We start from the raw sequence: 144,179 nt of genomic DNA, 5'->3' as shown, positions 1-144,179 counted from the left end.
TGGTTCGCTCCTCAGATCTGAAGCCAGGAGCTAGAAGTTTCTTCTGGGTATCCCATGTGAGTACAAGGGCCCAAACGCTTGGGCCAGCTTTCCATTGTTTTCCCAGGCCATCAGCAGGGAGCCAACTCAGAAAAAGAGCAGCCAGGACTCAAACCAGCACCCATGTGGGATACCAGGGCTGCAGTGCAGTAGGTAGACATACAGGTTAAAATCAATTAGGTTTGGCTGGAGCCGCGGCCCACTAGGCTAATCCTCCGCCTAGCGGCGCTGGCACACCGGGTTCTAGTCCCTGTCGGGGCGCCGGATTCTGTCCCGGTTGCCCCTCTTCCAGGCCAGCTCTCTGCTGTGGCCAGGGCAGTGGAGGATGGCCCAGGTGCTTGGACCCTGCACCCCATGGGAGACCAGGAGAAGCACCTGGCTCCTGCCATCAGATCAACGCGGTGCGCCGGCCACAACGCACCAGCCATGGCAGCCATTGGAGGGTGAACCAACGGCAAAGGAAGACCTTTCTCTCTCTCTCTCTCTCTCTCTCACTGTCCACTCTGGCTGTCAAAAAAAAAAAAAATTAATTAGGTTTGTGAGCTGAAAGACCACGCCTTCACCATGCCCTTTGTGACCTCACGCCCTACCTGATGTCTTCGCCACATCCCTGTGTGTGACCTCATGCCCTACCTGGCTACATGTCAGTGCCCACCGGCCAATCAGGTTAATTAACCGCTCCCCTTTGGAAGTGGGGTAAAGCCTGGGAGACTGTGTGTCCTGCCTCTCCTTTCCCTGGGCTCTAGCCAGTAGGAGCTGGCTGTAGCCCTGTGCCCCCAGGGCGCATGACCTTTGGGCCACCGGCCCTAGGCTTCCTGGCCTAGATGCTCTTCCAGGTGGCTGGCTCCTGGTGCTTGGTATGAACCCAGATTCACCTCTCTCTCTCAAATAAAGCTCTCACTCTCCTATGCATCTTTTGCACTAAATAAAAGCTTAAAATGTACCATGCCGCCTCGTTCATTTATGCCTGTATTCAGAATTCTTCTCTAAATATTAGGCAAGAACCCACCTGGGCTTATGAATATTGGGGATTTATTAATAAGTGTATGGTGATATCATTTGGCACCCCAAATTCTGATATCAGCAAGAGGAAGCTTAGCCTACTATGCCATCTCACCAGCCCCATGTTCACAATTCTATCAAAATGTTTTATTAATGTATTTCTATAAAATTTCACATTAAATTCTAATAATTACTGCCCTTCAAAATAATCCTTGTCAACCTATTTACCACATAAATTCTGTTAAATACTTTTAAAATTTATGAAAACATTATAGTGTTTTTATGTTTTACTATTTTATAGTAGTGTTTTTATAAAAACACTACTTTGAATTTATTAACATTATATTAATTTCCATTTAGAATAATTGACACCTTTATCATGTTTTGTGTTTCTAGCCTGGGGCATAGTTTCCTGAGGATTTCGTTTTTGCATTCAATGAAGTACAATAATGCCAATTTATTCTTTCAATTTACAATCTAAAGGTAGAATTCTTAGAAATTTACTTTTTCTAGTATAAAACAGGAATCTAAAATAATTTTTTATATTTAATCATACATCAGTTCTCACCTTCTTCATTATTGTAGTCTCTCATATCACTATGATGAGTATTAACAAATAGGCTTACATGTCATATTTAATAAACTTGGGCTTTGAAAATTTATCAAACTTAAATCCACTGCCACTCCCCAAAGATCACTTGCCTTCAGAGAACACTGACCAGCTTCTGATACAACTTGAAAAGAAGCATCCTAAAGCATGGCTTTAAAAATAATGTAACTATTGTAATTGTCTGTATTGAATCCTCCACAGGCAGCTGCTTTGTAGCGAGATCGCTCTTGTCACTGCCTAAGTATATTTACTGGAATGTTTGTTTAGAAAATAAAAATTAATCACTTTATATTATTGTTCACCTTATGTATCTTTGTTTTATTCTCTCATGCAACATTGCGCAATAATAAAATGGCATTGACAGATTTCTAGAAACATAAAGCACATAGAAATTTGGGTATCTTTTTTTTCAAAATACACAACCCTCTGCCATATAGATTAGTAAGTAATTCCAATCTCTCCCGTGAAAACTACCTCATGGGAAAACAGATCAAGAACCAGCCATAGCTACAGCAGCTGCATAAACAAAATGTATGCTTCAGAAAGGATATTGTGGCAAAAATCCTCTAAACACCGACAAAAGCCTTAGCCTGAGCTACTGATCAGGCAGAGAAACAGTGTAAGAAAAGAACCTCAAGATATGAACACAAGTTATAAACTTCCGTGTTCCCTATTTTCCCCAGTGATTCAAAATTTGTTTCCGGCTCTTGTAGAAAGGCGCTGTTCTTTTCTCTCTGATCTGAAACACACCTAACCATGTGTAACATCCTCGTGTTGCTGACCAGCACACACGAGAGAAGTCCCAGTACCCCCACCTCCCACTGTTCTTGCTGCAGATTTTTCAGGGATTCTTCGAATAGGCTCAAAATAATTCCACTCTATTAGATCTCCCTTTTTATGCACATTCAAAGATTATAATAAGAAAGCCTAAGAGACAGAGAGAAAAGCACAACATTTTGAAATGTGAAGCCAACAATAAGTGAAGGAAGAGAGAGGTAGAGATCAGATGCTTATAATCTTACAAAAAAAAAAAAAAAAAAAGCAAGAATTGTGAGCATACCAGGGTGAGGTAGGGCTTCCCAAACACATTGGCCTTTATGTCCTAAAACACAAGTCTGAATTGAGCCTATACAAGAGTACCTCAACACATTATTGGATAAAAATGGAATTGTAAGGTATTTTGGTATTAAAAAATGTTTGATATCCATGCATAGATTTTTTTCACAACACACATTTTCCTTGTTTCCTTGAGCTTTCTGAAAGATCCTCAGTTTGTTTTGTTTTGTTTTGCAATTTTTTTAGCTTTTTAAAAGTTTTTAACAGTCAATATCTTTCAAAGATATAATTTCTCTTTCAATTAATGGTGAGCCAAAAGGATGCTTAGAGTTTCTGAGTACCCTCAGAAGAAAATACTTGTCTTCACTCCCTTTCTTTCTCCTTCTCTCAGACTGGAACATGAAGGGCAGTGGCCCAGCTTTGATTGGCAGATGAGGAAACCATTCTGTGAGATGGAAAGATGGGTGGAACCTAGATTCCAGAATGTTTCCAACAGAAAGAGCTCTGTGGTCAGAATAACTTATTTCTAGACTGTTATGTGAAAACTTCTTATCTTCATTAAGCAAATATTTTGAGGCCTCTATTATAGTGGCTGGTCTGAAGTCTAACTGAAACAGAGGTTTACATAGGGACCTAACACCTTGCTTAAAAGCTAAAAGAGTACTGTGTCACTGACTCAAATGGACAGTAAGGAGAGCCAAAGATGTCTTAAACTCCACAGGTAGCATGGGTCTGGTTTCTCTTCATTCAAGGAAAACTAAAGAAGAAAAGAAGGTAGGGACACACAGAAATCTTTGCAATCCTATATTTAAGGTCAGATAAAGATATTGTCTAATATTTTATGCAAACACTAAGTAAAAGCTTTAAGGAATTTTTAAGTTATCATAAAATTATGAGGTGAACATTTGGACTCTATAAAGCAACATATGAAATAGAAAGTAACAAGCCAGTGTATAAATTAAGATGAAAAGGAACCTAAGTGAAACAAGCTGATTTGGAAAAGAATCTAAACTCTTAAATCAGAATTTAATCTGTTGATAGGGAGTTTTGAAGAACTACAACACCAAAACAAAACAAAACAGAGTAAAATGGAAATTAGATTAAAATGATATAATAAAATAAGTATTTTATAAGAAAGGAACAGAAAAATGAAACAAAAGTATAAAATACAAGAAAAACTCACCTGGAGCTGAAAGAAAAGTGTAATGAATCAACACAGTGTTTTGAGTTACATGTTTAAAGGATGAATTCCTACAAGGATCCTTGAAGAGAGAAGTAGGCTATTTATAAAGGAAAGGAAACAGGCTTCAAGAGTGCAATACTACATGCATTAAAAGAAATTGAGTGGTACTTAACTGAGGGAGAAGTAAACGGTCATTAAAAATATACTTAATGAAACGACTGTTTACTGTGGAAGCACTGGAATCACATTCACTGACATGAGAAGGCTCATAAATACTCTCTGAATGGACTTCAGGCAATTATTTGAAGACATACTCCTCTCAATCTTAAATCAAATGATAAATTGTAAAAGTAGGAGAATGAAGACATCATTTGTGCCAGTTAAGCAACCGTTAGTTCAGAAAAGAAAGAAAAATAAGGATGAAAAATCAGATTAATACTCACAAAGAAAAACATTAATAACTGGTGGAAGGAAGTAAGGGTAAGTTGGGAAAATATCTGAAATTCAAAGTCTTACAGAAAGCATAAATGTCAAACTAACGTAAGAGCATCCAAAGATGTGTTGCTGTCCATGGTACTTCCTCACCAAAAATGCTGTGTTGATTGCACATGCACAGGGAAAGAGCCACATAACGCTTGTAACTCTGAAAATGTTACGGTAATGCATTAGACCTGGGCTGACAATGCATGCTTAAAATGTTCCAGGCAGACTGAGTAGCTGGGTAGCCCAGATGGCTCTACATAACAAAGTGATGAATAACAATGTATAATCTTGCAAAAATATTTTTGCTGTCTGCATCATTTCAAGAATGGCCAGCAGGTAAGGTAACAACAAACTAAAGAAGATATCCTGTTAACTCTAAAGCAAAACCATGTGGTGTTCCTAGGGTAGATGTTTAATGTAGCAGTTAAGATGATAATGGGGATGCCCACATCCCATACTGGTGTGTGACAGAGTTCAAGTCCCAACTCTCTGCTCAAATCAAATCAATACTAGTTTCCTGCTAGTATGCACCAGAGAGGCAGAAGGTGATGGCTCAAGTAGCTGCGTCCCTGCCACCCACCTGGGAGATCTGGATAGGTTCTCCAGCTCCTGGAAATTTGAGTGGTGGACCAGCAAATGGGAATGTTCACATTCTCTCTCTCTCTCTCTCTCTCTCTCTCTTCCTCTCAAATAAACAAAATATATTTTAAAGAGATAGATAGACAGATAGTCCAAATATATATTGTGAATATGTTGAAATGCCAAAGAAAATGCCTGCATCTCTGGGATGCAGGAGCAAGCATGTGGCCAGCTGTGAGGTTGCCACTTGGGATGTATATATGCCACATCAGAGTATCTGGCTTGAGTTCTGGCTTCTCTTCAGGGCCAGCAATCCACTAATATGCACCCTAGGAGGCAGCAGGTGATAGTTCAAGAAAAATGAGTCCCTGCCTCCCAAGATTGAGTTCTTGGTGCCTGGTCTTGGCCTGGATTGGTCCTGACTCGTAAGGGAATTTGGGGAATCAATTAGCAGAAAAATGATATTTCCATACTCTCTTTTCTCTTCCCTATCCCCCTCTGAATTTCAAATAAATAAATTTATAAATTAAAATAAAAAGAACACATTTTTAAATGTTATCCGGTAATAAGGAACAAGATTAACAAATAAAAGTCTAGGGACAATTAAGTGTACAATTATTAGCATAAAGAACAGTCAAAAGAATTAATTTATTCTTGGACATAATATAATTAGTTCACTTTTTAAAGATTTATTTATTGATTTAACAGGCAGAATGACAGAAAGAGAGGGAGGGACACAACAGAGAAACAGACTGACAGATACCAGGAGGAGTCAGGAACTCTAACCAGGTGGCAGAAACCCAAGTACTTGGGTCATCTTTTCTGCCCTGCCAAGCACATTAACAAAAAGCTGGATCCAAAGCCAAGTAGCCAGGAATCAAATAGCTGCTCTGACACAGGATGCGCGAGTTCCAAGCAGCTCTTAACCTGCTGTGGCACCATGACTGCCTCTACACATAACAGAAGTCCAGTGTTAGGTCAAGAATATTAGATAGCTCTGGAGCCCCAATGTGTGTCATTATTTTTATGGATCTAATTATTGCCTCATCCTGAAGCACTCTCTTCCCCTGGTATTAGGTTATACCACACTCTGGGGTTTCCCTCCTGTTCTTTACTAACTCTATTGCTTCTTCCCCATCCTCTTATAGGACCACAGACCACAATTCTCAGCCAAATATAGTCTATTCTTATAAATAAAGTTTTACTTGCAAAAAAAAGCATTCACTTGCAAACATAACACTGCTATGTGTATGATTTCCTATAATTGTCAATGGCTGTTTTCACATTACAATAGAGGGATTAAGTAGTGGCAACAGAAGTTACATTTGTAAAATTCTAAAATATTTCATGGCTGGTCCTCTACAGAAAAATTGACTGGTCCTTCACGTGAGTCTTGTCATTCTTCTGTATTTGTCATGTCCTCTTCTCTTTTTATTCTATATGTTCTCCCTGTTGATGTAATGTACTCTGATAATTGTCTTATGCTAGCAACTCTCAGGTCTGTAGCTAGAGGCCAGATCTATCCCTTAGCATCAAATCCTCATGCCAACAGTATTCTGGTCACATACACTTGGATGTTTCTTCATTTATGAATTCTCAGAACACCCAAAAATAAACCCATCACCCTCTCCCTACCAGTCCTGATAGTCCTGGTCCTCTGTAAATGTAATAACCCTCTATGTGAATTTTTAAATAGTAAGAGAATCTTTGTTGACTCCTCCTCTTTTACGATTCACACATTCACTCTCTCTCTTGTATGCTACCCACATTATCTCAAATCCTTCTAAGTCTGCTCCATACACCACATCAGCCCAAGACACCTTCACCTTTTCTGTGGATTATTACACATTCTTTAATTGCTCTATCTGCATTGGTCTTCTTTCCAATCTCATCCCCACACAAAACCAGCATTATTCTTTAGATAGAAACCCAGTCAATACCTCTGTTTTATAGGAGTGCCTGATATCTGGTAAACTATCTGAAAGCACTCCTGCGTAAATAAATAAATGATTCAACTACAGGCATTGATGAGCAGAAGGAACTTTTAATAGATCTGAGCTAACATATTCATTATTGGGAAGGAGCACTGTATAAATTTAACTCTCATTTAGGATAACAAAAAAGGGTATTTAGAATAATACAGCAGCAACCCCAAGGAGATCATCAAGCCTTCTTCCTCCTGAACACACACCTAGAGTATACCACTCTTTTTGTCTTTGCAGCTTTTGCAGATATTTAGGATTTGTAGTAAATACATTGTGAGAGGAAGTGGTAATTGTTGCATGTGAGTCTGCCTATCTTACCATCTTTTGTGCTGTTCTATGGTATTTCTTGTTATAGGACATAGGGGAATGGTGAAAAATTTGAAATATTTGCACTTAAATTAGCTGTTTGAAAAAAAGGAAAAGAAACTCTGGGTTTCTAAATCACCCCTATAAGAAAATTACTTCTTAGCAAGAACACTGTGGCAGGATGAACAATGATCTCTCCACCCGAAACATGCCACATACCAGCCCTGGGGAGAGAATGAATGTGATGTGGGACCCTGATACAAGAAACAAGGACAGCCTCTAAAAGGTAGAAAAGGCCAGGAATCAGTTCTTTCCCCAGAGCTTCCTGGAGAATCTAGCACTGATTCTAAGAATATAGCACTGATGTTAAGTGTGTGTGTGTATAAAAATATGTGTGTGTGTGTGTGTGTGTATGAAATAATAGTATATATAAGGCTCACTGCTATCTGTGGTCTCATGCATCCAACAGTGGTTTTGAAACACATCCCCCACAGATAAGGGGAGCTACTGTATTTTTATGAGACTAATTTTTGATATCTGACTTCCAGAAATAAGAAATAAGAAAGTAAGTTTATGTTATGTCAGTCATGAAATCTGTTGTCTTTGGCAACATGGAGTCTTTATTAACCCTTGTTAACTTGACCTGTGTAGAATTAGAAGAGGAGGTGGAAAGGAAGCTAGACACAGACAAGGTTTATGATAATGTGAGGTGGTGTATACAGCAACACAAACAACTATTTCATTAAAAAGTGGGGAATTTAAGGAAGGATATATAGTTTAAATGGATGGATCCCAGAGCATATGTAGACTCTCAGGACAATCATTTGAAAGGGACATGTAAGTGAAAGTAAAGATAACTGGGAGAAAAGAATCCTTGGAAAGGAGAAACAGGATTATTTTAGAATCACAAGAAAATATACTGGCCACTGATGAGGGCACTCACCGTTCTCTAACACGACTGGAGAAGGTGGATACCTGTGCTGACTGCTACATACAGCCTTGGTGATGCCAAGTGAAAGCCTTGACCTAGGAGAGTTTCTATTTTCCCAGGGAAGGAAAGGTCAACAGTTGACATAACAGAAACACATATAATAAGGAGCTTATGAATTATGAAAATATCTTACCTTTTCAGAGCAATTTATTCCTGTTTTAAAATCGATTGTGAATTTATAATATACGTGATTTTTTTTTCTTTCCAGTAATACTGAGCAACACAGACACAAGAACAAAGAAGGTGGAGGTTTGGGTTCATATTGAATTAACTACTCATATTGAGTTGTCTACTCAACAGTGTGATGAGCTCTTTGCTGGTGAGTTTTGCACTTCAAATCTCAGATCCTGCAAAGAGTTATAGCAAGAGCCAGAAGTGTAGTACACTACCATAATTGGATTTCATTTTCAATTTCTCCTCAAATTAGAAATACTTAAAAAAGAGCTTATGTAGCCATATTGGGTGCTTACAAATTCAATAAGTGGCCATCCGAGCATTCACACTGCTACTCTTACCCTTGGGAAATTCACCAGGTTTATGATGTCAGTTCTTAAGGTTAAATAAGAGAAACCATATTTGTTGACACATCCAGAAAAGATCAATTAAGTTCACATATATAAATATAAAATTAGAAGGATAATATGAAATTACAGCTAGTATAAAACTACTAGAATACTAATGATAAAAGTATCATCTATTTAAATGAACACTGACATTAGAAGGAAAATAAAAAAATTAATTCCTTTAATAATCATATAATCAGGTTAAATGTAAGCACGTAAAACAGATGATTTACAGCATTTTAAATAACGCATGTGTCCAACTCAAAATAGGGATGGTGTTCCCAGAAGTAGTTAAAATCTTGAATAATTCACTGACTTCAACCGCCCAATCCAATCCACATTCAATTATGGAGTATTAAAAGGGATATTTATTCCTGAATTATTTTTGTGTGCAAACTTAGCAACCATTTACAGAAATTTATGCTCATTTTATTTGTAGAATCATAAATGCACATTGCAGAGCCCTATAATGGTTATGGCTTTCTATGATATCCTAAGGAAATACTGGCAAATATATGGCTGTAGAAAGGAGGATAAATGAGGAGAGAAGGGAAAAGAAAGGTAGTTTATGTTTAAAGTGCAAAGAATCTCCGGAGCCAGCACTGTGCTGCAGCCGGTAGCCTCTGCCTGCAATGCCAGCATCCCATAGTGGTGCTGGCCAGGATCCCAGCTTCTCCACTCACTGCTCATGGCCTGGGAAAAGCAGCCGAAGGTGGCTCAAGTACTTGGAACCCTGCCACACACATGGGAGACCAGGAAAAAGCCCCTAGGCTCTAGCTTTTGCCTGACCCAGTCCTGGCCATTACAGCCACTGGGGAAGTGAACCAGTGGGTGAAGACCTCTCTATTTCTTTCTCTCTGTAACTCCAATTTTCAAATAAACAAACAAATCTTTAAATTTTTTTTCTATTTTAGAATCTCTAATTTTTTTCTAATTTAGAATCTACAAATAAAATGGACAGAATTTTTTTTAAATTAAACTTAGAAATACATTAATTTATTGCATCTCCAAGTAATAAAGTCATTTTGTTTTTTGTTTAATTTTTATTAATATGAAGAGAACAGATTTCATGTATCTCATAGATACAATTCTAAGGGAACCATATTCCCCTCCCTCCCTTAATCCTCTCTCCTTCCTTTTTTTCTTTTCTTTTCCCTTTAATTTTTGTAATAACATACTTTTAATTTACTTTATAATCACAGGTTTGATACATAACTAACCATATGAGTTAGTCATTTACTTTTTAGTTAATTTTACTATCAGAATTAACAGCAGTTTGCTAGGGTAAATACTTTCTCCCTAGTACCTAAAGAGATATATATAAAAAAAAAAACACAAGGAGGTGGTTGTGGGGAGCAATCCGGACTGGACTGAGTTACTGGAATTAAGACTTATTCTATGCATCTGCTCTCCCACAATATGGCGCTGGGAGAGGAGGCAACAGCTTCTACCCAGCTGCCTCTCACCAACTTGACAAGCTGCAGGACCTGTTCCTGATTGAAGGAGAGCAGCGTACTCGGCGTGTGGGCAGCCGAGTTAGGATTGGCGGAGGAGGACTATAAAGGAGGAGAGAGACGGCATGCACGGGGGAACATCTATGGGGAACATCTAGCTGAAGGAACACCTGTGCAGCCCCCGAGACGAGCCGGCCGGCGGTGTGCCGCTCCCCTGCTGAAGTGGGGAATGTGGCCAGGGGGAACTGCCCTTCCACGGAGGTGGAAGGGATAGTAGCCAACCCGGGAAGAACCAGCAGCAAACCCGGGGAGGGCCGAGCAGACGAAAGAACAGCGCAGGGTCCTGTGTCGTTCCTCCACGAAGAGGGGGAGCGACAGGTGGTGAATGATAAAAGTATAAAGATAGGCCTGAATCTCTGACATTACAGGGGGAAAGGCAAGAGAAAGGAGAGAGCGCAAAGACCCAAAGCACACGCAAAAGGCAAATCCCTCCTTCCCCTTCACTTGCACTACACAATTCTCTGTATTGCAAGAGGCTAACACTTATTCTCAATATTCAAAAGAGTATTAGAGTTGTCTGGAAATATTAACAAATCTAAAATACACAGATTTTGTGGGGCTGACATTGTGGTGTAGCAAGTAAAGCCACTGCCTGTAACTCTGGCATCCCATATGGGTGCTGGTTCATGTTCCAGCTGCTGCACTTCCACTCCAGCTCCCTGCTAATGTCCTGGGAAGCAGCAGAAGATGGGATAAGTGGTAGAGCCCCTGCCACCCACATGGTGCACCTGCAAGAAGCTTCTCGTTTCAGCCCTGGCCATTACGGCCATCTGAGGATGAACCAGCAGATGGAAGATCTCTCTGTCTCTCCCTCTCTGTAACTCTGATTTTCAAGTAACTAAATAAATCTTAGCTGTGCATCCCTGGGAATGAAGATTCCAAAGTCATTAAGAGTCTGTCCCTGATGTCACCACAGTGTTTTAGTCAAAATTCTCTCCTGACAATCATTGAGCTTTGTCTGCATCAATCATCCAATATCTGTCCCTTACAAAAAAAAAAAAAAAAAAAAAAAACAAACAAAAAAAAAACCTAGAGATATCTCTAGGATATTCATATTATGTAACAACCCAAAGTTCAATTCCTAGGTCTGCCCTCGCCCTCGGAGACCCAGGTCAGGCCTGCCACAGAGAACTTCCTGAAGCTGTGCCTTAAAAATTCACCCAAACTTAGACAAATGTATGGACCTCTAAGAACCTAAATTTGAGAAGACACATAAATGAGATGGGATTCTGGAAGAATTTTCAATGCTGCACTAGGAAGGCCTTCTCCAATCCAGAGGCATGGCTGCATTTGGTGACTCAAAGCCACCTCGCTGGGACTAGCATTTTGGCAAAACAAGTAAAGCTGCTGCCTATAATGTCAGCATCTCACATGGGCACTGGTTCATGTCCTCAGGCTCCCTGTTAATGGCCAGGGAAGAGTAGTGGAAGATGGCCCAAGTGCTTTGGTCCCTGCCACCCACATGTGAAACCTGGAAGAAGCTCTTGGCTCCTGGCTTCAGCCTGGCTCAGCCCTGGCTGTTGCAGCCATCTGCGGAGTGAAGTAATGGATGAAAGGTATCTCTTCTCTCCTCTCTTCTCCCATCCCCTCCCTTCTCCTCCCTCTTCTCTCTTTCCCTCTCTCTTTCAAATAAATAAATCTTAAAAAAAAATACACACGAAGCAAACAATCAAACAAGCAAACAAAAAAACCCTTGCCTCATTTGATTAGCTTGATTTGTTAGACCCAGGTCTGCTAATTTCTGAATTAAAGGGTGAGAAGCTTCTCTCCAAGATGAATGGGGTTTGGCCTTGGCCACCCTCAGCCTCCTACCAGGGAAGGCTGATACATTGTATAGAGTTCTCCCTTTTGCAGCAACATCCTTTCATACAGAAGAAGTTTAACTCCTAAACACACACTGTTCAGAAAGGTAACACATGGGCTTGTTACTGGGTGTAAATCCTGGGGACCAAGGCACAGGTTTGGCACGGGTTTGGGCTTCTCTGAAGCAGACATTGGCAAGTTCACAGCCTTAGGTAGCATGAATATCTAGGTAGCAACAGTTCTGAAAGAATTGAGCCTTGCTCTGGCTCCTCCCTTAAAGAACAGAGTTCTCAGGCCCTGCCCGCTTTCTCCTGCCCCCTGCCTGCTGCCAGTCCCCCCAGGGATTCCCATGGAACACTGAACCTATGTAACAGTGGTTTGCAAACTGCTGATCCAGACACCGCATTCAAATCCCCATACATACTTCATAGTGTAAAAATGTATACTATTATGGGATTTCTTTGCTGTATTGCTGTGCTATATCTACTTTAACCTCCAGTTATAAAAGTTATATAGAAGCCATCAAAAAAAAGTTTCAAGGCTGAACAGCGTATTTCTATTTTAACCCTACATATGAAACATAAAGGGGAATAGATTATACAGAAAGAGAAACTTTGAAGATGATATGGTTATATATGCAAAGAAATTACACTTTAAAATATATTATGTAAGATACATATATCTTATGTAAAAAAATAGGCTCAAGAAAGAAAAAATATAAGAAAAATATGTTAAAGAGTATAACTATTCAACAACACCTGTTACAGCTTGGAATTAATAAAGCAGTATTAATGTGAGAAATAAAAGACACTTACAAAGAAAAGTTCTATAGTATAATTTTAAAAAGAGCCTAAGGTTAAATTTAAAGCTGTGATCAGAAGCAGAAGTTTTGACAGATCAAAGTAATATCATTCATTTCATCTTTCTCGGTAAGAACAATCTGGGATTCTGTTATTAATTATTTGCCATGTTTGTGGCTTGTATTTTAAAGGAAACTGAAAAGAACAGGATATAAGAACAGGCCATAAGTCTGGTTGAGCTATCTTATACAAGAGGGTTTGTTTACACTAGAATGACAGGTTTTTACCATGGTCTTCATAAAGGAGGCTTTCACTTTCAAATGAGCCGATAAATTATGTGATATGCACAGACAAGGCAATGGGTCAGCCAGAAAAATATCTAATTAAAGATAGGATAGTTGTGAGAGTATGAAAGTTGTGAATAAGATGAGTACCAATTAAAATGTCCAAAAAGCTAAAACGATTTTCTCTTTCACAGTAGTACACGATAAAGAGTTTTCTTACATCTTAATTTTCAACAAGATTTGAAAAAAAATAAGAGTTAAGCATTGAAGTGTTAAAAACTTGGTTCATTCTGTCATTATCAGGAAATGCACTACTTAGAGGTAGAATACTGTTAATGTGTTTTTGGGGATGCAAGTTATTCTTTTCAGTGCCAAGATTTATGGAATTTTCTTTGAAAATTACTTTTTACTTTAATCAAAATATTTTAACTAATAATAAACTATATGCTTCAGGGGATAGAAGAAATATGAAACTAATGTGAAAAGAAATCTATCATTTGCATTTTATTAACAGACTTCAGATAAACATTTAATTATACATAAAAGTAAAAAGTTCTTTAAATAAAAGTACACAGCTATCTTTGGTAAATAACCAAAATATTTTAATCTGACATTCTCTGTCCTCTGTGGATGCAAACAGGAGCACTTATTTGTTACATTTTATTTAAGCCTATAGATTTTCATAGCAGATTATCTAAAAACTCTAAATGCAGATTTCTGTAAACAAGCAAATTCCCTCAACTTCAAAATTATTTCTTTGAAGATGTCTTTCTACTCCAGCTTTGAAGGTAAACGCCTAGAATAAAAGTCAGTTCTGAAATATTAGGTGAATTGATAGACAGCAGTTGAGAAAAAAGAAAACGAAGTATTTCATTCGTGCTTAAATTCAGTTGACTGGTTTTCTTTGTGCAAAGTGTCTTTCTCTATTTGCTTTCTATTCAGGAAGTTCCGAGTCACAACGTGTAAGATCTGGGTGGTGTCTTGAAGAATATCCAGCCCAAAGTCTGCATCGTGGAGATGAAGTATACACAGCGCAGGGGCAGGGTCCCAGCCCCCAGCATGATTCCCGTCTCCACAGCAGACAGGTGAGCGCGCTGGAAAAGTGAGATGCCTACAACCACAGCAGATCTGGTCTTGGGCAATGAAGATTTCTGAGAGAAGTGTGTGGTTTCCTAGAGAAAGGGGAGGAAACGTCAGCTGAGCACCTTCTGTCTGAAAACCAAAAGCAGAGACTGAGGATCCCCAGTCCTGCTAGCACACGTGCTCGGACTTCTGTTCTCACCATCTGTTTCCCTCGCCTCCAACGACATTCAGGGGCCCGGAATGAAGAAAGGCTTTGCTGCCACTTCTCCAAAGAATAAAGCCCCTCTCACCTCCTAGGAAGGCGGAGAAGTAGCCAGTCAGCGGCTTCAGGAAGAAGCGAGCACGAGGGACACCGTGGAGTTTTTGTTTGCTGACTCTGCAGCCCTCACCTGTTTGCAGCGCTTACCCCCCACCCCCACCGGGCTTTCCACAGGACCTGCCGCCTCGAAGCATTGGGGAACGATGCAGGAACATCTTCTACACCCACAGGGTCCACATGTCCCACCATCCCACGCTGACAACACATATGTTTTTACTTCATTTGAATGCCACTCCTCCATCCTCTTGGAAAATATTGCTGAGCTATTCTGAACTCCTTTGCTGTCTTCCCGGTTATTTTTATCCCTGTTCGTTAATACCAGTTATTTCTAATCTACTCATTTTATTGGTGCTTTCACAAGGCAAAAATGTACACACATATGATAAATGACCATTTTTCCTCTTAAATAGATGTGTATTTTAACACTACGGGTGTGTAGCAATTATGTACATGGACTAGAATCAAAGCTCTATGACGATTTTGCATGATCTGTCCTCCAATGTGCTGCACAAGGCTTCATCAACCATTATTTCTGCATGAACATACATATGGTTATCAAATCAAGTCCTAGTTTATACATGAAGTATTTTCATATAGCATACAAGGGACATACTATGTTCTTTTTATTAACCCTTAATCTTCTTTACCTTACCAATGAAGCATACCTTCCTCCTATTCCATTAAATGAGAAATTTGTAACCATCACCCACTTTATTGCTAAAAGCAAACCTACATCAAGAAATTGACTTCAAAATAACTCAGAAAGTATGTAATCACATGTATATATACAGTATTTTTGTTTGTATACACATGTATGTATCTGAGGATACCTCAAAAAGTTTGTGGAAAAACTTAAATAAAAGAGAAATTTATTTTAATGCAAAAAATTGGAAATCCATGTGTAGTTTCTTAATAATATTCATTTTCCATGAACTTTTAGAAGACTATATTTTTTGTGTGTATGCATAGGTATAGAGATAATATATATAACATGTGACATATGTATGTGAATATAAATACATATACATGACGACACGTGAAAGGGCTTTCACATGCTTTGATTGTATACACTCTGGTCCATTACATAAAATATGCCAAATACGAGGTTCACAGGGGAAAACTGGGAATGTGTCTTTTTCACTCCTTGGAGTAACTTAACAACTCTCATCCTTTGCTTAGCAGGTTAAAAAAAAAAAATCTCCAAACCACTGCATTTATTAACATGTCCAAATTTTTAATTTCACAGTGATACAGAGCATACTCTAATTCTCCTCTTTTAGTATTCTACTCACCTGATTTTTAACTGTACCTCTTTTCTTTTACTTTTAGTCTCACTTCTTGGCTCCCTATTATCTTTTTACAGTACTTCTTCCTTTCCCCCCCCTCTATTTTTTCATGATGAAAGTCTTCCAAAAAAAAAAAACTAAAAATAATCAAGTTTTATATCCATGTTTCAACCATATTTTCTTTTTGTCTTTTGCATAGAATCCTTAACTTGTTGGAGGTTTACTATTTTGAGTTTTAAGTTCTATTCAAATAAAGTTGTAGTAAAGTGAAATTAAATTCCATGAGAGAAGGGTCAGAGGAGAGAGAGAAAAGCATTCAGGAAGGCACAATTATGTTGGGGGAAGAAATGAGAGAAACCATGATATGATATGGGATTAATTTTAATTCATATTGTACCATATTGTCATCTACTATGAGGTACAAATTTAAATGGCACACTATATCTCTCTCACCGTTTCACTCTCAACACACATGTTACACACACACATGTTGCCTCTTTCACTGTCCCTAGTGTGTGTGGGGGGTGGGGCACGTATGAGTGAAGATCCTTGGCCATCAGTCATAAAGGTCTTATAGGAGTTAATAATTACTCTCCTTTATACAACGAGGACACAAATACTCACTTCCCAGATTGTTGTCACAGTATTCAAATGATATCCTATATTGAGCAGTGGCTTGGCACACAGCCTGATATTTTATGTGTGTATGCATGGATATAAATATATATAACATGTGATATATATATATATATGAATATAAATACATATATATAACAACATGTGAAAGGGCCTTCACATGCTTTGTGGCAGCAACTGCAAGCGACTCCCCATGTTCTCTGTTCCCTGAGATTGGAGGATGACCCCAGCTGCTAGCTGCCCTTGAAGGCGGAAGAGCCCCATGGTGGAACTCTTAGGCATGGACTCTAAGAGAAAGTGGTAAGCTTCAGTGCTGTTGCTACACCGTAAACAAGTGCACGCATCATTCTCGGTTCTTCCGCTTCAGGTACTGATGAAGCTTCACCTTGCAAGTCTGTGTTAAATACAACCTCAATCCTCCTGGATTCCTAGATGGCTGTGTGTAGCAAACACCCCCTCTCCTTATCTAAGAAAGCCTTGCTATTTCTCTCTATTGGACTAAATTAGGCAGATTTCTTCCTGAACATGGATCTGACCTCCTTCTTAGAGGACTTCCTTTATAAAACGTGCAATTATAATTTTTCTCTGCCTCTTGGAAATGTATGTAAATATTCTTCCAGGTTCCTGTGGCTTTGTGACCTAGAAAATATCTTTCCCCAGGACCTAGGAACAATCACTTTGAAATATACAGATGGAAGGAGATAGCAGCCCTATCTCTTACTTTCTGTTTGAGAGGAGGAACCTAACTTCAACAGGCAGCTAATTATCGGGCACAAACGTCTGGATCACAGAGAAACCTGTGAACTCAGGAAGAGCCTCATGTGCTCAACACATGCCATTAACCAACCCTTCCCTAATCTAACCTGCAGGACAATTTGACTAGCTGACCCTAGGATTTAAATATCCTCCTGCCATTAGTTTAAAAGGGATTGAGTTCAATCTCCCTCACCTAATGCAATAGGCTTGAATAGTCTTCCGTTCGCATTTAACTTTGTCTCATGCAATTTTACATTGACTTCCCCAACCAACAGCTTTCATTATCATGTGAGAAATAACAACTATTCTGAGTTATTCGAAATATTGGAAGCCTGTATGAGACACACAAATTGTAAACTGGAAATGGTGTGCTGAATAACAAAAACCTGAAAACATGTAGACACAGCTGCCGAGAGAGCTGGAAAGTGAGAAGTGCAGGTCTCTTAGAAAATCAATGTGGCTGACTCAAAGGTTGGAGGGCACTGATGTGCGGTGTCAAAACTTGAGATAAAATGCCAGCTACTCTGATGTAAACCCATTATTCACTCTGACCAGCATGTTGTGTGTTTTGTTTACTCCTTGCTTCTTCCATCCAGCTATTACAATGAAGAGGTAAGCTCAGAGAGAATACTGGTTTGACAGCAGCAATCCAAATGGACAGAGAACAAAATTTGGGGATGTTTAAGGGCTAAACAATCAGTTGCTTCAGTAACCCAAGACTAGGAAATAAGACTATAAAAGCATTTGGATAAGAATCCCTTTGATTTTACAGCTTATTGGAGCAATGTGCTTGACACTGAGGTGCGGTTTATTATTCAAATGACCTCAATGATCATTAAGGTTTATTGGGGGGGGGAGGTTGATGGGGAGAGGAATGAACAATGGAAAAGAAGGAAGGAAGGAGGGAGGGAAATGAGGGAAGGAAATAATGAACAAAAGGACTTAAAAAAAAAAAGATTTCAAAGGCAAATATCCACTGGTTCACCCCTCAAATTGCTGCAAAGTTTGGGCCAAAGCCAGGAGCTTCATCCTGGTCTCCCACATGGGTGCAGGGACCTAAGTACTTGGGCCATCTTCTGCTGCTTTCCTAGGCACATTAGCAGGCAGCTGGATCAGAAGTCAAGCAACCAGGACGTGACCCAGCACACAAATGGGAGGCCAGCATCACAGATGTCCCCCACAAGAACAGACTTCTATTGTTCCTAAGCCATCATGTGCTCTTGGAGCCTGGTTACCAGAATTCACATAGCATCACTGGGCAAGCAGTATAAGCATGTTCGTTAGAGCCATTGTACAGGTATTCATGTTAATGAATGTAGTTGGTAGTGAAGAGGGGTTCTAGCTTTCGATCTAAATTTTTGTCCTGGCTCTGTTGTATCCTTGATAATCCACTTAACTGTCTTTGCCTCAATTTCCACATTTGCAATGAAAATTGAAATTGATCAGTTGAGATCATTTCATGTGATTTTTATACTTCCAAATATAGACTAAAAACTAGAAGAAATATGACTAAGAAACAAGACTCAAATCTTATGGTCAATTATTTTAATCTAGTTCATTTGAAAATTAAAAGTTATCTTTGCTCCCTGGCAGGCCATTCCAACTCACAAAGCAAGCCAGCATCCATGGGGAGCTCAGGAAATAGGAAATACACAGATACGCAGGCAGCTAAAGAGAAAGGCATATTCTATGCTATTAAAAATTCCTCACAATGTTCTTTTTTTTCAAAGCACAATAGTGTGGTAAAATGTTTTCTTTTGTTCAAAAAGCAGTAAGAACAAACAGCTTTCCTCTGTTCTTTAAAGCAGGATGTTCCTGTACAAACCTTTGCAATTGATTGCAGTGATGCTACATTTCAGAGAGCAGCAGGTGCATTCCTACAGAGTTGGGTGGCCTAGATATTAATAAGGATATACATACTAATGATGATGAGCCAGCTGTCCATAGAAAGCTGATTTAGAGTGCATTCCATCTTATCATTCTGACAGCTCACACGGGAAAACATACCATAATCGTCTCCTTTCCTTGTGCTGGAGTCAAATTAGAATTTCATTTAAAGATAAGGAGACAATATCATAGCATTTTACATTCTCATCTTTATGACCTACTTATTTTTTAATACTTGCTATTAAAAGATGAGCATTCTTCAATGTCAGGTGAGGTTTTATTTTTCTCTATATTTTCTGTTTTAGTGATTATTTTTGAAATAAAGGTTTCTTCTGTCTCCCAAACGCTCTCTAGTGCATCTTACATCGTCTTGATTCTTTTTTCTTTCTCATTTAAACACTTTTGAAAAGGAGACTTATTTTGGTCTTTTCCAGTTTCTTATTTGGTATGAATTCATTATATTTAAATTCTCATTTACTATAAGTAGTGTGCCATTTATTTCTAATTAGAGGTAGATAATTAATTTCTAATTAGAAATAGATAATAGTAATATGTGCCTCTGTGTGTAATATTTTAAATGACCAAGATAACATTTTAATCATAAGAACTCATTAATCCAACTTTTTAATATTCTCTGACTGGCAACAGAACTAAAGGGGTAGAATTTAGCAGACTGCTTCAGAACACAAAAATGAAAGGAAAAAGAGAAAGACGCTGAGTTAAGATTTTTTTTATTAATTTTTATTTGGAAATCCTTTGTACCAGCACTAACATTACTTGTAACAGGTAAAGTGTCGATTTTATGCTAAGTGCTAATAACTACCCTTTTCTGAGTCCTTTCCATTGTTTGTGTTTTTCTCTCTGTAGGGCACAATGCTCTCAAGTTATCTAAGAGCCTTCCTTCCTTAAGAGGATACATTCCCCACTCCAATGTGTTCTGCCAAGAGAGAATGCGTGCACCATGCTACATGTGGTGTAGGTGCAGGTTTATGGGGCAAACCCTGGAGCAGGAAAGAAACGAAGTGTGCTCCCCTAGATGCGCATGACCCTGCACTGTCCAGTAGGGACAGGCGGTCTGCAGCACTCTGGCCAGCAGTCATGGAGAAGAAGCCCTAAGCCTGGATTGCTCTATATATTTACAGAAGCTGTGTCATGCTGGGGAGGGGGTGGTGGATGAACTCGGTCTAAAGGTAGAGCCAGCAGTGGAATCCAATAGCAGCAATTAGTATAGGTTTTCATCAACCTAACTCATCCTGCTGAGCCAGCTCCTGGCTAACCAAGCAAAGTGGAGTGTAAACCAAATCCCTGGGCCATCCAGACTGGTTTTCTCACAGCCTCATGAAAAATTTCCTACTTTATGTCCTTGTTCTGAGAGTACTAACCTCTGCTAGAGAAGTTGCAATCACTGATGCCGTTGCAAGGGAACCCCATGAGATTGTTACTTATACAGGTCATGTACTAATCACAGTCCTAATTTTATTCCTCATAATAATCATAAAATAGTGATTACTGAATTCTTATTATGTTGCAAGCAGTATAGTAAGTGCTTTATAGGCACTGAATCCTTCAACGTAATCCTTATAAAACTCTCAGGAGGGGGCTGGCACTGTGTACAGCAGGTTAAAGCCCCAGCCTGCAGCACAGAATCCCATAGGGTGCTGGCTGGAGTTCCAGCTACTCCACTTCCTATAGAGATCCTTGCTAATGCACCTGGAAATCAGTGGAGGATGGTCCAAGTGCACCCACGTGGGAGACCCAGAAGAAACTCATGGCTCCTGCCTCCAAATCAACTCAGTTCCAACCACTGAAGCCATCTGGGGAGTGAACCAGCGGATGGAAGACCTCTCTCTCTCTCTCTCTACCTCTCTTTGTAACTCTGCCTTTCAAATAAATAAAATAAATCTAAGAAATTAAATAAAAAGTAAAAAAGGATCTTATGAGATATATATTATTAGATACAAAATTTCATGCCAAAAGGATATATTAACAAATCATGATTTCACTAAAAGAATTGAATTTAAGATGGAGAATGTAAACATTTTGGCATTCTGAATGGGACCGAAATTTGAGTGAAATATACAAAGTTTGTTTTATCAGACCAATTCTAATTGTTTTTACTTCTATAAAGAGGCACAGATATGCAAGCTCTGCAGAAATGTGCAAAAAAAATCTGGAATTAAAGGTGAGGAGAACAAATTTCTGTGCCCCGAAGATTAAACAGGGAGATGGCAGCCCTCATAAATTAACCACGGCTGATTTAAGCAGCCATCCACTGTAGGGGAAGCACAAAACAACATAAAATAAGCATCCTCTACTTCAATTTTTAGCAGATCTATCTTCTGAAAATACATAATTCATGCATGTATCAGGTCACTTTCTTGTTAGCATCTCAAAGGGAAGTGAGGAGGAAGGGCCATTTTCATACTAATCAGTCACAGAATGTTTACCTTGCAGCCCACTGCTCTCTCCAAATGTGCTCACGCACTGGGAAAGCCTAAATGTCTTCCTTATCAAAGCTTTGAGGCTGAATCGGAACATTGGCATTTTTAAGGGTAGACTTTAAAAGATAACACTTCAATTTCCTTTACCCTATTCTCGGTGCCATCAGTTCTCCATTGAGCAACCAGAGGTCTCACTAATAGCATTTGATTCCTGTATTCTTTTGCCATTTTCACAGTAACCGCTTGGAATCTTGAAGATGAGCAGATGAGCGCAGCCGCCCTCTTTTGCCCTTCTCTGATCCAGCGTCGGATCACTCCTTAATCCTCATCTGCTTTTAAGAGGAGTTCGCCAGGATGTTTTAGATGGAAGAAAAGAATACTAAGCACTATAATTGCCTGAAAAGTGTCATTTCCATTGTCAGTTTTCACCTTAGAAGTACAGGAAAGCCCTCGAAGGTTTAGAAGGCGATAGATACATTGCTGTTTTCAGCTGTTCAACAAATGCTTTGCTTTCCATATGTACACACAAGAGTAAGGTCAGGCACAGAAAATAACACTATCAGTTGAGAACAGAAAGCCAGGCTCGTTATTCTCTTCTCTAAGACCCCTATTCAATGAAACACAAAAATCAGTGAAACTGATCTATTCAGAATTCTACAACATCTTGTATTTTTTTAAATGGACACCGTGAGGTGTTCTTTTTGCCTGGTTTCATTTATTCTGTGAGCCTTGGGGAATGGGACGCCTCCCAGCTGCTTTGGCAAACGACGCCACAGTTTAATAGATGCCACCAGCACAGAGGAACTTTCGTGATGTTGTGACTGAATTTTTCTTCTCCTAATTGCATGCCATTATTCCTAATTATGTTTACTGGTATGGTGCTAAGTAATTACGCTCCCTTCTTCCTGTTATCACCCTTCAGATATTAGTAGCAGTTATGTCCCTCATTAATTTTAGCTGAGAAGGCAATGTATATGTAATTTTGTATTATTTTCCAGAATTGCATCAGATTTTCCTCTTCTTCCAAGATATTTGGCTCCCCTGCATGCAGAGTGCTCCTGAATCTTTTAGGGTATGTAACATTTATACCTTTAGACTCCCTGGGGCTCCAAGATTAATGGCGATTCACATCTCATTTCTCACACACTTGTAGTAAAATTCTCTTCATTTCCCTGGTATTTCCATACTCCATCCTTGTCTCCCTTCACCTGCAACCCACTGCTGCAGCCACTAAGAGGAGGACCCTTGAATATTGCTAGCCTTTGGACTTGCTCTGGCCAATAAAGGCACAGGAGATGAGTGACAATGAGCTTGTTCTAGTTAAACTACAGGCACAGCTCTCCACTGCCACTGTCTTTAAGGAACTTTGACACCTCCATGAGACTAAACTGAAGGGAGCCTGCTGAAGAATGGAAGCCCCTATGGAAGAGGACCACCTCAGCCCCAGTGTACAGACGGGATTGCTCCCCTGTGATCCAGCCTAGCAAAATCAACAAAGCCAGAACTCATCAAAAACACCCAACAGACCGCCCCAAGTCACTGTAACAGTGTGGCCAGCTAGTACACTCACAAGAAGTAGTAAGTGGTTGTTGTTTGAACTACTAGTTTGGGATGATTTATTGTACAATAATATTTAAGGGGCAATCAGAAAGGTGTTTATACAGAAGATAAATTTAGGAAGAGGGCCGGCGCCGCAGTTCACTAGGCTAATCCTCCGCCTAGCGGCGCCAGCACACCGGATTCTAGTCCCGGTCGGGGCGCCGGATTCTGTCCCGGTTGCCCCTCTTCCAAGCCAGCTCTCTGCTGTGGCCAGGGAGGGTAGTGGAGGATGGCCCAGGTGCTTGGGCCCTGCACCCCATGGGAGACCAGGAAAAGCACCTGGCTCCTGGCTCCTGCCATCGGATCAGCGCGGTGCGCCGGCCGCAGCGCGCTGGCCGCGGCGGCCATTGGAGGGTGAACCAACGGCAAAGGAAGACCTTTCTCTCTGTCTCTCTCTCTCACTGTCCACTCTGCCTGTTAAAAAATAAAAAAATAAATAAAAAAATTTAGGAAGAAAAAAATTGAACTGAAGCCACTACTGCAAAAAAAATAAATAACAAAAAATAACAACAACAACAACAACAACAAAAAACAGTGTGAAGTAATGAGAACCTAAACTACAGTGGCAGTAGTTGGAAGGTCATTCAGCATTCGAGAGATCTGGTTTTAGGAATCCAAGGTTACTTCCGAAAGTGTGTAGAAAAACGTAAAAGATAAGTACATTTTAACTCAAAAAATTGAAACTTATTCAGTGTGTGTGTGTGTGTGTGTGTGTGTGTATATATATATATACATACATACATACATACATTGCCCATGAGCTTTTTGAAGACCCTTCACATTTCCTGAAACTAAAAAGCCCCTGGGTTATTGGGGGACCAAGGTTTTATAATATCACAGGAAATGTTCCTGCCAACATGATTCAGATTACCTTACTTTCCTAGTCTACATTTATTAGATATACTAAAAACACTCATAGTTTAGGAAAGACATAGACAGAAGCAATTTTAAAGCAAAATCTCACATTAGATATATTTCCCACTTAATTAAGGGAGCCTCCATGGAAAGATGATGCTTTTTAACATGTCTGAAAACCAAAATGGACCCCAACTAGTCCCAACTGTGGGAGGGACCTGAAGAGTCATTTAATCTAGTGGCTTTTGCTAAGTGAATTCCCCAAGGGCTGGTATTGTGGTGCACAGATCTCGCTGCCACCTCTGACACTGGCCTCCTCTATGGCTGCTCTGCTTTCAACCCAGCTGCCTGCTAATGCACTGGGACAGTAACAAAAGAGGGCCCAAGCACTTGGGTCCCTGCAGTCCATGTGGGAGATGCAGATGAGTTCCCGGTTCCTGCCTCGGGTCTGGCGCAGTCAAACTTAGAGTGAACAAGTGAACCAGCACATGGGAAATCTCTTTCTCTCTCTGCATCTCCTTCTGTCACTATACCTTTCACAAACATAAAATAAATTTGTTAACAAAAATAAATAAATAAGCAAACGGATTCCCCAGATGATATTCTGTGGTAGCACTGAAACTAATAGTGCTAGCTCACCTGATACAGGCTCTATGTGTGAGTTCTTCCTTATATTTAACCCCAATTCTTCTTTGATTCTTATCCTGGCCTCCAGTACTGTAGCACAAAGAATGCGACTCTTCCTCTAGGTGGTCATCTCCCAAGCATCTGAAGGCAGCTGGTGCAGACTTCCAATGAAAGCATTCGCTCTTTAAAGACTGATAGCCCCAATGCGACCTCTTTCTTCCTACCTCATTTGACCAGTGTTAAGTCCCCTCACTACCCATAGTGGATTTCCCACAAAGAAATTAAAATTAAGACATATCTAAACCAAAGAAATTTTAATGCAGCACCTATTACCCCAAGCAGCATTCCAGTTCAATAGAGCTTCAGTCACCTAAAACCCAATGTCCTTTGCATAAATGGCTCCCCACACCCTCCTCTCTCCGGCCTGTGTCTGTGCAACTCGTCCTGGGAACATGTAGATGTAGGGTTTCCTATCCGCATTTATATCCAACCATGCTTATTGTATTTCTTTCTGGGAAATCCTAACTGTCAATCTCCCCTTGCCTCCAGGCCCTCATAAACTTTATGTTGGGATGCGCCAGTCACGGAGTAACGGCTGACCAGGGCAGGGACCCTGGAGGAGCTCACTAAGACGTCTCCAGAATCCTGCCCCTAGTCCACTGGTTCATTAGTAAGCACCTTGGGTATACTTTGCTGCCTGCTATGAAGCCAGCTGACCCTGATGCCATTCTCCCATTTAGTTCAGCCTGTACCTCAAAGAGGTTGTGCAAGGTTTGACTCATGCCATGGCTGTCCACCACACTCTTGTGGCCAACCATTCCTCACCCAATATGAAAACAGCTTTAGAATAAGAGGCTCTGGTTTTATTCTTTATCACAGCATAGAAACTGAGCTCCAGAACTGTGCAACTTTCACTATTAGCATCTTTACTTTCAAAATATTAATGTTTTGAAATGTATTAGAACCTCTCTATGCACTTTCAGCTGGATTTTCACTGAAGTATTTATCTTCTGATCTCACCATCACTTCTTACTTCTCTTTACCTTGCTCTATGACCTAACTACCGAGAAACCTTATTGCCCTTAACGTTCTGCCCTTGACCACTCATTCCCACCCTAGTAATTACTCAATCAGGTTGCTTGCAGATAGAACGGACACCAGGAGAAGCAGCCCTGTGAGGGAACAATTTCATATTCACAACCCTTAAGATAAAAAGCAAAAATGCAAAAGGATGAGAATGACCTTGCATACATTTTAATAAAACAGAAATCAACTCGAATCAATAGATATTTACTAAATATCTTCCTTCCAATCCGTGAGCTAGGAACTCTGAGGAATATAAAACACATAAGTGCTATTTTGTGAGAAAAGAGATGGTGTAATCACGTGAAGAGGGAGAGGAAAAAAAAAACAACAAAATGTTTAAATAACAACCCCAGACAATTATAAAAGAGTTGTCACAAGGCAGAACATGATTCATCACCAGATGAATTATTCAGACAATCAATTTTACAAGAGTGCAGGAGAGGGAGTGCACACTGCAGGCTGGGATACTCAGGTCCAGGCAGGGAGATAGGAGCTGATTCTGAAGCAGGTAAATGGGTACATTTCAGAAGAGAAGGGGGCCGGGGAGGGGACACTTTGCAAATTTGGCACAGCCTCAGTAAAAGTGTTTGCTGGCAGGACTAGAGTGTTAGGCAAACTTTTTTGGACAGATTTTTAGAAACTGTCAGAAAAAAGGGAGAGCAGTCAGTAAGTTGTTGGAGAAGCTAGTGACATATTTTTGGAAAGAAGATTGAGAAAGCTATTTGGAGAGAGGTGACGATTTGTGAAATGGCTCAGAATGGGAGCAGGCAGGGAAGATGAGCAATAAGTAGGTAGCCTCGTTAGCAGCTTCCTTGGAAGCTGCATTTACGGCAGCACAAGTTTCCTTTGTGGGCTATCCTTTGTCTTTTAAAAATAAACTCAGATAAAGGTCCAATGGGGATTGCGTAACTTCCTTACTTATGTGCTTCTTGGATCCTAGCTGTGGACACATCAGACTGAGCAGGCTATTATTTGCCGGTTGGTTATTGTAGATTCCTCTCCCACAGAGCCACTGAGTGAGGAGTCTGTGAGCCCAGCCCAGGAAGGGTTCCTCTCATGCAGACCATATAGGGAGGAGAGGAGTCCGCAGCAGTTCTCAAGGTCATGGGGCAGGAATGAGCCAAATCCAGAGCACAAAGCAAACCTAGGAAGAGGAATGCTGGGAAGCCCCTCAATAGCAGAGCACACAGGGGTCTGGGGAAAACACTGTGATAGGCGCTCCTGGGAAGAACCAGGACTGTGTTTAAGGAACAGTGACACGGCTGGTATGAGCTCAGCTGTCAAAGCGCTGCATGGGAAGCCCCCGTCCTGTATCGGAGTCATGGGTCTGAGTCCCAGCTCCACTCCCAATTCCAGGTGGGGAAGATGGTTCAACGCTTGGTTCCTCGCCACCCACATGGAAGACCTGGACTGAGCCCTTGGCCCCCGGCATCGGCTTGGCTGTTCCAGGCATTCAGGGTGTGATTCAGCAGATGAGGCAGCTCTTTCCTTCTCTCCCTCCCTCCCTCCCTCCCTCCCCCTCTCTCTCTCCCTCTCTAGATCTCACTCTCAAGTAAAACATAAAAAAAGAATCCTGTGTGTATGGGAGATACAGTCTTGCTAGCATGCTGATCTAATCTGAAAGCTGAATTCAATTTCAGCCCAGCCCTACCTGCACAGCCTATGCCAACCTCTGGCTCCAATTCACTGTGCAGACTCCTGGAAGCTGCACCCAGCATGATTACTGAAGTACACATTTAGAGGTGCTTGATGCTTCTTTCCTTTGTCAAATCCTTCTGACACCAGCTAGCCTCCCAGCCAACTGCTTCATTCTGCAGTGAACTTTACCTTGTTTAATCTATTTTCTTGTACAATTGGTGTCTATACCACAAATTTGGAAATTATCTTAGGCTACATTATAATTCCATTGACCATTTAGTTATATGTATATTGTTATTTAAAATGTTACACTTTTTACAAGTACTGTATGTTTTCCTTCTTTTCATATCCACATAGTGCTATGTGGGCTGGGCATTTGGCACAGTGGTTAAGATGTCACATGGGATACACCCATCCCTAATGGGAGTGCCTGAGCTCCAATCCTAGTTCTACGCCTGATTTTTTTCCTGCTACTGTGCACCCTGGGAGGTAGAAGATGATGGCTCGAGTAGTTGAGTCCCTGCCACCCACATGGAAGACCTGGCTTGAGTTCTTGGTTTCTGTCTCCTGGCTTCAGTCTGCCCAGACCCTTCTATGGTGAACATCTGCAGAGTGAACCAGAAGAAGGAAGATCTCTGTGTCTGTGTATCTGCTTCTCTGCCTTTCAAATAAATAAAAAATGAACTAAAAAATTATAATGTTTTCTCTCATATCTGCGTATCCAGAAGTCTAATACAAAACTACGCAATGCACATGCATGTGTGCACACGAGCAGCCACATAAACATTCATCACTTTTTATGATTTTTATTTATTTATTAGAGAGGCAGAGAGAGACGGACACATAGGGAGGGAGGGAGATTACCTCTGATTCACTCCACAGATGCCCACAACTACCACGGACAGATAGGGACTGAAGCCAGGACCTGGAAACTCAATCCAGGTCCCCTACACGCATGTCAAAGACCCAGTGACTTGAGCTTTCATCATTGCCTCCCAGCGGCTGCTTTGGCAGGAATCTGTGGAGTCGGAGCTGCAGCTGGATATTGAACTGGGTATTCCAAACTGGGACATACGTCTTAATCTTTACCAAGTGTTTTCTAAAATGGAACTCCTGTTGGATACTCTGCAAACGCACTTCAGTTACTAGGTTCCAGCTAAGAAAACAAATAGGCAAATTCATCAAGATTCTTAGCAGAATGGCTTCCACTACTGAATAAATTCCTGGAGAAGATAATAACAATTAAATTCCCCACAGTGTACACAGGTCACTACTTAAAGAAGTTTTCAAGTTACCATTAAGATATCCTGTGTAACAAGCTGCTGTCCTAGTCCATCGGGGTTCATAAGACAAACTACGACAGACATGATGGCCGTTTCTCACGGTACTGGAGCCAGGGACGCCTGAGATCAAGAGACCAGCAGATCCGGTGCCTGGGGAGGGCCTGTGTCCTGGGCACAGCTGCTCTTTTCTCTACGTCATCCCGTGATGGAGAGGAAGGAGGAATGTCTCTGGGGTCCTCCTTTGTGAGGTCCTCATCTCATCTGAAAGTACTCTATTCTTACAGCCCAATCAGTTCCCAACTGTCCCACCTCCTAGCAGGAATAAAATCATCATGGGGTCGAAACATGCATTTTAGGGAGATACAAACACCACTGCAACTTCCTAAACCCAAAGCATGGATAAAATTATGTATTTGCTATAATAAGGTTTCTTTATACAAACGAAAAGGGAAAAAACGAGGCTAGCATATATTCTTCATAATACCACAGATAATACTGTACTACAGGCCTGGATGTCCTCAACCATGAGAGGAGAAGCACAAAAGTGGAAGCAAATGGAAACCCTTATGGTAAACTGATAAAATCTACATTAGTTTGGGATTCTTAAAGTCAGCTTTGGTGTAGGATAAGTGGAATATATTTGTCCATGATGCCAAGCATATATGGAACACCAAAAGGAGTTTATTACTCAAATGATAGGATTAAAATAATTATTGCATGAAAGTTATACCTAATTATCTACATTTTTCTCATAACCAACTAAATGAACTCTTTCAAAATTATTATTAGTGGGAAATAGAAACAATTTAGAACCAGGAGATATCCTGAGTATGATAATAAAAAATAGACACTAGTAAAATCTTATTTTATGATAATGTAACGTATTTGATGATAAAGGATAATACTTTCAAAATATTTAATAACACCATTTCTTTTTAATTGTAAATGATAATTTTAGTCACAAATTGGGCTGTCACTATATCAGTATGTATACAGCAATGAAATTACTATAAATGTTCAAAATATAACTATATAGAGGTATTAAATCAAAGGGATTTAAAGTGGTAATCACAGATTATGGCAGAAGAATGACTATGCCTCACTAGATCTCGATTTTCCCACTTGAAATTGTGATAAAACACTTGCTTTTCTATATGGAAGATTTTTATATGAATCAAATAACTTACAAGGAATGTTTTTACAAAATGAAATAAGTTTAACTTCAAATATTTAAGATACTACAATCAGTTTGCCAGCACTAGGATGGGGTACCCCAGCCCGAAGCATCCTCTGTCATTCTCCTTCTCCCTTCCCCAGGAGTAATGGTTCTTCTTTCTCCATCAGTATCCCAGGCACTGGGGATCATGAATATCACACGGGCCCTCTGTGATAGCTCAATTTACGTGTCAACTTGACTGAGTGAAAGAACCCAGGTAGCTAATGAAACATCATTTGTGGATGTGTCCCAGTGGGTGTTTTAGGAAGAGATTCGCGTTTCCATAGATGGACTCAGTAAAGGAGGACCGAATAGAACGAGGCCAACTTTCTCTCGGAGCTTGGACATCCACCTCCTCCTGCCCTGAGACATCAGGGCTCTTGCTTTTGGGCCTTAGGATGCTGGGACTTCACCAGCGCTCCCTGCCTCCCTATTCCTCCCCACAGTTCCCAGTCCCTCATACCCAGACCGAATCACAACACCAGCTTCCCTGGGTCTCCAGCTCGCAGATGTCGCACGGGCGGATTTCTCAGCTTTCATAATCTAGGAGCCAGTTCCCATGGTATATCCGCTGGCTGCACTGACGAACCCTATGTCACCCTGCTTCAAAGGCCTGTGAAGATCCGGGGAAAACAGAAGCAGCAACTGCTCACCAAAATAAATGCCCTGCTTTCCATCCTGCAACACCACCTCTGGGACGAGCTGCTCTCCACATTGTCTATCTGCTCTGCATAGGACAAGAACTAAAGTGGGGAGAGTGTGGTGTCCAGGAGGCAAAATGTTAAGGGTGCATTTACTCTCCAGGTCTTTCAGGTACTAAGTAGACCTTCTTCACGTGTGCACACTGCGTGGTTCTCTTGCATCGCGTGCTCTCAGCAATGCAATGTGAGGTTGGCAGCTTCCAGACTGGTGTATTTTTAAGAAGTAGGGATGCCTCTCTGTCATTTTCTACAATGGTTCTACTCTTTACACCATAATCAGCATTGTAAGAGAGTTCCAGTTTCTCCACTGCTTTGTCAAATCTTGGTATAATGCTTTAATTTTAGCCATTCCAATAAGAGTGTACTGGGATCACACTGTGGTTTTCATTCACATTTTTCTAATGACTATTGGGCAGCTTTCCATGTGCTCGTGTGCCTTCTAATTATCTTCATTTTTAAAAAATATTTATTGATTTATTTGATAAGTTACAGAGCGAGGCAGAGGGAGAGACAGAAAGAAAGAGAGATTCCATCCGCTGATTCACTCCTCAGATGGCTGCAATGGCCAGGGCTGAGCCAGGCTAAAGCCAGGAGCCAGGAGTTTCATGCAGCTCTCCCCATGGGTCTCAGGGACACAAACATGGGCCATCTTCTGTTGCTTTTCCAGGCCATAGCATAGAGCTGGATCAGAAGCAGAGCAGCAGAGACGTGAACTGGGGCCCATATGGGATGCCAGCACTACAGGCAGCAGCTTTACCCACTATGCCACACTGCCAGCCCCTGTATCTTCATTTTTAAAAAGATTTATTATTACTCATTTATTTGTTTACTCAGAAGAGATATAATATCAATCTTTCATCTGCTGGCTCAATCCCCAAATGTCTGGGAAGGCCAGGACTGGGCCAACATGAAGACCTAAGAGCCCAGAACTCCACCTGGATCTCCCACATGGACCAAAAGGAGCAATGCACTTGGGTATCTTCTGCCACTTTCCCAGACATATCATCATGGAGGCAGACCAGAAGCAGAGCAGCTGAGACTCCAGCCAACATTCTGATGTCATATGCAGGTGTCACAAATTTGCAAGGTGTAGCTGAACCCACTGCATTACAATGCTGGCCCCTGTGTATCTTCTTTGCCTAATTGTTTATTGTGCTGTTTATTTTCTTTTTATGGGGATTTGAGAATTCTTTACATATTCTGGATAGAAGATCTTTATTAGACATATGATGTATCAGGTTTATGATTTACAAACATTCTGCCAATATTTGATTTTTCTTTTCATTCCCTTACAAGTGAGTTTGAAGGGTGAAAGATTTTTTTTCCAATGAAGTCAGATGTATCAAGTTGTAATTTTATAAAGCATGCATTTAGTATCATATCAAAAGAAACTTAATGTAACCCAAAATCACAAAGGTTTTCTTCAATGCATTATTTTAGGCCTTCAAAACATTAGGTTCCATATCCACACATATGCTTTTTTTTAAGATTTATTTTATTTATTTGAAAGGCAGAGAGAGTTCTTCCATCTGCTGGTTCTCCCCCAAATGGCTACAATGACCAGGGCTAAGCCAGGCTGAAGTCAGGAGCCGGGATCTTCTTCCAGCTCTCCCACGTGGGTGAAGAGGCCCAGGCACTTGCTCCATCTTCTGCTTGCTCAGTTGAGTTAGCAAAGAGCTGAGCGGGAAGTGGAGCAGCTGGGACTCAAACTGGGGCCCATGTGGGATGCCAGCATTACAGGCAGCGGCCTCACCCACATCATCAAAGTGTAGGCCCAATGATGTCTTGAGTTAATATTTTGTAACTCCTATATGAGAGAGTTTCCTTTAATATGAATTTCTAATGGTCCAAGCACCATTTGTCAAAAAGATGATTCTTTTCTCCACTGAGTTGTCTCTGTGCCTTTGTTGAAAAACACTTTTCCATGTATTTGTGGGTCTAGTCCCTGGACTTCACATTGATCTGTCTGCCTATGTTTAAGTCAATACCACAGCACACTGTCGTGATGCTGTAGCAATTCAATAACTCTTGATTTCAAGTAACATCAGTTTCCCAGCTTAGTTCCTCCCTTTCAAAGTTGTTTTATCCCCTAAAGGTTTTTCTTTTTTTGCATTTTCATATGAATTTTAGAATTGGTTTGTCAATTTCTTTTAAAAATCTGATGCAATATTCATTAATATTCGATTTATTGGATAAATCAATTTGGGGAAAATCAACATCTTATTGATTTTTATATCCATAGACAAAATATCTCCATTTATTTAGATAATATTTTTAGATGAAAAAATTTAAGGGTATACCTAGAAACCACCTTTTTCTGTAATTCCTATAAACTTGATGTACTTTTTCAACATGCAGGCTTTGATCTGTTTCAACACAATATTCTTCTAATTTCTTTTCATTGTGGCTTTCCCCCCTAAGCTCCCCTCATCTTCTGAAACTCCCAGCGTCTGTAGGATAGGTGTGCTGGTCTCCATCTTTAGATCTGTGTCATCATATCCACCCTTCTTATGCCAGCCTGTGAGTGGCACAGACCATTGAGTTGGGTCTCAACAGGGACTTTTTTAAATTGTTGTTGTTGTTGTTTGGAAAATTCTATTTTTTATTTATAATAAGCATTTTTGTGCTTTGTTCATTTCACATGGTTAAGACCGATTCCTATCCCTTCCATTTGGACGGCTTTGTTAGGGCCATTCCCCCTGAGGACGGCTCTCTCCAGCTGCCCTGCAGGTGTGTTGTGAATATCTGTTGTCGGAGTATCAGGTTTTAGGTCCTGCTGCTGGAACACTCAAAGCCACAGGCCTGTGGTCAGAGGGATGAAGTATAGGCTGTGCCTTCGAGGACTACAGCATTGTACCAGACAAATGCAGCTCCTGTCTGTAAGCATTCCCTAACTCTGGCCATCAGATTTGGCTCAACCCGCAAGTGTCTTCTCATGTCACTAGAAGCAAAGGAAAACAGATACACTAGTATACATCCATGAATACATCTTTATTTAATAACTGATATTGTGTACTCTTTGCCCTCTTTTTCTCTGGTCATGATTTTAAAGATTTTTTCCCATTTTGCCAATTAAAAATAGTTTTTTTTAAATTTAGCAAATATGCTATTTTTATTTTGCTGTATCCTTGTTTCTATTTCCATTTGGAAAGAGTACATCCTGGAGTATTTTTCTCCAAATGTTTACTAGCTGAAAATTTCAACCTACACATTATCAAACTATGTTTTCTTCTCCCATTATAGTACATTAAAATATATAACCTTTTACCTATGTAATTTTGTCAAGTTTCATAAGCACCTCTGGTTTCCACCTCTACAGAAGAAAGGCCCACAGTTGATAAATTCTATTTTCTATTGCTGTATCTACCATTCTTCTTAAAGATTCTCAGAATTCACAAAGTCTGCAGTAATATATATGTGTCCAGTTCCGCTTTAATTTTTGTCAACTAAGAACTTTTATTCAGACAGTTTTTCTTGCAAACATTTTATGTTTCTTTAAATAATGAAATTTTCCTATTCTTTGATTTCTTGTCTTTTTATTTAGCTTAGTTATCCAGGGTGTGACATTCAGAACATATTTTTCACTTAACAATGTGAGAGTTTGTATGTGTGTGTGAGTCTAGTTATGTGTGTGTGTGTAAAAGAGAATATAAACTTTGAAGCTGATCTACTGAAGACCCAATATTTTGTTGTCATTATTTAACCAGTTTATACATCATGTTAATTATTCTTCCTTATTTGTGCACACGAGATCACTGGCTGAGCCAGGCCTTTCCTTGTTGAATTTATTAAGTTTTTGGTTTTTGGTATTCTCACTTTTATTCCTTTACTTCTTTATACAAAAGTCTAAACTTATGTAGTGTATTTTTCACTCAATTAGTTTATTTTGAACAGGTGAATGTCACTTAGTGAAGATCTATGAACTTGGAATGAGCTAAATCATGGATGTTCATGAAGCAAATGGACAGATTTAACAAACCTGATTCTGTAGTTTAACAAAACTGTAGTAACCATTTTCAGCAGCATGCTTTTGAAATTGCAAATCATTACTATTTATTATTAGCATGTCCTTGGAAAACAAAGTGTTGTTTTGGTACATATTTAGCTTGCTTAAAAGCTGTTCGTGACACAAACGTAACTTTCCATCTTCTTTTCAAAAGCAGTGTATTTAAAGAAATGCCTATTATTGTGTCCATTGCTTCTGCACAGTCCCTCCACAGCATCAGACTTCTCAACCCCACCAGACACTGACGCCTATGTTGCCTCCAACTTCATTGCTAAGTCTCACTGACATGAAAGCTCTAGTGGGTTTTTTCATGGGTCTGTGTGAGAATCTCCCTGGACAGTGCAGCCAGGAGCAGGATCACTGGCCACAGAAGGTACAAACTTAGTTAATTTCCTTGTGTCCTGGCAGGTAACTCTCCGGACTGACTTCTCAAGTCTACACTGTCAATAGGATGCAAAAGTGTTAACACATTCTAACTGCTCTTCAATCATTTGATGTTGGTCTCCTTTTGAATTTTTGTTAATTTGAAGAGCGCAAGGAAATAAGTCATGATTGTTTTTCATTTCTTTAAATGCTATGAAGTTGAAGACTGTTTCATCAGATACTTGGTTTCCCCACTCCCTAAACTGCCTCTTTGTAGCATTTGTTGATGTTGCAATTCTGTCTTCTCTTTTTCCTGATTGACAGAAAATGTCAAAATAAAAGTTGTCAGTGGTGAGAAAGAACCTATATGAGCGAAGTGTACACCTAAAATGTATATTTATTCAAGCTTAAAGAGAGCAATTTTACTATGCCTCGTGGTAATCCTCTTAAAAGGAAGGCTTTTATATTTATGGAGAAGAAGTTGCATTTTAAAAGAGAAACTGCAAGTCAGAAAAAAGTTCTTGTTCTCAGTGCAGCATGTAAGCACTGGATATCAGTGCCAGTTTCCGATGAATGACCTCAGATCTTCACAAAGTGATTCACTGGAGGATAAAAGGGATTAAATTAGAAGATATTGTTTGCATTGGATACTTTAAGTTATATCATTTAACATTTTACTTTTAGGTTTACATTTGCCTTGAACCAAACATCCAATAATATTTTTTTCTGAATACTCAAAAACTGCATTTTATTTGGCATGCTCCAAGTCATTACCCACCCCCCCTCCAAACCCAAAAGACGAGACATTCACCAGCATGAGTCGCAACGGCAGAAAAATCAGTCTATCATAATCCTTTCTTTTTGTACATTTCCAACACTCTTCACAGGAAAAAATAGATTTTTAATAATTCCCTCTCTTTTATTTTCAAAATTTTGGAACAATGAAACTTCCTTTTAAGCAAGTAATTAAGCAGCTACATTCATTTACTTTCCTTTCGTCATAGCATCCACTGGACTCCTCTTCCTAATCACAATCCCTCTGAGATTTCTCATCACCCTTAAGATCAGAAGGAAATGTTTTCAGCTGGCCTACAATGCCCCATAGCCTCAAGTTTCCCAAATCATTCTTCTGTACATCACAGACCAGCACACCAGTGTACTGATTTCTCCTCCTCTCGCCTGCCCTTTCTCTCACTATCCATCATTTTTTATATCGCATCTTTTGCATTTTTGTTCAATTTGCTTCAAAACTGTCCTATCAGGAGTTCTCTGGATTATTACAAGACGATATATTCTTTCAATAATGTTACTGAGTATAGAATGCATCCTTCTCATTTTAAAACCTAGCTCACACCAAGACAGAGTACTCCCAGCATCCCACCTCGGCTATTTCTTCATTTTTTGTTATTCTGCTTGTGCCAGTATTTTGCTTTGTTTCCTGTATAAGTTGAGAATCAGTCTTTACCTGGACATTTTTCTTCATCTCAGATGTCAGAAATGATGTCCTAATTGCTTCCTCTCTTTTAGTGTGTTGGTGGCTTTTGATGTCATTTTTTAAAAAGAGTCATTTATTTATTTGAAGGGCAGAGTTACAGAAAAAGACACACACACACACACACACACACACATACACACTGGAGGGGGGGCTCCCATGTGGGTGCAGGGGCCCACCTGTTGCTTGCCCAGGTGCATTAGCAGGGAGCTGGATCAGAAGTGGAGCAGCCTTCAAATCATCATTCATATGGGCTGCTGGTGCTGCCGGCAGCAGCTTAACCCACTGTGAAATGGTGACAACCTCTCAAAGCCATTTTATTTAGAAAAACACCATGACACAATGAAAAGCATCCTCCATTTTGGGGCCGGCACTGTGGCTTAGTGGGTAAAAGCCGCCGACTGCAGTGCCGCCATCCCATATGGGGCCGGTTCGAGTCCTGGCTGCTCCATTTCTGATCCAGCTCTCTGCTATGGCCCGGGAGAGTGGTGGAAGATGGCCCAAGTCATTGGACCCCTGCACCCATGTGGGAGACCCAGAAGAAGCTCCTGGCTCCTGGCTTTGGATCTGTGCACCTCCAGCCATTGCGGCCATCTGGGGAGTGAACCAGCAGATGAAAGATGTCTCTCTCTACCTCTTTCTGTAACTCTTTCAAATAAATAAAAATAAATCTTTTTAAAAAAGATACACACACACACACACACACTACATACTATAGATGTTCAACGCTGATATAATGCAATTTACCCATATATGACTCCTGGAAATACATGGCACAAGGATGAAATCAAAAGAATTTCAAACCCAAATCACTAACATCCTAAAATACAGGGTGTGCGCACTCAGTGAGTCAGAGACAGGGATGACATTCAGTGTGTCCTTCAGGCTTTTAATTTGTTGTAAAAAGCATTTCCAAATGATGGACAAAATATGATACCTGTTTGAATATAAATGTGCAAGTTATCTTGCTTATAGACACTTTAAAGTATTTAAATGTATTGCTATTTGCTCATAATTAAAATGTCCATTTGTACTAGAGTCATTTATCTAAATGTAGATTGCAACTACTGAAGTTCAGAAAAGCATGTATAAACCTTAGGATTATTATCTCAGCATTCAGTCAAAGAAGACACTTGTTTGAAGGTGAAAAAAAAAGAACTTTACTCTGTCTTTCACTTAGTCTAAAATGTGCATGATGTGTCAATATATTTTTAGTCTGCCTTCCACTAACTGATCACAAGCCAAAGGAAGCACATTTGCACCTATCATCGCCGTCTTTCCAAATATATTTGGGAAGGCGCTAAACAACTCAGAACTTGCACAGAATTAACACAGGCACACAGACACTGCACATGAGTGTTGTTAATAAGATGGGCATCGCAAGCATTAGACCAAAATGTGAAATGCCTATGGATAAACTGTGACAGCAGGAAATCTACTTAACTTTTTTATGCCCCTCTTTCTCCACTTATTAAATTAATAACACTAACAATATCTTCAGATATTGTTTAAGTTATTTTTTAAGGAAGGCATTATAAAACTCTTAGGATACTGCTTGACAAGCTTAAAATGTTTTTACCTACAATTATTAGCTATTTTCGTTATTACATGAAAAAGATGACTTTGTTATATCAAGGACCTAAAAATTATAAATTAATATCCTCTTTAGACATGGAAGTCTATTTTTAAATTACTCTTAGTTCATTCTCCTAATGTATACCTAAGATCCAATTCTGTGTGCATCATAAAGAAGGATCACAAAATACCAGATGATGGCATTAAACAAGAAAGATTTTATTCAAGACTATTTCAGTAGGGGTTCCTGATAATTCCAACAGGGGAGAGAGATGGAACTCAACTCCATTGAGAGAAAAGAAGGAAAGCATGCAAGTGCTGGGACTATATAGTGGAAAGTACTACAGACTATCGGTAGGCAGACTGGTCATGCTCTGATGCCAGCTCTGTGTGCTAATATGGTGCTTATCAAAGTTGGGCTCCTGACCTCTCACGGAGGCAGGGGAAGGGATCCCTAACTTTCTTGGTTACATTTCAAAAAGATGGCTGTATGAGACCTTGAGAAAAACATTCTTGGGTTGTAAAACTGGCAAGAAGGTGGGAGAAGATTTATTTCTTAAAGGTGTGGGGAAAGCATTAACAATAAAAAGTTTTCTAAAGAAAATGTTCTACGAAAAGGAAGGTCAGGAACTCACAATCAAGAAGAAATTTAGTCAGGCTAAGGGAGACCTTATGTACTTCTTAATATGAAAACAAATTATCACCCCAAATACTACACTATTCAAAATATTATGTTTGCTTTTTAAAGTTACATTCAGGGTCCTGAATCAGGAGTGGGAATAATTAGTTATTGCTGTATTACTAGCCTCCCACAGCTCACTATTTAAAACAGTTTATTCTTTGTCGAATTCAGCTGACCTGGACTGGGCTACAACAGAGTTCTTCTGGGGATTAGGACCAGACTGAAGAGGCAGCTACGCAGGGAAACATCACCCACATTGCACTGATGGAGGTGTGAAGATGAACCCACCATAATACACAGTTCAAGCCTCTTCTTAGATCATGTCTTGTAATTCCCCTTCGAACAAAGCACATTATCTGGCTAACCTCAAAGATAAGGAGGCCAGAATCAAGGATGCCGAAGTCAAATATATTTGGATCACAGTGGAAGGGAATTCTTTCTACCTAGTCACCCAAAGTATTGTAAGAAGTTTCTTCCGATATCTCCCCATTTTGTCTGGCCAGATCCTTTCAGAGCACAGAGCTGTGATGGTTTCACATATCTCAAAATTAGCAATCCTGCTGACTCATTTTTTTTCTTTCATAAGTATTACTAGTTCATTAATATGTGACAAGCACTACTGTAGTTGCTGAGTGTACAATAGAGGGCAAAATCAGACATGATCTATGCCCTTATAGATATCAGAATTCAGTGTTCAAGCCAGAAACAGAGAATGAGATAAAAACCTGTTACTGTGAACAATACCATGATGAAATATTTGGTTCCATGATAACTAATACAAGAATTTAACCCAGTCAGATATTCAGAGATACAAAGTGAATCTTTCCTAAGTGTGTGATAATTTAGCCAAGATCTCAAGACATTAAAGTACATGGGAGAAGGGAAGAGCATTGCATGTACTTGGAAAACACAGATGCTGCAGACAGAAGAAAGCTCATGAAAAGGCCAAGCATGGCTCTGCACAGGAGCTGAAAGAAGTGCAAGTAAGGCTGGAAAACAGAAAGTGTGGGCAAGCGTAATGTTAGTGCCGACAATAATATCATGTCAGAGATTCATGCAGTTTTGCATTTCCTAATAGTTACAGTTAAGAAAGACACAAAAAGAATCAGGTGGAATTAATTTTAATATTTTATTTTATTTAATGTGGTATTTCTAAAGCATCATCTCAACATGCAGTCGATATGAAACTAGCTTTTTAAAGATTTTATTTATTTATTTGAGAGGTAGAGTTACACACAGTGAGAGGGAGAGACAGAGAGAGGGGTCTTCCTTCCGTTGGTCACTCCCCAAATGGCTGCAACAACTGGAGCAGGGCCTATCCAAAGTCCAGAAGCTTCCTCGGGGTCTCCCAATTGAGTTCAGGGGCCTAAGCACTTGGGCCACCTTCCACTGTTTTTCTAGGCCATAGTAGAGAGCTGGATAAGAAAAGGAGCAGCCAGGGCTAGAACCGGTACCCACATGGGATGCCAGTGCCGCAGGCAGAAGATTAACCTATCATTCCACAGTGCCGGCCCCAATATGAAACTATTAATCCTATGTCTTACGTGATTTATAAAAGTGTCTGAAGTTCCTTATGTAGTTTACACTTTGGGCATATCTCCATTTGGAGTAGTCCCACTTCATGTGATTTGTGGCCATCACATCAGACAGAACAGGTGAAACCAGGAAGATCAGGATTACAATTAATAGGAGAGTGACCTTTGTCCCAGGAACAGTACAGCACTCTGAATATTTTCAATGATGGTGTTTGTGGAGCGAGGGGATGTGGATCAAATGTCCAGAACTGTATTATGAGCAGATCACAAGCTATCATGGGGATATAGAAAACTAAACAGATTTGAGGATACATAGGTGGTAAAACTGAGCCATGAAAGGTTAGACAGGATTTAATACCAATGCCCCTTAATTTCCTAAACTATTTAACAAGAACCCTAAGAGATTGCCAGTCATGGAAGAGGATGAAAATTGGTTCAATTTGAGACATGCTGAGTTTGGATTACTTTAAAAACATTTAAAGAGATAAAATTAGTGGCTAGTTATACCCATTTGGAGATTAGAGAACACTGTGCTAAAGATATAATTTCAAGTCATTTCTCTGCGACTGGTGAAGCCATAGACATTCACAAAACAGCTAAGAAAAAAGTACAGAGCAAGACGTGAGGGAGTAAAGGTTGACTCTAAAAAGCATTTAAGTGTCTTGCATTGTTTTCTTAGCTTCCAACTGCTTAATTGGGAGCATTCTCCCAAAATGCATTCTCATTACCTCTCCTGGGATGGAGCACATAATGCTGAGATGCAGGAGAGGATGAAGGACGCCGTTCCCTTTCTTGATAGGGCAATGGAACAGCTAGCATATGGCTGCAACCCTCCACTTCTCAGAGTGATCACCTGTAACCAGTCTCAGACACAAAGGATAAATCTGGTAGCTAAATGTTTTCCACAGGGCACGTCAGGGAAAAGCAGCAAACAGAAAAGGATGGGAAATAACAGAATTAAGAAGAAAAACTGCAGCTTTTATGAAAAATAAACAATAAAATATTGATAGTATTAGAATGTGAATGGGAATGTTTATGCTTATAAATCTTTTTTCTCAAGGGTTTACTTGAAAGGCAGAGTTATAGAGGAGAGAGGAATAAACAGAGAGAGAGAGAAAGAGGGAGATCTTCCATCTGCTAGTTCACTCCCCAAATGACCTCAATGGCCAGGGCTGAGCCAAACAAAAGCTAGTGGGCTGGAACTGCACCTGGGTCTCCCACGTAGGTGGCAGGGGCCCACGTACTGGAGACATCTTCTGCTGCTTTCCAGGCACATTTTATGCCTATATCTTCTGACAAAGTACATCAAATGAGGCAAACTCGGGTGGTTTAATTTTCATAAAATTCCTTAATTGTGATTAATTCATTCTTTTAAAATTATGAACTTCAACATGTCCAAAATACAGGAATCTAGAGGAGGTGCTAATGGATAGGACTAATGTTCAGGCCATGATGCTTCATTTCCTTAACCTACAAGATTACATCTTCCCATGGTGTGCCTTGAAAGATCGGTCTCTAGGTAATATACATTTAATTCAACCTTGGCATTGTACCCAACCTTCACTTGGACCCTTTATTACAGCAATGAGTCTTGTTTACAGTTATTGCTAGACTTAGTTCAGATAAAAGTGAGAGAATGCCCAACCTAAGCCAGTTTATGAATAAAGGGACATTATGCACATAATCGGACAGTCTAGCCACACAGGTGTCCTTTCACAAAACCATCAGTGGCTTAACAGGCATGACCAGATCTTCTCTCACCTGTTTGCTTTCATTTGGGGAAGCTCTATTTGCATATCTGCTCTCTCTAAATGATTGGCAGATTATTGCTGAGAATTCGCGTGCCTTCAGTTTTATTCCCACTGGAAGGAGTTAAACCTTTTCTAAGAAATAAACAAAGAAGCACGGTAGGGTTGCTCATCGCCATGGAAGGAACAATGGCATTCTGAAATTTACAGAGGAAGTGTAAAGCCCTATTTCATGATCATTCTACAAATCCTGAAATCTTTCCTCTGTGCACCTGACAGTGCTATTCCTGGGGTGTTCCAATGACATGACCTTGGGACCTGAGCTATTTACATGCTAGAATTTGGTCTTTGGTTCCTTCAGCACAATATGCAGTAGAGGAATTAACATCTGATTGCTGTTAAGTCTAACAGGGTGATATACGTGAGGAATGGTCAAACTTTAATCCCAATATTACTGAGATTAGCAACTAATAATATTTATATTTTTCCCCAACTGTTCCAATCAGTTAGGATCAGTCATCCTTTTCTCACAATCCTCTCCCTTTACAAGGGCAAAACTTGCCAATTCTTATTATCTCATCATCGTCACACTCAGATTCTGTGTCATGGTTCAGTCAATTTGAAGTTAAACTCCTACTCAGTGCTACTTTAAATTGTGTGTGTTTGTGTGTGTGACAGAAATATCTTCTTTTTTTTAACTTTTATTTAATGAATATAAATTTCCAAAGTACAGCTTATGGATTACAATGGCTTCCCCCCCATAACGTCCCTCCCACCCGCAACCCTCCCCTTTCCCACTCCCTCTCCCCTTCCATTCACATGAGGATACATTTTAGATTCTCTTTATATACAGAAGATCAGTTTAGCATACATTAAGTAAAGATTTCAACAGTTTGCTCCCACACAGAAACATAAAGTGAAAAATAATAGATGATTTTTTAAATGATGATTAAATCAGATCAGACCTATTGTCATGTTTAATCCCAGTGAGAGTCAAGTTGGGAATTGATAATTTCTTCTTCTTCTTTTTTTTTTTTTTTTTTTTTTACAGAAGATCAGTTTAGTATATATTAAGTAAAGATTTCAACAGTTTGCACCCCCATAGAAACACAAAGTGAAATATACTGTTTGAGTACTCATTATAGCATTAAGTCTCAATGTACAGTACATTAAGGACAGAGATCCTACATGAGGAGTAAGTGCACAGTGACTCCTGTTGTTGACTTTACAAATTGACACTCCTGTCTATGGCATCAGTAATCTCCCTATGCACCAGTCATGAGTTTCCCAGGCTATGGAAGCCCCTTGAGTTCTCTGACTCTTATCTTGTTTAGACAAGGTCATAGTCAAAGTGGAGGTTCTCTCCTCCCTTCAGAGAAAGGTACCTCCTTCTTTGAAGACCTGTTCTTTCCACTGGGATCTCACTCACAGAGATCTTTCATTTAAGTGTTTTTTTGTTTGTTTTTTTTGTTTTTTTTTTTTTGCCAGAGTGTCTTGACTTTCCATGCCTGAAATACTCTCATGGGCTTTTCAGCCAGATCAGAATGCCTTTAGGGCTGATTCTGAGGCCAGAGTGCTGTTTAGGGCATCCGCCATTCTATGAGTCTGCTGAGTATCTCGCTTCCCATGTTGGATCACTCTCCCCTTTATTTATTCTATCGGTTAGTATTAGCAGGTACTAGACTTGTTTATGTGCTCCCTTTGACTCTTAGTCCTTTCATTGTGATCAATTGTGAACTGAAATTGATCACTTGGACTAGTGAGATGGCATTGGTACATGAAATATCTTCTTTTGATAAACACCCAATTTTTCTTTACTTGTTTCCCTTCTCTTTCCCTTCTCAGTTATGGGAGGAGGGTTCTGACATGGCTCTGCATGGTAGGAAAGAGGGGGTCTTGAGGTCTTTAATTTGAGTGTCTTTTGAAATCTCAATAGCCCCTGTTAAATTGGTTCTTGGTCTCATCTCAATGACAGCCAATGGATCGTGGTCCTGACATAACGCCCGTTTAGGCACGAGTGGAGTTCGTGATGCCTGGCATTTGCCTTTAGTCACATAGCCAACCAAACTTTCAGCCTCTTTGTCCTGACCCCAGCACCTCTGTAGCTGCTCAGGTATGCATGGGAGAATTCTGTGCACCCTTTCTAACCTATGAATATCATGGGAAGGCAGGAAAACCATCTCAGTCTCAGGTACCTCAGAGCCATGGCTCTGTTACCAAACTCAAGTGGCTAGTGGCCACAAGTGTGGGATCCTCCCAGAGTGTTATACAGAGAGCAGTCATAATCACTTTCTTTTCAATTTTCCCTCATGCTAATGAATATCCTGACCACCCAGCCCACATCCAAAGGGCGTGGAGGTGTGTCATGTACGTCACTTTGTCTTCATCCTGCTTTGTTTTAACTCAGTTATTTCACCTATTGCCTGAAAGCACTTGACTGGAAAGCAATGAGCTCTCCATATATTATTTCTTCTTAGCAATAATTCCTTTCATATAATATCTGCCTTGGTCCTAGATCATGTTCAGTCTTAAAGGTGGTAGGGTCAAGTTTTCCATACTTGAATTTTAACATCATTTACATAAAACCATACCATATCAACAACTGCTTTATTCTTCATCTTAACCATGTCAGATATTACAGATATGTATGTTCATGCATAGCTTTTTAATAATAATGATTTTATGATTGGTTTGAAGAACTCTATATGCATAGATTTCAAAGTTTTCTGGTTCAAAATAAACTTATTTTTAAATTTCATTTTCCATGCATTTTTAATGTCTCTGTGTGTAGCTTATTTAATACTCTTTCAATTGGAACTTTACTATTTTAATTTTATAAATGAGAAGCAGAGAATGCAAGAAGCTTGTCAAGTTCTCCCATACATGACATAAAGTTGAAATTCTGAAACTCCTCCCAAAGACATAAATTTGAAAGCTGTTATCTCTACACTTTAAAATGCAGACTCTTCCCAGGCAAATGCACACTTAATCTTTTCAACGCCTCTTTTTGTTTTTGGAAGATTATTTTTTTAGAAATTTTAACAAGATTTAATAGTTTTTTGGATTAAGTAGTAGGAAAAAAACTTCATCCTTATCTGAGATTCCTCCCATAGTGGAGGGCATTTTAAGTTTATTTTACTTATTTGAAAGACAGAATGACAGAGAAAGAAAGCCAGAGACAGAAAGAGGTCTTCCATTCGTTGGCTCACTCCCTAAAAGATCACAGTGGGCAGGGCTAGAGCAGGCCAAAGCCAGGAGTCTGGAACTATACCCACATGAGCGGCGGGGACCCAAGCACTTGTACCATCATATTCTGCTTCCCAGGTGCATTAGCAGGGAGCTCAGGGGGAAGATGAGCAACTGGGGCATGAACTGGTTGTCCAATATGGGATGACGGCATCAGACAGTGGCTTAACTCAGCATACCACAATGTGGCTCCCCAATACATGCTGGAAGAATAATTTAAAGAAAGAAATGAGATCTGACTCCAGGAACAGAGAAGTGGTTACGTTGAAACTTCAACTGTCTTATGGACTTCAGTAGGCAAATGTCTCTGAAATTGGCTGTCAATGTTAGAAAAGTTTGGGAGCCTAATGTGAACCTGTCGCATATAACTGGGAAATATATTCTCCCAGTAGTGTGCAGAAATCTGAACAGACTATCACACATCTGCACGCTTCTCCCACTAAAACCACTGCTTTCATAATCAATGGAATTCTCAAACAACATTCATGATATCCCAAACTGTGTTTTTTGTTTAACTATTTTTATATTTGAACACATTTATTTTGAAGACAAAATAAATATTACTCCTGCAAAGGGAAAGTTTGTAGCATTTACAATAAATAGGAGAAAATTATCCATATGAATATACTGAAAAGTAAGTAATGCGATTACAGTTCAATAGCTTAAAAATAAAAAAAAAAAATGAGGGGATAACATAGTGGCATAGCAGGTTATCTTATATCAGCACAGGTTCATGTCCTGGCTGCTCCACTTCTTATCCAGCTCCCTGCTAATGTGCCTAGGAAAGCAGCTGAACATAGCCCAAGTACGTGTGCCCCTGCGCCCTTGTGGGAGATCCAGATGAAGCTCCTGGCCCATCTCTGGCCATTGCATTCATTTAGGAAGTGAACCACCAGATGGAAGATATGGCTCTCTCTCCTTCCCTGCCCACCCCCGTCTCCTTCCGTCTCTGTAATTCTTTCAAATAAATAAACATTTAAAAGTGAAATTTAAGCAATAAGCAATCAACCTATTAACAAAGTTTTTATACTAAGATGAATACAGCTGATTATCATCAGCAACAGATTTAAATTTGTTTGGCTATTCTTAGTTTTATCAAAGAGAAGATCTATATTTATATAACTAGGATTATTTAATTTTAAAATGTTTATCAAAATCAGCAGTCTAAATTAGAGGAATGACTAGATTTACCCAAAATTTAATCGTTCAGTGCTCTTTTCTCATTCTCATTCTGACCCCTCTGAAATCGAGACGGCTGCCTGAGCACCTGTTAAAATGCCCTGAGCCATGATAATGAGAGATCCTCAGTGCTCCTAACGGGCATGCCTTTCACTGGCCAGGCCCTGCAAACATCACAAGATGCCACCTGCTCAGTGCACCTAGCTAGCTGCTCACTAAATTCCATTACTGCATGAACCAAGATAAAATTTGGAGGACATATTCTTGGTTAAACAAGAAACACAGCAACTGGCTCTGGGGTGCAGGGTGTTAGGCCACCATGCGCAATGTCAGCTTCCCCAATTGAAGCACTGGTTGGAATCCTGGCTGCTCTGCTTCTGATTCACGTTCCTGCTAATATGCCTTGGATGGCAAAAGATGATGGCTCAATTATTTGGGCCCCTGCCAACCCTGTGGGAGACACAGATAGAGGTGTGGGCTCCTGGCTTTAGCATGGCCAAGCTCTGGCTTTGTGGATACTGGGGGAATGAATCAACACATGAAAGATACCCGTCTCTCCTCTCTCTCTTTCTCATCCTTTCTCTCTCTCATTCTACCTTTCAAATGGATAAGTAAATAAACAAGTATTTGTAAAACAAAACAAAAAAAAAAAAACACAAGAAACAGAGCCCTGATTTGGCCTTCGATGTGTGTTGTGAGAACACCTGAGTCTGGGGGTCACCCAGGACGCTTGACCTATTCTGTCACAGTAGAGACTCATTACGTGGGCTCCTAACATCTGCCTGTCCTCATAGGGCCAGCACTACAATCTGCACTGTGGCAAGATCAGAAGACATTAGCCTTGGGTTCTCAAGTGCAGCCATGCGCAGAGAGAAGCCCGGGGACACTGCACTTCCCTCGTCATCTGCCAACTGCTTCCTACCCTGAGAGCAAAGGCAGTGTCCTGGGGAAGAGAACGCATTCCAATGTGCGCTTTGATTTCCTTCTCCCACAGCACACAGTTGGTGAGGGTTCTAAAGAGACAGAAGGATGCACCTGACCTCAGCTTGTGCACGAGAAGGGAAGCAGCCCCTGCATGTCTTTCTCTTCAACCCCTAGACAAAGAGGGAAAGAAATTGCCTAACATTTACTCAAAAACTGTAGCCCTGGTCTTTGCTGTTGCCTCTCCAGTTCTGCAATACAACCTCCCTATGAAGGCAGTGGTCTCTACCCTGCATGCCATGGAAGCTGCCACTTCTTATTTGAGTAGCTAGTGCACTCCCCAGGCCAAATCAGTTCCACATGCAGTGGCTGTGGGTTTTCTGGGAATTCTCTCTCATTCATTCATCAATGATTCTTTCATAGTTCCCACCACTCCACGACAACAGAAAACCTTAATGAATGATTTCCATGCCTCCCCAAATTACAGAATTATTAAAATGGAATATTTACCATATCACACAAACTTATTCTATCAGTGCTCTACATCTTAACTAAATCTCATCGACCAAGATTGCATACTTCTGAACTATTTGTGTTTTTCTTTCAGAGATGAGTGTATTTTTGTATGCAGGAAGGGAACAAGTGTGTTTGTGGAGCTGTGTGTTTATGTAACTAAATTAGTTCCACCTGAATTAGGAAGAATGTTTCCTCTCCACCTCACAGTCATGGGTTATAAATGCTGGGAGGAACCACACCTGACATAACAAAACCCACTCTGGAATGTTCTTCTGGTCATGCAGGGCTACACCTCACTGTGAATAATCCTTCTGTAGCCAGGTTTCTATCTCACAACCTCCCACATCCTTCTTCCTTCTCCCCCCAGCTCCCACCATACCAGAGAATAAGGTAAACAGGCATTCTGACCTTGGAATGCATCCATCTGGTCACTAGAATGAAGGGACTATATCTAGCACAAGGCTACCCAATGCTCTGCTGACTCTTCATCGAGAAAGTTATACCCAGCAAAGGGGGGATATTCCTGGAGGTCAACACAGGTCAGTGTAAGGAAAACAGACATGAGTGGAGGATACTTCATGTGAAAGTGTGCTGTCCAGTACTCAAGCACTATTCCATACTTTACAAGCTCAAAAGACAAAAGCGGTGCTGGACGATGAGGATAGCTGTTGGAATGGCAAGGCGGAATTCCATAGTAGTTCTGATAGTCAATTTGGTGGGCTGAAGATCCTCTAAAGTGGCTTTGGCTGCTGTTTTTTTTTTTTTTTAATTTTCAGAGACAACTCACAATCTAGACTGTATCCTGGGACAAATGTGTCAACTCTGAGACTTTATTAACCACTGTTCCCTGTGTCTAAGTTGGTGTATTGTTTTGGTCATTACATCTTTGTATACAAAGGGCCACGTCTGAGTGTACTACAGTCAGTTGTACATGGGGCTCCAGGTAGTAGGCTGGAAGGCATGCAAGACTGTCAGGCATTTTAGTGGTTGCCTGAATTCTTAGAAGTCAGAGAGATTCAAGATTGTGTATTAGGAGAAATGAGTAGCAAGTAAACTATTGATCCATAATTTAATGAACTTTTGATTCACTGTTTAGGATATATTTATTTCTACCAGATTTCAGTGAGAAATTAACCCAATATATCACATAAATTATGACTATAATTGTATAGATACATATTATTTACTAATTACAAATTTAATATATGTAGAGCAATACAAATGTAATATGGATAATCAATTTTCAGTTTATTTGGTTAGTACAATAACTACTAAATTTTTGAGACAGCAATAGAACACACTGTTCCACTAGGGATTTTATTTTTCTTATCTTTCAGTTGCTAGAATTTAAATGAGAAGCAAGTGAAATGTGAATAAATTCCTTAATAAATTTTTTCATTGAGCATATAAAATACTGAATTTACCTGTGTAAAATAACAGTAAGTGAACATTTTATAAAGATCTTTATGAAGTCTCACTATTTTACTAGTATATGCATCAAGGTTCTACGTAGCCAAAAACAACCCATGTTTCCCAGCATGATCCACCCCTACCCATCTACAATTGTAGGATTTCCTGAACCACATAATCTGGTCACCTAACCACTCTTCCCTAATAGGACTTTTGTGTCATAAGCATCAAAACAAATCTAGACTATGAGACCAAGAATGCAAGATCAAATCAACCTGGCAACTGAATTCTAAAATACCAAAGAAACTTGGCAACTGGATTCTAAAATCCCAAAGCAACCTGGCAACTGGATTCTAACAGATGGAAGTAGCATCTGGAACTAGAATAGGATCTTGATCAGAGGAGAGGAAAGATACACAAACTCTTTCCTCCATGGCACGACTGGGTAGGAAGAAACAGGCTCCAAGAAGCCAGGGAAGAAAAAGATTAATCTTTATATATTTGCAGATGTGAAGAATAGACTGGGTTGAATGTTCGGAATTCTTGGAGCCCAGACATGTGAAACGTCTGCACTTGTTGCTCAGTTCTTCCCTCAGACTGCCCTAGTGCTGTGAACAGAAGACGGGAGACAAGACAGAAGAGCTGAGAAACAGGGCATTTCCAACATAACATGGATCCTTCTTGCATGTCACCCAAAACCATAAGTCACGGGGTACATGCAGGAAAACCCACAGCCTGTTGTCCCAAAGCATAAGCCATTGCCACTGTGCCTTGTGGAGGAAGTAGGACACTAGGGTAGGGAGGAGGGCACAAAGAAAGCACCACTGCTGTTCCAGGAAAGATAAAACCAAAGTCATCTGCCTCACACAGGGAGGAAGAATCTGCAAAGGCATAGCTGCTCCAAAGGACACTCTTCAGGAATACAACGAACACTGCAATTCAATAGGAAACATCTTCACACAATTAAAATAAGGCTCAAAGTGTCTGAACAGATGCTTCATCAGAGATACATGAATAACAAATAAGACATGACGAAATGTTCTTCATTATTAATTTTTTTCAAAAACAAAGTGGAAGCAGGTGTTGTTAAGTGGGTTAATCCCCAACTTGAGATGTCTGCATCCCACATCAGAGAGCCTGGATTGAGTCCCAGCTGCTCTATACTTGAGATGCTGCTTCCTGCTAATGTGCCTGGGAGGCAGTAGAAGATGGCCCAGGCACTTAAGTTCCTGCCACTCATGTGGGAGATCCAGGTGGAGTCACTGGCCCATTGCTTTGGCCTTCACCAGGCTGCCTGTTGTTGGCATTTGGAAAGTGACACAGCAGGTAAGAAACCTTTCTTTCTGTTTCTCCCTGTCACTCTACCTTTTAAATAAATAAATATTTTAAAAATTCAATAACATCACTCAATATCTCTTAAAATGAGTATTTAAAATAAACAACAGAAATATTAAAGATTATCATTTGAGCAAGTAGGGTATTCATGCATTACTGATAAGAATTTAAAATGGCACAAACAGCTTGAAACTGTTTGCAGTTTCTTATAAATTTAAACACATTCATACCATGGAATGTGCAATCCCACTCCTACAGATTTGTCACAAACCTTTTAATCCATTTATAAGATCATGGAAAAAATAAAATTATGGTGACAGGAGACAGTCTGACTGCAACAAGGGTACAAGTGAAGGTTTTGGAGTATGTGACTCATTCTGTCTTTTGAACCTGGTGGACACCACACTGTGCACATTTGTCTGGTTTAGCTGAACTGTACACTTGAAGGGTGAAAACTGTACGCATTTCACACCTCAGTAAAGCAGCTGAAAATGTATAGATGTCTCAGCTAACCTGGTGTGGCTGAAGAACGGAGCTTGAGGGTGGGAATATGAGATAAAACTTGAGAAGGAGACCAGATGACAGGGAATACAGGGCCTCTTACGTCACATTACTTGGGCTTTTATTTATAGTAATGAAGTTATACGTAAGCAAAGAGGAATTGTGTAATAACCTAAATTTTAGCACACTCAGGTTGAAGGATGGGGACCACAGACAGTGGGGTCCGTGTGATTAAGTGTCTGATTCCTTTGTGACGTTTGATCTCTGAGAACTTTAGAGTTCCGTTCTGTCATCTGCCCGTTTTCCCTCATAGCTGGGCAAGCTAATAAGGAAGCCCACATTCATTCCCCTGGGGCCAGCAAGAAGTCCAAACCAAGCAAGCAAGTCTGGACCCTTCATGGGAACCCTTGCTCAGCGACTCACCCTAAGAACAACATAACCCAGTGTAACTACTCACCCTAAGAACAATATAACCCAGTGTAACTACTCACCCTAAGAACAAGATAGCCCAGTGTAACTACTCACCCTAAGAACAATATAACCCAGTGTAACTACTCACCCTAAGAACAAGATAGCCCAGTGTAACTACTCACCCTAAGAACAATATAACCCAGTGTAACTCCTTTCCCACGTCCACACCTACTTGAAAATCCATTCCGCTCTCCTTAAAAGGCCTCATTCTGTGACTTGTAGCCCTTCCCATACCCTCTTGGTGCATTTGGGATGTTATCAATAATCAACATTCAAACTGAATACCGAAGGGGAAATTTATTCACCTCTCCGTGAGGTGCCCACAACAATGGGATCCAACACAGTTGCTTTCCATGTGACTGAGTATGGTGAAGGAGGGCTGGGTGAGCAGCACCAGAGCCCAGAGATGTTAAACATGTAGAACAGAGAGATGCCCATGACGGGTGAGACAGCACACCTTGGGTGGAGATACCCAAGTGGATCATGGTTTTATTTCCTGATATAAGGAGCCAAGAAGAGGAACATGACACTATTTATTTCAGTGTTGGACATTTTGAGTACACAACACTTTTACTGTGTGTGTATACACACACATGTGTGCTTAGCATTATATGTGTGTGTGTGCTTAGTATTATTATATATGTGTGTGCTTAGCATTATTATGTGTGTGTTTGTGTGTGTGTGCGCGCTTGGCAATTAATGTCTGAACTGTAGTCTCAGGGTCCTACCCATATCTCAAATTCTGCCTCTATTTCTGGCAGTCCTGTTCTCTATCACATCCCTCTCACATCCTGGCCTGGTTCCAGCCCCTCAAGGCCTTTCCCATGTTATCCCTTGGCAATGCTTCTTCCCAAGCTTTTGTTTCTCAAACAACCGCCAAAGGAACCTTCTCATCCAAACCCTCTATTTCCTCTTTCTTCATCTTTTATTTGTCTTAAAATATTTATCACAATTTCAAATTGCTTTGTCTATTTATTTATTTATTTATTTATTTTGACAGGCAGAGTGGACAGTGAGAGAGAGAGACAGAGAGAAAGGTCTTCCTTTGCCGTTGGTTCACCCTCCAATGGCCACTGTGGCTGGCGCACAGCGCTGATCCGAAGGCAGGAGCCAGGTGCTTCTCCTGGTCTCCCATGGGGTGCAGGGCCCAAGGACCTGGGCCATCCTCCACTGCACTCCCAGGCCACAGCAGAGAGCTGGCCTGGAAGAGGGGCAACCGGGACAGAATCTGGCGCCCCGACCGGGACTAGAACCTGGTGTGCCGGCGCCGCTAGGCGGAGGATTAGCCTAGTGAGCCGCAGCGCTGGCCCAAATTGCTTTGTCTTAAATAAGTGTCACAAGTTTAGACACTATCTAGTTTTAATAATGTTGTATTCCCAGTGTGTACAAAATGTTTAAGCATAACTGTTATGCTTTTAATATTTTCACTGAATTAAGGTGAAGATGTCACATAGCATCCAGCCTGTACCGAGTATAATAAATATTTTTAAATCTCATTTGATTTTTAGAAACATAAAGTGAAGTGAGTATTGTTTCTTTTAGAATAGGAGTTGTTTCCTTTAGGACCATTTTGATATACAAAACGATTTAGACATCACAGTTATATACAGAAACTAACAATTTCACTGTGTTTTCATTGATGGTGATATCTGGTCTTGCTGATATTCACATGCATTTTTTAAATCAACATCAAGTCTCTCTAAATTTCAATCCAAATCTTTGGGCCATAAATCTCAGCCCAGGGCTACAAACGAACTTCTAAAAATCAGCCACTTGCAACATTCTGAGACAAAAACTGGCTTAGGAAGATTCATTCACACATCTGACCAGAAAACAAAGACCAATTTGTTCTGCTAAAAGCAATCAGTTTGGCCATAAAATGATCTTTTCTTATTTTTTTTTACTTCTTTATGCCAATAGATCATTGTCTGATATTTCAAAATATGCTACTTTTCAAATAATAAAAATAATTATTTTGTAATGTCTTCTAAAATTTTCTTCTTTTTTTCCTGGCACACTAATCTAATTAGAACATTCTAAGTAGAGTAAGAAACTTTATTAAACATGTTCAAACTTCTCCCTGAGCCAGCAGAACCGTGAGCCAAGGGACTTTCACATGACATTCAAGTAGTTAAAGCCAAAGGCTTAGGAAGATGACACAGTCACCCTTCAATGTGTATATCCCTGCCCCACGCTAATCCTACTTGGAAAAAGCATAGAACTGCCTATTTGGATCATAACTTTCTTAAACTATTTAGTATTTTCTTACAGACAATTAGTCCTTAATAACCATAACTTCCATACATTCTATTTTAATAGGTGGAATATAACTTTAGAGTTGAAATTTAAAGAGAAATATATCTATAATAGCTAAGACACAGGGTTGCAGTACCATCCCATATTCCATAAACGATTGTACTTTTATGTTTGGCAAGTATTATGGTGGGAAAGATCATGGAAACCATAGAAACGATGACGCTAAGATTCCAGTGGCTCCTAGAGGGTTAAGAAGTGCTAAGTGACACCAGATCCTCCTCTTATTTCAGAGTGCTTGGTTTGTCTGCAGGCAGCCCACCAGGCTGTGGTCTTCTAAGGCTGTTTATGTTGGAGGAATCAGTCTGGAGGCCCAAAGGATACTTCTTCAATGCCATTACTCCATTCAACTAACGACATCTTTTCCCACTAATGAGCTATTCCCACTTACCTTAATTCTGACATAATTCATCACACCTGATACATAATAAGTCCCATGCTTAACAGTCTTTGAACACGTGTTCCCTCCATTCAAAGAAATCACACAGAAGTAACTGCAAACCCTCCAGAAAAGCAAAAGGTTAACAAAATCAGAAAGGGTATGTCCAAAAAACTTAGAAGGAGCCGGCGCCGTGGCTCAATAGGCTAATCCTCCACCTTGCGGCGCCGGCACACCGGGTTCTAGTCCCGGTTGGGGCGCCGGATTCTGTCCCGGTTGCCCCTCTTCCAGGCCAGCTCTCTGCTATGGCCAGGGAGTGCAGTGGAGGATGGCCCAGGTGCTTGGGCCCTGCACCCCATGGGAGACCAGGAAAAGCACCTGGCTCCTGGCTCCTGCCAGGATCAGCGCGGTGCGCCGGCTGCAGCGGCGGCCATTGGAGAGTGAACCAACGGCAAAAGGAAGACCTTTCTCTCTCTGTCTCTCTCTCTCACTGTCCACTCTGCCTGTCAAAAAAAAAAAAAAAAAAACTTAGAAGGTGCGAAAAACATATAGGTGGATAGTAGTGAATTTTTTTTAAGATTTACTGTATTTATTTGAAAGAAAAAGTTACAGAGAGAGGTAGAGACAGAGAGAGAGGTCTTCCATCTGCTGGTTCACTCCCTAGATGGCTGCAATGGCCAGAGATATGCCAATCTGAAGCCAGGAGCCAGGAGCTTCTTCCAGGTTTCCCTTGTGGGTGCAGGGGCCCAAGGACTTGGACCATCTTCTGCTGCTTTCCCAGGCCATAGCAGAGAGCTGAATCAGAAGAGCAGCAGCTGGGACTAGAACTGGCGCCCATGTGTGATGCTGACGCTTCAGGCCAGGGCTTTAACTCACTGCACCACAATGCCAGCCGCAGCAGTGAATTATTTAACTAGCATTTATCTCCAACAAATATAATTGGGTCTAAGAGTCCATAGGGATTTATGATGCATTCATTAAAAGTATAAAGCAGAAGTCCAGGCAGCAGCTCACATTCTGTCAGAAGGTATCAATATGCCTGGAATTTTTCTTAAAATGCCTCAAAGAGTCAAGATTTTAACTATATTATTACTTCCTTCCTTGCTATCTCTTCAAATTTTAAAAGTATGTACAAGTATTATAGGGAGAAATAAAGATTAATAAAATACTGCTTATTCAGAAAGAATTTTTTGTTCAATTTTATTTTTCATCTTAATTCTCTTTCTTGTCATCTTCCTCTGACAGCTAACAACATGAGTGAAGATCTTTAAAATATAATGTACTTCAGGTGCTTATGTTCTTATACGTTTTTGTGGTTCTCATACTCTGATTGTTAAGCTCCTTGGGTCTCAATGTTGTCTGTAAGAGGCTGATTGGGTGGGATGCTCTTCCCACTGGCTCTGGGGTGAACGCACGACCATTATTCCCTTCTACATAGCTATTTACTGCCTTGTGAACTATTTCATTGCCACTCACAAAGTGTCTCCATTTTTCCCTTCCTCAACCCCCAAAGCCTTCATGTTGATGCTTCCAGAAACATCCTTCCTCATCTCAGAATGGGTGGCCTCCTCTGTCATCTCTTGAGTAGTGAGGCACTCGTGAAAGAACGGGTAATGATGCCCAGTGCGCAAATGCGTTACCTTTCATCACCAAAACCATCCAGTTAGAAGGGTGAAGGGTTCCGCCGAATGAATTAAATATACATTTAATTGTTTTTAGAAATCAGTGAACCAAATGGGAGATAATGTGTTGTCAGTATGCATGGGATGAGAGAGAAGACATGAACGTGGCGCAGGAGCACTTAATCATGACAACATTCATAGTGTTCTGCCCCCCGTTCATCTTGCTGGGTATAAACATTTCTCTCAGTTTTGTTTTCTTGTTTGTCAACATAACTAACAGAGTAAGCAATGACACACATCATTATCCTGTGTCCAAGGTGTCACGGTGTGAACCAGTTAATACTGTTTTGTTTTTTTATGTTTGATCATTTTTCCTCCCTCAAGAATCAATCTAGTTGTATCATATTTCAATAATACACAAAGGTCTCTACATAACAAAACAGCCAACACAGCTACAGTAAGATCTTTGAAATTCCTCTCATCTTAATGATAGAGATTTAATTTCTATAGTATAATGTAAACTCTTACATTGAGCTCTTTAAAACTGAGATAATATGTCAAAAATTTTGCAATAGACCATCAACTTCCATGTCAATGTTCTGAAATAGCCATCTGATTGCTCAATCCACCCTGATTTCGTAACTTCATTAAACCTCCCGTTTCAACTATGTGATACATTACCATATATAAACATGGTTTCTGTGTTATATATATTGTTTCCACAAGTCACTGGAAGAATATTAAGCTCACATTAATAAGAACAAATTTAGTGTCAATGTCTGAATGCTTTCTTATAATTTTTTAACCAGACGCCATTTCAGAACATTAGGCTTTAAGCATTTTTATTATAAAGTATCTATATAATATTATATATTATAATTATTTGGAAGCAACTCTAGTTTCTAGAATTATTTTTTATTTGACAAAGAAGGGGAGAGACAGAGACAGAGAGATTTTTCTATCTGCTGGCTAAATGACCAAAACGGCCACAACATCCAGTCTGGGTCAGGCAGAAGCAAGGAGGCAGAAACCCCAACCTGGTCTCCAGTGTGGGCTGCAGGAGCCCAATTATCAAGACCATCTTACGCTGCCTTCCCGGGTTCATTAGGATCTGGGAGCTGGATTGGAGAAGTGGCTGGAACTCAGAGCAGCGCACCGACAGGAGACATACAGGTCACAGATGGTGTCGACTCTGTGCACAACGCTGGCCCTTTTGTGCCTCATTAATGAGCATCTGGATGTCATTAGTTCTCTGAAAATTCTGATTACGAGTACAACATTTCACTAGCACTTAGTGACAAGAGGGTGGCATCACGCTTCCGCTCGCACCTCTCTAACCTGGGAAACTCGTCATTCAGAAGAGTATATTAGACATTTTAATCATGAGTTCAACACCACCTTTCCTGTTTAAATAAATGTGTACATACACACAGCACTCAGATCAAAAGTAAAAGTTTAAATGTGAAATCTTGAGAAATAAAGAGCAAGCAAGTAATCTGATCTGTTTCCCAAATATTACCTCAGGGAATCATAAAAATGTCATCACTATTGTAAGAATCCTGAGTATTACTAGAATCTGTGATTCTATTGTCTGCATTCTATCGTCCACAGTTTAATCTGTTACAAAGTTTAATCATAAGGTGTTCAAACATCTTGCAAAGTTAGAGCTTGGAATTTAGGGAAAAGCTCTCATCACACTGTCATGGAAGACTGTAATGGACAAGTCAGTACAGACATTTATTACCCTACTTGTATTCAGTGCCAAGACTGAGTCACAACAATGAGTGCAAATCCTATTAAAGGAGAACTAACGTCACATTATCGTCTCTCTTAAAGACAGTTAACATGAATGAATTCAGTCCTTTTCTGAGACTAAATAAACAAGATTTAAAAATCATTTATGCCATAAGATGATCTAATTAAAATAATTACATAATATGAGAATTATAGTCTTGAGAATTAAGCATTTAATATCAATTTTCCTAAACTGAAAACTATAGAGGCAATATTAATATGCTGCCATAGATCTCACATTTAAGAGATAATGACTTCAGGCTGGGACTGTGGCATAGTGAGTAAAGCCACTGCCTGTAGTGCCGGCATCCCATATTGGTGCCAGTTCAGTTCTCAGCTGCCCCACTTCCAATCCAGCTCTCTGCTAAAGCCTGGGAAAGCAGAAGATGGCCTAAGTCCTGGGCCCCTGCACCCACGTGAGAGATCCAGAAGAAGCTCCTGGCTCCTGGCTTTGGATCGGCGCAGCTCTGGCCAGAGCTTCTTCCAGGTCTCCCACTTCTACTGCTTTCCCAGGCCATAGCAGAGAGCTGGATCAGAAGAGGAATAGCCGGGACTAGAAACTGTGCCCATATGGGATGCCGGCACTTCAGGCCAGGTCATTAACCTGTTGTGCCAAAGCGCCAGCCCCTGTAACTCTGCCTTTCAAATAAATAAATAAATCTTTAAAGAGAGAGATAATGACTTGACATTAATAATTTAAACCACCTATGAAGGCTGCAAACACACAGACACTCCCTATTTCTGACCCTTAAATGAAAGTTGAAGCAAAGGCAGCTGCCAATGCCATGTGGTTATTCACATACTTAAGGCCGGCTGAAGCTTGCACAGTGACAGTCACACAGACCCTGATTCATAATGAGGCTCAGGCCTGGTCCTGAATATTCCTCTTATCAACATGGAAGTCATGGGCAATACTTCACTTTTGCATAGTTATAATACCCAGTGAAATCTCATGTGAAGGCACTTAAGGAATGCTAGCAATGCAGAAAATGTAAAGCATTACTATTTATATTTGTGATTAAAATATGTTGGATGAACATTAAAATAACTGCATTTATGTACCTTACAATAAAATGTGTTTGAGATGCAGCTCATGAAAAAATAAATCACACCCATGCACACAAATTGCTATTGGCTCCCACCTCTCCCAATTAAGAGCAACATAATTTATAGTTTATGGTGACCCAGAGATTTCTCGTAATCACACTATTACATTCTTTCAGATTACTGATTAGTGTTCCTATTTGTAAACAGCAGAATCAAAACTGGCTTATTAAGCAGAAAAGTTATCTATAAAAATGCATCAAATAGCTTGAGGGCTTGTATTGGACTTGTATTAGAAAAGCCAGAAATACTGACTAGTCATTCCAAAACACAACTAAGATAGTTCTAGAAAACATCACCTCCCCATCCATACTATTCAGGACCTTTGAGATTTGTGATTTGGTGACAGAAATTCACCAAAGATGCCACAGAAAAATGGGATAATGTAGTGATGGTGTTTCCAGAAGATCAAGGTTCCCTGTGCGATTGAATCATCCTGCTCATTCACCCCCCAGGGGGGTGCTAAGCAGGCTGAGCTACACTCATTCCACAAAGAAGCACAAACTCATTCTGTTCTGTGGCATTTATTTGCCTCTTACCACGTGCCAGATACAGTGCTAGACGTTAGTGAAAACATTTGAATGGCACAAGAGCGTTGCCCTTAATAAGCTTCCAGCCTTGTGGAGGGCAAAACATGACATCTACAGATGAAAGGAAAACTGCACTTGTGGGTAAAGGTCAAAGACAAAGAGAATCTCTGCAACATATCCAACTACCTACCAAATATATGTGTGTAGACAACTAGGTACACACATAGGAGCATGGTCATGTACATGTATACACACAGCTGTAATGCTTATTACCTTACTTAGTAAAATTATTAAATATGAGATAGAACAGCCCCCAACGCTGGTTGCAGGAATTTCTATAGAACCCCAAGCTGAGTTTGTTGACCTGATGCATAGAAACCCGATCACCAGCGTCAGGGTGGGGGAAGAAGATAGCTCCTCTCTGTGATTGGAGAGCAAGGAGCAGGGCAGCTCCCTGAAGGGTTAGGGGTGAAGGTTCTTAGGGAGTGGGGTTGAGAGCGAGATGTTCAGTGCAGGACCAGCTTCTGGTGGGCAGCTGTGCTTGTGGCTTCCTCTGATGGGTCAGCAGCACAGTCAACAGTTCAAGAACGTTAAGACGGCCAGTGGGCTTCAGTCAGTCTGGGGACTACCTGCAAGTGTTCGTTACTTTCTGCCCTGGACCTGGATTTCCCCCAGTGGAGAAGGGAATGCCCTCCTGAGTGGTGATCAGGACCTTCTAGGCCTGGGGCCGCACTACTCCCTCAGTTCAGTAAGTGGTCGATTTCCTATCAGAAAGGCTGGGTGAGAACACCTGAAGGTAAAGGAGGGCGGCTAGGAGACCAGCCCAGAGGATACCAAAACATCCACGTCTTTTTAAGGGCTCAAATAGAGTTAGAAATATACCAGGGGATTCCAATTCAATCCCATCAAGGTGGCATGTACCAGTGCCATCTCACTAGTCCCAGTGATCAATTTCTGTTCACAATTGATCATAATGATAGGACTAAGAACCAAAGGGATCACATAAACAAGAATAGTCTCTGCAAATACTAGCTGATAGAATCAAAAAGGGAGAGAATGATCCAACATGGGAAGTGAGATACACAGCAGACCCATAGAATGGCAGATGTCCTAAACAGCACTCTGGCCTCAGAATCAGCCCTAAAGGCATGCGGATCCGGCTGAAAAGCCCATGAGAGTATTTCAGGCATGGAAAGCCAAGACACTCTGGGGAAAAAAAAAAAAAAAAACACCTAAATGAATGATCTCCGAGAGTGAGATCCCAGTGGAAAGAATGGGTCATCAAAGAAGGAGGTACCTTTCTCTGAAGGGAGGTTAGAACTTCCACTTTGACCATGGCCTTGTCTAAATATGATCAGAGTTAGTGAACTCAGGGGGCTTCCATAGCCTTGGCAGCTCATGACAAGAGCCTAGGGTGATTACTGATGCCATAAACAAGAGTGTCAATTTGTTAAGTAAACAACAGGAGTCACTGTGCACTTACTCCTCATGTAGGATCTCTGTCCTTAGTGTGCTGTACATTGAGATCTAATGCTATAACTAGTACTCAAACAGTATTTTTCACTTTATGTTTCTGTGTGGGAGCAAACTGTTGAAATCTTTACTTAATGTATGCTAAACTGATCTTCTGTATATAAAGAGAAACGAAAATGAATCTTGATGTGAATGGAAGGGGAGAGGGAGTGGGAAAGGGGAGGGTTGCAGGTGGGAGGGACATTATGGGGGGAAGCCATTGTAATCCATAAGCTGTACTTTGGAAACTTATATTCATTAAATAAAAGGATGGAAAAAGATAAAAAAATTAATAGAGTAATAAAGTCATAATGTCTGCATGAAAAAAAAACACAAGCAGGCATACTTTCAGTATTAACAGTAATCAACTTTAATCACAGACATTTCATATTTGTATGCCATAGAGTAGGTACTAAGAGTATCTAAACAGATTTAATTAGGAATTTAATTAACAAGGTATTTAATATTTCATGCTTTATTGTGGATAAATTTAAAAGATGCACACGTTTTTTAAAGGTCCACACCACCAGAATTCTTCCAAGACATTTATTTTGAAAGATGGAGAGTTATGATACTAAATGGGGAATATTTAAAACAAGATCATCAGTGAGCAAATGTAATCACAAAGAAAATAACCTAGCAATTGTCCTACAAATCCAGGTCATAGTATGTGATAATATATTTGCATATAGAGAGAAAGCTTGCTGATAAAATGACTCTCCAGTTTTGCAAAGATACAAAAGAATCCACTTGCAAGGCAGCTGATATGATTTTAACAAACTATCAAGTCTAGAACATTTGGAATGAAAAGAATGCCATGATTAAAAGTCAAAGACAGTTGGAGGCGGAAGAAGAGGAGCTGACGAGATAAAGCCGAGAGAGAGACAGTTTTCTGAAGCCCAGAATCAAGAGAAATGGAATTTTGGTTTCCTGTGCTTCTTTAGCTGTCCATCCACATACATTTCAGCAGATCGTTCTTTAAACAGAAATGCTTCCCAGGGCACCAGCAGGTTGTAGCAGATTGAGTCAAATGCTCGGTTCATTCTTTGCTCTGATGCCCAGTGCAGTTAGATGAAATATCTTTTTCATCTCCTGGAAAAATCTGATATTCAGTGATTTGTCAAGTGAGACAAACTTTTTTTCTTGCTAGATTGTTTTCTCCCGAGGTATTCTTTGACACATAAATCTGAAGTTATTGTCCTCCCTGAGAAAGCTACAATTATGGTTTTATTTAATTATTCCTCGTTTTCGGCAAAAACTACCTTTCCACTGACTCTGTGGAGTTCAGCATGGAGATAGCACTTTCCATGCCAATTAAGCACAGTTTGATGTTTCTAGAAACCATGAATTATATTAGCTGCTCTAATCCTCAGTGGGACAAGAAGCATGCATATACGTATGTTAGCAAGATCAGTTTAGGAACTGAAGATCTGAAATTAGTTAGGAAAGTATAAAACATGAATTACACTTACTATAAATTTATCTGTCTACTCAATCATGGTTCTTACTACAGAGTAGCTTACATGACATAAAAAATTACAAACAAACTAAAAATGGAATATGAGTTGAACAAATTTAATGTATTTCATATATACAGATCTAGAAGCATAATGATACTTCCCATCCTAGCAGCCTCCTTTTTTCCTTCTTTCTTCTAATTTTTATAATGGCATACATTGTTTATTTTATAAGTTTAATCCTCTAATAAGTAAAAAATTTAAAAAATAGAAGAAAAAACAGTGTTCCTCAACAGTAGAGACAAGGGCTATAAATAATAATCAAATTTCAAAATGTCAATTTTGTTCAAATAAATAGCACATTTTTGTGCTCCATTAGTTACCAGGGATCAGGAAAAACACATGATATTTGTGTATTTGGGACTGGCTTATTTTACTAAGTATAATGGCTTCCAGTTGCATCTATTTTGTTGCAAAAGACAGGATTTCATTCTTTTTATGGCTGAGTAGTATTCCACAGTGTATATATACCACATTTTCTTTATTCAGTCATTGGTTGAAGGACATTTGAATTGATTTCATATCTTAGCTATTGTGAGTTGAGCTGCAATAAATATGGGGTATAGACCACACTTTCATATACTGATTTCATATCATTTGGGTAAATTTCTCTGAGTGAAAAGACTGCCTTATGTGGTAAATCTGTTTTCAGATTTCTAACGAATCTCCATACTGTCTTCCACAATGGCTGTACTATGTTACATTCCTTCCAACACTGGATCAGGGTACCTTTTTCTTCACATCTTCACCAGCATGTGTTTGTCGATTTTGGTGTGGGAGCCACTCTAATGGATGAGATGAAAGCTCATTGTGGTTTTTATTTGCATCGTTCTGATGGCTAGGGATCCTGAGCACTTTTTCATGTGTTTACTATTTGAATTTCATCCTTTGAAAAATGCCTGTTCAAATCTTTTGCCCATTTCTTAACTGGATTGTTTGTTTTGTTGTTGTTGACTTTCTTGAGCTCTTTACAGATTCTTGATATTAATCCCTTATTAGCTGCATTGTTTATAAATATCTTCTCCAATTCTATCAGCTCCCTTTGTAGTACAGAAGCATCTTAGCTTAATGTAACCCCATTTGCCTGTGTTTTGCTTTAATTGCCTATGCTTCTGGGGTCTTGTTCAAGAAGTTTGCCTAAGCAAATGTCTTGCAGTTTCCTCAATGTTCTCCTCTAGAAATTTGATAGTATCAGGGCCGTGGATTTAGATGTAAGGTGTAAGGAAGGAGGCATATTTCATACTTTTACGTATGCAAATCCAATTTGCCCAGCATCATTTGCTGAAGAGACTGTCATTTCTCCAGGGATTGATTTTAGCTTCTTTGTCAAAGATCAAATGATTACAGATGCTTGGATTGATTTCTGGAGTTTCTATTATGTTCCATTGGTCTGCATGTATATTTTGGGGCCAGTACTAGGCTATTTTAATCATGACGGCCCTGTAGAATGTCTTGAAATCTGGTATTGTGATACTTCAACTTCGTATTTGTTGTTTAAGATTGCTTTAGCTATTCAGGTTCTCTTGTGTGTCCATATAAATTTTTGCATCATTTTTTTCTAGATCTGAGAAGAATGTCATTGATATTTTGATCAGGATCACAATGAATCTGTAAATTGCTTTGGGTAGTATGAATATTTTATATTAATTCTTTCAAACCATGAACAAGGAAGATTCTTCCATTTTTATGTCTTCTTTAATATTTCTTAATAAACCTTACTCACACTTTATTACACACTTTATTATTATTTAATCACACTTATTTGTTTGTTTGAATGGCAGAGTGACAGAGAGGCAGAAGGAGGAAAGTAGTGAAAGAGGGAAAGAGATTTCTTCAATTTGCAGGTTTTCTCCCCAAATGCCCACAGCAGCTGGGGCTGGGGCCATGCCAAAGCCAGGAGCCTGAACTCCATCCTCATCTCCTATGTGGGTGGCAAGTGTTTGAGTCATCATCCTCTGCCTTGCCATGTACATTAACAATATGCTGAATAGGGAGTGGAGGTGCTGGCACATGCATCAGCTATCTAATATGGAATGTGGATATCCCTAGCAGTGGCTTAACATGCTGTGTCATAAACCTGACCTCATTTTGTTGTTGTTTGTAGCTTTATACAATTTAGTTATTTGTCCTACTTAACTGAGATTTAGAAAACTCACAGAAAGACTGTAAGGATAGTATGTGGTTGAATATTTTCCCACATATCTCTTTTAGATGTAATTTTGAATTTATATTTAACTTTTATCCAACTTTCATTTTGTAATAATAGACATAATTAATAATAATAGTCTAACAAGAGTACTATCAGGAACAAACCCACCTAAAAAATGAGAAAATTTGTTGTGTGTGTGTGTCATATGACCTTGCTTACTTTGAAATGTGTACCAGTAATGTTGTAACTTAAGTTACTTTTGATGTGCTAATATTTTTAAGATGTAAGAGCACTTACACACAATCCCCAGGTACTTTCACCACATTGTGAGTGGCAGGAAGTCTGTCACTAACAACCTATTGTTGCAAGAAGTCTACACTAAATACTATTCCATTGGAAATATCTGCTCTGAGATAATAATATTTTATTAAAATAATTATTTTGATTTGGCTCATCACTAAATCACTCAAGTTATCATTGGAGTTGGAGAAAAGGGCCAGTACCTACAGGGGAAAGGGGTCCTTAAAATTATTTGAGGCAGAAAGCAGCAAGAAGGAAAGCACAAGAAGTTTGCAATCCTGGGGATGTGGCAAACATTGAGAAGAGGGGAGCTTTTTCCACAAAAGAGTCTGAACTAGATTTCTACATATCACATGACTATCACCCGTGAAGTGGTTTCATAGAAAAGCCAGATCATTCCACACTTCGCTAAGCAATCCTGCATCCAGTGAGCACTTTTCCAAGGCTCACTGATTGATGAACCTATTATCTTTTTTCTCTGCCTGGCTCTGTTCTTCCTTTGTTTCTTCCAATTGAGGGACGATATCCCAAGGAAATGGCCTTCTGGCCATCCACATCATTTTGAAGCTGAATATCAGAGCCCTAGACACCCGTTTGTTTACCAACCAGTTCCCCAGATTTAATTATCAATGCTTAGTGTCCTCCCATTACTCCTCCTGTTAGGATACAGATTTCTTGTTCACAATACTTGCAAGATACTCAAAATGTGAAAAAATACTTGTATTAGAACTTGATGCTTCAAATTTAATTGTAGCTTCTATGATAATGTCAGTGATTAGCTATGTGAATGGCTATTAAGTGCACCAAGTTGGTTGCTAATATTTCCTTGAAGGATAGAAGTGGAAATCGTAAAATGAATTATTCAAGCCCAGAATTCAAAGAGAAGGGGCCTGCTGCTGGTCACCAGCAGGTAAAAGTTTATTCACCTCAGTTCATTCAAAAAGAAAAAGAGTTCCTTGACATGGGCTTCAGAATGGTTCTAAACATTAAAATAATAGAATTAAGAAAACAATTTATTGAAAGTGTAACTTTAATTTCTCTGTAGAAAACTGAGTTTAAAACCAAGACACAAAAGCATTTAGGGAGTTTTTCACAAAGATAAACCTTTAGAACCAGAATTCCCTGATGGACAGGAGCACCTATTTCAGTTTGCAAAAAGCCATTCAGATGTGCAATGTGTCTTTCTCCCAGCAGCCTCTGTTGCTGCGGTGCAGAGCTCACTGGGTACCATCCGGCCGGCATCACCTCAAGTAAAGCAATAAAACGCACATGTGTCCTCTACTTTGCATCCATCCAGCCATGACCATATTAATTGCAAAGCTTCAGTGACTTTATTTTTGCCTTGAATATTTTCCTAAATTATTTGCTCAGGTGTTTTCATCCAGTGGCTTCCTAGTAGACACATACTTAACCATAAATCAATGGAAATGCTACTTTTAGAGAGAAAATGGCATGAATACCTCACAAATTTACTCAATACCCAGTTGACATGTCTGGTAATTCCTCCAGTATTTACTATATATTCTTCGGCAAGGGACAAAATAAATTTGTTTTCTTCATTCAGTATAATTTAGTTTTCTAAGAATGCAGTCTCATAAAATATCACTGAACGGTTTATGGGAAAAGTACGAAGCCAAGTAAACCTTTCCTCCCTCAGGTGTATTTACTCTCACAAAACAAGGTAAAGAATAAATAAGAGCTTATAATTAAAAATGGGGTGAAACTGGGGAATGTTCAGATTCATAAATTGTCCCAACTTGTGGCTAAGTAAAATAATAAACCTATTATGTCTCCCTGTCATATGATAGAAAGTAACTTAACAGAATGAAAATGGTCTTACAGAAAACCCTCAGTTTATATAGCAGCCCCAATACTTGCTATGCAAATGATCTTGGAAAAGTTACATAATCGCAATGGGATTCAGTTTTATCATTTGGAAAATATTAAAGTACCCATGTTTTAAATACATATTTATTGAGCTATGAACATATTATGAAGCTAAAATGATTGTCTAGTCCCAGAGTTGTGACACAAGTAGGCTCCCAAAAAAAGATGTAAATGTGAGGCTGGTGCCGCGACTCACTAGGCTAATCCTCCACCTGCGGCGCCGGCACACCGGGTTCTAGTCCTGGTTAGGGTGCTGGTTCTGTCCCGGTTGCCCCTCTTCCAGGCCAGCTCTCTGCTCTGGCCAGGGAGTGCAGTGGAGGATGGCCCAAGTCCTTGGGCCCTGCACCCCATGGGAGACCAGGAGAAGCACCTGGCTCCTGACTTCGGATCAGTGCGGTGCGCCGGCCACAGCGCACCGGCTGCGGCGGCCATTGGAGGGTGAACCAACGGCAAAGGAAGACCTTTCTCTCTGTCTCTCTCTCACTGTCCACTCTGCCTGTCAAAAAATAAAAATAAAAAAAGATGTAAATGTGAAAACTTTACTTCTACACTTTTTTTTTATCCCACTTTTTCCTTCCTATTTAAGTAACAGACTTCCAGACCTATACACTTACAGTTTATAGCTATATAGAGGAAATACTGGGAACTGGTGGAAACTTACTTATGGTTTGTGTTATCCCCAATCATTTTTCCCTAAGTGTTGTCTAGTGAATTACTCATTTCTCTCAGTCATCTTGGAGTATGTGTAGAAACCAAAATGCCATAAAACCTTCTAAAATGTACGCTTAGTATTTGTGATTTACGTACCCAATTTGTCAATCCTGGCAATCATCTAGGCTCACAAAATGGCATTTGACAGAAGAAGCTATAAATCTTCATTTGAGCAAAATAACAGTAATTTAACAATTATTCTAATAGTTCTCTCTCTTTAGCAGATATTAGCTAAGCTACTGAGCCTAACAGATAAATTATCTGGGGAAGGAGAAGAAGAGATAGGCAGGATATCAAACAAAGTCAGGAACGATTATCCTCAAGAATGATTTGCAAGAAGAGGACGCTAAAAGAGTATATAATTAATAATGACTTTTTAATGATTATAATTATCTTGATCATGGAGGACATTAGATTTAAAGAAGACTTGTTTGATTTTAAAATCTTCTATCAGAATATAAACTCGGTCAATTCGCTTAATATTTTATAAATTAATTTTCATCACATATAAAATAGAAACAATTACCTGTTCTGTGAATCTTAGAGTTGTTACATAATTTAGTATATATGAAAGGTGTATGTGAAAAGTAAATGAAAATTATTTATAAATTGTAACATAAGTAATTATGTTATTGGTACCAATGATATTGAAGATTTTTCCTGACACCCCACCACACAAATGTAATTATTACATAATGGAAGAAACATGGACACAATTTAAAGACCCTTTCACACAGTACTATGTATAAGTCTCTTAATTTCATTTTCAAGTTAGAGATTTTCATCATTTAATGAGCTTACATTGCAACTGAAATACAACACACTAATGGTCTGGCAACAAAGCACACAGAAGACTCCTTCAATAGTCCCATTTTACTGTTCATTTCTAAAATAAGCACAAGCAAGCTGGTGGAGGAATTTGGCTTCAGTGACCCTAACCTCTCTCCCCTCCATTCCTCAGGCCTGACCCGTGATTAACCCCTCTGCCTCCCTGCATGTAAGTGTCTCCTTAGGCATCACTCAGCATTTGTGGAACACCTATTATGAGCCATACACAAATAACTGCAATAGCTCCTGCCCTCGGTGTGCTCCCCATAAAAGCAGAGAAGTGTGCAAGGGTTCTAGTAGGGCAGAATCAAATCAAAACAGGAAGATATCCAGGAGACAGTTTCAGAATAAAATACCAGTTGTGCAACGTCAAGGCTTTTCTGGTCTATGCCTCCAGTATCCCTTCATACCAGCAAAGCCAGCCCCGGGCCTAAGGTCTTTACACTGCCAATGATTTGCATGTATATATTAGATCATATTTTAGCCACAGGAACACGTAATTTTTCTATTTGAGAAATTTGTTCAGCTGTCACTCAATAAAAGAATAACACAGGTAGAGAAATTTAAAATGACAACGTAAATGTTTGGTAGTGATAATCAGTGTTAGGTCTTCTTCCCCATCATCACAAAGAAGGGTTAAATTCTAGCAGGAAAATAAAAAGCATTAACACTGATAATGCATTCTAAGGACTGATTTTGATGGTTTCCATTTTGTAATAGTACGATGAACTTGTTGAAATTAGAATTATGTACTCATTTCACTCATTTTCTAGACTTGGGATACAAATAAGAATTTTAGATAGAAGTACCTATTATTTTTTAAGAACTGTCAACATTTTAACAGCTCTTCTCCTAAATTTAGTTACATAATAAATGAGTGAAAGAAGGAAAAAGAGACATTAATGTGTGAACTTCCCAAGGACTAATTCCACTGGAAGTCTGCAGATTAATGGATAAAATGTGAGGAATTAGCAGCAAATCTCAAATGACAGAATGATTTAAGAGAAAAACAAGCTGCTTTAAAGATTCATGAACTGAATGATGGTAAAATACGGAGCCACAAATAGCAAAGGAAATTCATGTGAAGAAAATTCTAGAATAAAGGACAGATAAAGAGCTAATTTCTCATCATTGATTAGAAAAAAAATTACCATAGGATTCAAATTCTAGTATCAGCATTTTAAAGGATTATTAGTTCCATTGTATTCTTCTATATTGATCTTTATTTAGTTGATATAAAAAGACATCAAAAGAATATTAGTAAGTGTCAAATCAAGGTTATTATGGCAAGATTTAAATGCAGTAGTATAATATAGACTTTTTAACATAATTCCTCATATATGGGATATATATGTGTACATATAAAGGAGGAGTATTTCAGAAAGCTCAGAGAAAAACAGAGTTAAAAGGTAATTTTACTTTGGTTCAAAAAGCTTTCAAGACATGTGCATAGTGTTTTATAATATACATTTTTCCATGAACTTTTTGAAGATCACTTTGTATGCATGGATTTCAAAAATTTTTGCATCAAAATTATATTTGTATTGCATTTTCATGAACTTTTTGGAGTTGCTTGTAAAAATAGACTGATGTAGCTTGAGCAATATATATAAATGCAAAAATTAAAAATATATCATGGGCAGAAATTTGAGACAGTGGTTAAGACCTCACTGTGGATGCTCATATCCCATGTCAGAGGGCCTGGGTCTGAGTCCCAGCTCCACTTCCAATTCCAGGTTCCTGCTGATGCACACACCCTGGAAGACCTTGGTGGCCCTAGTAGCTGGTTCCCTGCCATCCACCAAGGAAACCTGGATTGAGCCCTTAGCTCTTAGGCCTTTGAGGAGTGAACCAGAATATGGGAGATATCTGTCTTTATTTCACTTTCAATCTCGCAAATAAAATAATTTTTAAAAAACAAATAAATAAAAAGATTCATTATCAAACATAGTTTCTTTAAAATATTTAACATAATTTAAATAAAATGTTGAGATGACTATAGTATAGTCCTCAAATAAATCCTTTCAGCTCATTTGTTCATTCACTTCATCATTTTCTTGTTTAGTTTTTGTAAAATAAAAACAAATTATATTCTCATTTTACTTCCATATTACAAATAAATAAAGGTATAAGATTTGGTTTCAAATATAATTTAACTTAAAGGAAACTATAAAAATAGCAAGGAAAGATAAAATACTGCTATGCACTCTAACAACAGTAAGATACACAGTTGCATAAACAATTGGCAAAATTACTGTTTTGGTTTCTCTAAATAGGGATTTTGTTTCTCTTTCTGTGTTCCTGAATCCATTTTTCTTAGATAAAATGTTAGCGATAAGAATGAATTTTCATGGGCATTTCAGCTGGATCCGCATGCCTTAAGGGCTGATTATGAGGCCAGAGTGCTGTGGGGAAAAAAAAAAAAACCTAAATGAAAGATCTCCACGAGTGAGATCCCAGTGGAAAGAATGGGTCATCAAAGAAGGAGGTACCTTTCTCTGAAGGGAGGAGAGTACTTCCACTTTGACCATGGCCTTGTCTAAATATGATCAGAGTCAGTGAACTCAGGGGGCTTCCATAGCCTTGGCAGCTCATGACTAGAGCCTAGGGTGATTACTGAGGCCATAAACTGTGGGGAGCAACTCGGACTAGACTGTTACTGGAATTAAGACTTATTCTATGCATCTGCTCTCCCACAATATGGCGCTGGGAGAGGAGGAAACAGCTTCTACACAGCTGCCTCCAGTTCAACCAATAAACTGTAGGACCTACTCCTGATTGGAGGAGAGCAGCGTACTCGGCGTGTGGGTAGCAGAGTTGGGATTGGCGGAAGAGGACTATAAAGGAGGAGAGAGAAAACATGCACCAGGAACATCTAAGGGGAACACCTGAGCAGCCCCCGAGAGAGCCGGCCGGCGGTGTGCCGCTCCCCCGCGGAAGTGGGGAAAGTGGCAGGGGGAACCGCCCTTCCACAGAGGTGGAAGGGACGGTAGCCAACCCGGGAAGAACCAGCAGCAAACCCGGGAAGGGCCGAGCAGACAAAAGAACAGCGCAGGGTTCAGTGTCGCTCCTCCACGAAGACGGGGAGCGACAATAAACAAGAGTGTCAATTTGTTAAGTCAACAACAGGAGTCACTGTGCACTTACTCCTCATGTAGGATCTTTGTCCTTAGTGTGCTGTACATTGAGATTTAATGCTATAACTAGTACTCAAACAGTATTTTTCACTTTATGTTTCTGTGTGGGAGCAAACTGTTGAAATCTTTACTTAATGTATGCTAAACTGATCTTCTGTATATAAAGAGAATCGAAAATGAATCTTGACATGAATGGAAGGGGAGAGGGAGTGGATAAGGGGAGGGTTGCAGGTTGGAGGGACGTTATGGGGGGAAGCCATTGTAATCAATATTCTGTACTTTGGAAATTTATATTCATTAAATAAAAGTTAAAAAAAAAAAGAATGAATTTTCAGGGCCGGCGCCTCCACTCACAAGGCTAATCCTCCGCCTGCAGCACCGGCACACCGGGTTCTAGTCCTGGTCGGGGCGCCGGATTCTGTTCCAGTTGCTCCTCTTCCAGGCCAGCTCTCTGCTGTGGCCAGGAAGGCAGTGGAGGATGGCCCAAGTGCTTGGGCCCTGCCCCCAGATGGGAGACCAGGAAGAAGTTCCTGGCTCCTGGCTTTGGATCGGCGCAGCTCTGGCCATTGTGGCCATTTGGGGAGTGAACCAACGGAAGGAAGATCTTTCTCTCTCTCTCTCTCTCTCTCACTGTCTAACTCTGCATGTCAAAAATAAAAAATAAAAAAGAATGAATTTTCAGTTACAAATATCCACAAAATTCAAGTACAAATGTCTTTAAATCTTTAAATGGAATTTACCTCAATACCAAAAAACATGTGTGTGTGTGTTGTTTATAGAATCAATCTAAGACTTTTTTAAATATGAGATTTCAATGGTTTTTTTTTTAAAGATTTTTATTTATTTATTTGACAGGTAGTGACAGACTGTGAGAGAGAGAGAGAGACAGAGAAAAAGGTCTTCCTTCCATTGGTTCACCCCCCAAATGGCCACAATGGCCAGAGCTGCGCCGATCCAAAGCCAGGAGCCAGGAGCTTCTTCCTGGTCTCCCATGCGGGTGCAGGCACCGAAGGACCTGGGCCATCCTCCACTGCTTTCCTGGCCACAGCAGAGAGCTGGACTGGAAGAGGACTTGAACCAGCTGGGACTAGAACCGGCACCCATGTGGGATGGCAGCGCCGCAGGCGGAGAATTAACCTAGTGCGCCATGGCACTGGCCCCTCAATAGGTTATTTTCAAAAACTTAGTAGGCAATGTTTCTCTCCTCTTCTCCAGAGGGCAGGGTGGCTCTGTGGCTCTTGCAGGCTTCAGCTGTTTCCCCCTGGAGCACCATGGGTGTAGCACTTGCCCGGCTCAGTCTGTGTGTGAGTCTGGCTCCCATGAGAACCTTGCTGCCATCACACCCATAGACTTCTTGCAGACCCCTGGAAACACCTGCTCTCTGATGCTTCAGCTGCTCGTACACACAATACACATCTCTGACTTGTTGTTCCCCTTACGTCTAACAATTTATTCATTGTGTGGGCACACGTGAACATTCATGGGCCACACCATTCTCAGGCTCAAAGCAAGCTCCTAGAAGAATTACGTCTTTTCCCTTATGCTGGGATTGCTGGACATGTCCACAAGGCTTCAATCTTCAAACTCTAGCCAAGAGAAACATCATCTCGGGGTCTTCTCTGCCTTCAGGCCCTTCAACTTAAATGATTTCCTTTTCTTTCCACGTCCTCCCTTCCCATCCACGCCCCATCCGCATGCTGAGATGAGCAGAGGCAGGGAAAGCAGTTGGAGGCTTTACGTGTACTTGCTTTCCTTGTGGTAGCAGGCATTTCGCCTGGCTGCTATGATGCCTGCATCCTGTTTGGAATATCTGAGTTCATTCTCCGCGCTGGCTCCCTGCTAATGCAGACCTGAAGAGACAGCAGTGAAGGCCCGCCTGGGTAACCAGCTTTCTCTACCTTTCCCACAAGAGACTCCTGGATTGCATTCCTGGCTGCTAGGTTCAGCCCCTGCAGGCCTTTGGGGAATGAACTAGAGCACTGAAGCTCTCTCCAGCTTGCTTTCTCTCAACGTTTTTTTTCCTAACTTAAGACAGACATACTTTATGCTGTGCTGGAGCAGGCAGGCAGCCTTCTCTTGTTTGCTTATCGTCCCCAATTTTTTCTCATCTCACACTTGGTGGTGCGTCATGATTTCCTAATTTTATTGAAATGTAATTGATTTACACTAATCTTACCTATACAAGCAGATAATTTGATCATTTTAACACAGATTTGCACCCATGACACATCAAGTGGTGTTGCTTCTCTAAGCAATCCATCCGCAATCTATCCTTGTCATTACCCAGGGAAGTATGAGAATACAGTTGGGGAAGAGATTAGAAATCATCCACAAAAGGTGTGGCTCAATGCAACATCTCACCAGCATGAGACTAAACCCCATTCTTAACTTCATTCAAAGCTTGGGAGAGGGAGAAGCGTCGACTTTAAATGAAGTTGGAAGGATTGTATAATACTGGAGAGATGATGCCTTGTGTGAGAATATTTTCAGAAAATCATTAAAGTTACAAACTTTTCAACTGCTTGGATACTGTGGGGAGCAACTCGGACTAGACTGTTACTCGAATTAAGACTTATTCTATGCATCTGCTCTCCCACAATATGGCGCTGGGAGAGGAGGAAACAGCTTCTACACAGCTGCCTCTCACCAACTTGACAAGCTGCAGGAGCTGCTCCTGATTGGAGGAGAGCAGCGTACTTGGCGTGTGGGTAGCAGAGTTGGGATTGGTGGAAGAGGACTATAAAGGAGGAGAGAGACAACATGCACCAGGAACATCTATCTGAAGGAACACTGTGCAGCCCCCAAGAGAGCCGGCTGGCGGTGTGCCGCTCCCCCGCGGAAGTGGGGAAAGTGGCAGGGGGAACCGCCCTTCCACGGAGGTGGAAGGGACGGTAGCCAACCCGGGAAAAACCAGCAGCAAACCCGGGGAGGGCCGAGCAGACAAAAGAACAGCGCAGGGTCCTGTGTCGTTCCTCCGCGAAGAGGGGGAGCGACATAATGGTGCCGTGACTCGGATAGGAAGCCTAGGCAGGGTTTAGTGTCATTCCTCCATGAAGAGGGGGAGCGACAGGATACTATCCTTTCAGCAAATAATACTCAATTAAAACATTATCTAAACTAATTTGGACAATTGAATATGTGCTGGGTATAAAGACAATACATCTGTTTTTTTTTTTTCCATATTAAAGGAATATGTTTAGGGAAGAAAATAAAACTCAAAAATTTTATGGTTAAAAAAAGATAATTATAGCCAAATAGTTCAGCAGGTTTATTCTATATAAAATTATTTCAAAACCAATTCTGATAGGGTTAAGTACAAAGTCTTCAGGTTCAAAATTGGAATCATTAATTTTAATTTTTGTTCTGCTACTAAATTCAGCTTTCAGAAAATTAATTTTGTTTTCCCAAAATAGTGTTGCTGATTATGATTATAAACTATGAATACATTTGGTTAAAAAGACCAGTGTAGCACAAAGCATACTACAAATATGGATCATGATTTTTTGTTTTGATTTTTTTTGTTTTTAATATATGAGACAATTACAAATATTTTAAAGCAACTATTATCTTTAATACATTAGTATCTTTTTTAAAAACTGCTATTACTTGACCTCAGAGATTTTTGTGTAGTAGAAGGAAATGTATGTGAAATCTAACCAGTATTAAATAACAAATTAAACTTTTTCTTGTCTTCATTTTACCAATGCTACTATTTAAAGATAATCAAGAGAATATGATTGTGGGTAACTTCTGGTCACAAAATCCTATAAAGTTATAAGGAAAACAGGACTGAAGTCTCTCCATAAAATATTATCACTAATTAGGGTTTGTTTTAAAACTTTAAAATACTAATTTATTTGCTAATACACAGTTTTCAAGTCCTTGTTCCTTCTTTTTGAAAGATTTATTTATTTGAAAGTCAGAGTTATACATAGAGGAGAGGCAGAGAGAGAGAGAGAGAGAGAGAGAGATTCTTCCATCTGCTGGTTTACTCCCAATTGGCTGCAACGGCCAGAGCTGCACTGATCCGAAGTCAGGAGCCTGGAGCTTCTTTCAGGTCTACCACACGGGTGCAGAGGCCCAAGGACTTGGGCCATCTTCTACTGCTTTCCCAGACCATAGCAGAGAGCTGGATCAGAAGTGGAGCAGCCGGATCTCAAACCGGCACCCATATGGTATGCCAGTGCTTCAGGCCAAGGCATTAACCCATTGCGCCACAGCGCCAGCCCCAAGTCCTTGTATCTTCTAAAAGAATTATTCCTTCTATTATTATTTTCAAAAAATGTTAGTTTTTAAACAATTTTTAATGTTCTGTATTTCTTCACAAATGCAGTTCTCCAGACAACAGCTAAATTAGCTCTATTCTCCAAATGTTTATACTGTTTGAACTGAATATTACTTATCATCAGTGTTGAAGATAGATTATAGAACCGATATAACTCAGAAACTTGGTAAACATTTAAAATGATGATGATGATCACTACCATTTATTGAATGCTTACAGAACTCTCAGAAGTTTGCATTTGTCATGTTTCATTTCAAACAAAACCTCACGAATTCATTTTGTTCCACTTGTCCTGTAACATAGAACAGGCTCATAGAGCTTAAGGGGCTTCATTTGTTTGTGTGTGGATGACCCAGAATTTAAACTCAGCTGTACAGAATTACAAAATTCAATAGGCCTGTTATTAGTCATGTTATCCAACCTCCTCCAGAATTGTTATTTTATTATTATTCACTGGGAAAGAAAAAAAATTCACTGTACATTATTAATATTTTAATTCAAAAACTCTAAGAATTATCCAAGTTTGTATTTTGCCTTAAGAAAATATTCTGTGGATAGCTAAATGGAAGAGCCAGCTATTGCTGGCTTCAATGCTCTATGTTGAATTTCTTTTTCCTGGCATGGATCCATCTCATCCATACAGTGCTGCCTAATCGGAACCCAGATGGACATCCCTTAAAGCACAGGGCACTTCACACGTGGAGCACAGGAGGCACCAGGTCTCACAGACAGCACCACCTCTCCCTCCTGTAAGCAGCGACGGGAATGATACAGAAACGTTCCACGAGAACCAGCTGGCAAATTTTATTCTTTGGAATTGAAGTTCTGTAACCTAAGGGATTATATAATCGAGAAGGGAACCATAAAATTCCAAACTCTCTTCTACAGTGAGAAACCTGTTTATTAGATAAATCCAATAATGAAAACTTTCATACTAGAAAGCCCTGTCTCTGAACGTGTCAGGGAGAAGATGATTGGACAAATGCCCTTGTCCAAAAAAGCTGCACCAAAGGAACTGCAGACACAAGAACTACAACTTTTTGGAGGGAATGGGGAGAATAAGAAAAAGAACTGTATCTACCATAGCCAGGGAAAACAACCCAACGACAGCTTGATTGAAGTTCATGGAGACTGCTCCTTGCCTCTTCTATACCTCCTGCCTTACTTTACTTGAAATCCTGGAGGAGGCTCGAGAAGCCAAAGGCAGGGAGAAAGAGCAGTAGAGAGGCTGAATGGGAAACGGAGTTAGGAAGTCTTCCAGTCTTGCCTTTTCCACTGCCATCTTCTGGCTTACAACTGGCTTGAGGTTGGGAGACAGAAGATCTTTTATTCTAAATTAAATAAGAAGGGGTTTATTCTTATTTTGGGCTGTCTATATAATATACTTGGATTTTTTTTTATAACTACAAGCAATCAGAGAGGTTTTAATTATCTGTGAGTCATTTCTCTTCCTATCCAGCCTCCCACATGCAAAAGTACTGAATTTTACCAAGGGCAGAAAAAGATTTAGCCATCAGTGGGGCTCGAAGGATCCAACAGGAAAATGAATGAACGCATTATTCTATTGATAACCCTCAGTCCTGCTTCTTGACCTTTTCAATTCTTGAAATCCCTTTAGGGCGCTCATATATTTTACTTTTTCATGAACTCTCTGGGATAGAACACCTGGGGGAAATCCCTAGCTAGAATGAGATGCCCATTTTAAGCTGGGATTACAACTGTTGTGGCTGTCTCTGTACCAGTCCCTATGTTGTATACTCCAGGAACTATGCCTACTATTTGGAAGAGTAGCTAGAAAACAGGAAATGCAAATTAACTGTGTCACAGATTTTACTGCTCTAATTAGTGTTCTGCAGAGTGTCTATGACACACTGAGGCAACTGCCAGAGAGTATGACTGAAAAATCTCTGCCCTGAAATTTGGAGAAGGATCACAAAGAATCGGTTCTATAAGTCTTCTATTAGGCTTGTCTTCAAACATGCTAGACCCAAATCCTCGCTGTGCAATGTAAAGTTACAGGAGCAGTCTTCAAAAAGCTGATGGAAAATGTGGATTATGAAAAAAATACACAGATTTCAAGACATTTTTGCACCAAAATCAACTTCTCTTCTAATTTAATTTGCTATGAACTTTTTGAAGTACCTTCCTATGCTAAGAATACCGAACCCATAACAAGACATGGTTTTGAACATTGAAAATTATTGTCCTGCTGGGAAAATGAGCAAGTTCCTTGGGGTCAACTGACTAACATTTTTGAGGAAAGAAATATTATATAGATAAGTGGGGACCATGATATTGCCATTGGATGGCCAACCAAGAAATATCTGTGTTGCTTTTTCTCCCTTTACCTAGAAGCCAATCATTAATGCATAGTTAAGATTTGGCCCCCATTTTTTTTTTTTTGAGTACTAACTAGGATTAAAGAATGAAGATAAGAACTTGGTTTAAGAATTTTTAATCAAAATTCACTTTGTTTTTTATTTATTTGACAGATAGAGTTAGACAGTTAGAGAGAGAGAGAGAGAGAGAAATGTCTTCCTTCCGTCGATTCACCCTCCCAAATGGCCACCATGGCCGCAACTACGCCGATCGAAGCCAAGAGCCAGGTGCTTCCTCCTGGTCTCCCATGGGGTGCAGGGCCCAAGCACCTGGGCCATCCTCCAATGCACTCCTGGGCCACAGCAGAGAGCTGGGCTGGAAGAGGAGCAACCGGGACAGAATCCAGTGCCCATATGGGATGCAAACACTGCAGGCAGAGGATTAACCAAGTGAGCCATGGTGCCGGCCCCTCAAAATTCAGTTTTTTTTTTTTTTTTTTTTTTTTTTTTTGATAGGGAGAGTGGACAGTGAGAGAGAGAGAGACAGAGAGAAAGGTCTTCCTTTTGCCGTTGGTTCACCCTCCAATGGGCACCGCAGCCAGCGCGCTGCGGCAGGCGCAACGCGCTGATCCGAAGGCAGGAGCCAGGTGCTTATCCTGGTCTCCCATGGGGTGCAGGGCCCAAGCACTTGGGCCATCCTCCACTGCACTCCCTGGCTACAGCAGAGAGCTGGCCTGGAAGGGGGCAACCGGGACAGAATCCGGCGCCCCGACCGGGACTAGAACCCGGTGTGCCGGCACCGCAAGGCGGAGGATTAGCCTAGTGAGCCGCAGCGCCAGCCCAAAATTCACTTTCACGTAGATAAATTTTTCATGGTTCAAGAAGAAAACATTCTTCGAAAATACCTAGCCAGAAAGGACAGAGGAAGAGTAAAAAGTTAGACTGGAACTCCAGATACCCAATGTCTTTTTGCCCTAATTCTGTCATAATTAATTCTGCAACTTTGAAAGTCAAGTAATGCCACTAGGACTCTCATCTTACTGAATCTTATATTTGAAAGATTATTCAAGTCCTTTAGAAATAAGGAAATTAAGCAGTTCTTTCACTGTCAAATTGGGATTGGTATATTCAGTAATGCCTACTTTACAAAGCTCTTTGGAAGGTCAAATGAAGAAGTTTTAAAAATATGAAGTATAATAAAAATGATGGTAAAAGTTTGATTCTTGTTATTCTGAATACATTTGGCAAATGCAGTTGACACAAACTATGCCACTTAGCCTTCCAATAACTCTAGGTGAATGCTTTCACAATCTGTTTCACAGGGGGTTACAGAACCAAGCTAAGGCAAGAAGAAGAGTAAATATTTGCCAAGGAATCTGTACTTGAAGTCCCTCACCTAGCTCCTAAAAAATATTGATGGAAAAAGTAGTATATTTAAAGTTTGGGGTAAGAACACATTTTGGTTGAACAGTACTAGGCTCCCCAAACTCATGCAGATGTTTAAACTCCCAAGTCTTAGATTAAGTGCTGATGGACTAATACGACTAATGGATTAGGATGGAAGCGTGATCTAACTATGTTGTCTGAAGGTGGCGCCTTCGAGAAGTGACTTCATTGAATAGGTTGTTCAGGTGGAGCCCAGTGATAGACTGTGATGGTGCTATAGGGAGAGTCCACCCAGAGGCCACAGGAAGGGTATGGTCTCTGTCTCTCTCTCTTACGGGTTTTCCATGTGTTTGCTGCTCCACCACAATGTAGCCTCACCAGATGCCTGCACTATGGGGCTACCTGATCTTGGGTGGTGAACCTCCAAAACTACAAGCCAAAATAAACTTTATTCCTTCCTAAGGAGGTTCTCTCAAATATGTTAGTAGTGAGAAGCTGACTAATGTAATAATTGTGCTTTTGAAATACATAGCATGGGGTCGGCACTGTGGCATAGTGGGCTAAGCCTCCACCTGCAGCCCAGCATCCCATGAGGGCACCTATTCTTGTTCTGGCAGCTCCTCTTCAGATGCAGTTCTCTGCAATGGTCTGGAAAAGCAGTGGGAGATGGTCCAAGTACTTGGGCCACTGCACCCCCTCCCCTATGTGGGAGACCCAGAAGAAGCTCCTGGCTTCGGGCTACAGATCGGCCCAGCTCTGGCCGTTGTGGCCATCTGGGGAATGGACTAGTGGATGAAAGACTTTTCTCTCTATCTCTCTGTAACTCTACCTCTCAAATAAATAAATAAAATCTTTTAAAAAATAAAGAAATACATAAAAGGATACTGCTCCTAAAGTTTGGAAAATGTGTGCCCTTCATACAGTCAGCTACATTTCCTTGGCAATGCCACTCAAAACTGCAGCAGATCCTTGTTACAACCGATTGGCAAGAGAAAAACACATGAATTTATTAACATCTGTGTTTCGAATATACAAGGGAGACGCCCAGAGAATGAGTAGTTCCCAGAGTAGATTTGAATTCCATCTTAATACCATATTGAGCAAAGAACAGTAAATGTTTACACAAGTGACCAGATAAGAAAAAGAGCTTTGAGTCTCTAGAGGCTGCAACCCAGTAAAAAGTAGGGAAGCAAAGAAATGGCAAAGGAAGAAAACTGGTAAACACAAATACTTCCAGCCTTATCTGAAGGCTGATAGAGATCGAAAGCTGCCTTCAGTCCCCGTGGTGGGAGCAGGACGCTTTTATCTTTACAAGTTCATGTCCCGCCTTGGCCAACACAGCGACAGCACAAAGCTCTCTTGATCTGCTGGTTCTGAACTGCCTCCAGCTCAACGTTCCTTGTGTATTCTGGGGAGCCCAATCCGCTCTCCAGCATTTTCAAATGACACAAATGCTAAAAATTTCGGATCTGTTAAGTGGAAAAGCCTGTAAAATGGCTACTTCAAAATCACTAATTGAAAATAAGACTTCAATGTTTCTATTGAAAGAGACAATAGGGCTGATGATGAGAAATGTGGAAGAGTAGTGAACTAAGTGTCAACAATTCTGAATTTAGGGTGGGTATAGACTGGAGACTACAAACAAGCCACATGGAGTGAAGAGTGGAGCACAGGTCTAGGAAGGCACATCCTGCATTGTTCTTAATGCCCAGATGTGTTTTCTTGATGTAGATAGCTATTCTGAACACAATTTTGTAAATGTACTGTGTTACATATCTTTCCATTAACTCAGACCAAGGGAATACTTTCACAATCTCAACTTCACAAAGGGTTACAGAATCAAACTAAGGCCACATGAACTATACATGTTTTTCAAGGACTCTGTAGTTGAAGTCCTTTACCTAGCCCCTGAAAAACATTGATAGAGAAATTAGTGTATTTAAAATCTGAAATAAGAACATATTTTGGTTAAATAGGATTAAGAAGCTTCTTTTACTTTTTTGTTTGCTTTCATTTTTTAATGCCACAGTCAAGGCAGTCTTCCAGAATGGAACACAAATGTGGTAAAATACCTTGTTTTGTTAAATAGTCTTCATTGTTATTTATCTAATGGGTTATTATTCTACTTCCTCAAATCTACCTTCATAATTTTTATAAAATCTTCCAACAATTCTCCTATCCTCACACAAACTAGAAAATCAATCATCCAAATAACCGGAAGATTCTGCAGATTGCTTCATTTCTCTTCCTTACCATTTGTACCAACTACAAGCATGAAAGATTTTCATTTTCAGTAAAAGCAAAAAGATTGCATTTCCCATCCTGATGAAGAATTCACAGGCTTGCGAGAACTGAAGAGCTGAGAGTAACGCCTGCTGTTTTGAAAATTGTGTCTGAGCCCACGCAAGGTGTGCCAGCTGATCTGATCTGCCGTGGCAAGGCTTCTCCCTGTTCTGCCATCCTGAACCCATTTGGTAACCCTTACTTCCGCCTTGCTCTACAATACTGATGTGAAAAACCAGACATTCTTCGGTGATACATCCCAGCATGGTTGGAAGAATTAGCAAAACCTCCCTGAGTTGAACACAGGCTACCATATGAGGTTATCTTTAAAAGTTCATGGAAAGCTGGAATGGATATAAATTTATTTTATGTAAAACATTTTTGAAACCCACGCAGTTGTTTTTCATAATACGCATTTTCCGTGAACTTTGTGAAGATTTCTTGTAAGCTCCCAGTAGGAATCCCAAGGAGGCTCAGCAAGTGCCCATGAAATTAACTGGAAAATCGTGCCCACGAGGATAGTGAAATTATCTCTAGGAGGCCAATACCCAAGTATGATCCTATGGATCCTATGGATCCGGATTCATTTAGGTGACAAGCAAACTGAGCAGAGCACAAAGAAATTGGGTGGGCTTTTTGTAAGCTAGGTTAGCTAGCATTCCCTCACTGAACTGTCAGACTCACTGTCCACAAGTTTAAGAGTCCTGTTATTTTTTGTGTGTTTCACTTCAACAGCATTACTAGTCTTAGGCTCATAAAAACATTGCCACAGTAGGAGATGGAATATGATTATAGGATATACATTTCTAAAAGCCTCAACAAATGCAGCAGTTGCTAAAGGCTTATTATTCAGGTCTTACTGGGTTTTCTATCACTCTGAAGGGAAAAGTAATATGTTTTATACATATATTCAAATCTCATTTTCAAAAGAGTTTTCAGAATTAAAAAAGAAAACTTGTATTAACAGATCACTTAAGTTAGAATGTCTCTGCCCTACTGACAACAGGTACATGGCAAGTGTGAAGGTCTAGAATGTTATAAAAGCACTCAAGTAACCACACTAGTAACCCATAACAGCACTGAGCCACAGGATCACTGTCTGCGGCCTCAGGAGTGACTTAGGCTTATTGGGATGTGGGAGCTATCAGTCTCTCTTTGCAGCTGTGCTGTGTGTTTGGGGGGTTGGGAGAGAATAGCACATTCACAGACAGTGTGCACTTTCCAACCCCTGCCATGCTACTACAGAGGCAGGCCATGTGTCTGTAAGCTGTATGAGAAGCAATCAGTGGCAACTTTTCTGGGAGGAATAATAGTCAGTTGGAAGCACAACTAAGCACATCACATGTGAACAGGCGTGTTTGAAGCCACTGTGTTTTGTGGGGTGTTCTTAGGAAGTATTATCATGAACTGGAGGTGGATAGAGAGAAAACAAGCAGTTAAGGATGATGTCGGGTTTGGGCTAAACAAGGCCAGTGGCTCTGAGATGATCCAGGTGATCTTTTATCGTGATGGAGGCATGAAATCCAACTTCCTTTCCCTTCTCTCCTTCTGTACTCGTCAGTCTCTCGTGACTTTACCTAAAACACCAGAGAGAAGCTGCTAAGAAATGAGGAAGGTCTGCTCTTGCTCACATCTTTGGAGTTCTCTAAGGTGGGGCAGCCCCACTGGCCTGGTGTCTGATGAGAGTGGTAGATGGTGGAACACGTGAAAAAGAAGGGACTCGTGGTGAGGCAGGAGCAGAGAGAGACCGCCTGAGCTCTACTCATATACCCAACCTTTTTGGGAGAACAAGCCCCCAGGGAGCCAAGGACCTCCTACCAAGCCCATCTCCTAGCTGCCCTAACTGAATCAGCCTCCATCCTTTATCCATCAACCGCTAACACTGTTCTATTTACCATTGACATAAGACTTTGGGGTTTAAAGAGCCAGGTGTGCTGGAAAGCGAAATTCTGTACAGATCCTAGTACCTGCTCTCCTTTCATCCCTCCCTCCCTCCCTTCTTTACCTTCTCTCCACGTCATCAGTTTTTGTTGTGAATAATAGACTTGTAACTACTGCTGCAAGCTGCACGGCATCCCTGCTCACCAAACCAGAATCTAACGAACACGGGTGATCTGGTGAAGGCCTCTGACGGGTAGCAGACACACAGCTCAAGTGCATTGACTCAGCACTGCTCGGACTGCTGCCTAAGGAGAATTCACATGTTTTCTAGCACCGGAGAGTGTTTACATGTATACAAAACATCTTACTTGCTCTTCACAATGATCTTGTAAAAAATAGTGTTTTTAAGTTAATATAAGATACACTGAAGCAAAGTGAGGTGTGTTAACTACAAAAGTGAACTGCAAATACGTATTTTTATATTCATTCCATACCAACACTTGATAGTTTACTAAAATTAAATTCTTTCTCAGGGCCTTAAAAGAATTTTTATTTTTAAATAAATAGCACAGTCACAGAAACACACATTCCTCTTCTCTCTCCTACATTTTTTGTTATTCAAACTGTCCCTTTAATTTTTAACACCTCTTTCCTTGTACAAACAATACTTAATTTCCTTTAATTAGATGCAAGTCCTTTTTTACCAGAACATTCACATTTCCTAATAAAAAGTCTTCAGAAGTTGTTGGGAAATGCATGTTATGTAAGAAAAACTATTCATGGACTTCAAGTTTTTTGCATCAAAATAAACATCTTTTTTAATTCCATATTTCTGTGAACTTTCTGAAGTACTTTCATAGATAGGATCAGTTTTACATGATGTAATTTGGTCATGTTAATTGTAATTGTTTTGTTTGTTTGCAGCAGTAGTTCTGCCATTTCATATGTAAAATAGTCTCAGTATGTAAAGAAAATCAACTGAAAGCCAGTGAGAGGAAATGTTATGTATGTGACAATGAAGAGTTACGCGTGTTCCAATTTATGTACATCCTGGTGGAAATAGCAATATTCATCGGCAAGAACCTCTCTTAACACAATCTCCCTCCAACCATATCAAACTTCCTCTAAAGCGTATTTTTGTTATCATGCTATTATTTCTTGACATAAAAACAAGCATAAAAACCCATGTCGCCTATATTAAAAATGACTCCACATCTATAATTCTATAATGCATTGCTGTTTTTAATGCCAGGAGCTTTTAGAAAATTATGTATGCACACAATTAAACTTATCAGCATAACAACCCATTGCATAAAATAGAAAAGATGCAATATTTACATCAATTGGGCTTTGAGACAAACATCTTCCTTCAGGGAAACATAGACAGTCTCTAGTCCTTTCCCTTGACAGGTTATAAATATTCTCAGAAGTAGCTGTTTTTATGTTGCCTTAAAAACTGGGGCGGGGGAAGGAAAGAATACAGGGCTACATGCATTTGCACATAAATTTTGCTATCACATTTGACAGTTTAATTATATTGTTGTTATTCGCATTTCTCATGTTACTTCATACTTTAGAGTCCTAGCTAATGGCTTTCCATAAAGTGATACTTCATAGTGGTTTTTGCTGAATGAAATCTTATCTTAGTTTCTTGTTATGCTAGATAAATTCAATCAACAACAACCATATGTTTAGAACTTTGAAGTTTGTTTGTTAGAATCAACACTTTCTGAAAAGCCTTGATTCTTGGTTATGCATAATACAGGCCTGCAAATCAAAGAGCATTCCCTAACAGCAAGAGAACTGGGAGAAACAGCCATGGAAATTCACTGGATGAAACTGCTCACATGTCAACACAATTTAGAAATGCTCACATACAACGCACCCTCCAGCTCCAATTACCTCAGGATTAGCAAAATCTGTGCCTTGTCGCATCCCTTTTCAAATTTTCCATACCAAAATGCAAAAAAAAATAACTTTACAGAAGCATAAATTATGTGAATATTAATTTTGGTCTTTAATGAGTGGTGACTGCTGTCAGAATCTAATATGGGAACATATCTTTAGTCACGTTAAGGGTTGAGCAGAATCAACTCTAAGTGTCAAGTGGAACAAAATAGAAGAGGTCTGACTGGAAAAACAATTGCATTATTCAGTTTCCCTCTGTGAACAGCCATGCTAAACGCACTTTTGCCATAATTTTCTGTAGTTCTGTGATGCTGAGGAAAACAACAGACCAGCTTCGAATGAGGCTGCCCAAGTCTTTTATCCTTCCGAGAAAAAATTCTAACATTATAATGTGCAAGCACCTGGAAGACATGAACGCACAGACGCATGGGTCCTACCTCCAGAATTTCTAGATCAGTAGCCCTCACGTGGGCCCAAGGATTTTAATTTCTAATAAGTGTCCAGGTTCTTCAGCTTTGAGACAACTAACCCAGAGGAATCCTGCGAGGAGACTTGGAGTCTTCCCAAAAGCAGCTCGGCCAATTCCCTGATTCCAGCCTATTAAAAGACCATTTTGAAGAATTTATGCATTCTTCTTCCCTTATAATGACTCCAAAAGAAAGCACGAAATTAAGATGTTGGCCCTACTAATCGATTAGCTGGGAATAGTGATGAGGAGCTCTCTTTACCCCTCTAAGGATCAGAACAGATGGATACGGGGGGGGTGGGCATTTGCCTGGTGGTTAAGATGCGTGCATACTGTGTCACAGTGCCTGGCACTGGTTGCTGGCTCTGGTTCTCAGTCCAACTTCCTACTGGTGCAGACCCTGAAAGGAAGTGCTGGTGGCTCAATGAGCTGAGTTTCTTCCACCCACCACGGAGACCTTCTTATGTTCCTTTCTCCAGCACTGGCCCAGACCAGCCTTGGCTGCTGTGGGCATTTGGGGAGTGAACCAGTGGATGGGAGCTCTTGGTCTCTCTGCCTTTCAAGTAAAATACAATCATAATAATAATTAGTAATAATTTGCATATGGAAGAACAGAAGGGGAGGAGCTGATTACTGATTGGCCAGCCTACCTTATCATGTTAAAGAGGCTTTTTCTGAACCCATACCCCATCCTTAGCACCTCTTTTAGGTATGAAATATTTGCAGAATTTGGTGTTGTTCGGGGGGAGAGGAGGAGGAGAACAAGTTGGGAGAAAGAATGAAGTAAATAAAGTGTCGCTCCCCCTCTTCGTGGAGGAGCAACACAGGACCCTGCGCTGTTCTTTTCGTCTGCTCGGCCCTCCCCGGGTTTGCTGCTGGTTCTTCCCGGGTTGGCTACTATCCCTTCCACCTCCGTGGAAGGGCAGTTCCCCCTGGCCGCATTCCCCACTTCCGCAGGGGAGCGGCACACCGCCGGCCGGCTCTGTCGGGGGCTGCACGGGTTCCCTTAGATGTTCCCCATAGATGTTCCTGGTGCATGCCGTCTCTCTCCTCCTTTATAGTCCTTCTCCGCCAATCCCAACTCGGCTGCCCACACGCCGAGTACGCTGCTCTCCAATCAGGAGCAAGTCCTACAGTTAATTGGTTGAACTGGAGGCAGCTGTGCGGAAGCTGTTTACTTCTCTCCCAGCGCCATATTGTGGGAGAGCAGATGCATAGAATAAGTCTTAATTCCAGTAACAGTCTAGTCCGGTTTGCTCCCCACAGATCCCCCTTTCTTTTTATTTTTTAGCGTTGATACGCGCCTGTCTTCGGTGTCCCGCGGCACACTCTGCTCTACTTGCTAGAGTTGCCACAGGCTCTTACAAGTCCTATCAGGCAAACCGAATCCGGGTCCTCTCTTCGCCATGTTGTGAAGAGGTTTTTAGGCGCTGATGCGTGCCTGTGTTCGGTGCCCTGCAGCGCATGCTCTGCTCTGCTAGAACTGCCTGCAGGTGTTTACAAAACCTATCAGGCAAACCGAATCCAAGCCTTCTCATTGCCTTTTTGTGGGGAGGCCTTACTGATGTTAATTCGTGCCTGTCTTCGGTGACCTGCGGCTCATACTCTGGTCGAGCTTTGCTGGCGCTTACCGCCTTAAATCAGGCAGACCGAATCCAAGCCTCCTAATTGCGGTATTGTGGGGAAGCTTTACTGATGTTAATTCATGCCTGTCTTCGGTGACCTGCGGCTAGCCGCCCAGGTGCTCATCGCCTCACTAATCGGGCAGACCGAATCCAAGCCTTCTAATTGGCATGTTGAGGGGAGGCCTTATTTTTCTCTATTTCTCTATCTCCGGGCATTCCTACCTCTCCCATTTCACTTCTATCTTCCAGCATTCCCATTTCTCTTTTACTTCACTTCCAAACTTCTGTTTCTCTTATCCCTGCGGCTTTCCGGCACCTCGCCCCGCCGGCGGGTTCCCGGCTCTGCGCCGCTTCAGCCCGCGCGCCTCTCTCATCTGCGCAGCTTCCCGGCTTTGCGCGGCTCCGCGGTCTCCACGCTTAACCCTTTCGCGTCTAAACCACGGCCTACGCCAGCGTTCCCTATCTATTCACGCCCCGTGCTCTCTCTGCACGCGGCGGCTTCCGCGAGTAACACAGCGTAGCTTGCGTCTCCGCCACTAGGATTCAATCTAAGTTCCCCGGGCTAGCCTGGCGAATTCAACCCAGCGTACGTCTCCGCCCCACGATTTGGCTTCCCGTCCTTTGCTCCCCGGGCTAATCAGACGGATCCCAATCTGGCTTGCGTCTCAGCTTCTGGTTTTAACTTTTCGCCCCCTATTCCCGGGCTAACTTGAGAACCCCAAAGTGGCTTTCGTTTCCGCCTCGGCCTGCCCCCCGCGGCTTCAATTTCCCTAACATTTTTCTCTACCCGGTATGTTTCCCCAAGCTTTCTTCCAACGATATTCCTCCCTCATTTCTCCTGGCCTCTCCCCACAGTCCGCGTCCGAGTCTGTTTGTTCTAGCTTTCACTTTCGCTTTCGACCTTAGAGATTTCTCCCAGCTTCCCCCCGTAGTCCGTATCCGAGTCTATGCCTAGGCTTTCAATAGCTTCTTCCGGCACCCTTTTCGTCCGGCTTTTCCCTAGGCTGTTTGCTAGTCTCTCTCTCCGGTAATTTCCCTAGGCTGTTTGCTAGTCTCTCTCTCCGATATTTTCCCAATTCTTCCCGTTTCTTCCCTCCTAAGTTTCATATCCGTCCTCGGTTTCCTATCCGAGCTAGGTTTCCTAATCCGAGTCACGGCACCATTATGTCGCTCCCCCTCTTCGTGGAGGAATGACACAGGACCCTGCGCTGTTCTTTTCGTCTGCTCGGCCCTCCCCGGGTTTGCTGCTGGTTCTTCCCGGGTTGGCTACTATCCCTTCCACCTCCGTGGAAGGGCAGTTCCCCCTGGCCGCATTCCCCACTTCCGCAGGGGAGCGGCACACCGCCGGCCGGCTCTGTCGGGGGCTGCACGGGTTCCCTTAGATGTTCCCCATAGATGTTCCTGGTGCATGCCGTCTCTCTCCTCCTTTATAGTCCTTCTCCGCCAATCCCAACTCGGCTGCCCACACGCCGAGTACGCTGCTCTCCAATCAGGAGCAAGTCCTACAGTTAATTGGTTGAACTGGAGGCAGCTGTGCGGAAGCTGTTTACTTCTCTCCCAGCGCCATATTGTGGGAGAGCAGATGCATAGAATAAGTCCTAATTCCAGTAACAGTCTAGTCCGAGCTGCTCCCCACAATAAAGAAATTAGTTTCCAGGGCTTTAGACAGAAGCGTTCTGAAGTAATGATTCTACAATAGATGGATCTCTACCTGAGAAGTGTGCTTAAAAGAAAGCTCAGATCTGTCAGTTCCAGTGACCTACACCATCACACCCACTATCTTCAAATGCGTTTCCTCTCATTTTCAGTTGCCACAGGTGATTGCTCAATTAAGAATATTTGTTGATAGGCACATTAATAATTCCTATGGGGGGGGGCTCACTGCATTCCTAACTCTGATTAAAATGAAAAGTCCCAAAAAATGTTACTTCATTTACTGCTCTGATCAATGAACAATTAGGAAGCTAATTTATTTTAAATAGAACAATTTTGTAAGTTTGAAACATCTCATAGAATGCTTTCATAATTATTAATCTCATTTCCTTTATGGCAGAATAACTTAAACAAAAGCACTCTAACTATAGCAAATCATCATTACCTGTTGCAATGATTTCATAATATCACCTTAAAATTTTATTTGACATCTATCAAAAATATGTAGGCATTCATAACAGATTTCTACAAAATCTGCATGCTTTTTCCTTCTGAGCTCTTTTCCACTCCACAGTAACTTCTCAGACCACAGCAATGAAATGAACCATTATGTTATCCACCTGTTGGCTGACTACGTGCCTGAATCCCTTAGATTCTGTGTAGTGCGAAGAATCAAAATGAATCCAAGCAAAGACGTAGAATAATGAGCTATGGAAATAGCAAGATGACTGTTTGAAGTCTCGAGGGATAAATGAGTCGCCATGCCATAGAAAATAGGAGAAAGACTGGGTTGGGGAGAAAGAAAAACCTGCTCTGAACTTGGAAAAATGAGCACCCACCCCTGGATAAAGCTGGCAGGATGTGACTCGTGTTGTGGGTGCAATCACACTCTGCAGCCTGAAGAGGCCAAGGAGTCAGTGTGCTGACCTTGGTAATACTTAGGGCTACAGTTGTCCCACCCTGGACTTCACTGTAGACATGCAGAATCTGATACTCTTTCTTTTTAAAGATTTATTTATTTCATTTGTGAGGCAGAGTTACAGAGCGAGAGGGAGAGACAGAGAGAGAGATCTTCCATCTGCTGGTTTACTCCCCAAATGACTGCAATGGCCAGAGCTGAGCCAGTCCAAAGCCAGGAGCCAGGAATTTTTTCTGAGTCTTCCACATGGGTGCAAGGGCCCAAGGACTTGGTCCATTTTTTATTGCTTTCCCAGTCCATCAACAGGGAGTTGGATCAGAAGCGGAGCAGCCAGGACTTGAACCAGCACCCATATTGGATGCCAGTAGATCTGCTTGTATATCAGAAGCCTAGTTAGATCTTAAAGAAATTCAGCTATTTCTTCTTGGTTACAAATAATAACAACTATTAAATATTTTTAAATGCCATCTTTCTGGTTGAAACTAAATATGCTTATGTTTCTATCTTATTAATTATCCTGCTATATCCTTGTCGAGATCCTGTGCTGGGACAGCTTTTGGCAAAGCAGTTAAGGTGCCCCTTGGAATACTCATATCCCGTATTGGAGTGCCTGGGTTTGAGTCTCAGCCCTGCTCCCAATTCCAGCTGCCTGGGTCCCTCCCATCCACATGAGAAACCAGACTGAGTGCCCAGCTCCTAGCTTCAGCCTGCCTGGCCCAACTGTTGCAGGCATTTGGAATGTGAAAGAGCAAGTAAGAAATCAGCCTTTTAGCTAGGTACATTTTTTAAGAAGTATGTACATAAAAAAGGAGATTTTGATATTTTAAAGCCATTGCTTATGGAGTTCACAAGTCTTCACATTGTGGTATTTATTTTCATATTCAGTAGGTTGTTTTTTGCCATTGTTAGCTTTGTTTTGTATTTATTGAGGCAAAATTATATTTAATAAGTGCATACTAACTGAAAATGTATTTCCAGAGACATTTCTTGCAGGCTGTCAAGACATAAACACCTTTTTAGAAACAGGAGCGTGATAGGGGCAGGGGGAGGAAGAAGGAAAATACGCACTAATGCGACTCTTACTTTGGGTAATAATAATTTACTTTTACTCAGTGTTCCTGAGTCCCTGGCATTTCCTACACAAATGAAGAGGTCTAGAGCAGCATTGGATATTTCCCACTTTTTCTCCAGATATTGGCAAAGAGACAGAGTCCTTTGAAAGAGACACGTGTGCATTTTAAGGTATACACGGAAGATGCAGCCTCAGGCAAGCACAGCAATGCAACAGTTTTCAAAAATAACACTTCTATTTGTTCCACCAGATCCAAAGACAGTGGAAAAGATCCAGTTCGTAAAAATGTTCCATCTCTTCTATATTACATACGCACTGTGACTATCTAGCAGAAAACATATAATAAGCTGAAGGAAACCAGGTACACCTACATATTCATATTGGTATTTCAAAAACAACATCTATCTGTTAAATAAATTCCATAGTCTTTATACTTCCAATCAGTCATCACAGACACAGATATTTTAGAAGGTATAAATCTTCTAAATAAGCATATCTCCAGGACATGTAAGATTTTACATAATAATGCATAAACTAATGCTAAGACAAATACTTTTATTACTAAACATTGCCTCAAATATCAGTCATCTAAATAATTCTAAATAGATTAGCAATCTAAACAGATTATTATATAACTCCATTGGATGAGAATTATTAATGCAAAATTACTGCATTACAAAAAAAAATTTTAAGTTGGGGGACAGGCATTGTGGTACAGTGGTTAAGAGACCGCTTGCATGGCCTGCATACTGAGTACCTAGGCTCAGTTCTTGGCTGTGATTCGAATACAGCTTCCTGCTAACACATATCCTGAGGGGCAGCAGTAATGGCTCAGGTAGCTGGGTCCCTGTCACCAACACTAGACCCAGACAGGATTCCAAGTCCTTGCCTTTTGCCTGGGAAATTAACCAGTGGATGGAGGATTTCTCTCTTTCTCTCGGTCTCTGTCTCTGTCTCTGTCTCTGTCTCTCTCTTCTCTCTCTCTCTCTCTTACTCATTCTGATCAAATAAATAAAAATGAACAAAAGGTCAATAAAAATAAGGTACCTAAAATCTGAGATTATTTCAATTTGGCTGACTAGAACATCTTGGAATAATGGAAAAACATGGACCTTGATGACAGGTACCATGATTGATTTCTATGATCTTCTACTTATGTTATGAGGTGTGTGCAAGCCATTTAAGTTGTTTTAGCTTCCAATTCTCTACAATAATACAATCATGGCTCCTGTCCACTCTGTTCTTTAAGCATCATTTGAGATGATAGACTGTCACTCCCCCTCTTCGTGGAGGAATGACACAGGACCCTGCGCTGTTCTTTCATCTGCTCGGCCCTCCCCAGGTTTGCTGCTGGTTCTTCCCGGGTTGGCTACTGTCCCTTCCACCTCCGTGGAAGGGCGGTTCCCCCTGCCACATTCCCCACTTCCGCAGGGGAGCGGCACAAGGCCGGCCGGCTCTCTCGGGGGCTGAACAGGTGTTCCTCCTAGATGTTCCCCTTAGATGTTCCTGGTACATGCCGTCTCTCTCCTCCTTTATAGTCCTCCTCTGCCAATCCCAACTCGGCTGCCCACACGCCGAGTACGCTGCTCTCCTCCAATCAGGAGCAAGTCCCACAGTTTATTGGTTGAACTGGAGGCAGCTGTGTAGAAGCTGTTTTCTTCTCTCCCAGCGCCATATTGTGGGAGAGCAGGTGCATAGAACAAGTCTTAATTCCAGTAACTTAGTCCAATCCGGATTGCTCCCCACAATAGACATAAAACTAAATTTGTGCAGTATAACGCTCTGATTAAGTAAAATCAATCAGTCAATCATCAATCAATGGACGTTACATCAGAAAATCTATTTCAAGTTGCAGCTCTTTCAGCTGCGTGAACTTGGAAAAGCTATTATGTCACTCCAAGTCACAGAAAAAGCTCTCAAAAGTGTTTGAAAATTCTAGATCCTACCCCAAATCTCCCAAACCAGAAATTCCATATGTGGATCCACTATCTGTGTTTGCACAAATCCTTCAACTGATTTTAATGCACCTTGAGGTTTGAGACTTCTGAGCGAAGGAAACAACAGTCCGCCTCAAAACCTGATGTGAAAGCCACCAGTAGCATCCCCTGTGATACCTGTACACCCATGCAGACAAGGGCTATACAGAAAGTCCAAGGGAAATGCATATTATAAAAAACACATGGATTTCCAGAAACTGCGCCAAAATTAGCATGTTTATTCCATTTTTCACGATATTTTGAAAATGCTCAGTGTGTGTGTGACACACACATCTGTCCCCATTCCAAGTCTATTTAAATCAGGATCTCTGGGGTTAACTGTTCAAGCACCAAGATGCTTCCCAAGTTTGCAGACTGTTTATGCACAGTTGGGTAGAGCTTATCATTTCCAGGGATTTTACACGTGACCCAGACACCTGGATTTCCCTCAATTGATTACTGCAACTCCACACACTTTGCAGACGAATGTTCCCTGGAATTTCTGGAATTTCAGCATTCCTCTGCCATAGTGGCCAGAGAAACGTGTGTGGGTTCAAAATCCTGGAGCCAGGGCCACACCATCTTTGAGTGCCTGCACAGCTTTTTCCTCCCCACCCCCAGGAAACTCAGACACTAAACTGGGAAACACACAAAGAAAGAAACTGGGGGACTCTTCTCTATTCACATATATGCTTCTGCCCGTTTCCTCAGGAAATCAGACTTCGGGAACTTAAAATCCAGAGAAGAGGCTCTGCTTCCAAGGAGCATCTATTTTCCACTGTGGAATAAAATTCCTCCCACTCATAGATGTGCAAAAGCTGGGAAAGGCAAACACTCATCACTGTCACAGGAGTGGTCTTGCAACCCCAGTGCAGCATACTAGTTTAAGGCAAAAAATTGGGTAAATGAGGAATTTTTTTTCATTTAAGCATGCAAAATTGGACCCAGAGAATAACTAAATAAACTGCATTCCACACCAGACTTAAAATGTGATTTTGGATTTAATCCATCATGTTTGATTTAATATTCGGGATAAAAATGTTATCTCTATAACCAAAAAAGGCTTTGACTAACTCAGCTAAATTATATAATGAATTAACCATATAAGAAACCTGGCCCTTCTAAAACCATGTATAGATTTCTGCGACAAGGAACCAAGAACCAACCTGATAAAAATGGCAAATACCAAAGCATCAATTTCGTACAATGTTGTCAAAGGAAACACATGTTAAACAAGGAGATAATAGAATACTAATTCAAGATTTAAATGAATTCCGGAAACCTCAGACTTGCACAGGCCATAGTGAGCTTTCTCACCAGTCCCTTCCACGCCTTGACCTCTGTGTGCTCACGTTAAGCTTTCTTTATCAGCACAAGTGCAAATAAAATTAGGAGGGTTATTCAATTATAGAATATCTATTCTGTAAATACTGTATTTGGACTATCAGGATAGATAATTGTGTTTAAAAAATACAGCAATTATTGGTTAAGGACTTCCTGTTGTATGAACATGAACCAAAAATGTGAAATAAAAATGAATGGACATCAGTTTCAATCATTTAGTAAAGTAATGATGCTGAATTAAAATGAAAACATAGGTGACATTGGTGAACATATTTTCTACTATCTTAGGAAGCCATGAATACAATAGTGTAAACATTTCTCACTCTGTGTGTGTATATATATATATACACACACAAGTATACATACATATGAAATCATGCACACACGCATAACCCCACTCATACACACACACTTATATATATATATTAAAAAATATACAGATATATTGCACTTATTGCCAAGCAGAAAACAATCTGCTTTTCAAAAAATAGACTAATACAGATGAATACACAATTCATGAGAATTAAACTTTCATTCCTCCAGTACTTCAAGACATAAAGTCTTCAAAAATATACAGCAAATATATCAAATATTATTCCCAATGTATACTTTTGACTAGTATATAATTTTCTCTGAAATTAGAAATATTTTAATAGATAAGGGAGGATGAAAGAGCCTGATGCTATAAAAGCATCATTCAAAATATCAAGTGTCATTTCAAAATGGACAATGTTTTCTGAAATGAATTGTGAGAGCTTTGTCTCTTTGTGACATAGAAACCCCATGGCTGCAAATTCACTGGATGCTATCAGGGGATACATTTAAGGATCTAGGGATTACACTTAAAATATCTAGCCAATCAACATGAGTGATCACTGAATTTATTCTTTTCATTTTTCTTATCTGTCTAAACATGTCCTAATCTTAATATTTTTATTCTGCTTGCTAATTAACAAAACACATTTTTTAATCTACAAGTTTTCCTAAATTTAAAGCAGTTCAATAGTACAAGTGAAAGATCCCCAATCTGGAAATGTGAGTCCCAGAACGCACCGCTTTCCATACATTTTGAGTACTGACATGACACTGTGGAAAATTCCACAATTTATTTCATGTGAAAACACAACCAAAACACAGTCACACCAAGAAACTACTGAGGCTGCTAAATTTGACAACTTATATGTAAAACACGATGTAGCAATATTTATCAAAATAAAACATATCATATTGACACAATTTTAACACAGGTTTTTTTTTGGATTTTTAACTATAACTCATACTTTTATAAGCTGAACAAAGTCCATTTATTTTATATTCAGATTTAGCAGCATAGTGACACTTTCCATTCTACCCTTCCAAGCATGCTCTCACACTCCACCCTCCCTTGTTTTCTTATTCTTTCTTATAATTTTCACAGTGACATAATTTCAGTTGATTGTACAAATATACTACTTTCATATGTACAACATGAAATATGTTTACCTTAAATAAAATATAAATAAATAAATAATACACCTGTAGCAAAAAGCAGTAAGTCAGACAGAGAAGAAAATAATAGTGTATTAACAGTGTAACAAGCTAGTTTTCTATCAAGTTTGTATTCTGACCTTTCTGCAACACTCAGTGAGATACTTCAGTATAATTTCTTTTAAAAAATTATTTACTTTCACAGTAATTGAGAGATAGACAGAAGAGACAGAGAGGGGAATCTCTCATCTCTCATCTACTATTTGCCCTCCAAATGCCTACATCAGCTCAGCCTGGGCCAGACCATCTCCATGAACTCAAAACTCAAGCTAGGTTTCCCATAGAGATGATACATACACAAATATCAGGACATATATTAGCTGGAATTAGGAAAACAGCCAATACTGAAATTCAGGCACTCCGATAAGGGTTGTTGGTGTCCAAAAAGCACTTAACTACTGTTTCAAATGCCTGTTCTATCAGTATATTTTTAATATATTAGCCTGTTTCTTGAAACTAAAGGCAATCCTAATAATAATCTTTACAAACACACTAGATGGTAAAGAGTGCAACTGTGATGTGTGGAATATTAATTAAGACTATTTCCATAAATGTATTGAAAATTCAAAGAAATCTGTGATCATACATATTTGAGCTAAGTGTCAATTCTGGCCCTTAATGTATTTAAGTCACCTACAGTGTGATAAAGATCAAATGACATTTGTTCTTAAATGGTTTACTGCAGTGCCTGGTAAATACAACAGTACTGTGTTTCTACTAATTAAAATTCTTTATAAGAAATCAGATTTCCTATTGCTAAACAAGAAGTTTCTGTGCATTTTAGATTAAATTATACATTGGCTTACTTTGTACTTGGGGAGAGGATGATCTGAAATTATATCAACTTGGAAAATGAAAGTGAATGCTTAAAATTGTGAAAAAAAAAAGTGCTTTCCACTGTATTTTTTATTTGACGTATTGAATTCTTCATTTCTAACACTTCAGTTGGATTTCCCTTCAAAATCTCAATCCCATGGGAAAATTTATTTTTCATCCATGTCATGTATCTATTACTTTAACTCATGAATTTGCTTCTCATTGATTCAGAGATATTCTATGATCATTCTTTTGAAATCCTTTTCAGGCATTTCATCAATCTCTTTGTCTTCACATTCTAACACTGAAGCACTGTTGTGTTCCTTTGGGGGCATTATGTTGCCTTCCTTATTCTTGTTTCTTGTATTTCTGAATTTATGTTTAGGTATTTGTAGAAACCCTTGCTGGTTTTCTCCACTACTGGGTTCTATCTTTGAACCGTGTTTCTGTGGCTTAGTGGAGTGTCTGCTCCTCCAATGAATACCCAGAGCTGTTTGCTGGGAGTGGCCAGAGAACTCTCATCAGTGCCCTACAGCCCCCTGTCAACCCTACCAGCAAGACTCAAAGTCAATGGGGAATGCAGATTTTTCTTTCTGGTAAAATCTCATAATACTATGAATGAATGAGAGCTACCACAGGCTCTATGGTGACAAAATTGGTTCTCCCCACCTATTGCTGAGTGCCCCTGTAGTGGGAAGTAAGAAACTTGCTTTTCTTTCAATGGATTAGTTTGGTAACCTTCCCCAACCTAGAGTTCCATGCCAGACCCAGTCATTGTGGTCTGTAAGGTACTCCCTCAGGTTACATCACCAATTGCACAGGCTTCTCCAGTCTGATGAACATAGATGCAAAAATCCACCACAAAACATAACATAATCAAATCCAAAGACTTGTCAAAAAGATCATTCATCCAGACTAAGGATGATTTAACCTACGCAAATCAATGAATGTGATATATCACTTTAAAAATTGAGGAATTAAAATGATATCATTATGTTCCTAGAATTGTATCTACAAAGTACATTGAATCTGTTAAAAACTAAAAATTTAAAAAGTTTAAAAAGCAATATGATTATCTCAGTAGATGCAGAGAAATTATTTGATAAAATACAATGTCCTTTCATGATAAAAAAAAAACCTTGAGCAAACTGGGTATAGACATAACATACTTACATACAATCAAGGTAATATATGGCAGACCCATAGTCAGCATCACATTGAATGGTGAAAACTTGGAAGCATTTCTGCATCCAGAATCAGAGAAGGAAGTCCACTCTCCCTATTAATATTCATTATAGTTCTGGAGTTTTAGCCAGAGTCATTAAGCAAGAAAAAGAAATCAGAGTGATACAAATTGCAAAGGAGGAAGTCAAATTACACCTGTTTGCAGATGGCATTATCCAATATATAGAGGAATCAATAGTTTCTACTAACAGACTATTAGAACTTAGAGTTTGGCAAAATTGCAGTGTATAAATTAACACCCAAAATATCAACAGCATTTGCATACAAAAACAATGACATAGCTGAGAGAGAATTTGTAAGATCAGTCTCATTCACAATAGCTACAAAAATTTCAAATACTTTGGAATAAAATTAACCAAGGATGTGAAATATCTCTACAATGAAAATTGCAAAACATTAATAAAAGAAACATAAGGCAGAAAAAAATGGAAAAATCTTGCATTTTGATGGACTGGAAGAATTAATAACATCAAAATGTCCATACTACACAAAATAATTTATAGAGTTAATGCAATCCCAATCAAAATAGTGAGTACATTCCTCTCATATCTTTAAAAAAACTAAGCCAAAAATTCACATGGATATACAAGAGACCTGAATACCTAAAGCAATTTTAAACAATAAAAACGCAGTCATAGGTAACACAATACCAGATTTCAAGACATATTGCAGGGCAATTTTCACCAAAATAGTCTTGGTATTGGCACAAAAATAGGCATGTGGAACAATGGAACAGATTAGCAACCTCAGAAATTAATCCACCAATTCACAGTCAACTAACCTTTTACAAATAAGTTACAGTCACTCCCTGGAGAAAGGACAGTCTCTTCAACAAACGGTACAGAGAAAATTGGATGTCTTCTTGTAGAAATGTGAAGTAAGACTCCTACCTTATAGCCTACACAAAAATCAAATAACAATGAACCAAGGATAGAAACCAAGACTTGAAACCATCAAATTACTAGGGGACAACACTTAAAGACATTGGTATAAGCAAAGGCTTCTTGAATAATACAGCTTCAGGCAATTAAAGAAAAGTAGACATAAAGCTAAGAGGCTTGTGCACAGCAAAGTAAATGCTCAACAAAGTAAAGAGGCAAACAACAGATGGGAGAAAACATTTGCAAACTTTTCAAGAAATTCAACAGCAACAAAATAAATAATCCAGTGAAGAAATGGGCAAAGGACATGAACAGGCATTTTTCAAAGAATGGAATATGGCTCACTTGGCTAATCCTCTGCCTGCAGTGCCGGCACCCTGGGTTCTAGTCCCAGTCGGGGTGCCGGATTCTGTCCCTGTTGCCCCTCTTCCAGGCCAGCTCTCTTCTGTGGCCCAGGAGTGCAGTGGAGGATGGCCCAGGTGCTTGGGCCCTGCACCCCATGGGAGACCAGGAGGAAGCACCTGGTTCCTGGCTTTGGATTGGTGCAGTGCACCGGCCGTTTCAGCCACTTGGGGAATGAAAAAACGGAAAAAGGAAGACCTTTCTCTCTGTCTCTCTCTCTCACTGTCCACTGTCTGCCTGTCAAAAAAAAAAAAAGAAAGAAAGAAAGAAAGAAAAGAAAAGAATGGAATACAAATGGACAACAGACACCCATAATCACATATGTATACACACACACACACACACAGTGAGAGAGAGAGAGAGAGAGAGAGAATGAATACTCAGGAACACGAGCCATCAGGGAAATGCAAATAAATGTTGATATAATATTTCATCTCATCCCAGTTAGAATGGCTATTATTCAAGCATCAAAAAGTAGCAATGGATGTCAGAAAAATGTATCCTAATATATTGTTGGTGGGAATGTAAATCAGTACAACCATTGTGGAACACAGTCTGGAGATTGCTCAGAAATCAGAAAATTGAACTACCATATTATCCAGGCATGTCACCCCTGGGAAATTACCAAAAGGAAATGAAATAAGCATATGAAAAAGTTATCTGTACCTCCATTGTTATAACATATCTAAGATATGGACTATCTAAGATATGGAATCAACCCAGATGTCTATCAACTTATGACAAGATAAAGAAAATGTGCTATGTATATATGATAGAATTTTAGTCGTAAAAAAGAATGAAATAGTCTTTTGCAACAAAACAGATGCAACTGGGGATCATTATGCTTCCTGAAATAAGTGAGATCCCAAATGACAAATACCATGTTTTCTTTGATTTGTAGCTAATATACAGAATACAAAAAAAGGTAACACATGTGAAATTGACATTTTGAGATTTGATTACCACTTATACCCCTTGTTTCTACTCTTGTGGAGCAGTGATCTTTCTACTTTCTACTTGTAGAATTCTTTACTTAGTGGAGGATTAAGTTTGTGATTATAAAGTAAGTTGAAAGCACATTATTGAAAAAAGAAAGGAAGGAACAATTAAGGAGGGACATCCGTTGTATTCATGTTAAAATGGTGAATAGGAACAAAGAAAGAGACTCTCAGTCCTTGGGTGTATGTGTGTGTGCATGTTGTATGTGTGAGTGTGCATGTTGTGTGTGTGTGTGTGTGTTCAGAGTTAGATCCTGGCCCCTCTTAATAAATGAGTATCCTGGAGCTCAGATGGATTCAGCAATTTTCTCATAGACTCGCAGCAATTAAATGGCAGAGCCCAATTCTGTTTACCTCCAAAGTCTGTGGCCTAACATACCATATTGCACCTGGTCTTCAGAGGTTAGTTACAGCTAAATATCTCTTATTGTTAGTTTTGAACCTCTACAATGCCAAATTACCAAACTCAACCTTTCCTTCCCCCAACTACGTATGTTTACAAGTAGTAGGAGGCTTTTTTCAGGGAACACCCACAAATTTGAAACTCAGTTATTTTGCATCAGGTAGTAAGTCACAGCCATCATCAGACTTCTTTAGAAAGCCGTCCTGAAGCACTGGCCTTCTCACTTCCTGAATTATACTACTTTTGCCCTTAAAACCTCAAAAACAATATGCCAACTGTTTAGGTTATTGACTCACGGTAGGAGGAAATGAGTTCTGTTTGATGGTGCAGAGCTGGATGCTGGTAGTTTGAAATTCTGAACCAAGTTCGTCACTTCACAAACGCTTCCGAACTGTGACTTTTATCAAGCCTCCTAACTCCCAGATATTTCATTTCTAAAAGGGTAGCTGGAAAATGTGCCATCCTGCATGGGGTATGATGAGCTGTCATTAATTACTGTTCTGCAGAGCACTCTGAGATTGGGTTTTACGGTGCTACGTCAATGCCAAGTATCAGTAAGCCACTTAAAAACCAAATTGTCACCTGCTCCAAGGAATCAGGAGAAGCCTGCAGTTCACTGATAATGAAGTCAGCTCTTGTGTGTGTATGTGTGTGTTAAGTTAGTCAGAGTGGTGCTTATTAGACTAATATTTTAATAAGGATATTTGGGAACCTAAGAATAAAAGTGACACATAAATACTATCAGCTCTCAATTACTTGAGCGGATTAATTATGACTGAACTGTGGTCAATGGTCAGGGGATTCTTTACCTTCTCAGTACTGCCTAGTGGCCAGGCAGTGGCTGATGCTTGAAGGGTGTGATTAGGAAGCAGAGAAGGTGCAGAGCCACCTAAGAAAAACCCCTGACTGCCAGGGTCTGGCAGGTCTGGACAGCCAGCTCCCTTGACCTTGAATACACTTTCTCTTTCTGTGAGATGGCCAACGCCAAGGACTAGTCCCTATTACTCCCTAAGTGTCCTGCAGGAAAGAAAAGTGGGAAACTCACTGAATTTTCATTTTTCATCAGCCACTGGCTAAATTTGAGCTGCTGCAAAGAAAGGTATTCTGAGACGCTGTGCCTCAGCCAAGGAAATCCACAGATGTGTTTATCCATCTAAACCATGTTCTTGGAAAATGGCGTTGACTTTATTTTGGCCATTGTGCCATGGCAAACTATCTCCTCCTGTCTAGCCATTAGATCTCACAATCGTGTTTTGATAGCATCTAACAAAAGGACATATTTAAATGTATTTTAAGAAAAAAAGTAATAAAGATATTATATTTCAATAATATTCAAAGACAATGCTGAATTCCAGTCTCCAATGTATGGCACTTTCCTGGGTATTTTTCTAGTGTCTATGACACATTTGTTGCACAGTTAACTTTCCTGCTAGAGGAGACCAGTGTGTATAGCTCTCGTACACAGACTCAGCTTTGCCAGCATGAAGGTTGACTTTTGCACACTCAAGGCTTACAACATAAAAAAGATGGGTTTAATTTAAGAGCTAAAAGCAGAAACATTCAAGAATAGTTCTGATCATAAAAATAAGTTGTTGCCAATATGATAAAATCCTGAAATAGCTTTTTTAAAATTCTTGGCAAAAGTAAAAATACATAGCAGGAAACAAGGGAAAAATCATGCTTAACCTCACAACAAATGCCTCTTCTAAATTAACCAAAGAAACATTAACAAAGCATTTCTGCCAAAATTACTTTAAAGAAATCAGAGACGCTACGTTTCAAATAACAATATTTTACATTATTGAAAATTTTTTTACTAAATTTTAATGTTTAGTCGTAAAATATAATGAAATAAACTAATGTTCAGTAATTTCTTTTGGAGATGGTATCAAGTTTCTAGTTTGGATAGTATCTAAATAGTATGATTCTGGAAATAAGTAACTTTCTTTTTTTTAAGATTATTTATTTATTTAAGAGGTAGAGTTACAGACAGGGAGAGGGAGAGGGAGAGAGAGAGAGAGAAAGAGAGAGGTCTTCCATCCATTGGTTCACTCCCCAGTTGGCCACAATGGCCAGAGCTGTGCCAATCAGAAGCCAGGAGCCAGGTGCCTCTTCCCAGTTTTCCGTGTGGGTACAGGGGTCCAAGTACTTGGGCCATTTTCCACTGCTTTTCCAGGCCACAGCAGAGAGCTGGATTGGAAGAGGAGCCGCCAGGACTAGAACCAGCATCCATATGGGAGGCTGGCACCACAGGCGGAGGATTTACCTACTGCGCCTTGGTGCAGGCCCCGAAATAAGTAACCTTCTATCAACATCTTATAGAAATATTTGATTGTAAGTTTTCTAGATAATAGAAAGTCCACAATACTGTCTGAGATTACCCTTATCTGTATTTTCCTGTACTCTCTACTAGAAAGGACATGGACTAAATTTTAAACAAAATTGACACTTATCCTACAATTCAGTCCAATCAAATCATAGCTTAAAATTATCAGGTAATGTGAGCAACAGAAACACAGAAGAATCAGTGAATATAAGACTAATATATCAACATCATAATTAGCTCATAGAAAAAAATCAGAAGAATGTGTGCAAAAACTTGTTAAATATTTCAAAATGTAAGAAAGATGAGAACATTAAAACATGTACTATGAGTTTTCACTAAACCAAAAGCCTTCTAAATCAGAAGGACAAAGAAAGATTGAAATTTAAATTATCAGAATTAGCCCAGGCAAGTATCAACCAAAAATAATTTTTAAAAGAAGCTAATGTACATTATATCAGACAAAGCAGACTTTAAATCAAGAAGCCTTACAAACTCTAGTACACTGAAAATCTCTCAGTGATATTGTGCAACTCTTCACAGCATTAGAAGTTTATTTCCCTGTCCCATGAAACTGAGCTGGACTGAGTTTAGGTCTTGACTCACTGACTCCTGGAAGTAATGTTAGATGAGTGGCTAAGCCTAGTACTTTATGGTACTTCAACCCTCCCACTGTCTTGGAAGCCTAAGACCAAAATGGTGTGTAAAGTCCTAGGTTGAGTCCTGGAGGAGATCCAAGCTACCCCGACCCATAGTCAGTCCTTCTAGTGGGCTATGAGACCCTCTAGGATCCTGAGGGTCCACACAAGCCCTCAGGACAGGGTGGTCTCACAAGGAGTCTTAGGCTAGATCAGCAGACATCCTGAGCTGTTGCCATGCCCAAGAATCATAGAAAACAAACAGCCATCATCTATCAAGCTTGAAGGAGTGGCAACAGGTAACTAAAACAATTCTCTTGGTTGGAGAACAGATGATGCTAAATTGAAACAGTCAAAACAGGTATTATCTACATGTCTACCTCCTGGATCCAGACTGGGTTTTTTGCCTTACTTTGGAGCAATAGAAGTTATGAGAATCCTAGAGCCTAAGTCTTAAGAGAACTTGCACCATTGGTTCTTCCCGTCAGGGGCCCATAAGATTATCATGCTGTGCAGAAACCCAGGATAACTAACTGGAGGAAAAGCAGACACCTGATGCAGAACTTATCGGCATCACCGAACAGCCAGGATCAACTGCCAGAGAGATTAAACGAGCTGCAACTGGATCCATAAGACCCATCTGAGCTGGAGGAAAAATAAGATAAATGTATTCAAACAACTCATTTCACTGAGCTTAATAACCAAATTTAACATAATGCCTTAGTTTCTGCATTTAAAGTTTTCTTGAATTCTATGATTGTTTTGAGGGAGTTTATTGCAAATTTTGGGTATGAGCCCTTGTTAGTTACTTTTGCATGGTTCTCTGTGATGAATGAAGTCTTGACTTAACATAGTTAAGGTAGTACTCTGTATTTTAAGTCTTTTTGATTGTTTGCTGGCTTACAGATTGATCTACTTTCTGAAAGTCATGATAGTATTTTCCCTATTTCTTCCTAGGAACCACAGTTTTGCCTTTCAGGGTCTGTTCTTTAGTTCACTTCAACACACTTTTCCCATGTGGTAGAACTGGAATAAGGTTCATTTTCTTCTTTGTGTGGCTACTAAATTATGGCACTGCCGTTGGTTCAAGGCATCACACTTGTCCCAGTGATTTACCTTTGTCCTCTGTCAACACGTCCATCAATTTATGATCAGATTTGAGCCTTGAATTCTGCCTCGTGTGGTAGGTGCCAATATCACAGATGTAAATTATAATAAATTCACAGTAAGTCTGATATCTGCTTAAGTCTCCCTCTGTGGTTTCTCTTTCAACCCTCTTAACTGCTTTTCACCTCTTCTTCCTGGAATCTTGATGGCTCTTGTCTCACTGCTTTCAAGTATGTGCTTGACTGCTGATATAGATACACATACATCTATGAGAATAGACTTCAACCTCACTCAGAATTGGGTTCGGCTTGCATTAATTCTTTTTTTTTTTTTTTTTTTAATTTTTGACAGGCAGAGTAGACAGTGAGAGAGAGAGACAGAGAAAAAGGTCTTCCTTTTGCCGTTGGTTCACCCTCCAATGGCCGCCGCGGCCAGCGCGCTGCGGCCGGTGCACCACACTGATCCGATGGCAGGAGCCAGGAGCCAGGTGCTTTTCCTGGTCTCCCATGGGGTGCAGGGCCCAAGCACCTGGGCCATCCTCCACTGCACTCCCGGGCCACAGCAGAGGGCTGGCCTGGAAGAGGGGCAACCGGGACAGAATCCAGCGCCCCGACCGGGACTAGAACCCGGTGTGCCGGTGCCGCTAGGCGGAGGATTAGCCTAGTGAGCCGCGGCGCCGGCTGGCTTGCATTAATTCTAAGACGCAATTAGGAAACAATTTGCATTTGTAAAACTGGCTGTGAATTTATAAATATGGCACACTTCTTTATTTTTATAGTTTCATATTTTATTCAAGAAAGACCTGAGAGGTTGACTTTAATGACATTTGTATTTCTAATGTCATTTTAAATATTTTAAAATTTAGTTTTTAAGTATGGGGTTCTGAAACGTGGGAAATAGTTTTTTTTGACAGGCAGAGTGGACAGTGAGAGAGAGAGAGACAGAGAGAAAGGTCTTCCTTTGCCGTTGGTTCACCCTCCAATGGCCGCCGCGGCCGGTGCACCGCGCTGATCTGATGGCAGGAGCCAGGTGCTTCTCCTGGTCTCCCATGTGGGTGCAGGGCCCAAGCCATCCTCCACTGCACTCCCTGGCCATAGCAGAGAGCTGGCCTGGAAGAGGGGCAACCGGGACAGAATCCGGCGCCCCGACCGGGACTAGAACCCGGTGTGCCGGCGCTGCAAGGCGGAGGATTAGCCTAGTGAGCCGCGGCGCTGGCCGGGAAATTTTTATTCACTATGATTTGTCAGTCCAGTCACAATTTAATTATCATGTTAATTCTAAAAATTTCTGCGTGTGTGTGCGATTTTTTCTACATATCATATTATCCATTTAAAGTCAATGAAATGTCCCTTTTCTTCCACTTTGTCTACTACTACTTATTTACTTACATATTTTGCCTTACTGAATTGTCTAGAATCTTTCATCATTCATTCCACAAATATTTATTGAACACCTACTAGCACCAGAGATTGTTCTGGGCACTTGAAATATATCAAAGAGAAGATCATAGTGAAATATTCCTTCCGTTATGGAATTTAAAAATCGAGACAGTATAAATAATGAAAAGATACCACATATTAAATTATGTAGACATTAGAGGTAGAAATGATTTGGAAACCAGGGAACGCAGTGTAGGTTTAGGAGGCCAGGCAGCGGCTGGAGGGAAGGTGTCATTTTTAAATCAGGTGGTGAGGCCAGGGCTCACTGAGGAAGTGAACAAACCCTCGAGAGTGGTCAGGTGTGAGCCAGGGGATCCCAGGAGGAAGAGCGTTGCAGGCAAGGGCTCAGAGTGAACCTGCAGTGCAAAGATGGATCCCACGACGGACAAGCACACAAGAAAACCTAGAGGGGAGCAGAGGCACACAGACAACCTGACGCCTTACAGCCCTCGGAAGGACCGAATGTTAGAGAAGGGACAGCCGCAGCGGGACAGGGGCAGAAACAGAGGTATATCAATACGGATTCAAAAGCTCCCTCCTCGGGTTGGGTAAGTTCACGGAGGCAGATGAGCAGACCAGGAGGGCAGCAGAGCCGCTGCAGTGACGTGACAGACAGATGCCATGGCCTGGACAAGGTCCCAACAGCGGCAGTGGCGAGAAGAAGTTGCATTTTGCACTACATAGAAAGTCAGAGCCAACTGTAACATGCTATACCATAGCTGTGGGGTGTGAGACAAACACAGGTGCTACATGCTTATGACCAGAACAACTAGAAAGACGGAACTGCTCCTAAAGGGAAATGTCTAACACAGCAAGTGCTAAGGAAAAGGCATAAAGTTACAGGATATTTTTTAAAGAATTTTATTTATTTATTTATTTATTTGACAGGTAGAATTACAGAGAGAGAGAGAGAGAGAGAGAGAGAGGAAGGTCTTCCTTCCACTGGTTCACCCCCCAAATGGCCGTTATGGCCAGAGCTCTGCCAATCCGAAGCCAGGAGTCAGGTCCTTCCTCCTAATCTCCCACATGGGTGCAGGGCCCAAGTACTTGGGCCATCCTCCACTGCCTTCCTGGGCCACAGCAGAGAGCTGGACTGGAAGAGGCGCAACCAGTACTAGAACCCGGCACCCATATGGGATGCTGGTGCCACAGGTGGAGGATTAACCTAGTGTGCCACAGCACTGGTCCCCAGTTACAGAATATTTAAAACCTTCTCATATAATTAACTTTTATAAGTCTACCTATCAAATGAATATAAAACCCAAAACCAAACATGGCTTATAAAGCATAATAGAAAATAAAGGAACCATGAAAGATATCAATTAAAAGTACCTACTATGAGAGAATCAGTGTCAAAATGCTTATTTAAGTAAATACAAATTGCTTTAACTACTTTTGTAAAAGATCAAAGTTCTCAAAGTTAAAAAGATGTACTACATATAAGAAAATGTAAAAAAAATTACAGAAAAATTTAAAGTGTACAAAAACTGTGCCCCTAAAATATAAATACCAAGAAAGCAGAATGTGAATACAACATTAACTAAAGTAGAAATCAATACTGAAACCATTAAGTTTTGCAAATATTAGAGTTAAAGGAGTCAGGTTCTCATGATAGAAAGTAAGTGATCATGTAAATTCCATGAACATTTTAAATAGTGAATAACATGGACATCAAAATATATAGAAATTTTCAGATGTCAGACTTTCATCAAGCCCACATTTATTTTCACACACAAGCACCCAGCTCCCTTTCCCACTCTGAACTTCCATACGGAAGCACTAGATAGTTTCAAGCTATCCCGCAGCAGTGCTGCTGCCACCCACCGCTGCAGGGGTCCTGGGCTTTGCCAACAGGAACCTCATCTGTGTAAGCAGGCACCAGTTTCAGCTGGAAGTGAGACAGCCCACTCTGCACTTCTAACATTTTCCAGGTACCTACCCAAACCTCCTGTGTGCTCTAAAGCAGTGGGGAGAATGAAGAGAAGCAACACAAGACATTATTAAGATCAGTTCAGGGGCTGACACTGTGGCGCAGCCGGTTAAAGCCCTGGCTGAAGCGGCAGCATCCCATATGGGTGCCAGTTCTAGTCCTGGCTGCCCTTCCAATCCAGCTCTCTGCTATGGCTTGGGAAAGCAGTAGAAGATGGCCCAAGTGCTTGGGTCCCTGCACCCACGTGGAAGACCTGGAAGAAGCTCCTGGCTCCTGGCTTCGGATGGGCACAGCTCCGACCATTGCAGCCATTTGGGGAGTAAACCAGCAGATGGAAGACTTTCTCTCTTTCTCTCTCTCTCTCTCTCTCTCTCTGCCTCTCCTTTCTCTGTGTAACTCTGACTTTCAAATAAGTAAATAAATCTTCAAAAAAAAAAAAAACACATCAGTTCATAGATTGCTGGCATGCTATTTTTTAAGTAAGTAAATGCTTTCAAATAAGTACATTAATCTTTAAAAATGTCAGGTAGCTGCTAAGTTGGAGGCTTAGGGAGAACAGGTGCAAGTATACCCTATTTTCAGCACAGGCATTTGGAATATGCAGGATTAATGTGTATTGTGAGCAGCAGATACGTTGAGCACACACTGCACAGGCTCTCTGCCCTGCAGGAGGCTCACTCTCTGGCTGCGTGGCTCAGACACGGCTGCGTGAGTTGGTCAATGTAAGCAGGGCAGAAGTGCCCGCGAGTCGCTCACTCACAGACACATCAGCAGCCAGCGCACACTGTGACAATGTCTCTTCTCCCCCAGCTATGGCTAACACCAAGGCTCGGATCACAGGGGAGCCATTATTTCAGATTCCATAGTCAATGAAACTGAGCAGATTCCCAACCATCTCAATGTGCGTGTGCCAAGGCCAAGACATGAATTCACAGTGTCTTCAATGTGTCAACACAGCACAGCTCTGCTTTGCATGACCATCACCGTGGGCTGAGTGCAGAGGTGTGGGCCTCTCAGCCATCAGAAGTCATCCTGAGGAACCAACCGCCCGGCAAGGTACACTTCAGCTGGGGACGGTTTTCACCAGCACTGCTCACCGTGGTTTTAGCCTTTAAAGAAGCCCCAGACAGCATTCTGAGGCCTTTAGGAAAAACGCATTCACTTCCTGTGCTGCACTTAGCCTTTGGTTTAAAAAAATTAGAATTTGCTGGACCCACAATGTAAGCTTGGTTTACACGGCAATACTTAACCACTGTCAGTTAGATTTTTATCTTTAAAGAAGAACCTCCATGTTTTAAATGTTCACTTACATCTTTAATTGCTTATTGAGCCTGCTACAATTAAAATCTCATCAAATCTGGAAAGACAACGGTCTCCGGTTTTTCTTTATACTCTCTTCAGGTGTTAAAAATCATTGTCTGGAAGCTCTACTCTCCACCCCCAAAAGATGGTTTCTGTTAAAATGTTTACTCAGTGTCTAACTTGTGAAGTAATCAGACTTGAGTATCTTACGGGCTTCAAACAGGGTGGTTACTCTATATACAGGTACTTTGAACTAGTTTGATAGATATTAACAGAACTCTGGGGCCTGGAGTCATGGCATAGATGGTAGCCAACTGTAACCATATGAGCACAAGGTCAAGTCCCAGATGCTCCACTTCTAATCCAGCTCCTGCTAATGTGGCCAGGAAATCAGAGGACAATGATCCAAGTACTTGGGTCCCTAATGCCCTCATGGGAAACCAGGATAAAGCTCATGGCTCTGGGCTTCAGGCCCTATTGTGGCCATTCAGGGAGCAATCCAGAGTAGATGAATGGAAGATTTGTGTATCCATCTCTCTCTCTCCCTCTCTCTGTAACTCTGCTTTTCAAATAAATAAATAAATCTTAGAAAGCAAGGGAATTCCAGGGTCCTGTGGAAGCTATTTTTTGTTTGTATTCTGCAACATTTTAAAAAAATATTTCTTTCCTTTTATTCTCAAAACAAAATTCTGAAATGGCTAACATACATATTTTACTGCATTTCTGTCCCTGAAGAACAATGGGACACAGAGAGATGAGATATTTTTAGCCAAGAACAGAGGCTTCCAATTTAACACAGAGGCCTCAGCTGCAGAGTCACTGGACGGCTAGTCTGCATCTCCAACACTTGTCACCACCCTTTCCCGTCATGGCTCTTCCTTCATTCCCTCATGTGTGTTGTGAACAATTCCAGACTCCCCGGGTAACAGCCAAACTTGCACTTCACCCTACATGCTCTACGAGGCAGGCTTTCCTGAGGAGTACACAGGGAAAGTTTGAAGATGATGTAGGACATCTGAGTCGCTCCCGGTTCTTTCTGGAACTACAACCCTCCAAAAATCTAAACGCCCCCCTGTCTACTGCATTTCAATCCACTTCATAGGCATCGATCCACAGTCAGAATTCTGATTTTTGTTTTTTCATTTTTGGTATGGAATAAAACATTGAATTTTGACTTAGCACATAGTAAAATTAGAATAAGAGCACTTTAAACTCAAAATTCACCAAACTTGACCTATGAAAGTGTTTACACAGTTCATGAGTACTAAAGTTCCCTAAAAGTTATTTTACTGATTAGTACCCTAACCATTAAATTCCTTTGATTCTTCATTTTTAAAAGTTTTTATTAGCATGCAGCACTCGTATGCCAGTGTGGAGCACCACACCCATCTCAACACATGGATGCAGGAAAACCACCAATCAGATCAGGCAGCTGCATCCCCACCTCCTCCCTCTGTGTTCAGAACCCAACAGTTGCTCTCCTCGACAGCTCTGTTTCTTTGTTCCCTTGCCTTCATGTCTCTCTCCCAAGTTAATAATGTTTGAACTTTCAGGCTGAAGAAAGACAACCTTGAACTCTTTCCCCTGAATCATTTATGTAATTAAGAAATTTTATTTGGTCCGATTCTCTTATCTTGAACTTTGCCTTGAGGCACAATAATCCATTGAGGGTAATTAATAACAAGTGCAAAATCCACCCTATTAATTTGGTCTTTGACACAAGACTGCTTTAATCAACCAAGGTCACTCAAAGTATTCTCAAATGCTTCTCAAACTCTGGCTCCATTGAAGTTTCAGAAGCAGTTACATTGTTAAAGCCTCTCAAAGCCTCCTGTTTCTCAATCTTGCATATTCTTTTCATCATCATTTACAAATCGATCCATTCTAACTTCATCTCCTAATACTAGGTTCAACACAGCCAATAGAAAACAAGATGAACTAACAATATTCAGTGCGTTAATCTCTTCATCAAAGCCAGAAATGTATTACCCTATATGATCTGCCTTCCATATTGCATAGGTAACTATTTTATTAGACAATTTGTCACTCAATAACACGGATCAACATCTATCACAACTGTAATACATGCTGTCCTCCTGGTTGATTAATGACTCATTTCTTTCTGATTTTATTACAACACTAAGATTTTAGAACTAACATTTTTTATTGGTTATGGGAGTTTTTTTTTCCTAATTAATTGTTCTTAACAATTTTGAAATATGAACCTGTTCTGTGGCTTACCCTTTCTACTTTTTAAAGCTATCCACTGATGAGGAGAAACTTTTGAACCAGTGTAGGCCAACTTACTAATCTTTTCCTTCATAATTATTGACATTGGTATGCCATTCAGTATTTATTTCTCAAGCCATGAACACATTACCCAATGGTTGCTGAAAGAATTAGGTGCTCCCCCTTTAACTTGACAACACACTATAACTGGATATGTGTGTGTGTGTAATTTTTAATATTAGATATGATTTGAGGTAAAAGTGAAGATTCATTTTCTTTCCCTATGAATATCTATAACCCATCTCCAACTATTAGAAAAAGACTAAACTTTCATTAAACTTCTATACTCCAACTTTCGTCACAAATTAAGCTGTCATAAATATAAGGGTCTATTTCTGGATTCTCTCTTCTGTTTGTCTATAGCCATGGCCACACTGTCTTACTTTGCCACATTAATTCTTGATACATCTTGTGTATTACCTTCTCCTATTTGGATCAAGGGACTCTGGGAAGTAATTAAATCATTAAGGTGGATGATTCCTCTCTGTCTCTTGTTGCCATAGAATGATACAAAGAGCAACCTCCAAAACAGGAAGACATGGGTTCTCCCAATTCTTCCAGTTCTTTACTCAGATTTTCAAGGTACAGAAATGAGAGGAAATAAATATCTGCCATTGAATCCACCTAGTCTGCAACATTTTTGTTATGGCAACTTGAAATGATCCAGACACTGAGAGTAGGGCTAATAATTGCTTAATTGCTTAACAGAAATTGGTTAATGAAAGCCTTTGGACTCCAAGGCAATTATGCTATACATTTGTTTCTCTATTAACTTACTACTGAGTCCTGACAAAAACCTTATTGTAAAAATTATAAATGCTCAAAAGCACCTATATTATGGGTATTGTACCAATGGCTTAACAAGTCAACATCATCAATATTATGATTATAATTTGACTAAATTATCATTTTAGTGTTACATATAAATATGATAAATTATGTTTAAATGTTAAATGCATTCTCTTTATCTGACAGTTTCTAACTCCTGATTTCCTTAAACCGAATTAAATAGAAGTACTTCAAAAGCTCTGACAGACACCACAATCAATATTTAGACATTATCCAGTTCCTATCAGGCACTGTTGTCACATTAACAGGCAACTTCATTAAAGGCTTTGAAAATAAAATATCTGGGTTCAAACTTGCCAAGGAACATACTGAAGGCTCAGCAATGGTAATCAGAGGGGAGTTATCACACAAATGTATGGTTGTTGAATAATAAAAGCTTGATGGCACTTATCTGTATAAAATGTAACATCAAGTTGAATAAGAGGGCAGAATTAAATGAGTTCATAAAAATAATTGAAATTCACATAATGTTTCAAGAATTATACTTTAGTTTCTCTACTAAAATATTCACCTTTTCCAACCTTGATTTTTTTTATTTCTAAACTCACCGTTAATTCTTCATTGAGCACTTGAGAAAGTCTTTGAATCAATATCAACTTAACTCTAACAGATATTACCCTAACCTTCCTGTCTAACCCTTTAGTGGAACAATATCATATTTAAAAATACACAAATATCTGTGGAAACTTTTGTACAAGGCAAAAATATTTCTTCATGCTCTATAGACTATTTAATGAGTCACTGGTACATTTAAGTATTTGAGTCGCAAAAACCTATCATGTAAAGGAAAATATTCAGTATTAAAATAAGGAAAATGTACAAGAACAGAGATGTCATGTATTTTAACTCTTCCTTAGGTAATTTTCCTAAGATTAAAGGGAAAAATAACATTTGGTCTATTAAAAAAAAAAAAAACCTTGAACTTGTCCTTGCTTCTATATTTTCAAATGGATTTTCATTTTGTTTTAGTTTTAGATATAAGATTTTAGGATGGCAAAATAGTTCTTAAACTCTTTGGGTTTAAGACTTGAAACTGTCCAATTCAAAAAATACATTCATTGACTCCATGACAAATGTTCAAATTTCTTTTAAATAATATATTTGATAGAGAAAACCAAAACAATAGAAATTAACCCGTTGTAGCCAGAGAAAAGTAGGAGAGGGAGGAGGAGGATGGAGAGGAAGGATGGAAGGGAGTAGAGTGAAGAGGGCGGGGAAGAGCAAGGGAGGACAGGAGAAAAGGATTTCGGGGCAGGTAGCTCACAAAGATGAACTCCACACCACCTAATAAAGAGAACTCTGCTTTGAAAACATCATCGACTCTTCTCTACGTCGAACAACAAAACTGATCTTAGCATAAAAGGAAAAGTCCTACTGATCTTAGCATAAAAGGAAAAGTCCTATAATCTCTACTCTTGTCCACTTACTGGCCTCAACTCTTAGTACCCTCCCAGTATAAATCCTCAAACCCAGCCATACCAAATTACCTACAGTCGGTGACTAAACCAACATTTCTCAGACCAATGGCACTCACAATTTCATGTGGCTGTCCCTGTCCCTCCCTCCCTACCTTTTCATTTTCATTAATCCTTTCTCTAATCATCTTGCCTTTCAATTGTTCTTCAATATCAGCTCTAGTCTTTAATTCTCTGTAAAGTGTCCCCTGATCTGTCTCCCTCTTCATAAAATGTTGGGTTCTTGTTCAGAATTCACCTGGAAACATGCAAACATACTGTGCTGTACCCAAACATGAGCTTCAAGAGTGCTGGGACTGACTTTCCCATTACTGAGAATGAATATGCTTCCAGACTCTTAGAAATCAATAGCTGTTTATAATTATGAGCATTAGTTGACATTAGCTATTATGAGATTAGATAAATGAGCAAACCTAATTATGAACTTAATTCCCATTAAAGCAAATCATATATAAAATAATCAAGCAATTCACTTAGATTGGTCAAATTTGCTTAGTAATTTCCAATGCTTTCACATAGTTTGTTGATTATAGAGCTGGACTAACATTTAATGACTTCAAAATGAACTTTTTGTGAAAGAGCAAGAATGTTGTGAATAAGAAGTCTACAGAGAGTTTACCAAGTTCAAAACATGCCAATTCTCTACAAAATCAGGTTTGTGGAGCTCAGGGTGCCGTTGGCTGCTGAGCTTGCAGGAACACGGTAATTAATCGGAGCTTTGGGGAATTTCAAGTGTTGGCAAACACATTTTAAATTTTAAATCTGTTGCTTGAAGGGGCCTCCCCAAGCAGAGGTCATTCTATAGGAAAAAAATGCGAAGGCTTAACTTTTTCTTTTTATGTGGTCAAATGAGCACCACAAATTTTTTATGGAAACACAGTTTGATTTCAAATCAAACTTGTTTGAAAGCTCCAGTGAAAACAGTATAAAATCTTTCTGCATAATGATTTTATCATGCATGATTTAGCTAGTGGCTATAATTTGATTTTTTTTTATTTTCTATGTTGAATATTACTTGGTTTTCTAATGTTAATCCAGTATTCAGTGTAAGCAATGGGTTTGTTTGTCACCTTCTGTCTTGGGAAATGTGAGCATATGCACTAAGCAGCCACATAACCCTCCCTATAGCTTAGAACCAAATTTAACCAAAACAGTTACAGGGCAGAGAGAAATATTCAACAAACAAACTGTATGTAAATGAGCTGAAATATGTCCAGCTGGCACCTTCAAGCCAAGAAGTTGGAAAAGAATTGGGAAATTTTAAGAGAGGCTGAGAAAAAAAAAATGACTGGGAAGAACTGGTGATTTATGAATCAGATTAAATCCTTAAATATGTACACCTTGCATAAAGAATATCTATAATTGTAATAATTCATTACAAATATTTGTGAAGTATACACATTAACAGGGAAGGTAAAAATTGTCAGTCACGAAATAAAATGTAAACCATTTAAAGACAGAATGTCCAAATTTTAACAAAAACTATAAAAAGCCCAATTAAATGACTACTTTTCAGTATAACTTTAAAAAAGCCTCTGAGTGTATAAAATTCAGGATAAAACTCTAAATTCATATAGAATGCTAAAATTTGAATTACAGATCTTTGGGAAGGGACTTTGCAAGTTATCTTTTCAATGTTACACTCAGTGTTCAACATTTTGCAAACATAATTGGAAAATATCCAAAGACAGAAAGATAATCTGTAAATGGCATTCTATTGGGGAGCAGTAACCACAACTACTATCAACATTAATTTACTGTTTTCAGTAACATAAATATACTCATAAATAAATGTTATAATGAAAACCTCCTACTTGCCTTTCAGGACACAGGACGTTTTTCCCGGTACTACTGCACAGAACAAATCCGTATCTGTGAAAAATACACACAGAGTGTGTTAAAGCTCTTTGTGTGTCTTCACAAACAGCCCTATGTTTGCTTCTGTCTTTGTCCATTTCCATCATAGATTGTCTCACACCACTTTGTAATTTTTCACTGTCTTATTAATGTGTGTGTGTGAATTTAAGCTGTTTGAAGACTGTGTTTTCTTCTTTTTATTCATAGTATCTGACAAAAAATGAATGAACCATTAGGTATTCGATAAATGTTTATTTTATCTAGAAATAAAGTGACTGCAGAAGCTGAGCTCATTGAAAATTGCAACACACTGGAGAAATGATGACTTGCACATATGCATAGGTAGTAACTACACTTTGAAATTTTAGGAATAAATGAAGAGGGCATTCCACATGAAGAAATCATTTTTTAAACGTCAGATGTCTCTAAATTGGGCAGCATTCTCAACCTTAGCTACCATTATGACAAATACATGGCTAAACTTTCCAGGCATTATTAACCTTTAAGTGACTAACTGTAAAGGGAACTTTTCTGAGTATTTGGAAGAACTCATTTTTCATAGCCATGGAAGACAGTGAGTGCAATCATCAATACAGGCGTCCAGGATCTTTTCCATGCCCCTCCCTGTCAGAGGGATGAGTAATGGAGGTGCAATAAGCAATTAATACACAAGAAAGTCCACCCAATGGACCTCAGCGAGGACCCTCTCACGGGGCCCAGGGGTCAGACTTGCCGGATTCTGAGTTTCCAAAAACTCGTCCATGGGATGGCTTCACACTGATTCCTCAAGTACTTTTGTTGAATTCAATATATTCTTAAAACTTTCCATTCAGAAAACAGAAATTAGTACTGCTGCAGAACATATGTTGAACAATGTAAGTATATTAAGAAGAATGTTACGTGAATCAGGTCAAGTAGAGAACAGATTGAGGAAACTGAGGGACTAATTTGGGCAAAGGCTGGAAATCACCACTATGTTTGTTGGGGGGGCAGTAGAAGAAAAATAGTGTTCTAAATCATTAGAGCAGTTCCGAGAGGAACGAACTGCAGGGACTGGAAGTGATCAAGCCCAAGCTCAGTGACCATCTGTCGGGGATGCTGTGGAAAGCATCAATGAGTGGGAGGTTATGCTAAATTATCTCCAAGGCTATTTCTAACTCCGAGGATTCCATAATTCAAAGGAGCAGAGCTTCAGGAAACCCCCAAAGAACTATTAAATAACTCGGGATACCCAATACATAAATCAGCAGTAAATTTCAAACCAACCATTAACTTCATCTGTGCATTGAATTTGTCTCAGGAATTTGAAGAAAACGATAATAAAAAAAGAAACAGAAAAGTCCCTTGCCTGCCTGAATGATCTACTTCAATGGCTCTCACGTTGTGTTCTTTGGATCTCCAGAGGGCAGGGGAATGCATGGAGCTCCTTCATAGACAGCCTTCAGGCAAGAGGAATTGGAAAGCAGAGAAGGAAAGCCAAGCAGGTAGGGTTTCAGACACCTGACCCGCTACCCCCAGGACAGCCCAGGTTTTCTCTCTTTACAGATTCAACTAGCCAGTAACATACGTTGCCCGAATGACAGAATCCATGGCTTAGGAATTCTGATCATCACTGAAATGGCTTATTTAAGAATAGTATGACTTCTGGTTGTTTAAAAAAATAGGAGATAACAGAATACTAAAGATCCAGGACCAAAGTTATAGAAAAAATAATTCTGTCCAAAGGCCAAACTACTTAAATACATTATTAGAGTGACTATTTTGAAAACCAACATTGTGCTCCATAGTAGATAGGGATCATAGGCATTCAAGGGTACCAATAAATATATATTTTGTTCACTGATACACTTCTTTAATATCGAATAATATTGGATACAGAATTAGTGACCATTAAAAGATCAATGAAAAAATTCTAATGTCAGTGTTTTTAAAATTCAGATAAGTTTTAAAAGATTACAATGACTGTACTATTATTATTTAGGATGTGGAAGTGCAAAAAGATGATCATTTGTGCCCTAATTCCAACAAAACCCTGCTTAAAATAAAATGTTATAAATTTACTTCAACCCACTGGAGAACCATGTATGCAAAAATTATAAAGAAGATGATCTCTTTCAGATCAGTGGCCAGTTTGAGGGCTGGAGTAATTGTTAATTCCAAGAGTTCATCCAGAAGCAGTTAGCACCTTTAAGCAGTTTTAACCCCCATACATTTTCTGGTATAGTGGACAGGAATCTGAAGACATCCACAACACGAGACTTGCCTTCCTCATCCTCTAATTTTACCCCACAGGATGCCTGCAGAATAAACTAGAATGCAGAAAACCAGGAGAAGAGCTGAACCGATGTGACAGTCAAATAATGCAAGTGGAACCAGCAGGCCCCACCCTTAAAACATTTGAAACCAAGAATGAACTGGGGAGCACTCACTCACTCCAGATTCAGCTCAACTCCTCCTTAGAAAGAGCTCAGCCCCTGGAACAACCTGAAGAATGACCAACCCCTCACTTCAGTCCACAGAAAAGTGCGAGATCCTTCTGAGAGGAAACATTGTCGACTTCAGCCTCCACTGTTCCTTTACACATGATCAAGGGCGTGCAGTACAATGTCTAAGACTTGGAGCTGCCAACACTGAGCTCACAGCTTGCGATGCCAGCGTCCTGAATCACAGCATCGTTTCGAACCCTGGCAACTCCACTCCCAATCCCACTTTCTGCTAACACATCTGGAAAATCAGAGGGTGATGGCCTCAGCACGTGGGCCCCTGCCACCCACATGGGAGACCTGAATGAAATTCCAAGCTCCTGGCTTTGGCCTGGCCCATCCCTGGCTGTTGTGATCACTTAGGGAGTGAATCAGCAGATGGAAGATATCTCTCCCTCTCTCTCTCTCCCTTCCTCCCTACCTCCTTTTCCCTCTCCCTCTCTGTTGCACTACTTTTCAAATAAATGATTATATAAATCTGTTAAAATTTTTTTTTGTTACATGTGATTGTAAACACTTTTCATATATTAATTGGGTATTTGAGACATCTTCTGTAGATTTTGATTTTGACCAATTCTGAACTGCATTGTTTTCTGTCATATTTAAGTGTTTTCAGTGTCAATTCACTGTTTTCCATGTTTTCATTTGTCATCTAGTCTTTGAGCAACACTTTCATATAATTATAAATCTAATATACTGTTGAATAGTTGGAAATAAATATGAATTTATAAGTGGATCTATTATAAACATCTGGGCAGTCTTCAAAAAGATATTAATTGGATTTTACATAGTTTTGCTATAATTAGGTTATCTATATTACGCTCACCTTAAACTTTTGTGTATGTCCATCTATCATTTCTTTTTTTTTTAACTTTTATTTAATGAATATAAATTTCCAAAGTACAGCTTACGGATTACAATGGCTTCCCCCCCATAACATCCCTCCCACCCGCAACCCTCCCTTTTCCCACTCCCTCTCCCCTTCCATTCACATCAAGATTCATTTTCGTTTCTCTTTATATACAGAAGATCAGTTTAGCATACATTAAGTAAAGATTTCAACAGTTTGCTCCCACACAGAAACATAAAGTGAAAAATACTGTGTGAGTACTAGTTATAGCATTAATTCACATTAAACAGCACACTAAGGACAGAGATCCTACATGAGGAGTAAGTGCACAGTGACTCCTGTTGCTGACTTAACAAATTGACACTCTTGTTTATGGCCTCAGTAATCACCCTAGGCTCTTGTCATGAGCTGCCAAGGCTATGGAAGCCCCCTGAGTTCACTGACTCTGATCATATTTAGACAAGGCCATGGTCAAAGTGGAAGTTCTCTCCTCCCTTCAGAGAAAGGTACCTCCTTCTTTGATGACCTGTTCTTTCCACTGGGATCTCACTCATGGAGATCTTTCATTTAGGTTTTTTTTTTTTTTTTACCCCCATAGTGTCTTGGCTTTCCATGCCTGAAATACTCTCATGGGCATTTCAGCCAGATCCGCATGCCTTAAGGGCTGATTCTGAGGCCAGAGTGCTGTTTAGGACATCTGCCATTCTATGGGTCTGCTGTGTATCTCACTTCCCATGTTGGATCATTCTCTCCCTTTTTGATTCTATCAGCTAGTATTTGCAGACACTATTCTTGTTTATGTGATCCCTTTGGTTCTTAGTCCGATCATTATGATCAATTGTGATCAGAAATTGATCACTGGGACTAGTGAGATGGCATTGGTACATGCCACCTTCATGGGATAAATCTGTTAAAAATTTTGAGACATATGAAGGAATAGGAAAATGTTACCCATAATGAAGAGAAAAAAACTAAATAGACTCAAAATGGACGAGGCATTGAAGTTAATCACAATTATGTATATGTATGTGTCTATAAAATTAATAGATATATGCAACATATACATGTAATTTATATATATATGTATATATAATTTAGAGTAGTTTTAAATGGATTAAAAAGAATTTCAGAAAAAAATAGAAAATCTAACAACTAGCTTAAAAGCATTCCAGAATTTAAAAAATGCACATTTGATTTATGGAAATGCTTGGGCTAACAACACAAACCCATAAATAAAGTACAAAATAAAATAACAAAGCTTATAGCATTAATACATACAATATAACATGTATACATATGTGAATGTTTACCTATACACACACATGCACACACCTAGAATATCAACATCTGAGCCCCACTTTGAAATATGAGACAGCATGGGAAAAAATTTTTGGAACAGTTTACGACAATGATTTTTCTCAATTCTTCAAAATTAAAAACATTTATTAATGCAGACATTCATCTGAAAAGTCCAGTGATTCTCACACAGGATAAACAAGCAAGCAAGCAAGAGTACCAAATCTATGAGACTATCATAGTCAGAAAAACAGAGTCAGTGACTATTAAAACTTTAGAGTTTCCTGGGCCTCTGCTGTGGCACAGTGAGTAAAGCCACCACTAGCAGCGCCGGCATCCCATATAGGTGCTGGTTTTGAGTCCCAGCTGCTCCATTTCCCATCCAGCTCTCTGCTGTGGTCTGGGAAAGCAGTGGAGGATGGCCCAAGTGCTTGGGCCCCTGCACCCATGTGGGAGACCTGGAAAAAGCTCCTGGCTCCTGGTTTTGGGTCAATACCTGCTCCTGCAGTACCGGCCACCTGAGGAGTGAACCAGTGGATGGAAGACCCCTCTCTCTCTCTGCCTTTGCCTCTCTGTAACTCTGCCTTTCAAATAAATAAATGTCTTTTTTTTTTTTTTTGACAGGCAGAGTGGACAGTGAGAGAGAGGGAACAGAGAGAAAGGTCTTCCTTTTGCCATTGGTTCACCCTCCAATGGCCGCCACGGCTGGCGCACTGCGGCCGGCGCCTCGCGCTGATCCGAAGCCAGGAGCCAGGTGCTTCTCCTGGTCTCCCATGGGGTGCAGAGCCCAAGGACTTGGGCCATCCTCCACTGCACTCCTGGGCCAAAGCAGAGAGCAGCTGGCCTGGAAGAGGGGCAACCGGGACAGAATCCGGCGTCCCGACAGGGACTAGAACCCGGTGTGCCAGCGCCGCAATGCGGAGGATTAGCCTATTGAGCCACAATGCCAGCCACAAATAAGTCTTTAAAAAAAAACTTGAGGGTTTTCTAGTTCAGGTAATTTTAAAATATTGGAGACATTTGCTGTTATTTAGCATATAGAAGTTCACAAAGATCTTCACTTGTACCTTAGTTCTAAGAAAACATTGGATAAAATAAAATGCTACATAAACATGAATTGCCAGATGGGGAAGACATTATAGAGAAAAAAGTGCATTACATTTAAGATAAGATAAAATGAAGATAAAATTAAGATAAGAAAAAATCTCGAAGTGAACTTCAATAGAAGTATTATCACAGAGATGTTCACAACAGTGCAACAGCCAAGTAATCCCCAGAGGTTTTGGTCATTTTCTTCTCCAATATCCCGGGTTTTCCCTGTTATCGCTTTATCATGAAAACATGATTTATGAGTGTCAAGGTTGCTTCAGCCTTCAAACCAACCTACTGATGAACATCCAGGGCCACACAAGAAACGTGAGCAATGATCATCCCTCCTAAAGAGAAACTTCAAATTCTCTCTCTCTTTTATTTAGAAAATAGGACTTCTATTTAATAATTATGCTTTTACCCAAATTAGGGCTTTATAGAATTTTAATTCTCAGGATAGCATTTTGAAAGAAAGTAGACTGAAATATTATGAAATGAATCATTCCATTTGTCATTTAACTAAGTAAGCTTTGGGGAATTCAAAGATAAATAACTCCTTTCACTAAATTGTCCACAGGTTAGTTTCAGAGACACATAGTGAGTAATGGCTTTGCTTTACGTAAGGGCTGCTGATCAGAACTTATGGCAGCGCAGGAGATTCACTACTTCATTTTAGATTCTGAAAGAAAAGTCAGCCGGGCAAAGTACAATATTCTGCAAGAGTGACCTATGCAATACCTTACCAGTGGAAACATGCCAAGCATAGCTGGTAAATCCATGTCATCCTGTAAGTATCTTATGATGCTTTTGAATTAAATGAAAGCTAAATTTAAATACCTGATCTGATTTGAACACAGAACAAAAACATCATACAGGGAGATTTTGACTGATATCAATCACAGTTCACTAACTTATATTCACTTTGCTGAATGTATAATTTATCATGCCCTGTAGGATAATTCCATCCTCACATCTGCAAGTTACCATGAAACTCAAGTTGCAGAAATTATATTAATCTTCTATAAGTTATATGTGCTGTATTTATGTATTTTTCATTATAGCAATAGCCCTAAGAATATATCAGAAGCACAAAAATTTTAATAATAGTCCACTTTCTATAGTATATGATAACTGGATAGAAAGAAAACAGCATGATACTCTAGATAAGAGGATAATTCCAAATACTCAGCTTGGTGAGAAAATCCAGTCACTAGCACATTTACACATCATAATGGCTCTTTGAGTTTTGCTTTTTTTCACTTTGCCAACAGCAAGGTTGATAAACATGTGCAAAGAAAAAATAGTTGAGAAAATTAGCATATTTACAAACTATACATGGATAAATGATAGTTTAAATTCAAGGTAAGATTTTCCCTTTACTGGATTGGTTAAAACCTCACTAATTCAATTCCAAGAATACTTATAAATATAACAATTACATTCATTTGTACTACAGTCCTTACGAAAGTTCTCTGGGAGCAAGACCAAATCTTGTGTGCCTTTCTATCCATAACAAACCTAGCACACTACCTGAGCCATGGTAAGGTCTCCCAAATTTCTTGTACTATATACCACGCTGCGTACATAGTTACGCCTTCTTCCATCTCTCTTAACATTCCTTTAATATTTCCATTGCATGAACTCTCCATGTTGAATAATGGATACAGTCTTCAAATCTTTCAAGTCTCCCCCAAACTACTCTTAACCTGAATCACTGAATTTATATTTATTCTTCATTTATACAATAACTAGTTTTTTTCTTAGATTTGCTAATTTTATGTTTCTTGTTCACCATTCAGGAATCTAGCTTTCTCCTCCTTCTTTTGATATTTTTTTTAACTTTTATTTAATGAATATAAATTTCCAAAGTACGATTTATGGATTACAATGGCTTCCCCCACATACCGTCCCTCCCACCCACTACCCTCCCCTTTCCCACTCCCTCTCCCCTTCCATTCACATCAAGATTCCTTTTCGATTATCTTAATATACAGAAGATCAGCTTAGTATACATTAAGTAAGGATTTCAACAGTTTGCTCTCACACAGAAACATAAGGTGAAAAATAATAGATGATTTTTTTTAAATGATGATGAAATCAGATCAGACCTATTATCATGTTTAATCCCAGTGAGAGTCAAGTTGGGAGTTGATAATTTCTTTTTTTTTTTTTCTTTTTTCTTTTTTTTTTTTTTTTTACAGAGGATCAGTTTAATATACATTAAGTAAAGATTTCAACAGTTTGCACCCCATAAAAACACAAAGTGAAATATATTGTTTGAGTACTCGTTATAGCATTAAATCTCAATACACAGCACATTAAGGACAGAGATCCTACATGAGGAGTAAGTGCACAGTGACTCCTGTTGTTGACTTTACCAATTGACACTCCTGTCTATGGCATCAGTAGTCTCCCTATGCTCCGGTCATGAGTTTCCAAGGCTATGGAAGCCCTCTGAGTTCTCCGATTCTTATCTTGTTTAGACAAGGTCATAGTCAAAGTGGAGGTTCTCTCCTCCCTTCAGAGAAAGGTACCTCCTTCTTTGAAGACCTGTTCTTTCCACTGGGATCTCACTCACAGAGATCTTTTGCCGGAGTGTCTTGGCTTTCCATGCCTGAAATACTCTCATGGGCTTTTCAGCCAGATCCGAATGCCTTTAGGGCTGATTCTGAGGCCAGAGTGCTATTTAGGACATCTGCCATTCTATGAGTCTGCTGAGTATCTCACTTCCCATGTTGGATCACTCTCCCCTTTATTTATTCTATCGGTTAGTGTTAGCAGGTACTAGACTTGTTTATGTGCTCCCTTTGACTCTTAGTCCTTTCATTATGATCAATTGTGAACTGAAATTGATCACTTGGACTAGTGAGATGGCATTGGTACATGCCACCTTGATGGGATTGAATTGGAATCCCCTGGTATGTTTTTAACTCTACCATTTGGGGCAAGTCAACTTGAGCATGTCCCAAATTATACTTCATTCTTCCACTTATAATTCCTGTACCATGCTATCTCAAAAGAATAAAAACACAAGGATTGTTCATATTTATAGCATACTGTGTGATATTTTTATACATATACACACAGCATGGAAATCAGGGAAGTTAAATTTCCATCAGTTCAAACATTCATTTCTGTGTGTTGAAACCATTCAAAATCCTCTCTTCTCTTCTGAAATATATAATAAATTGTTCTAAACTATGATACCATACTGTTTTCTGGGCCCAGTTCTTCGCCAGCTCACCTGTTAATTCCTGTGTATGGTCAATTAGTTTTGTTTGTTCTGTGATATCTGACAATGAGCTCCTATTTCTGGGAAATTTTCTTCAATATTCTCCAGTTTAGTTTAAACATGGTTTCTTCCAGAGAGAATATGTTTCTGCTTTTGCCACACGACAGCAAAACCACTTAACGTTTTGAGTTCAAGCTCATCCATCCAGGAAGCATGACTCATTGTAGGGCAGGGGAAAAGATAGCCGATAATTTGGGGAGGTAACTGTTCTTGGTCCTGGACTGACAGCGTTAAGTAGGCTGGCTTAATTCCAGTCTACCCTGTTAGGGACTAAACGTTCGTGTCCTCCCACCCTTCATAGACTGAAATGCTAAATCTCAACATGATGGTCTTGGGATGTAGGTAAATTTGGGAGGTGGTTAAGTCATGAAGGCACAGCTCCCCTGGGATTAGTGGGATTGGGATTAATGCCGTCATAAGAGCAGGCACGGCTTGATCTTGCTCTCTGGGCTCTCCACCATGTGAGGATAAAACAAAATGGTTGCCCACCACCCAGGAACAGTGCCCTCACCAGAAATAACTCTTCAAGACTCGTGATCTCGACTTCAAGAATAGGGAGAAGTAAACATTCACCATTTGAGACAAGAAGGTATGGTGCTCTGCTACAGCAAAATGAACCAACTAAGAGATCCCTTGAAGTTGAGCTGCAGTTAGGTTGGGATCAGAAGCATGGAGCAGTTTCCTATAGATAGTGTAACACATTACTGAAAATAGAGTGGTTGAAAACAATACAAATTCATCATCTTTGAGCTCCACCATTTCAAGTGCTGAGATTCTGAGATGTGTCTTGCTCAGGTATAGAATTAAGGTGTCCCCAGTGGTGTGTTTCTGGGCATTCCCAGGGAAAATTCATTTTCCTGTTCTTTCCAGTCCACTGCCCATGACCCTGTCCCTCTGTCTTCAACCCAGAACTGGCCATTGCATTAAACTGATGCTGGCTCTCTTGCCTCCCTCTTGCACTTGTAAGGCCCATCTGGACAAAATTTCTATTTTAAGATACACTAATTAGCAACAATTTCCTTTTGCCATGAAACATCATATTCACAGGATCCAGGAATAAGGACACAGATAATTTTGAGTGGGCCATTATTCCACTTATCACAGAGACTTTACACTAGAATTTTCTCCTTAACTTTCTTCCTTGTCCTATAAACGCAAAGAATCATGAAGAGTTAAGTTCAAGTTCATCAGATTTATTAAACACCTTCAAGGCTAACATTGGCATCAGTGCTCTGTTTACTCCTGTATGTTCCCTAAATGACTTACTATTTGCCTACATTCTATTTCTTATTTTCTTGGTAGCCCACCAACATATTTAATGGTGCATTTTTAAAAATCATTTTTTCTATAACTTTAGGAGTTTTGGAGAAAAAAAATGGATAACCTGGTCCACTGTCTGCCCATAATCAGATGATGTAGCAGCAGGATAGTTTCAAAGGCCTCCACCTGGGGCTGGCATTAGAGTGCAATAGGATAAGCCACCATCCATAACACTGGCATCCATATAGAGCTCCAGTTCAAGTCCCAGCTGTTCTGCTTGTGATCCAGCTTCTTACCAATGTGCCTGGGAAAGCAGTGGATGACAGCACAGGGAGTCAGGACCCTGCCACCCACGTGGGAGACTCAGATGGAGTTCTGTCTCCTGGATTCGTCTCAGCCCGGCCCAAGCCATTGAGGCCATTTTAGGAGTGAACCAACAGATGTCCCTCTGCCTTTCAAATAAATAAAAAAAATTTAAAAAAATTAAAAAAATTAATTTCAGTTAAATATGAAATCTAATAAGCAAATAACTTTTAAGATGATTCTACCTGATAAATATACATGTAATATCCATAAATATGTATCATTAAAGTAGACTTCCTGTTTTGCTTCACCAAAAAAAATATCATCACCTTCGATTTTTCCTGGACATAGGTTAACCAAAGGGCAATTTTTTTGAATTGACAATTGTCTTCCAACTATTTCCAGGTTGCCAAGGATTTGCTAAGTCAATGCCAATTCACTACCATCTCTTGGCATATCCGTTGACATATAGAAAGGGCTTTGGTTACTTTGATTTAATTTTATCCCACAAACTTTTAATAAGTACTTCTCTATGCAGTTAAGTTACTAGGAATAAAAGAATGCTAAATTAAAATAGAATCTCACTTTACCCTTAAGGAACTCTGAACCTAACAGCAAATACAGCATATAAACATAATTAGACTCTGGTTTCTTATATATAATAATAAAAACATTACTTCTAGATAAAAAAAGAACACACAAAAAAAGAGCGTTACAAACCACACTTGGATTTAATATGAAGTAACTCACAAAAGAAGGCAGAGTTCAACTTGAGTCTTTAAAAATGAGAAGTTTGACAATGAGAAAAGAGGAAAATCATATTCTAGGAAAAACTCAAGGATGAAAACAGGTAAAACATGAATTCCAAATAGTTCAGCATAACCTGAAGACAGTGAATCTTATAGAATGGTGAACAATGATGTGGGAGAGGAATCATATCTCAGAAGGCATCATCCACACAAGGCTTCCACGTAACTCTGAGATACATTTTATCAGGACATCTGGGCTACAGGCAACAGCAAAGAAGCATCTCAAAAAGGAGATGTGCCACCTCATATAATAAGCAGCTCCAACATATGATAGCTCCAGTGTTGAATAATTCAGCAGCCCAATGATGTCAGCAATGACTCAGCTTATTTCTGTTTTCCCATTTTGCATGTTATAGTGTGTCAATTACCTCTTCTCTGGATTTAGTAGCCATAGGCACTGTATCTTGAACCAACAACAGGAAAAGAAATAATTTCTATGTTCAGCTCTGTATTTTTCTTCTTATAAATACGGAAAGCTACCACAGAGATATCCCTACTGAAAGATAACTCCTTATGTTCACCTAAAATGACATTAGACATTTTTAAAGAATTTATTTCAGGGGCCGGCACTGTGACACAATGGATTAATGCCTGGACTGAAGCATCGGCATCCCATATGGGTGCTGGTTCTGGTCCCAGCTGCTCGTCTTCTGATCCAGCTCTCTGCTATGGCCTGGGACAGCAGTAGAAAATGGCTCAAGTCCTTGGGCCCCTGCAGCTCTGGCCATTGCGGCCATCTGGGGAGTGAACCATCGGATGGAAGACCACTCTCACTCTGCCTCTCCTCTATGAAACTCTGACTTTCAAATAAATAAATAAATCTTAAAAAAAGAAGAAGAATTTATTTCAGAAGCAGAAACACAAAGAAAAAGAGAGACAGATAAAAAGAGAAAACTAGACAGAGAGAGCACTTCTATTGTTGGTCATTCCACAAGTGCCCAGAATAGCAAGGACCCAGCCAGGTCAAAGTGAGAAAACAGGAACTCAATCCAAATCTCCCACATGGGTGGCCTGCACCAAGTCCTATCAGGGTCTGCACTGGCAGGAAGCTGGAGTCAGGAACCAGAGGCAGGCGCTGAACACAGGTATTCTGATGAGGGACACAGGCTTCCTGTTGACATCTTAATAGCAGTACAAGTGCCTGCTCTTAGAGAGTCTCCCTAAACCAAGACTATCATGGGCAATGGATTTATCAGGTCTTCTAGTCAATGCCTCTCCCTTGCAGCTGAGGAGAGACCTGGGCTTCCATGAAATACCTACTCAACATCTGGTTGAAATAAATGAATAGAATTTGAGCTCCGATATAATAAAGATGGAGACATTACTAATGAGGAGACAGGCAATAATATTTCATGCAGATCATTGGGCCAGTTTTGAAAAACCATGGCATAGCATTGTTAGTGGATAAATTAGAAATAAACAAGATGAGGTTGGTTTTTTTATCAAAAAATCAGCAAGCAACTGTAGAATGATATGACTGTGTGTCAGCACGTTTCTATTTTCCAAAGAAGAAAATACTTGACCATTCTATCAAACATGCAATAAAGCCAGTGACATTTTTACTTAAGAGAGTAACATTGCTGATGATAAAGAGAGGTTTCCTATAAGGAGGTTTGTATCAGGGCCAGCCCTCTGCTGTAGCAAGTCAAGCCACTGCCCACAGCACCAGCATCCCATATTGGCACTGGTTCTAGTCCTAAGGGCTCCACTTCTGATTGAATTCCTTGCTAATGCGCCTGGGGAAGCAGTAGACAATGGCCCAAGTGCTTGGACCACTGTACCTGTGTGGGAGGCCCAGAAGAGGCTCCTGGCTCTTGGTTTCAGTCTGGCCTAGCTCTAGCAACTGCAGCCATTTGGGGAGTGAACCAGAGGAAGGAAGATCTCTCTCTCTCTCTCTGCTTCTGCCTCTCTGCCTCTCTCCATCTCTGTAACTCCTCCTTTCAATAAATAAATCAATACATCTGTTTCTTTAAAAAAAAGAACAATTTTGTATCATAGTATAGCCAACAACACATTAAACACATTTTTGAGACTTGATTCTTTCTACTAAGTTCCTAGTTAGATAATTAAGGCATTAAGAAAAGTTTCATGGATAACTTGGGATATGAAATCTACTTTTTTAAGATTTTTTTTAACTTTTATTTAATGAATATAAATTTCCAAAGTACAGCTTATGGATTACAATGGCTTCCCCCCATAACGTCCCTCCCACCCGCAACCCTCCCCTTTCCCACTCCCTCTCCCCTTCCATTCACATCAAGATTCATTTTTGATTCTCTTTATATACAGAAGATCAGTTTAGCATACATTAAGTAAAGATTTCAACAGTGAAATCTATTTTAATAAGAACATGACCATAAAGGAGGTCGAGTAAGAGACAGACCAAAAAGTAGTTATGAGCAAGTAATTACTAACACTGAAAAAAAGTCATTTTAATGTAGTAATAAATTCAGAAACCAAAATAAAGTAAATTTGATTAGGGGTTGAGAGATGAAGATGGCAAAACTGTCTCTTTAGGCATTTAAGAAGAAAAGGACAGCTGGCTGATAGCCAACGTTGGTCAGCTCAAAGGAGGGCTCTATTTGAATGGTGGTCACTCGAGTCCCTCACAGAGAAAAACCAAAGAGGTGGAGAAATTGAAAATGCTGAGGAGTCTGGCCAAGTCCCCATGCAAAGCGCTCTGGGATGCAGGTAAGCATGTGCCTGGAAAGGAAGAACATCACATGGGAAGAAAGCCGAGGTCCAGACGGCTCTTTCAAAATCATATACACACCAGCAGTCCGTGTGATAGAAAATCTTACCTGTTCCAGCCATCTGGGGAGTGAACCAGCAGATGGAAGACACCTCTCTCTCCCTCCCTCTTTCTCTTTCTCCTACCCTTTCTCCTCCTCTACATCTCTCTCTCCCTCTCCCTCTGATTCTGACTTTCAAATAAATAAGTAAATCTTAAAAGAAAAAGCTCTCCCGTAGCTATAGTTTTGGTCACAGCTTACTCCTGCACATTAGAAGGTGTTTGTTCACATTTCCTAGAGTAGCCCATGTTCTTTCCTGTGAGCATGTCTTCACCTTGCCCATGCTCTAGTACCTAACAAAAAATGAATATATTTATAAATGATATTAGTGGGCTATCGTTCTGAAATATAAAACACAAAAAGAAAACATCAAAAATAAACCCACCTATTCTCAAGCTGGACTATGGTGTTAGCATCTTATTCGGAGTCAGCACATGTTATCAGGGTCTGCAATGGGAAAACCATCAACCAACTGTTCCAGGGAATTACTGAAAGCTTATTCAAGATTTATCACAAAATTGGGGACACCTCTGAATAGGATCTAAATGTAGGCATTTAATGGCCAAAATTCTGTTGTCAGAGTATTAGGGTAAAATTTCGGAACACCCTCTTTCTTGCTGAAATTTGCCCTAGCCTCATGGAAAAATAAACTACCCGCTTGCTAGAATGGACACATGCACAATCACCAAGCACACCAGGATATCTTCTGTGGAATTATATCAGGATAGAAGTTGTCAAATTGCAGCATTACAAATTTTTATCTGAATCTGAAATCCAACAGCAAATCTGAAATTTCAGAGTATTATTTTGATTTACACAACTCTCTAGAGAGTTTAGAGCCCATAAATCAAAAAAGATCATATTGGAGTATTTTCAACCATGACAAATATAACTTTGTCCTAATCCTTTAAGCATAACTTAAAATATAGTGGCACTCATATTACTAAACTCAGCACTCTTATAAGTCAAGAGTTTTAAAATTTCTCATTATGAATATACAGTAAATTAAGTATAAAAATTAATGTAGAACATCAAATATACTTGAAACAATTTATTTTCAAATGAACTCAGAGTAAATGTATATAGTGTTTTCTCTACTTATTTCCAAGACAGGCACCTTTCACTCACATACAAATATTTCTTTATTTATTTATTTATTTTTAATTTAGTAAATATAAATTTTCAAAGTAAAGTTAATGGATTACAATGGCTTCCCCCCACATAATTTCCCTCCCACTTGCACCACTCCCATCTCCTGCCCCCTCTCCCATTCCATTCACATCAAGATTTATTTTCAATTATCTTTATATAAAGATCAATTCAGTATATATTAAGTAAAGATTTCATCAGTTTGCACCCACACAAAAACAGAAAGTGTAAAATACTGTTTCAGTACTAGTTATAGCATTACTTCACTTTGGACAACACACTAAGGACAGATCCCACGTGAGAAGTAAGTACACAGTGACTCCTGTTGTTGACTTAACAATTTGACACTCTTGTTTATGGCATCTCCCTAGGCTCTAGTCATGAGTTGCCAAGGCTATGGAAGCCTTTTGAGTTCGCTGACTTTGATCTTATTCCGACAGGGTCATAGTCAAAGTGGAAGTTCTCTCCTCCCTTCAGAGAAAGGTACCTCCTTCTTTGATGACCCATTCTTTCCACTCGGATCTCACTCACAGAGATCTTCCATTTAGGTCTTCTTTTTTTTTTTTCCCAGGGTGTCTTGGCTTTCCATGCCTGAAATACTCTCATGGGCTCTTCAGCCAGATCCGCATGCCTTAAGGGCTGATTCTGAGGCCAGAGTGCTATTTAGGACATGTGCCATTCTATGAGTCTACTGTGTATCCTGCTTCCCATGATGGACCGTTCTCTCCCTTTTTGATTCTATCAGTTAGTATTAGCAGACACTAGACTTGTTTGTGTGATCCCTTTGACTTTTAGACCTATCAGTGTGATCAATTGTGAACTGAAATTGATCATTTGGACTAGTGAGATGGCATTGGTACATGCCACCTCGATGGGATTGTATTGGGATCCCCTGGCATGATTCTAACTCCACCATTTGGGGCAAGTCTGATTGAGCATGTCCCAAATTGTACATCTCCTCCCTCTCTTATTCCCACTCTTATATTTAACAGGGATCACTTTTCAGTTAAAATTTAAACACCTAAGAATAATTGTGTGTTAATCACAGAGTTTTACCAATAGTACTAGAACAAAACAAAGAGAAAATACTAAAATGGATAAAGTATTAATTTTTTATTAATAGCTGCAGATGAAAAATCTTTTAAAATAGTTATGACAAATAGATTTTAGCATAGTGCCATACTTGAAAACTTTTTCTAATGATCAATTTAGTGCTAAGGAAATTTCAAATACTAGGATTAAAGTCCTTTATATAAGATCTTTTTGATATTTGATCAAAATATATATAAAGAAAATAAAGTTTTCTTGCATCCCAACTTGATTATTGATTTTTAAGGCAATCAGTAAAGTCAATTAAAGCAATCTAAGATATGTGGCCAAGTAAGCCTACCCATTATTTCAATCCATTTTGTCTGAGTATCAAACAGGATACTAATGACTGATTCCTACATAGAGTTAAGCACAGCTTTCATGTTTGAGTACTTGATATTAAAAAAAAACTAACATATGTCTCACAGATAAGTGAAAAAATAATAAATAAAAATGTTTCATTAAATGGGAAAAGCACAGATTTTGGAGGAAAAATGATCTTGGTTTGAATTCTCTGCCTCATATTTTGGGGTATGTAGTCTTAGGCCATTAACTCAAACTCTTACCTCAGTTCCCCTGTTTTGACACCAAACTTGGTGTTCATTAGGACAAGCATCATATGTAAAAACATTTAACATCACTCTGACCAGAAAATAAGGATGAGACCAAAAAGCCCATTTGGGCTAAATTTTATAATTTAGCCAACAGACCAAAAGTTGATGATGCTTATGCCTGGGGAAAAAATGGCTGCATACACGATTAATTCTGCTGTGAGATACATGATCTTTGTTTGGTGGTACAAGGAAAGGAGAGGATGGGAGCAAATAGATCCCGCCTGGGGCAAATGTGAGATTACAGGAAGTAGGAACCTGGAGGAAGAGCCCAAGAGACCCGCGGGCAGGTGTGGACTTTGGCGATAGCTGGAAGGCACAGTGTTTATGCCCCCCTGGGACAAAGCAGTGCATCCCAACAAGTCAGGTAACAGCGAATGAATGGATTCTGCGTAGAGTCCTCAGACTGCATGGTGATGCAGTGTCTAATGCAGCCATCAGCAGGGTCCCAGCCTCAAACAACAAAATCAGAACGCCATTCCCCCAGTGAAGGAAAGGAGGAAAAGACAATTGAGTTTTTAAGATGATCCTTGCCGGCACCACAGCTCACTAGGCTAATCCTCCACCTTGCGGCGCCAGCACACCGGGTTCTAGCCCCGGTCGGGGTGCCGGATTCTGTCCCAGTTGCCCCTCTTCCAGGCCAGCTCTCTGCTGTGGCCAGGGAGTGCAGTGGAGGATGGCCCAAGTGCTTGGGCCCTGCACCCCATGGGAGACCAGGAGAAGCACCTGGCTCCTGCCATCGGATCAGTGCGGTGCGCCGGCCACAGCGCACCAGCCGTGGCGGCCATTGGAGGGTGAACCAATGGCAAAGGAAGACCTTTCTCTCTGTCTCTCTCTCTCACTGTCCACTCTGCCTGTCCAAAAAAAAAAAAAAGGATGATTCTTAGATGCATCAGCAAAGTGGCTGATTTATTTAAACAAGGATACAAATTTTAAAATATTTTTTAACGTTTGAGAAATGTAAAAACAATGGCTAGTAAGCAGTTGAGCTTGAACTGAAGTTTCCCAAATCAGTCTCAAAGCATTTTACTCGGGGACAGTGCTGTGGTGTAGGACAAGCCTCTGCCAGTTCCAGCTCCCTGCTGAGGTGCCTGCGAAGGCTGATGTGCCTGTGTTTGGGCCCCTGCACCCATGTGGGAGACCTGGAAGAAGCTCCTGACTTCTGGCTTCAGATTGGCTCAGCTCCAGCTGTTGCAACCATTGGGGAAGTGAACCAGTGGATGGAAGATCTTTCTTTCTCTCCCTCTGTCTGTAACTCTACCTCTCAAATAAATAATTAAAATCTTTAAAAAAAATCATTTTACCTTCAAACACTATAAAAACCTTAAAGTCAAAATAAAATCACACTTTCTTCAATACCAGTTACTACAATGGCAAATTTAATGGGAAAGATAGAATATTTCGGTAATTTTTTAAAAAATATGTTTATTTTAAACACACACACACACAGAGAGAGAGAGAGAGAGAGAGAGAGAGAGAGAGAGAGGTATTTTATCCACAGCCAAGTCTGAGCCAGAGAAAGCCCGGAGTCAGGAACTCCTTCTTGGTCTCCTACATGGATGGCAGGGCCCCAGGTACTTGGACCATCCTCCACTGCCTTCTCAGGTGCATTATCAGGGAGCTGGCTTGCAAGTAGAGCAGCCAGGACTTCAACTGGCACTATGATAATGGGACACCATCTTTCCAAGTGGCAGCTTAGCCTGCTGCACCACAAGGCCAAGCCCTTTCGGGGGATATTATAGAGGAGGAACCAATAAAGCACCCCCCACCTACAACTGACAGAACATCAAATACTCAGATGTAGACCTTTCACCATCCAAATGCACCAAGGCCCAAATACCTGTGTTCATTCCTACATTACTTTCTGTGACACTGTTCCATGTTTGGTGTGACACCCATGGCCAGCACAGTCATTCTAAGCCACTGGTCAAACACAGACAGCAGATGAGACTGGGTGGTACACCTGACAGGTGTGTCACCCAGGTTGCTATACCTCACCTCTGAAGGAACGCTCTGGTCATTGTCCCAGGCCTTTATGTCAGTGTTACCCTGTCTAGTACCCTCACTGAGGGTTGTGTAGGCCCCAGGTGTCACATCTCTCAGTCCCACAACATTTGCAGCTCATATTTGTGTGTTACTTGCTGCAGGAAGCCTAGTGTGTCAGATGCCCAGACAGGAACCTATGCTGTATGATGCTGAATTAACAATGCAATAGGAACACCTGCATCCTTGAGTTGAGTCCTTGGGGCCACTTCATATACTAAGTTCTGTAATGCCATTTGGAAAACTATGGTGAAATATAAAAATCTATCTTGATACATGGAATTAGATAGGGATCCTACTGGTATTACTTTAGGCTAATTGTGCCAACACCATTCCTTACCTAATTTTTCCTTTCCTCATTGATGTTTACCATATAATAAATTACTCTTCAATGCCTTAATCCTTGAGTTTGTTTATGTACAAAACTAACTGTATTAGTCTTTGTTTAGGTCAAATGATCTGAGAACAGTACTAAGTCCAGGTGGGATCTTCCCAAGCCATTCAGCATATTATAAGGCTACCGACTCCATCACTCGCTACATGATCTGGGAATGTATAATGGTCAAATATAATGAGGAAAGTGATTAGAACACAGGCTTGGATATTTTCTGGTTAATTTTTTCTTATTTTAATGCATCTCATTAATTTTATATTCAGAAATCTAGTGCATGCTTTTCTGCCACCACCACTACTAACAAAAACTCTACACCACAGTTAGAGATTTGATTGGATGTAATTGGGTTTTCCTGCCCTGACAGTTTTATCACTCTCGATTCTCTTCTAAATTATGCAGATGCTATTGGTTCTTTTAAATAGTCCTTCCCCCGTATCAGCCCTTATAAATTGCTTAGAAACTCAAGACTGATTAACCATCAGAGTGAGCGAAAATGCTGGGGATGGTGTTAGTTAACCATTATGCTCAGCTGCTTCTCAATTAACCTAAGAGACTCCAGGCCACTCAGCTGTGCAGCCTTGGATAATTCTCAATTGCTCCATGCTTCATTTTCCTCATCTGTAATATGGGGATGATAATAATAGTATCTGCCTACTGATTGTTATGAGGACTGAATGTGCTAATATTTGTGGAGCCTTTAGAAAACAGCCTTGCACACACTAAGCACCATTTTACTCTTTCTTGTCTAATAGAATTTATATTTAATATCTAGAGTCTTCTATGTATTGCACCTCACCCTGTCTGCTTGTTCCTCTGTATCCTAAGTCACACCGAATCTCAAAAAAAGATTAAAGATGTCAGCAAATTAAACTAGGAACGCCTGATTAAGGCTGCATGTATTGTTCTCATAAAGAATGTGGATATAAAGAACAAATAAAGAAATTACTCTCCAGTATAATTAAAAGTTTAAAGGGACTTGGTAGCAGGGGACCTAGGTACAAAGGAGAAATTTTTGAGCATTTCTGAGACCATGTCACAAACCAGCTGCCAAGTACAAGGACCCTGTAATTAAATATTAAAAAGGTCAGAGGCAAAGAGGGAAATTTTTACTACCTACATAATTGAGTGGTGCAGCATTTCTATTAAGACCAAAATAAACAAAGCAGACTTCCTGCACAGCAGGCCTGCTGTTTATGACACATAGTAAAAGCCCAAGCACCCAGCTCAAGTGAGCACAGGCTAAGGTGCCCTGAGACACAAACCTGAATGACCAAAGACCACTGCTCTTTCCAACACACATTGGGAAAATGACAGAGCGACCACCACCACAGCCTACCTGTTCACTGAAACTGGGATTCCGCAAAAACGCAGTTCCCTCCCACAGCAGCTGACGGAGGAGACAGCAAGATCTCCCATCCGCTCTCCAACTCCAGCTAACCCCCAAATTCTCTCAAGCAGGAGAGGGTTGCAAAGGCTGATCCTTGGTCACCCTTGCTGTTATCGAAACCCTCCCACATGCCTCTCGGCCCTTTTTCACCTGGCTCCAATTCTCATTACCTCTTGATTCCCCAACCCTTCTTACGGTGCCCGCTGAATTCCTCAATACCAGTAATCAATCTGGCCTCCTCGCCTGGCTCTCCCCTCTATCTGCAGCACCCAAGTGAAAGCCAGGTTTCCCTCGTAGACACATAACCTTCTTCCTTCCAAGAGGTAGACCCTGGCTTCTGAATCACTTCTCCACCCCCTGGGTTAAAATCTGTTACTCTGAGGCTCACGCCCTCCAGCCAGGGCACTTTGTCAGGGTCACCCCTTGAGCTTCCAACCCTACATTTACTTACTGAGCTCTGGATTCCTTCATTTTCCCTGTATCTCTCAGCCTCCTGTTGTCATTCCCTCTCCTGGTTACCTTATACTTTTTCATCAGACACACCTGCCCAATACTTGCCAACACCGTCAACTTCCCTCTTGCTTCTGCCCCACACACTCTCAGCAAAGCCTCAGCTCCGTGTGCTGCTAAATCAAAACTGTTGGGTGCTGGCCTTTCAGTGCCTGCACAAATCCCTAAACTTTACACAGGAACACTCACCAGGAAGTCTCACGTTTCTCTATGGTCAACCACTTCCTGATCATTTTTCTACTCAGAAATAGGGATTATTCTAGAATTTCTCCACACTCCTCTCTTGCCACTTCTCCTCACTCACAACTTAGACATCTTTAGTCACAGAGAAATATCAGAACAAATTCCTTAACTGTCTCCCCCTACAGATCCATACCTAAGATCTACTTTGTATGAATAGTTACATTTAGCTACATTCAACAAGACACATGACAGTAGCCCTCCTTGGGGGTCTTTGATTCATCTTTTTTAATTAATTAATTAATTAATTTGAAAGGCAGAGTTTAGAGAGAGAGAGAGAGAGAGATCTTCCATCTACTGGGTCACTCCCCAGATGGCCGCAGCAGCTAGAGCTGGGCCGGTCCAAAGCCAAGAGCTTCATCCAGGTCTCCCACATGGGTGCAGGGGCCCAAGGGCCTGGGCCGTCTTCCACTGCTTTCTCAGGCACATTAGCAGGAAGCTGGTGAGAAGTGGAGCAGCCAGGACGTGAACCAGCGCTCATACAAGACACCCACATCACAGGCAGCAGCTTCACCCACTATACAACAACGCTGGCCCCTTTGATTCACCTTTTAAGCCACATATTGGGCATTAGCTCACCTTTGAGAACACAACTTGCTCTTTTTCTTACAAACCAAAAACAGAAGAAAAAAAAAAAAAAACAACTAAAGTTGCCGGGTGGGTGGAGCCACCTTTAAGACAATTTGGAGCTGTCTTAACACCTTGCTTTTATACTCCCAGAGAGGAACAGCAAAGATGACTGGAATGTGAAATCTGCCTGAGCCCTGGGTGGACTCTTGGGGCATGAGGGAAAGCAGAAATGCTAGAGGCGGGCTGGGGGAGGAGCTAAGCGCTTTCTCAGACTCTCTGAGGAAAGGACTGGGTTCCTGGTTTGACCTAGTAATCTAGGAAAACTCTGAGAAGGACTGAAAGACTCGGTGTCCGCAGCCTGGCTGGGACTGACTGTCCACCGGCCAGCAGACTGAACTGTCGAGCCAACTCCCTCCCAGGAGACCGGGCGCGCTGTGAGGTGAAATGACTGACACGGAGTGGTAGGTGCACGGAGACCAACTCTCTCTTGCTCTGTATCTCATCTATTCCTGACTCTTCAAGTCTTCATTCACTGATCATTCGGTTTTGCTTCTAAGATTCTCAACCTGTCTTTTTTTTGCCGTGTCCAGGCCATCAGCATTGAAATTTGTTCATCTCAATCTTAAAATGAGCTTCCCTTGACTTTGCATCTGCCTTCAGTATTTGTCCTATTTCTCGTTAGCCTTTGTGCCGAAACATCTTCCAAGAGTTGCTTTTCTCATGCTTTATCCATTCTGAAATCTTAATGCATTGAATTGTGGTTTCTTTCCCCCATTCTGGCACTGACATTGCTCACAAAACCAGACCAGCCTTGTTGCTAACTACAGCAATCAACTCCAGGGCTTATCTCATTGACTTCCGTGATTGTTCATACTGCCAGACGCTCACTGGGCTTCTGAGAAATCCTTCCTTTTCTTAGTTCTGATAAATGGAATCTCTCCTTTGATAGATCCATTTTCCCAGCCTTTCCTAGGACTGCCTTAGGTATTTCTATTCCTCACACCATTCCTTAAACTTTGGTGTCCCCATGGAACTTTCTCCTGACTTCTTTTTCTTTCTCCTGACTTCTTTTTCTTTCTCCTGACTTTTTTCTTTCTCCTTTTACACCTTCTCGGGCATTTATTCTTTCCACCACCCTCTGCTATGGTCTGGACCTGTGCATCTCTCGAGATTCATATTAAACACAATACTCAATGAAGCAGTATTAAGAGCTACATCCTTAGGAGGGATGATGTCATGACATCTTCTCTCTCATGAGTGGGGTTAAAGCCTTGTCAAAGAGGCCCCATACACCATTTGGTCCATTTGGCCCTCTGGTTTCTACTGCGTGAGGACACAGCACTCATTGTGTTGGGGGGAAACAGCAACAAGACATCCTCTTGAAAGCAGAGCCTGGGACCTCACCAGACATGGAAACCATAGGTGCCTGGATCTTAGATGTCTCAGCTTTCAGAACTGGACGAAGTAAACTTCTATTGTTCATAAATTGTCCAGTCTCAAGTAATTTATTATACTAACACAATGAGCTACAACACCCCCTGTACATAAATGAGCTCCAAATTCCAATCTTTAGCCTCACTCTGCTCCCTCAGTGTGTGTGTGTGTGTGTGTGTGTGTGTTGTGTAGGAAGACTTTCTGGGATCAAATCCTTGCTCCACCACGACTGTCTATATAAATTTGGGAACATTATTCAATACTTTTGCATTTCAGTCAGTCTCATCTGAGAAATCCTAAGAATCCCACTAAGGAATACATTAAAATGTTATAGAAATAAGTGAGCTATATTAACCCCCACTTTTATATATCTCATTATAACTTTGAATTCAGCAGGTTCCTAATTAACTCATCACCTTTGTATATGTTTTTAGGATACTCCAGCCTCTACTGAGAGTTTCAAACTAGTCCAGCTTCTTAAGACAAAATGCTAGATGATGAACAAATTCATTGTAACAGACAAACCATTTAAAAGGTGTTGAGTCCTCAGGAGGATTTGTCCTTCGGATTCTGGTCCTTTTGGTATTTCTTTTCTTCTTTATTTCTCTTCAAGGTACTCGATTCCTGCTTACTTGGGAGATGATTTAGACTTCCACACACTCAGAAGATATACTAAGCCTTAGGAAGAAAGGACTCTTCTTTACATGAAAAGGTTTCCTTCATTTAATCTCGTATAGATTCTTCCTGACATTCAGGTTATACAGTATATAAAGAACATGCTACCCAATGGCCCTAAGAATAAGGGGTCATAGTGACCACTCAGTGTGCTGACCTGTAGTCACATTTGCTCCAGCATAGCTCACCATGAGACCCTGATGGAGTGAGTGTGAAAACCGCACTTGCCTTCATCCTACCTGGTGCTCTACAACAAACTTCTCAAAGGGCTAACAGGAGCAGCCCCCACTATCATTAAATGGTCAACAGAAGATCCAAAACTTGAGGACCTGGCCAAGTATGTTTTGCCATCTCTTTATGACTTTCAGAACACACGCGCCTTCATGGCTCCACTTTCTGCTCTCTTTCATTTTGTTCAGACGTCATGATGCACTAAGTATTGCACCATAAAATCTTGCTCTGTTTCTTCTGCCTTAAAGCCCTTCATTTCCTGTGTCTATCATCTAGCTAGCGTCTGCTTACCTTTTAACATTCTCTTCAAAAATGTAGGAAAACTCCCACCCCACTCCATATTAGGTGTTATTTCCATATTCTCAAGCTTAACTCATACTTCTTATTTTATTCTAGCACTGTATGGCTACACGTTTAGCAACTGGCTCTCTTGGAGAAAAGAAGCCTGAATGTGTATCATTATTAATTCCCACAGAGTAAGTATTCCTACCATGGCCAAACTTCAGGCTAGCACTGTGATATTACTGTGGATTGGGGAGAAAATGAATACAATTGGTTCTTGCAAATCTGTGCAAGCTAGCAGGAGCACACTACTGAACTTTTTCTTTCATTTTGCCTTAATTAAGCAAATATTTACTAAGTGCTTTGTGCCATAAATAGAACTAGGAATTAGCAAGAGTCCAATGAAAGGTTTTGCCATCAAAAGTTTATAGGGGGGCCGGTGCTGTGGTGCAGCAGGTTGAAGCCCTGGCCTGCAGATCCAGCATCCCATACGGGCGCCAGTTTGAGTCCCAGCTGCTCCACTTCTGATCCAGCTCTCTGCTGTGGCCTGGGAAAGCAGTAGAAGATGGCCCAAGTCCGTGGGCCCCTGCACCCATGTGGGAGACCTGGAGGAAGCTCCTGGCTCCTGGCTTTGGATTAGCTCAGCTCCAGCAATTGCAGCCAACTGGGGAGTGAACCAGCAGATGGAAGACCTCTCTCTTTCTCTGCCTGTCTTTCTCTGTGTAAACTCTGCCTTTCATATAAATAAAATAAATACTTTTTTAAAAAAGGTTGATAAGAATACAGTAACAAGAAAAAATACATAATATGAAGTTAGCAGCAATAAATACTATCAAAAAGCAAAAACAGGGCAATATGACAGAGAAATGTGCAGAAGGAGGTATGGTTTTAGCAACAGTGGTCATGAAGACCTGCATAGGTGACACAGGAGTCGCAACCAGAATGATGCAGGAGGACGGCCAATGTGGACATTTGTGTCTAGCAAGCAAATACAGCAAGGCTGTGTGAAAAATCTTTGGAATAGATGAATGTTTGGCATATTTAATGGACAGCAGGAAAAGCAGCGTGGCTGGAACTGAGTGAACAGGAAGTGTGATATGAGATGGGGTGAAACCAAGAAGCTTCTGGTAGCCCAGGGTTGAACACTCTGGATTTTATTGTGAGTAAAATGCAGAAGTGTAAAAGAAACGGAATAAGGGGTAAACATGGCCCGAATGTTTCAAAGATGATACTCGGCCTTCCTTGTGGAGGAGAGCAGGTAGAAGGGCATGGGAGGAAGAGGGGAGAAGAGCTAGAAGGCTCTTGCAGTCACCAAGGTAAGAAGGAAGAGGCCAGCTTTTCAAAGGTCTTACTGAAAGCTCAAGTTGGAGGAGGCCAGAATTGACTGCCAGAGTTGGCACAATTCAGGTCACCAATGAACCTGAAAATGTTAATTTCAGGAAGGGAAGACAAACCTATGATTGGATGGGACTTATCCAATAAAAACGAGTAGAAAAACACAACAGAATGAGTAAGTTAACCCGGGGAGAGAAATGGTGGGTGGCCAGGTAAGTAATATTGTGCAACATATTCCAGTGTGTGCATATGCTGAAGAGACCCATCCAGGGAAGAGGAAAGCCGTGACGAGGCAGTGGAGAGGCAACAAACAGTGCAGGAGCTAAGTCACTGAGCAGGAGGGGTGGAAGGGTCCGGGGCACAAGTGCAGGGCTTGGCTTCAGCCACAAGAAAAGACAGTTCCCTCAAGGGGTAGGAGGCAAGGGGACCAGGCAGGTGGGTGGCAGATTTGTTAGTGTATATGGAAGTTCCCTTCAAATACAAGAAATAAGAGGCCAGGTCATGTGACAATGAAGAAGGGAGAAGGAGTTGCAGGCTTTAGGAGAAATAAAAAGCTGTAAATTATACTCAGTGTATGCCAGAGTTGAACACCTCTGAGCACAGAGGGTCCAGTATGCTTTCCCGAACCCCTTCCTGATGTGAGCTTGTTGGATGTATTTATAATACTGAAACCGTCAGATGTTATACATCAAAACCTTCTCCCTCCAGAGAGCTGATATTCCGATGTGTGAACCCAGGGCTGACATGAGTCTCCTGGGTGGGTTCTGCAGGGGATGCACTCGCTGGTGAAACCTGAGTATGGCACACGGTGATGGCCAGCTGGCAGACGGCTCACTAGTGCCTCCTAGTCACAGACTGAGAAGAGGAAGACCTCAGCACAGGACTGGGTGTGTGTGTGTGGTGTTGTTGTGTGTGTGTCTGTGTGTGTCCTTCTCCAGTCATGTCTAATGGCTTTGGTGATGCTCTACAACAAGAATCCAGCCAGAGGGGTTGGCAGTGTGGCACAGTGGATGAAGCCCCTGCCTGTGACGTCGGCATCCCACATGGGTGCTGGTTCAAGTCTCAGCTTCTCTACTTCCAACCTAGCTCCTCCTAATGGCCCCTGCACCCACAGGGAGACCTGGAAGAAATTCCTGTCTCCTGGCTTCAGTCTGCCCCAGCCCCTGGACATTACTCTAATTTAGAGAGTGAATCAGCAGATGGAAGATCTCTCTCTCTCTCTCTCTCCGTCTCTCTCTCTCTCTCTCTCTCACACTCTCTCACTTAGCCTTTCAAATAAACAAATAAATCATGCAAAAGAATGAAACCAGAGCCAGGGTTTTATCAGCTGAGTACAAGAAGGAAGGAGGAGCTAGGGAAGAAAAAGAGTGATTGTACCAAATGTGTGCTAGGAAAGCAAAGACAGGAGACTTCAAAGATGTAATGCATTGTGAGGAGATGGGAGGCTCAGTGAATTCAATGTCCTGGTGGCAAGAGTGAACTGCTAAAATAGGAAGTCCAGTGACAGAGACCAGGATGCCAGAACCCTATCAGAGACTCCATCTTCCTGCTTTGTATTCTTGAACATGAGTGCACTGTCTGGCATACACAGAGCATGTGATAGGTGTCCATTACTTGAAGGGATGAAAAAATGAACTGTCATGAGGCACCAGTTGCCAGTGTTTGCTATAAATTATACAAATGTTATCTGCAGTGGATACGGTGAAATAGTGCCCAGAAAGTCCTCTGGGGTATGGTTGGTGGCCCCAGCTACTAAGAGTGTGGAGCAGAGGACAGCATTCAATGTCAGTGCTTTCAAGGATGCCCTGGACAGCGCAGAGCCACTTCCCCCAAAGTCACAGCCCTCACCCAGCGAGAATCTGCCGTGGGCGTTTAAAGCTGCAGCCATCCCAGCCAACCACCGGCACCTCTGAAAAGCTATTTCAGTTTGAGGACGACCAGTTGGGGTCAAGTGCTCCTGCCAAATTCTGCTGCCTTGCGCCTCCTCTCCACAGAGCTTTATCCAAGGACTCTCCCTGTAAACATCTTGTGACCTGACTGTCTCGGAGTCTCCTTCCTTCTACTGAGTCTAATCGAATCTTTTA

The 144,179-nt window shown here is 40.3% G+C and overlaps 1 long non-coding RNA gene across 1 annotated transcript; it reads right to left on the bottom strand.

Annotated features, from left to right (window-relative positions):
* Positions 1–35,359: 35,359 nt before the first annotated feature.
* Positions 35,360–137,021, bottom strand: LOC149122475 (uncharacterized). The gene is made up of 3 exons (XR_016219488.1): positions 136,768–137,021; positions 115,933–115,986; positions 35,360–35,582 (listed from the first exon to the last, which is right to left on the bottom strand). It is a non-coding gene; the product is annotated as an uncharacterized LOC149122475 (long non-coding RNA).
* Between the last annotated feature and the right edge of the window lie 7,158 nt (positions 137,022–144,179).

Source organism: Oryctolagus cuniculus, chromosome 13 (genome assembly GCF_051225735.1).
Source record: "Oryctolagus cuniculus isolate XC-2025 breed Fujian yellow rabbit chromosome 13, ASM5122573v1, whole genome shotgun sequence".
Lineage (NCBI taxonomy): Eukaryota > Metazoa > Chordata > Mammalia > Lagomorpha > Leporidae > Oryctolagus > Oryctolagus cuniculus.
The sequence above is the reverse complement of the archived record's forward strand: the minus strand, read 5'-3'. Positions and strand labels throughout refer to the sequence as shown.